This window comes from Aotus nancymaae, unplaced genomic scaffold, assembly GCF_030222135.1.
Source record: "Aotus nancymaae isolate 86718 unplaced genomic scaffold, 86718_ANA_hifiasm-v0.15.2.pri h1tg000007l, whole genome shotgun sequence".
NCBI classification, from domain to species: Eukaryota; Metazoa; Chordata; class Mammalia; order Primates; family Aotidae; genus Aotus; species Aotus nancymaae.
Window position 1 is genome coordinate 6835209 of NW_026988418.1, and position 140182 is coordinate 6975390.

The 140182-nt window shown below is 48.1% G+C and overlaps 6 protein-coding genes across 12 annotated transcripts; 3 read left to right on the forward strand and 3 right to left on the reverse strand.

Moving 5' to 3' along the window:
* The first annotated feature begins 1499 nt into the window (after positions 1-1499).
* Positions 1500-18072, forward strand: MPL (MPL proto-oncogene, thrombopoietin receptor). Of its 2 annotated transcripts, none has more exons than XM_012434896.2 (12): positions 1500-1579; positions 1750-1882; positions 2194-2372; positions 2889-3187; positions 3581-3743; positions 4000-4126; positions 9508-9692; positions 9855-9997; positions 11847-12006; positions 12293-12389; positions 15535-15622; positions 15836-18072. In XM_012434896.2, the coding sequence occupies exons 1-12, from the start codon at positions 1501-1503 to the stop codon at positions 16088-16090; spliced, it is 1908 nt and encodes a 635-aa protein (XP_012290319.2). In that variant the 5' UTR covers position 1500; the 3' UTR covers positions 16091-18072. The 2 variants fall into 2 exon arrangements, with proteins under 2 accessions (XP_012290319.2, XP_012290320.2); XM_012434897.2 differs by having other exon boundaries at positions 1501-1579; positions 1777-1882.
* A 3981-nt stretch (positions 18073-22053) lies between these two features.
* Positions 22054-26343, forward strand: CDC20 (cell division cycle 20). Its single transcript, XM_012434684.2, has 11 exons — positions 22054-22111; positions 22270-22499; positions 22594-22742; positions 22829-22925; positions 23073-23201; positions 23297-23493; positions 23604-23698; positions 23842-24070; positions 24229-24354; positions 25627-25744; positions 26103-26343. Exons 2-11 carry the CDS (start codon positions 22319-22321, stop codon positions 26279-26281), a joined length of 1500 nt encoding a protein of 499 aa, XP_012290107.1. The 5' UTR covers positions 22054-22111; positions 22270-22318; the 3' UTR covers positions 26282-26343.
* A 181-nt stretch (positions 26344-26524) lies between these two features.
* ELOVL1 (ELOVL fatty acid elongase 1) lies at positions 26525-49386 on the reverse strand. Of its 5 annotated transcripts, none has more exons than XM_012434689.3 (8): positions 48473-49386; positions 28693-28752; positions 28317-28507; positions 28059-28139; positions 27869-27925; positions 27674-27779; positions 27455-27591; positions 26525-27272 (listed from the first exon to the last, which is right to left on the reverse strand). In XM_012434689.3, the coding sequence occupies exons 2-8, from the start codon at positions 28736-28738 to the stop codon at positions 27051-27053; spliced, it is 840 nt and encodes a 279-aa protein (XP_012290112.1). In that variant the 5' UTR covers positions 28739-28752; positions 48473-49386; the 3' UTR covers positions 26525-27050. The 5 variants fall into 5 exon arrangements, with proteins under 5 accessions (XP_012290112.1, XP_012290110.1, XP_012290113.1 ...); XM_012434687.3 differs by lacking the exon at positions 48473-49386 and adding an exon at positions 31079-31185; XM_012434690.3 differs by lacking the exon at positions 48473-49386 and adding an exon at positions 30650-30920.
* MED8 (mediator complex subunit 8) lies at positions 47344-53179 on the reverse strand. The gene is made up of 7 exons (XM_012434691.2): positions 53135-53179; positions 51684-51802; positions 50925-51069; positions 50290-50430; positions 50021-50102; positions 49409-49657; positions 47344-48533 (listed from the first exon to the last, which is right to left on the reverse strand). The coding sequence occupies exons 1-7, from the start codon at positions 53138-53140 to the stop codon at positions 48469-48471; spliced, it is 807 nt and encodes a 268-aa protein (XP_012290114.1). The 5' UTR covers positions 53141-53179; the 3' UTR covers positions 47344-48468.
* Positions 53180-53276: 97 nt separating this feature from the next.
* On the forward strand, positions 53277-108368 carry SZT2 (SZT2 subunit of KICSTOR complex). 2 transcript variants are annotated; one of them, XM_064372264.1, is made up of 72 exons: positions 53277-53372; positions 63321-63446; positions 63756-63929; positions 64543-64713; positions 71296-71427; positions 72177-72318; positions 72728-72834; positions 75932-76142; positions 76349-76519; positions 76936-77170; positions 77361-77490; positions 78260-78402; positions 78658-78810; positions 78931-79045; positions 79259-79476; positions 80943-81158; positions 81517-81595; positions 81845-81939; positions 82206-82374; positions 82568-82682; positions 82771-82884; positions 83102-83272; positions 83449-83543; positions 83794-83917; positions 84019-84183; positions 84268-84472; positions 84743-84858; positions 84979-85225; positions 86431-86572; positions 86737-86829; positions 86973-87051; positions 87154-87447; positions 87605-87746; positions 87924-88031; positions 88119-88182; positions 88376-88561; positions 88933-89100; positions 89177-89264; positions 89390-89461; positions 89651-89852; positions 91033-91132; positions 91848-91977; positions 93783-93935; positions 94021-94123; positions 94211-94316; positions 94411-94522; positions 95316-95434; positions 95546-95710; positions 95974-96058; positions 96220-96384; positions 96498-96665; positions 97057-97190; positions 97832-97998; positions 98120-98217; positions 98302-98434; positions 98616-98746; positions 98872-98972; positions 99046-99222; positions 99421-99688; positions 99790-99869; positions 99954-100079; positions 100200-100399; positions 102472-102562; positions 102758-102838; positions 102919-102993; positions 103516-103729; positions 104107-104260; positions 104413-104535; positions 104645-105050; positions 105178-105294; positions 106681-106749; positions 106915-108368. In XM_064372264.1, the coding sequence occupies exons 1-72, from the start codon at positions 53346-53348 to the stop codon at positions 107056-107058; spliced, it is 10299 nt and encodes a 3432-aa protein (XP_064228334.1). In that variant the 5' UTR covers positions 53277-53345; the 3' UTR covers positions 107059-108368. The 2 variants fall into 2 exon arrangements, with proteins under 2 accessions (XP_064228334.1, XP_064228335.1); XM_064372265.1 differs by lacking the exons at positions 53277-53372; positions 63321-63446; positions 63756-63929; ... (6 more) ...; positions 76936-77170; positions 77361-77490 and adding an exon at positions 77516-77726.
* Positions 107727-110508, reverse strand: HYI (hydroxypyruvate isomerase (putative)). The gene is made up of 8 exons (XM_012434763.3): positions 110166-110508; positions 109975-110086; positions 108806-108920; positions 108536-108614; positions 108396-108445; positions 108214-108283; positions 107976-108110; positions 107727-107877 (listed from the first exon to the last, which is right to left on the reverse strand). The coding sequence occupies exons 1-8, from the start codon at positions 110362-110364 to the stop codon at positions 107804-107806; spliced, it is 834 nt and encodes a 277-aa protein (XP_012290186.2). The 5' UTR covers positions 110365-110508; the 3' UTR covers positions 107727-107803.
* Positions 110509-140182: the final 29674 nt, after the last annotated feature.

The window sequence follows — 140182 nt, forward strand, 5'->3', positions numbered from 1 at the left end:
AGCAAAATTAATTCAGAAGGAGGAAGAGAGGAAGTCAGTGATATTGAGGATACTTAGTCTGTAGAGTCCAGCAGTGGGAGCCCCAGCTGCAGCCTGAGGGGCTAAAAATGGGAATTAATGTGGCTATGCACCCTCCCCGCAACTCACTTCCTGTTCCCATCCCCACCCACACAAGAGGCAAATCTCCTTGAATTGGGATAAAATCCACACACAGAGCAGTCCCAAGAGGAGGCTGGGGGTTCAGTGACAGGAGATGACCACAGCCTGAATGAAGAGCTGAGACCAGCCATCCACTGATTTTTTTTTTTTTTTTTTTGAGACGGAGTCTTGCTCTGTCACCCAGGCTGAAGTACAGTACTGCGATCTTGGCTCACTGCAACCTCCATCTCCTGGGTTTAAGAGATTCTCCTGCCTCAGCCTCCCAAGTAGCTAGGACTACAGGCAAGCGCCACCACGTCTGGCTAATTTTTTTGTATTTTTAGTACAGATGGGGTTTCACCATACTGGCCAGGCTGGTCTCAAACTCCTGACCTCAGATGATCCACCCACCTTAGCCTCCCAAAGTGCTTGGATTACAGGCATGAGCCACCACGCCCAGCCCTATCCACTGATTCTGAGCAAACAGGATAAAAGTACTGAAGACCATTGCTTCTCCAACTTTAAGGTACATTCAAAAATGCAAGTTCTATTTTAATAGGCCTGGGGTGGGGCCTAAGATTCTGCATTTCTAATGAGTGTCCAGGTAATGCTGTTGCTCCTGGTCTACAGACCACACTTTGAGTAGCAAGGGATTAGAGGTAGCCATGGAGGCTACTCATAATGGAGAGGGCATGTCCAGTTCCAGGGAAAATGTGTTTATTCATGCACAAAGTCACAGAACTATTAAAGTGGAAATAGCCACCATTTGGCATGGCTTTGAGACAGTCATTTCTCAGCAGATTACACCTCCTAAGAGCACAGGATGGTTGTTACACACGTGGGTTCTGAAGATTGACCACTTGAGCTTTATGTCTTAGTACATATGTAATCTTGGGCAAATCTTTAACTTCTCTACATCTCCGTTTCCTCATCTCTATAATGGAAATAACAAGACTATTGTGAGGACTGTCAATGGTTATAGAGTGCTTAATACAGGGCAGCATAGTAAGTGCTCAGGAAAGGTTGCTATCCTGATGCTATCATACCATTCTATAATCGTTAACATAGATACAGAGGATGACTCACCTTTTGGTATATAGCAAATATACAACCCCCATCTCCCTCCCACCAAAAGGCCTAGGTCTTCTCTTTCAATTTCCTCCTTCCCTCCTTCCCTCCTGCCCACTCCCCCTCCCCGGCCCCTGGCCCCAGTGTGGTCTGGATGGGCCCCAGAGGGGCAGGGACAGAGACAGGACGTGGGGCTGTATCTGACAGGAACCCGAGGGGCTGGCCTGGGAGGGGATTGGGGCCCGGCTTCCTGAAGGGAGGATGGGCTAAGGCAGGCACACAGTGGTGGAGAAGATGCCCTCCTGGGCCCTCTTCATGGTCTCCTCCTGCCTATTCCTGGCCCCTCAAAACCTGGCACAAGTCAGCAGCCAAGGTGAGGTGCACAGAGGGTGGAGATCACCTATGCCCAGGAGGAGGGAGCCCTGGGAGGTGATGCAGGGCCCTGGGAGGGGACATAGAATAAGAGCTCTCCAGCTGGTCCCCTCCCCTTCCACATAAACATGCCTGGGAGGACCCAGGGCCAACTCACCAGCTGTTCATCAGATGTCTCCTTGCTGGCCTCGGACTCAGAGCCCCTGAAATGTTTCTCCCGAACCTTTGAGGACCTCACTTGCTTCTGGGATGAGGAAGAGGCAGCGCCCAGTGGAACATACCAGCTGCTGTATGCCTACCAGGGGTAGGTGCTGGGCTGTGCCCCACACTCCATATATCTGTCCCTGTACTTAGCTGAGTCCCACTCCAGCAGCTTCCCTGCCTATCAGAGGACCATTCTGAATGTAAGCCCTAAGTAGCCACTTTTTGAACAGCTGTACTTTGGATGTATGTGGGCCCCAGCTCCAGCCCCTATATAACTCCTAATTCCACCTGTCCCAGGCAGTGAGAAGAAAAATTACAGTACTAGAGACAGAAGTTGGGCATGGGTCCAGGTCTGGTTCCTCAGGGCTCTGCATGGTGGCTGTGTAGGAGGGACCTCTGCTATGCCAACAGGGAGAAGCCCCGTGCCTGCCCCCTGAGTTCCCAGAGCGTGCCCCGCTTTGGAACCCGATATGTGTGCCAGTTTCCAGACCAGGAGGAAGTACGCCTCTTCTTTCAGTTGCACCTCTGGGTGAAGAATGTGTTCCTGAACCAGACTCGGACCCAGCGAGTGCTCTTTGTGGACACTGTAGGTAAGAGCCATCCTCCCATCATTCTGCCCCCTCCACTTGCTGCCCCCAGTCCAGCTCCTGGAATCAGACTTGTCTCTGCCCTTTCAGCTCAGCACAGATACCCCTATTACCAGACCCCCAGAGGTACCCAAGACTCCCTGGTCATTCCTCCCAGCTTTGGCATCTATAGCTAGACCTGCCCCACAAATCATTTCATACCCATTCAAGAGTTACAAAATACCTACTGTGTGCCAGACACTGGGCTAGGTGATGAGACTATGGAGAGAAAAAGGGATCCCTGCTTCCAAGAAGCACTGAGTCTAGCAAGCCATCATACTGCAATGAAGTCACTGTCCTCATGAGGGAAGAACAGCATCAGGAGCCTCCCTAGCCTGCCCTCCAGAAGAATGACGATCTACAATTTTTGAATCCAGAAGCTGCCCCATTTCAGCCCCCAGCACCCTTCTCTGCAGTCCAGATGCTAAGCCATAGACTGTGGCACTCAGAGAGTTCTGATGTGCCCTGTCTTGCCCTCAGGCCTGCCAGCTCCCCCCACTGTCATCAAGGCCATGGGCGGGAGCCAGCCAGGGGAACTCCAGATCAGCTGGGAGCCCCCAGCTCCAGGTTTCAGTGATTTCCTGAAGTATGAACTCCGCTATGGCCCCAAAGATCCCAAGAACTCCACTGGTCCCACGGTCATACAGCTGATCGACACAGAAACCTGCTGCCCTACTCTGCAGGGGCTACGCTCAGCCCTTGTTGTGGACCAGCCTCCATGTCGTCAACCCACAATGCCCTGGCAAGATGGACCAAAGCAGACCTCCCCAACTAGAGAAGTATGCTGACCTCCTTCTGCCCCACCTCTTATCTCTCACCTCCAATCTTGCCCCAGGAAAGGATAGCCCATACTTTGGGGGTTCCAGACCCAGGCTGGTCCTTGAAGAGTTATATAGGCTCAGTTATGAGCCATGTCTATTTAGGGGCTTCCTACTTTGTGTCATTCCCACTGGCAAAAGTGAAGGCTTTCAGGCCTCGAAATTAATGGAGATTTCCCAACAAAGCCCTGAACACCACCTGAAACCCACCAACCTGGCCCCCAGTCTGTGTGTGTATCTATCCAGCAAGGAGCTGAGCTCCTCTCCACAGGGATGCTGTGCAAATATAAGGGATGGAGGCTGTCTCAGCTGACAGGCAGGCCTAGATTGTGAAGCTGGGATTTTCCTCCCAAGGCTTCAGCTCTGACTGCAGTGGGTGGAAGCTGCCTCATCTCCGGACTCCAGCCTGGCAACTCCTACTGGCTGCAGCTGCGCAGCCAACCTGATGGGATCTCCCTCCATGGCTCCTGGGGATCCTGGTCCCTCCCTGTGACTGTGGACCTGCCTGGGGATGCAGGTAAGTCAACAAAGGAATGGGGAGGTGGGGAGGGGATTTAAAAAGATCTCTAGGGAAGCTTGGGCTGGATCTGAAGCTCTGGGAACCATGGTCCTTCCTGATGACCTCGAGCTTGCCATTGGACAGGATGAACTGTGTTCAGGGAGAGAAGAGAGAATAGGAGTCAATGTTCTAAGTTATGTGTGTGGAAATTATCTGAACACCCTATACAGTAGGGGCACATGGGTCCTGATGGGACTTACTTCTTTGACCTTAGTGGCAATTGGACTGCAATGCTTTACCTTGGACCTGAAGAACGTTACCTGTCAATGGCAGCAACAGGACCGTGCTAGCTCCCAAGGCTTCTTCTACCACAGCAGGGCACGGTGCTGCCCCAGAGACAGGTGAGAGCTGAACTGCTGATTGAGGTTGGTGTCATGGGAGTGAGCTACAGTCTTGCAGAAAAAAGGAACAGATTGTTCTTGGTCCTCTTCACTCTCCTCCCTTGTCCCAAAACCATACAGCTTCCAATGCTCTCTTATCTATTCTCTCATCCTCCAGTCAGTATTTTATCTTCTCAACCCCTCTCTATTCCCACTGGGAATGCTTTGGTTTAGTTCAGCCTTAATCATGTCACTGGAACCACTGCAACAGCCTACAGTCTAATTCGCCTCCAATGTATTCCCAATGCTGCTAACAGAGTGATCTTTGCTAAGCTCAAACTGTGCATGACTTTTGTAAAGCTCTAACTTTGCATGGTTTCCCCTACTCAAATATGTACTGCAATTTTGCATTATCAAAGCCATAAAAAAATTTAGCCTGGCTTTCACCAAGCACCTAACGAATCCTTCATCCTCTCCATATCTAATCTATAACTAAGTTGTATTGATTTTACCTATTAACTATCTCTAAAATCTGCCCACTGATCTATCACTGCCATTATCCTACTATAACCCATCATCACTTTTCTCTTGGGCTACTGGAAAGACATAGTAACTGATCACCCTAAGTCTTCCAAGTCATTCTTCACATAGGTACTGAAGGGATCTTTTTGTTTTGTTTTGTTTTGAGATAGAGTCTTGCTCTGTTGCCCAGGCTGGAGTGTAATGGCACAATCTCAGCTCACTGCAACCTCTGCCTCCCGGGATCAAGTGATTCTCCTGCCTCAGCCTCCTGAGTAGCTGGGACTACAGGCATGTGCCACGACACCCTCCTACTTTTTTTTAAGTATTTAGTAGAGACAAGGTTTCACCACGTTGGTCAGGCCGGTCTTGAACTCCTGGCCTCAGGTGATCCACCGCCTTTGCCTCCCAAAGTGCTGGGATTACAGGTGTGAGCCACTGTGCCCAGCCTGAAGGGATCTTTTAAAAATGCAAAAATGAACATAACACTCCCTGCTTAAAAATCTTCAATAGCTTCCCACTATTCTTAGGATAAAGAAAAGACCTCCCATCTCAGACCCCCATGCCCAACCTAATATTTATTTATTGATTGACTGATTGAGATGGAGTCTCACTCTGTTGCCCAGGCTAGAGTGCGGTGGTGCAATCTTGGCTCACTGCAACCTCCACCTCCTAGGTTCAAGTTATTCTCCTGCCTCAGCCTCCAAGTAGCTGGGATTACAGATGTGCACCACCACATCCAGCTAATCTTTGTATTTTTAATAGAGACAGGGTTTCATCATGTTAGCCAGGCTGGCCTCAAACTCCTGACCTCAAGTGATTTACCCACCTCAGCCTTTGAAAGTGCTGGGATTACAGGTGTGAGCCACCACACCCAGCCTAACATTAAATTTTTAAATATAAATTGGATCACATTACATATATGGTTTGTTGACTCACCTTTTCATTTAATAGTATGTCTCAGAGATCATTACAAAACAATATAATTCATTCTTTTTAATAACTGCATAGATATCCATAGGATACAGATGCCTGAGTGGACTAAAGGGTAGCAAAACTGCAGTCATCATTTCCTTTATCAAAACTTGCTCTTCCTGCCAGGTGGGTGGCCAGAGTGGGTGGATCATCTGAGGTCAGCAATTGGAGACCAACCTGGCCAACATGGTGAAACCCCATCTCTACTAAAAATACAACAACAACAAAAAATTAGCTGGGTGTGGTAGCACATGCCTGTAGTCCCAGCTACTCGGGAGGCTGAGGCAGGAGAACTGCTCGGACCCTGGAAGGGGAGTTTGCAGTGAGCTGAAATCATGCCACTGCACTCCAGCCTGGGCAACAGACCGAGACTCCTTCTGAAAAAAGAAAATTGCTTTTTCTTTATTGCCCCCATCCTACCACCAACTCAGTTTTCCTGGCCTGAAAAGTAGAAATCATCATGGACTTCTCCCATTCCTATACCCTCCAGGCCTAACCAGAAATAGTCTTGTCATTTTTACCTTTTCAATAACTCTTCAATCATCTCTTTCCCTCTATCCCACTGCCACTACCCTATTTTCACATCGTCAGCACTCTGCACATGAAAAACTACAAGAGCATCATAATGTATTTCTCTGCTTCTACTTGGCCCTCACAAATCCTTTCTACAGACTGTAGTTAGAATGATCTTCCTAAAGTACAAAACTAATTATGGGACTTCCCTGCTTAAAATCATTAAATGTCTACATAATTACTACAAGATTAATTTCATGTTCCCCAGAAAGGCCATAAGGCCATCCATGACATGGCCTGCAGTCTCACATTTACCACTTACCACCAGGCCCTTTATGTGAAAATCATCTGCACCACTTAGAATTTCCCCCTAAGTACCACACTCTCTTATCTATGCACAACCATGTGCCTAAGATGCCTGTTTGTCCCTTTTGCCTATCCTATTTTTAGTCCAAAACCCAGTCTAAACATCAGCTTAATCAGGAAGCATTCCCTGGCCCTCCCGGTCTGGGTTGGATGCTCCCCCTTGATGCTCCCAAGCCAGTCTATGCACATCACGGAAAAACATCATGTTTGTTTTTCCATCTTTCCCACTGAAATTAGAGCTCTTTGAAGCTTATTCCTCTATGCACTCATAGGGCCTGGCACAGTACCAATTGGCACATAGTATCAGTTATTTGTTGATTAAATGGGTAAACATACCCATTTTAGTGATAGTGAGCCACTTACGGGTTATAATCAAGAGGAAGACATGATTCATTTGTTCAATAAACAATTATTGAGGGTGACTTTGTGCAAGGCACTGGGGATAGATAGTGCAACAAATAAAATGGAAAAGGGGCCAGGCACAGTGGCTCACACCTGTAATCCCAGGACGTTGGGAGACTGAAGCAGGCAGATCACTTGAGGTCAGGAGTTCGAGATCAGCCTGGCCAACATGGCAAAACCCCTTCTCTACTAAAAACACAGAAATTAGCCAGGTGTGGTGGCAGGTGCCTGTAATCCCAGCTACTCAGGAAGCTGAAGCAGGAGAATTGCTTGGACCCGAAAGGCAGAGGCTGCAGTGAGCTGAGATCGCACCACTGTACTCCAGCCTGGGCAACAAAGCAAGACTGTTTCAAAGAAATTTTAAAAATAAATAAAATGGGCTGGGCGCAGTGGCTCACGCCCGTAATCCCAGCACATTGGGAGGCTGAGGCAGGCAGATCACTAGGTCAGGAGATCGAGACCATCTTGGCCAACATGGTGAAACCCTGTCTCTACTAAAACACAAAAAATTAAACAGGCATGGCAGCACACACCTGTAGTCCCAGCTACTCAGGAGGCTAAGGCAGAATAATTGCTTGAACCCAGGAGGTGGAGGTTGCAGTGAGCCAAGATCTCGCCACTGTATGCCAGCCTGGGTGACAGAGCAAGACTCGGTCTCAAAAAAATAATGAAAATAAAAATAAATAAAAACAAATAATAAAATGGAAAAGGTTTCAGCATTGTTGGGGCTTACATTAGTAGAGGGGAGGGGAAAAGGAGGGAGAGACAAGCAAGTAAAGAAATAAAGCAACACAATTATAATAGAGACTAAAGGGGGCGTGTGGTAGGCGGGGGAGGGGGTGTTGCTAATTTAGACTATGTGGCCAGGAAAAGCCTCACCAGGGAGGTGACAGATAAGCCGAGATCTAAATGGCAAGAAGGAATGAGTCACATGAAGACCTACAGTCAGAGCAATCCAAGGCAAAGGCAAAGTGCAAAGATAGGCATTTGGCATATCCGTGGCACAGAAAAAAGGCCTGTGCAGATGAAGGGTGATAAACTGGCATGAGAATCATAAGAGATGAGAATGGCAAGGCAAGGCGAGACCAAATCACAGGGTCCTGTAGGCCTGGAGTTTGGGTTTTATTTCAAGTGGGATGAAGAGCCGCTGAAGGATTTTAAGCAAAAAAAAAAAATTGACATAATTTGATTTGTATTTTTAAAAGATATGTTTCTCTGTGTATAAATAAGAGTAGAAGCAGGCCAGGCACGGTGGCTCATGCTCGTGATCCCAATACTTTGGGAGGCTGAGGTGGGTGGATCACTTGAGGTCAAAAGTTTGAGATCAGCCTGGCCAACATGGCAAAACCCTGTCTCTGTTAAAAATTAGCCAGGTGTGGTGGCGGGTGCCTGTAATTCCAGCTTCTCAAGAGGCTGAGGCAGGAGAATTGCTTGAACCTGGGAGACAGAGGTTGTAAGAAGCCAAGATCGCACCACTGCACTCCATCCTGGATGACAGAGCAGGACTCTATGTCAAAAAAAAAAGAGTAGAAGCAGATTCACCAGTTAGAAATTTGCCTTAATCCAAGCAAGGTACAACAATGGTTTCATCTAACATAGCAGTGGTAAAGGTCAAAATAAATAGATTTGTGATATATTCTGGACATTATCACATCAACATTTTTGGAAGCAAATTCTGGTAGCTGTGTACAGCACAAGTTGAAGGTAGTGGCAAAAACAGAAGCAGAAAAGCCAGTTAGGAGGCTATTGTAATAATCTAATAGCAAAATAACACATAGGGGTAAAAGGAAAACCATATGAGAACAAGTTGAAAATATAAGATATTTTTCTCCAGAAAGATGAGGGTTTTTTTTTTTTTTTTTGAGATGGGGTTTTACTCTTTCACCCAGGCTGAGTGCAGTGGCGCAATCTCAGCTCACTGCAACCTCCGCCTTCTTGTTTCATGAGATTTTCCTGTCTCAGCCTCCCAAGTAGCTGTGATTACAGGCGCCCACCACTGTGCCCAGCTAATTTTTGTATTTTTAATAGAGACAGGGTTTCACCATGTTAGCCAGGCTGGTCTCGAACTCCTGACCTCATGATCTGCCCACGTCGGCCTCCCAAAGTGTTGGGATTACAGGCCTGAGCCATCGCACCTGGCCGAAGGTGCTTTAATCTTTGAACTATGCATGCTAAGCCTGCCTGAAAAAAAAAAAATCTTTGAACCAATCCTGTGAGGTTGGTATCATTAACCCACTTTACAAATAGAAGGAAACTGGAGTAGAGATAAACCAAGTAACTTGCCCAAAGTTATTCAAAGGTAAGCCAAGACCTGAACTCTTGGTGAAAACCCATGCTGTTTTCACATGTCATTCTAGGCCTTTCCTCAAAAGGAAGAGGCCAGACAGCAAAGCTGATTTCAGAAAACATCATGGCAAAACAACAAAAACAAACAAACAAATGAACAAAGGGGGAGAAAAAAAAGAAAGAAAACATCATGGCATAAAGACAGAGGAAAGTTCTGGAGGCCTGTCCAAGGAAGGAGTCAAATGATAATCCCTGCAGGCCATCGTTCCTGTGGGATGGGAAGCCTCAGATTATTCTCCGGGGCAGGCCTGATTCAATGACTCTGTGGGACTGGGTCTTAGGTACCCCATCTGGGAGAATTGTGAAGAGGAAGAGAAAACAAATCCAGGATTACAGACCCCACAGTTCTCTCGCTGCCACTTCAAGTCACAAAATGACAGTGCTATTCATATCCTTGTGGAGGTGACCACAGCCCTGGGTGCTGTTCACAGCTACCTGGGCTCCCCTTTCTGGATCCACCAGGCTGGTAAGAACTTTCTTCCCCATTCTTCCCACATAGTTCCCACCCCCACTGAATCAGACCCTATACCCAGGATCCCCAACTCTGACCCTTCTGACCCATGGCCCTGGTGGCATAAAGCCTCATGCACAGAAGGGCTTAAGCTACTCCCTGCTGACATCCCTGTAGTGGGCCTTCCCACCCCAAACTTGCACTGGAGGGAGATCTCCAGCGGATATCTGGAATTGGAGTGGCAGCACCCATCATCCTGGGCAGCCCAAGAGACCTGCTATCAACTCCGATACACAGGAGAAGACCATCAGGACTGGAAGGTATGGTTAAGGAACAAATGCCCATGGACCTCACTACACAGGGGATCCCTGGGGTTGACCACGCCTGTTAGAAGGAGTGAAAGTGTTTATGTATCCATGTCTGTGCTAGTATATCTATGTTTATTGGATTCAACTGGTATCTCTCTTGGGCATCTGATACTGCTGGCTACTCCTACTCAACACTTCTCTTCCATTGGTCTTTGGGATATCAGTCTTCCCTGATTTTCTTCCTATCTCTCTGACTGAACTTTCTCACTCTCCTCTCCTGGCTCCTCCTGTCCAGCCTTCCATAAAATGCTGTGCTTTCTGAGTCTCATCCTAGGCTCTTTTCTCCTCTGATAAAATAGATATGCTCTACCCAGGTGAATGCTTCAACTCCATGGTTTCAATGGCCATACATGAACAATCACAATTTTACCATTCTAATTCCCATATGGAGAGGAATTTACAAACCACAGGCAGATTACCAAAACATCTGAAATCTGTTTCCTCATTGGTGAAATGGGGATGAAGCTATCTACCTTATGGAGTTACAGTAAAAATTAAATACTGTATCTAAATACCTAGCATACTGCCTGGCATATGGAAGGTGCTCGATATACATTAAATATTAGTTTGTCTATTTTTATTCTCATTTGCCACACATATATAAAACTGTGTATAACATCTTATAAGATGGTTCTACCAAAACTTCCTCCCCTGGACATTTCAGACTCAGTGTATCCAAAACGGAACTCCTCTTCCTCCCGAAGCTTTACTTTTTTATTGTGATATAACTTACATACAACAAAATATACAAATTTTCAACATAAAATCTGTACATGAGTATACACCCATGTAACCGTAACCAGGATCAAGGTCCTCCGCCACCAAAGGTAATCACCATCCTGACATTACCATTGATTCATTTAGATTGTTGTTGAACCCTGTAAAATGAAACCCTAAAGTTGAACTCTATAAAATGGAACCCTAAACTTACTTCTCTTCTGCTTCTTGTCTCTGACAATGGCACCACTACTTACCCAGTACCCAAGCCTGAAAGCACCCGACTCTTCCTCTGCTTCCCTTGTCCCTTCCCCCTACTCATCAACAACTAAGTTGATGGCAATAAGTACTAACAGTCCTCAAATTCCTACCAGGACTGCCTTAGCCTCATCTGTGACCATCCAGCCTTCTCATCCATGCTTATAGCACACTAAACCACTCTGTAGCACAAAACCCAGCATTAAATGCTTCTCTGGACTTCCATGGTGCCTTGCACTAATTAATTGTTGTGATTATCTACCTGTTTGGATGTCCCCCTCATTAGACAGGTAAGAGACCGTGTTTCATTGCTTTCTCCCCAGTGTCTCACCCAATGTTTGGAGTATCACACAGTTCATAAATGTTTGCTGTCTTCCTGCTTGTACACATGATGTTTGTTCTCCAGCGCCTAGCGCAAATCTGGCATCCTCTGCGGCATGAGTATTATTTGTGGCATGGTCTGTGTGACTCCATCGCCCGCCCTGGAGTTGTGGTGAGAGCACCGGGCAGGGTGCGTGTGTACCGGGATCCCTGCCGAGGGTGTACCTGGGTGTTGGTGTTAGGATGCGTAGCTCTCTGAGGTGAGGACTGTGCTCAGGAGGTGGGCGCTGGCGCGTTTCTCTCGGGCAGAGCGTGATCCCATTAGGGAGAGGCTCTCGGTTAGGGAGCTCCATCCAGTTTCTGCCAGGAAGCGTGTTTTCCGCAGGTGGGGCTCCCTGTGGGGATCTCCGACCGCTTGGGGATTCGGAGCTGTAGGATGGGGGTCAAACAGACGCCAGGCTGTCGAAGCCCCTACGCAGGGCCACCCGCACGCTTCTCTGCGTAGGTGGTGGAGCCGCCTCTCGGGGCCAGAGGAGGAACCCTGGAGCTGCGCCCCCGATCTCGCTACCGTTTACAGCTGCGCGCCAGGCTCAACGGCCCCACCTACCAAGGCCCCTGGAGCTCCTGGTCCGACTCAGCTAAGGTGGAGACCGCCTCCGAGACCGGTGAGGCAAGCCCTGGCAGCGCCAAAGCCCCACAGCGCCTGCCCCAAGGCCGGGGCGCCGGGTGCGGGAAGGGCGGGGCGGGGCGCGGCGCGGAGAGGGGCGGGGCGCCGGGTGCGGGAGGACCCGGGCGCGGAGAGGGGCGGGGCCCTGGCAATGCGGGTCCACGGCTGCGCTGGCGCGCGCGATGCCCAGGGTTGGCGAGGGGCGGGGCCACAACAGGGGCTGGCGGGCCGAGGGCGGGGCTCCGGCCAGGGTGGGCCGAGGTCTGACCCTTTTTGTCTCCTAGCCTGGATCTCCTTGGTGACCGCTCTGTTCCTTGTGCTGGGCCTCAGCGCCCTTCTGGGCCTGCTGCTGCTGAGGTGGAAGTTTCCTGCGCACTACAGGTCGGGTACCGCCCCCGCCAGGCAGGAGACGGGCGGCGGACGGGGCGGGGCCGAAGGCCTCTAAACAAGCATCCTCGGGTGGCTCTGTGACCCCAGTTCTCGGGCCACCGCCCGTGCGCACCTACGGCATTGCCGCTTCCTGCACGTCTCCTCTGGGACTCGCACTGGCTCCTTACACTCTAACACGCCCACTGTACCTCACACCTCACAGCCCTGCCTCCTGCTGCTCACTCGGCGACAAGGCCATCGTCCACCCTTCAGCCAAGGCGCTCACCCAACCCCCATCCAATCGGCCATCAGGTCCCACCTCCTAAACCTCATCCAAGCAATGGCCCCCTTTCTCTAGCCTCACAGACACGACCCGTCTCACTGAAACAGAACCTCTTCCTCCTCCAATCTAGCCTCACACAGCCATCAGAATAATCTTTCTAAAATGCACACAGGAACCTGTCAATTCCCTCCTTAAATCCCTTTAATAGCTCCCAGGACATAGTCCAGGCCCCCTATGATGACAAGCGAGGCTCTGCAAAATCGGCCCCTGCCAGCAAGCATTTCACCCGCTTCAACCCTGTGCATCAGCCTTTCCAAACTGTTGGTGGTGTTCTCCACAAGTCAGCTTTTACTTCTCAGTGCTTTTGCACATAACGTCCCCTCTGCCCGAAATATTCTCCCTGTCTGACTAAACCCATTCATCTGTAAATAACTTTCTTCGCCAACTCTTAAAAAACCTTTCCTGACCCTCCCGTTTGGCCGCTGCTTTGTGCTCCAATACAGTACCAGTAGTGTTTTCCTGTGTTTATTTTTGTATATATCTTCAATCTTCCCTATTATACCTTACTTGGTCATCTTTAAATCCTTAGCACAGTGCCTGCCAAGAAGCAGGCCCTTAAATAAAAGTTATTAATGAGTGACTCATTTATGTGGGAAGACTAAGGCTGAGGAGAAATGCCATTGGAGGCTATAAACATGCAGGATAGAATGCATCCCACCTCCATCCTTCATCTGCTGCTTCTTGAAAACTTAGCTCAGAAGTCAGCTTCTCCAGGCGGTGTCTTTTGATGGTCCTAGGCTGGTTCAAGTGCCGCTCTTGTGGGCTACCATCTCTCTTTGAACTTTTAATCTGCCCATATGTATGAGGAGACTGGAAGGTAGCCTCCATGCAGGTAGCCAGATCTAACAAAAAAGTTAGAGAAGTAGAAAGAGGTAGTCTGCTGATCCAGACATACTCAGTTCCTTTTCCTCAATTTACCAGGTAAGTCACACGTCCTCCCCTGGAGAGATATGAGTGAGGTCAGTGAAGAGGCCTGAAATGTTTTGCTGATGCCCCTACATGCAGAAATGTGAGGCTAAAGAATTGAGGTTTCCCCAACATTAAGTATGAATTTCCGGCCGGGCGCAGTGGCTCACGCCTATAATCCCAGCACTTTGGGAAGCCGAGGCGGGTGGATCATGAGGTCAAGAGATCAAGACCATCCTGGTCAACATGGTGAAACCCCGTCTCTACTAAAAATACGAAAATTAGCTGGCCATGGTGGCGCGCGCCTGTAGTCCCAGCTACTCGGGAGGCTGAAACAGGAGAATTGTTTGAACCCAGGAGGTGAAGGTTGCGGTGAGCCGAGATGGTGCAACTGCACTCCAGCCTGGGTAACAAGAGCGAAACTCCATCTCAAAAAAAAAAAAAAAAAGTATGGATTCCCCTTAATCCATTCTTCTCCCAGAGAGACTACCCTCTCCAGTAACTTACTAATAAGCTCCACTGATTTTCTTCATTCAGCTAATTTACTAGGCATCTACTATGGGCCAGACACTATTCTACACCCTACAAATATAGGAGTGAACAAATAGATAAACTCTCTGTTCTCAGGGAGCATATGTTCTAGTGGTGTGAGACAGACAAAAAGAAATACATTTAACAGTATAATAAATGTACAAGTGCTATAAAGAAAAACGAAGTATAGCAGGAGATAGAGTGTAATGGGGAAGGGAAGTGGCACTACAGTAGTCCCCTCTTATCCACAGTTTCACTTTTTGTGGTTTCAGTTATACTTGGTCAATTAAGGTCCAAAAAAATTAAATGGAAAATTTCAGAAATAAATAATTCATGCATTTTAAATTGTGAGTAGCATGATGAAATCTTTTGCCATCCCACTGTGTCCCACCAGGGATGTAAGTCATCCCTTTGTCCAGCATCTCCATGCTGTATATGCTCCCTGCCCCATAGTCACTTAGTGGCCATCTTGGTTATCAGATCGACTCACTGCAGTAGTGTAGTGCTTATGTTCAAGTAACCCCTATTTTAGTTAATAATGGCCTCAAAGTACAAGAGTATGAGATTAGTGATGTTGTTGCCATATTGTTATAATTGTTCTATTTTATTATTAGTCATTGTTAATATCTTACTGTGCCTAATTTTTTTTTTTTTTTTTTTTGAGACGGAGTCTTGCTCTGTTTCCAGGCTGGAGTGCAGTAGTGTGATCTCGGCTCACTGCAACTTCTGCCTCCTGGGTTCAAGCAATTCTCCTGCCTCAGCCTCCCAAGTAGCTCAGTCTGCAGTTGCAGCCACCACACCTGGATAATTTTTTGTATTTTAGTAGAGACGGGGTTTCACCATGTTGGCCAGTCTGGTCTCGATCTCCTGACCTCGTGATCCACCCACCTCGGCCTCCTAAAGTGCTGGGATTACAGGCTTGAGCCACCACGTCTGGCCAACTATGCCTAATTTGTAAACTATCGGAGGTATGTATGTATAGGAAAACCATCTGCTGGGAGTCTTGAAACATATCCCCTGCAGATAAAGGGAGACTACTGAATTTCAGGCAAGGTAGTCAGGGATGACATTTGAACAGAGGCCTACAATGAGGTGAGGGAATGAATCCAGTGTTCCAGACAGAGGGCACTTTCTGTTCATTGGAATGTTTGGGGAAACTGCAGCACCCTTTGTTGAACCTGCCCATCAATGACTTCCCTCCCCTACCTGAGGTTTTCCTCTTACCTCTACTCCCCTGCCCGACTGTATTGCCTTGACCATGCTCTAATCTCTCCAGGCCTTACTCCCTGCCTTCACTGCTCCCCCATCCCAACTGCTCTCCTCCTCCCTCCCAATTCACTGCCCTGGCTCAGTCTGCTTCTCTTCCTTCTCCCCCAGGAGACTGAGGCATGTGCTGTGGCCCTCACTTCCAGACCTGCACCGAGTCCTAGGCCAGTACCTTAGGGACACTGCAGCCCCAAGTCCGGTGAGTGTGCTCCCCTCCCCTGTGCCCACCACCAACCCTGCCGGGTGCTGGATCCTTGCCCCCACAACACAACTTGTTCAAGGTCCTTGCCTACCAGCATGCCATCCCCAGGCACTACCCCAGCTCTACCCTAGCCCTTCTCCTTCCTGTATGATCCAGCGCCTCTTCCCACAGGATCTGCTCTAATCCAGCACCTCTGCTCATCTCTCTCAGCCCAAGGCCATAGTCTCAGATACCTGTGAAGAAGTGGAACCCAGCCTCCTTGAAATCCTCCCTAAATCCTCAGAGGGGACTCCTTTGCCTGTGTGTTCCTCCCAGGCCCAGATGAACTACCGAAGATTGCAGCCTTCTTGCCTGGGGACCATGCCCCTGTCTGTGCACCCACCCATGGCTGAGTCAGGGTCCCCATGTTCCACCAACATCGCCAACCATTCCTACCTACCACTAAGCTATTGGCAACAGCCCTGAGAACAGGCTCCTCATTCCCATTTCCCTGGACAGAGCTAAACCCTCTAGGCACTCTGTGAACCTTCCTACCCTACCCCCGCAACACAAGCACCCCAGATCTCACGTCCATCCCCCTCTGTCTGCCCTTATAGGCTTCATAGCACTGATCTTAGTCCACTGATGCTGACATAAAACCAGAACCCTTTCTCCACAGGCAGGCTCATTTCACTAAACTCCTCCTTTACTTTCTCTCTCCTCTTTAATGCCAAATGCCTTGAAAACAAGCCTCCACTTCCCCACTTCTCATTTACTCTTCAGACTACTTCAATTAGTTCCCCTACTACCACTTTGCTAGTGAAACTGCCCAGGCAAAGTTCACCTCACATCTAATTCCAAGATCCAATAGGATCTCGTTACTCATCAGTTCCTTTGATCTCTCTGCAAAATTTGTCATGGCTGACTACTCACTTCTTTAAATTATTTCCTACCTTGGCTTCTATAACTTGACCTTCTCTGCTGGCTCTGTTACTGCCTCTTTGAGTATACTAGTAGCTTTTTTGTTTGAGACAGGATCCCACTCTGTCACCCAGGCTGGAGTGTAATGGCGCAATCTTGGCTCACTGCAACCTCCGCCTCCCGGGTTCAAGCGATTCTTGTGCCTCAACCTCCCCTAGTAGCTGGGATTATAGACACACACCATCACACCCAGCTAATTTTTGTATTTTTAGTTGGCAGGGAGTTTCACCATGTTGCCCCGGGTGGTCTTGAACTCCTGACCTTGGGTGATCCACCCACCTCGGCCTCCCAAAGCGCTGAGATTACAGGCATGAACCATCGCAACTGGCTGAGTGTACTAGTAGTTAAGAGAATAAACTAGATCTAGAGTCAAAGCTGAATTTAATTCCTGTCCTTCACATCTGCTAGCTGTGCAATCCTGGGCACATAACTTAATGTCTTTGAGCCTTCGTGTTCTCATCTATAAAACAGGCATAATAACAGCACCCCATAGAGTTGTGACGAGGATTGAGATAATCTAAGTAAAGCACAGTGCCTAGGACATAGTAAATGATTAATATATCTGAACTACTGTTGTAATTATTCCTTCTTACTCTCTTCTAGCATTTCTTCCAATTGGTACAGTCCTTCAAGATTCCATTTCTTAACAGAGTCTCCAATCCCATCTATTCTCTGCCTTTATTATATGTTGACCATTCCAAAGTTCTTATCTCCAGCTCAGGCTTCTACTGCAACCAACTGGTTACATGTCTGTCCCCTGCTACTAGACTGTAAGCTCACTGAGGGAAAGGGCCATGATTTACTTGTCGTCTTCCCCCAGCACCTAGAGTACTGCTTGGTGCATGATAGTAGGCCTTCAATAAATTTTTTCTAAACAAATGAAATCTTTCTGGGCAAGGTTACCTTAACCCCATGCCAACTGTCCTCATCCTCTAAACTGTTCATATGCAGCAGTAAATATGCTTAGACAGTTCTGGTTATGGACTCTCCTAACACATTCTACTTCTCAAACAAATGGTTTTGTTATTGTTTTTTGTTGGCTCCAAACATACCCACTGTATCAGTCAGGGTCTTGGCAGAAAGAGAAGGCACACTCAAATTGGGTAATTTGATGGGAGTGTAATAAAGGGCAAACAGTATTTACAAAGATGAGGGCTAGATTTGGGAAAACCATCAAGGAACAGTGCAAGTACCTCTGAGGCTAACAACAAGGAGCTGGCACCTGCCCTACGCATCAAGGGGTAAGGGAGGGAGTGGTTCCCAGATCACCAGAGAGTAGCTGTAAGAGAGGGCTGCCTAGCAGGAGCTGTGGCCTTTGGTAGAGGGATGCAGCGGACCTATGGGCAGGTAGCAATGAGAGCCAGGGGGACGGACAGCTCAAGCTCATGCTCCACCCATTCCAGTTTTGGGTCCCTAGGAGTAAAGTCAGAGCCTTTCACATGGCTGGAGAGGAATTATGGAGAGTGGGTATACTGGATGTCATCCATATGTCCCACCCAGACCTACTCTCCACCCTTCTCCATCTTGTCCTACGCTCAGCAAGTCTGATTCATGTGGCCTGCATCAAAGCATTCCCTTGGGCTTTGGTTTCTGCTTGGGTTCCCACCAATAGAATATTATGAATTGAATTGAATTATATTCCTCTCCTCTCCCTCAAATTCACGTTAAAGTCTTTTTTTTTTCTTTTTTTCTTTTTTGGCTGAGCTCAGTGGTGCATGCCAGTAATCCCAGCTACTTGGAAGGCTGAGGCACAAGAATCACTCGAACCCTGGAGCCAGAGGTTGCAGTGAGTCAAAACCACACCACTGCACCTCAGCCTGGGTGACAGAGTAGGACTCTATCTCAAAACAAAAACAAAAAGAAAACCCGCTTTTTCTTTTGAGACAGGGTCTTCGCTCTGTCACTGAGGCTGGAATGCATTGGTGTGGTCACGGCTCACTGCAGCCTCAAACTCCTGGGCTCAAGCAATCCTCCCACCTCACCCTCCCAAGTACCTGGGACTACTGGAACTACAGGTGTGCAGCACCAGGTTGGCTAATGTTTTCTGTATTTTTTTAGAAACAGGGTGATACTATGTTGCCCAAGCTAGTCCCAAATTCATGGGCTCAAGCAATCCTCCAGCCTTGGCCTCCCAAAGCACTGAGATTACAAGTGTAAGCTATCATGCCCAGCCAGATGTCGAAATCTTAACTCCCAGTATTTCAAATATGACCTTATTAGGAAATAGGGTCATTGCAGACATAATTAGTTAAGATGGGGCTGGGCGCAGTGGCTCACACCTGTAATCCCAGAACTTTGGGAGGCCGAGACAGGCAGATCACAAGGTCAGGAAATCGAGACCATCCTGGTCAACATGGTGATACCCCATCTCTACTAAAAATACAAAAATTAGCTGGGTGTGGTGGCAGGTGCCTGTAATCCCAGTTATTGGGGAAGCTGAGGCATGAGAATCACTTGAACCCAGGAGGTGGAGGTTGCGGTGAGCCAAGATCAGGCCACTGCACGCCAGCCTGGCAACATCTCAAAAATAATAATAAATTAGTTAAGATGAGGTCAGGGCCCTAATTCAGTATGACTGGTATTCTTAGGTATTCTTATGAAAAGAGAAAATTGGGCCAGGCACAGTGGCTCACATCTGTAATCCCAGCACTTTGGGAGGCTGAGGCAGGCAGATCATGAAGTTAGATCAAGACCATCCTGGTCAACATCGTGAAAACTCATCTCTACTAAAAATACAAAAATTAGCTGGGCATGGTGGCACATGCCTGTAATCCCAGCTACTCGGGAGGCCGAGGCAGAATTGCTTGAACCCAGGAGGCGGAGGTTGCAGCAAGCCGAGATCACGCCACTGCACTCCAGCCTGGGCAACAGAGCAAGACTCTGTTTAAAAAAAAGAGAGAGAGAGAAAATTGGACACACATACACATAGAAAGAAAGCCAAGTGAAGATGAAGGCAGAGAACAGGGTGATTCTTCTATAAACCGAGGAATGCCAAAGATTGCCGGCAAACCACCAGAAGCCAGGGGAGAGGCATGGAACAGATTCTCCCTCATGGCTGTCAGACGACAGACACCTTGATCTGGAACTTCCAACCTCCAGAATTGTGAGACAACCAATTTCTGTCATTTAAGCCATCCAGTTTGTGGTACTTTGTTACAGCAATTTTAGCAAACCAATACAGAGGCTATCAGGGGATGGGCAACACAAGCCACCTATGCTTGCTGGCTTCCCGTTCTCCCTGTTTCATTCTTTCTGCAATTCCTCTCAAATGGATCTCAAGCACCCACTTTCCTGATCCTGCTCTCTCCGAAGTCATCGGTGATTTGATATTCAATGGCCAAATATGACCTTTTTTGTAATCATTCCACTTGACTACTTTACGTCATATTAGAGTATCTCCCACTTCAAGATCCATGTCTGTATAATTTCCATTGTCTTCGTTCATTCCTTTATTTTAGTATTATTATTTTGAGACAAAGTCTCCCTCTGTCACCCAGGCTAGAGTACCGTGACATGATCTCACTTACTGCAAACTCCACCTCCCAGGTTCAAGAGATTCCCCTGCCTTAGCCTCCAGAGTAGCTGGGATTACAGGCGTGCACCATCACACCTGGCTAATTTTGTATTTTTAGTAGAGATGGGTTTTCGCCATGTTGGGCAGGCTGGTTTTGAATTCCTAACCTCAAGGGATCTGCCTGCCTCAGCCTACCAAACTGCTGGGATTAGAGGCGTGAGCCACCACACCCGCCCAAATCCTTTATTTTTCTTTTCTTGTCTTTTTTTTTTTCTTATACTATTATGCCCACAAATCCTTTATTTTTAAATGTACAAATTCCTTCATCCTTCTCTACAGCTACCATTAGTCCGGAGGTTGCAAATTACTGGCCATATTCACCCCTCAGATATGTTTTGTTTGGTCCTTCCCTACGCAGAAACCCCACAGGTTCCACAATGCCTAGCAGATAAAGTACAAAGTCCTTACCTTAACATTTAAGACCCTGACTAGCTTGACACTAGACAACCTTTTCTGTGTTTTCTGGGAACTCTCCACCTCTAATCTAAGCATATTCAATTCCTTATTTTCCAAGGTAATTGGAAATAGAAAACACGAAGGTTTCAAGTCAAAAATAATAACAATATTAAGTTTGGCAGAGCCCCAGATTTTTCTCTGTCAGCATCGGAGTGGACTTTAGGCTAAACGATCGAAAACCTGATTTTTTCAGCCTCTTTCTGGGACAGTATAGCATATTGTTATGATTGCAGGGATTAGTCAGATAGTTTGAATCCTGGGTTCCCCTACTTATTATTGGCTGCATGCCTTTGGGCAAGTTTCTAATCTCTCTGGCCCAGTTTCTTTTTTCTGTAAAAGGAAGATAAGGTATCTATCTGCCTTATGGGATTAAGGATTGAACTCGATAATATATGTAAACTGTTTTAACACGGTAGTTAGATGGTCCATAAATGGTACCATTATTATTTTTATGAATGCTGCTCCACCTCTGAGCACATTAAAACAATTTACTCAAGTCATCATTAGAGCACTGGATTGAGTGGGAGTCACACCTAGATTCCCACAAACTTCTTTGTATGACCTCGGGCACAGCCCTTATCTGGGCCCGGGTTGCTCCATCTGTAGAATATGGATTTGTCGGAGTGGGGAGGGTGCACCACGCACAGGTTAGAATAATGGATCTCTAAGGCCCTCACACCTTTAAAGCCCCATGGGGTAAGCCACAGTGCCTCCTGTAGGGCAATCTAACCTTATCTTCCAGATAGGCAGGTTAGAATACCGATCCTTTTTCTTGACCTTAAGGAATTCATTCCCCCTTTTCAACCTCATTTTCCCTGTTTGTAAAACAACAGCAAACAAGACAAACACACGTTACTTCCTTTCCAGCAGGGTTCCTACCCGGCGCCAAGCAAAAGTGGAAGGTACCCTAACTAGCTCTGGCCTTCTTCCTGCTCCCAAGCTTCTCAACTCGCTACCACGCTTCTCAACTCCCATCCCCTGCCCTGCTGCCGCCCGCGGCTCTCCTTGACCTCCTAGAAACAGCTCAAGCGCCTTGGGCACTCCACCGGGTTCTGCACCGAGTTCTGCAACATAAATACGACCCTCGTGCAAGATTTAAGTGTGAACTTCCGCAGGCTCTCGGACCCTGAAGCACCCAGGGTCAGACATTCTAAGCTCGCGGCGGGAGAAGGCATGCAGAGCAGCCTACAGAGGCGACTCGAGGACGCGGAGGCAGCGCATGCCTCGCCCCGCCCGCCTTACAGCACCGGTCCTCTTGCGCCGACTCCCAGCCCCTCTCGCACCCTTCAAATCGCGCTCCGCATCTGGACTCTCGTGAGAGCTGAGACTTGCCCCGGAAGACCCGCCCCCTGAGCCGGAGAGGCCAATAGGCGAGGGCAACGGTTGCGACGGTTGCGTTTTGAAGGAGCCAATGGGTGCTCGGAGCGGAGAGTTTAAGAGGCGTAAGCCAGGCGTGATAAAGCCGGTCGGAACTGCAACCTGCTAGGGAGCGCACGGTGAGAGGCGGCGGGGCTGAGCCGAGGTGGGGCCATGGCCAGGGGAATGGGGGTGCTAGGCTGGAAGGGGCTGCAGCCGAGGGTGGCCCTGATTGTGTGGCCGGCCAGGAGCGAAGGCATCCCTCGCTGTCCCCTGAGCACCGTCGCCTCTTCTCCAGGGCTCCGCAGGCACCAACTGCAAGGACCCCTCCTACTGCGGGCGCTCCCATGGCGCAGTTCGCGTTCGAGAGTGACCTGCACTCGCTGCTTCAGCTGGATACACCCATTCCCAATGCACCTCCCGCGCGCTGGCAGCGCAAAGCCAAGGAAGCCGCAGGCCCGGCCCCCTCACCCATGCGGGCCGCCAACCGATCCCACAGCGCCGGCAGGACTCCGGGCCGAACTCCTGGTCAGTGGGGTGCCAGAGGGACTGCCTGAAAATAGCCTTCATGTTTACTCCCCCAGGGAGCCCGGTCCGACTGTCTTCTCTTTCTCCGCCCCAGGCAAATCCAGTTCCAAGGTTCAGACCACTCCTAGCAAACCTGGCGGTGACCGCTATATCCCCCAACGCAGTGCTGCCCAGATGGAGGTGGCCAGCTTCCTCCTGAGCAAGGAGAACCAGCCTGAAAACAGCCAGACGCCCACCAAGAAGGTATGTGTCCCAGAGGGGCTTAAGGCACAGGACCTGACTGTTCTTTGGATAATACCGTCTTGCTTCTCCACCACCCTTTATGCCAGGAACATCAGAAAGCCTGGGCTTTGAACCTGAACGGTTTTGATGTAGAGGAAGCCAAGATCCTTCGGCTCAGTGGAAAACCACAAAATGCCCCAGAGGGTAAGACCTGAAGTTCCTGGTTCCTCGAGGGCAGTGTCAGTTTATCCCCAGGGTTGAGCGCAGATATCTGTCTGCTCTTCCCATCTAAGACTGAGGGCAAGGGAGGTGTTGATTTTCCCAGCGTCTAGACCCACTCCGTTGCCACAGGTTACCAGAACAGACTGAAAGTACTCTACAGTCAAAAGGCCACTCCTGGCTCCAGCCGGAAGACCTGCCGTTACATTCCTTCCCTGCCAGACCGTATCCTGGATGCCCCAGAAATCCGAAATGACTACTGTAAGTGCATCCTTGTCCTAGGTTCATAGATGGAGAAGGAGGGCCTGGGACCAGGCAAACAAGGAAGCTCATGCTCTTCTCTCCACCTCTGACAGACCTGAACCTTGTGGATTGGAGCTCTGGGAATGTCCTGGCTGTGGCACTGGACAACAGTGTGTACCTGTGGAGTGCAAGCTCTGGTGACATCCTGCAGCTTTTGCAAATGGAGCAGCCTGGGGAATATGTATCCTCTGTGGCCTGGATCAAAGAGGGCAACTACTTGGCTGTGGGCACCAGCAGTGCTGAGGTGCAGGTGAGCCATATCCCTGCCCTGCAGTTCTCACCAGTCCCAATGGGCTTGCACAGCTGGAGGATATTTATGTCAAGTCCCAATTTCTCATCCCAGTGGGCTTCTCTCTCTAGCTATGGGATGTGCAGCAGCAGAAACGGCTTCGAAATATGACCAGTCACTCTGCTCGCGTGGGCTCCCTAAGTTGGAACAGCTATATCCTGTCCAGGTCAGTGGTTTTTGTTAACCTATGGTAGTCAGTCTGATTTTCGCCCACCCTGCCCTTGACTGTACACCCCTGAACTGAAGCAGCTCTGTCTTGCTTGCATTTGGTGCTGCCACAGAACCTGACTGCCTTCTTCCCTCCTCCAGTGGATCACGTTCTGGCCATATCCACCACCATGATGTTCGGGTAGCAGAACACCACGTGGCCACACTGAGTGGCCACAGTCAGGAAGTGTGTGGGCTGCGCTGGGCCCCAGATGGACGACATTTGGCCAGTGGTGGCAATGATAACTTAGTCAATGTGTGGCCTAGTGCTCCTGGAGAGGGTGGCTGGGTTCCTCTGCAAACATTCACCCAGCATCAAGGGGCTGTCAAGGTGAGTGGGGTTGGGCTGAAGCCTCTGCAGACCTTCACGTATAACCCGGGGACTGTTAAAGGGAGATGGGATGGTAGGATTGGACTGGGTTAATCTGTGACCCCTACAGCTCCTTGTCTAGCTCTAGTACCTGCTAACCTCACCTTTATCCCACCTAGGCTGTAGCATGGTGTCCCTGGCAGTCCAATGTCCTGGCAACAGGAGGAGGCACCAGTGATCGACACATTCGCATCTGGAATGTGTGCTCTGGGGCCTGTCTGAGTGCTGTGGATGCCCATTCCCAGGTAATCTTTTGGCTCTTCCCACCTGTCCCGTATGCATTTTTTTTTTGAGGCAGAGTCTTGTTCTGTCACCCAGGCTGGAGTGCAGTGGCATGATCTTGGCTCATTGCAACCTCTGCCTCCCGGGTTCAAGTAATTCTCCTGCTTCAGCCTCCTGAGTAGCTGTGATTACAGGCGCCCACCACTGTGCCCAGCTAATTTTTGTATTTTTAATAGAGACAGGGTTTCACCATCTTGGCCAGGCTGGTCTCGAACTCCTGACCTCATGATCCACCTGCCTTGGCCTCCCAAAGTACTGGGATTATAGGCGTGACCACTGCACCCGGCCCCACATGCATGCTTACTGGGCAACTACATCCACTCCAATGGCTTCACCAACTCTATGCCCTGGTGATTCCCAAACTTCTAACTCTGTTTTCACTCATGAGCTTCATTTCCAACAGTCTGTGCCTGTCTCCATTCCTGTGTCCTATAGGCACCACCACCTCGATCTGTCCCAAGTTAACCTTGTCACTTCCCCTTGACTCCCTGAAATGTCACTTCCCCTTGCCTCCCTGAAATCCTTCCTCTCTCACATTGCTTTAGAATGGCAGAACCTGCTCAGAAATCTGAAAAGCCTACTAGAATCTTTTATCCTCCTCACCAGGATCTATCAGTTTTACCTCAGAATATCATTGACATCTGTCCCCTCCTCATCCTTCCCAGTGGAGGCCCACCACAATGGCTTCCTCACTGGTCTCAAGCATTCTCTTTTATCTCTGCAGTGCATCCTCCATGCTGTGGTCTGAGTGGTCTGTGTGGTCTGTTATACTGTCCTTAAACGTGTGATGGCTTCTCATCACCTATGGCATATAATCCAAATCCATTAGAAAGATAGTTGAGGCTCTCTCCTTCCACTCCCCCTACATTGAACCTTCACTATAAATATGGACTCTAGAGCCAGATGGCCTAAGTTCAAATTCTGGCTCTTGTCACCTACTGAACTTGAATGTGAACTTCAGCAACCTAATGAACTTCCTTCTGATTGATTCCTCATCTATACAATGGATAATACAGATGCTCCCCAATTTAAGTCCCAGTAAACCCATTATAAAGTCAAAAAATGGTTAAGTCAGGAACATCTATAATTTGCCTCTCAAGCGACTTTTCTATGGACTGTGATCATTCAAGTGTGAGTCTGGAGCATGTGGCAGGGTGCCTGTCACTAGAATGGACTCAGTTCTGATTTAAGTAGCTTTGGCTATATGTCATGCACACACCAGCTCCTCTCCACAGGTGTGCTCCATCCTCTGGTCTCCCCACTACAAGGAACTCATCTCAGGCCACGGCTTTTCACAGAACCAGCTGGTTATTTGGAAGTACCCAACCATGGCCAAGGTGGCTGAACTGAAAGGTAGGTGGCTAGGGGAAAAGCTGGACATAAAAGGCCACATACTGTTTGACTGAAATGTCCATAATAGGCAAATCCAGAGACAAAGCACATTAATGGTTGCCAGGAGCTGAGGAGAGAGGGTAATGAGAAGTGCTGAAAATGTCTTAGAATTAGTTTCAGCAGTTGTACAATTTTGTGAATATACTAAAAACCACCAAACTGAACACTTTAAAAGGATGAATTTTATGGTATGTGAATTATATCTCAATAATGTTGTTACAAAAAAAGGGAGGTGTGTAGCCCAGTGCCTCCAGTGCCTCCTTTATGGGAGGGCTATGGCTGCATCAGCATTCGTATGTTCTGCTCTCATTTGCTCCAGGTCACACATCCCGGGTCCTGAGTCTGACCATGAGCCCAGATGGGGCCACAGTGGCATCTGCAGCAGCAGATGAGACCCTGAGGCTATGGCGCTGTTTTGAGTTGGACCCTGCACGGCGGCGGGAGCGGGAGAAGGCCAACGCAGCTAAAAGCAGCCTCATCCACCAAGGTATCCGCTGAAGACCAAGCCATCACCTCAGTTTTTTATTTTTCTAATAAAGTCATGTCTCCCTTCATGTTTATCTGTTTCAGCTAACCCCTTTATTCTTGCATGACCTATGTCCTAGCAGCCTTCCTAGGGGCTCTACTCTACTGGGATCAGATAGCTACATATGTCCGCTGGGAGACTTGACCATCTATCCCTCGTGTTTATGAACAGGGTCAAGGGTGTTGTGTTTCCCCACCTCCTCCATTCACATATGTATACACACAGCCTCCGTGGTTTCCTCTGTCACTTTTAATTAAGACAAGTGAGTAAGCAGCCTCTACAGGCTGTATTCCCAGGCCCCCGCCCACCCTGACCTTTGGCCCAGAAGCTACTGCTTCAGTGTGTGGGGTGGAGGAAGGAGACTGGGTCCACAGTGACAGGTTATTGCTGACCTCTTCAGTGTGAGGAAAAAGGCCACGAGATCCTCGTGGGGCCAGCCCTGAGTGCTCCTCTCCCAAGTTAAGGCAGGGAGGGGGAAGTAACTGTCCAGCCCTTTTAGCCCCCAGCTCTGGAGTGGCAGACAGCAATGAGGCCACATCCCTGGAGCTGGCCAGGGGAAGTAGGTGAGGAACGGAAGCAGTGGTCCCTGTAGACCAGCTGTGGGGAGGGGAGGGCCAGTCCCCTGCTCAGTCCTGACCACATAAGCCTTGGTCACAGGTGTAGGTGGAGAGGGCACTGATGGACACTGCCCAAGGTGCAGTCCTGAGGCACTTAGGTGTGTGCCTATCTAGGCAGTGCTTCTCAGTTGGCCTTGACCTTGGCAATATCTGGAGCTCCATTTTGCTGAAGTGCACGGGGCAGCCGCTTGCCCTTGGTGTAAGAGTGATACCAGAAGTTGGAGAACAGCACGAAGAAGATGGTGCCATACATCCAGATAAGGTGAATTATGACTGGGTACTGGTAGTTACAGCTGGACATAAAGTAGTACTGGGAGATGTGCAGTGAGACCAGGACAAACTGGATCTAGGACAGAGAAAGGCCAGGGTCAGAGGGAACAGTGAGGACTAGAGGGGAAGAGGGGGTAGAGAAAGAGATAAACGTTGAGTAGGGAGAGATGGGGTCGAAGGTGAGAGACTGCATAAAGGCAGGATCCAGGCTAGGAATGTGGGGGGATGGTTATAGGTAGGTCAGGCCAAGCCCCTCACCAGCTGGATGGCTGTCATATGCTTTTTCCACCAAAGGTAGGGTTGAGCCACAGGGCCAAGGGCAGACAATCCGTAGTACAGGTACATTATGACATGCACAGAAGAGTTTATCATGGCATGGAAAGAGCCCATTCCTCCTGTGAGTGGACAATAAGACAGCATCAGCAGAGTCCAGCCTCTGGTGCCCACCCTCTTCCCATAGTGGCCTTCTCCACTCACCTGGGGCAATCTTTATCCCCCACCACCAGCTCCAGGGAAGCACAGAGTGATGGAAGACATGTAGGAAGGTCACCTGCCCGTCTTTCTTTCGGAGAATAAAGATCACCTAAGAGAAGAGTGAGGGAAGGGGTTTCAGAACCTGGCCTCTCCACCTCATTCTCCCCACAAGTTCTCACATCTCATATAACTACTCACTGTGTCCATCAGCTCAATGAACTTGGAGAAGAGGAAGAGCCAGGCCACTCGAACCATCTGCAAGAAGTTGGGACAGCCTTAGGACCTCATACACTCTTCTAAGAGCCTGCCTAAACTGGGCCTTGAGCACAGGTCCCAAACTGGTCCTATCTACCAGGTTGCTTATGACCTAGCCCCAGCCCCTACTTACCCTAAGTGCCTCAGGGCTGTTGGAATAGTCCACAGGGTCACAGCGCCAGGTATAGGTGCTCAGCCAGCCCGACATCAGGAACTAGGAAGGGGTGTGGATTAGACCACCAGAGTTCTCCCTTCCCAGCCATCCCTCCCCTTCACTAGCTGAGGACATGGATCTGAACCTCTCTGGAAAGGAGAAATGCCATGCTCTGGCTCTATGGCCTGCTCCTTATCCTGCTGACAGAAATTAAAGTCCGGCATCCCAGGGGCCCACCTCATAGACAATGTAGAGGGAGAGTGCCACCAGTGAGAAATTGTAGACAATCATGAAGCCACGGAGCTGGAAGGGCTTCCGATTAGCCATGATGCGAGGCCCAAGTGAGAGAACGAAGTACACGTAGGTCAGGAGGATGGAGGTCATTAGCAGCGGGGACCCCATCAGAGGGTAGCCCTGGATCCGAGGATCTACGAATAAGGGTCCAAGGAGTTAGGAAGGGTCACAGGGTTCAAAGGGTCTTCATTAGGTCTACAGACATGAGGTCAGGTCACAAAGGGTCAAGGGGTTCATAGGAACTCTCCATTAGAAGACAGCCCTAGATTCAGGGGTCCCGAGAAAGAAGGAAGGAAAGGGCTAGTAGACAGCGTCTTACCTGCATGCTTCATCATCTCCTGGTACAAGTTCACGACAGCCTCCATCCTGGCTAAGGACTCTGGGGAGGTACAGAGGGTGAATGTCAAACAGAGTCCACTGCACACCCCCATCCCACAGAGATGACACAGAACCAGACAACTGCCAGTGCCTCATTGCAGAAAGGACAGAATAGTGAAAGGAAGGAATTACTGGGGACTAGGGGGAGGAGGCAGTTTGGTGGAGGCATCTGCTCCCCACACATCCTGCCTGCCTGGGAAGGGCTGTTCCACCCTTCCTCTCCACACCTTACTCTGCTCTCCTCTCCACAATTTTACTTCCTGGCCTCCTTTTCCCTCTTCCTCTGTAAGAGAACTCTCAATTCCAGGTTTCTTACTGGAGAGTCTTACCTCCTCACCAACAGGGAGCTCATCTTCAGAATGAACTCCGTCTCCCCTCCTCACCCAAGATCCTTACCTCTCCAGCTCTGGGTCTTTCTTCTCTCCAGGGATTTCTCCCCTTCAATCTCTCCTTTCCTGCCCTCTCCTCTTCCTGTCCCTATGGACCTTTCCCGGGACTCTCTTCTCCCCAGGATCCCTCCTGTCCCTGCCAGGAATCTCACCTCCCTGGGCCTCTGTGTCCCTTCCAGAACCTTATCCTGGGATTCCTTCTTGCCCCTGCTGGGACACTCATCTCCCTACGTTTCTCCTCTGCGTTCCCGGGGCTCTCACCTCCAGCCTCTCCTCTCCGGCGCTCTCCTCTCTCCTCTGGCAGAGCCCTTCCTCTCCTGGAGCCTGGCTCTTTGAGACTCCTGCCCCGGCAGCTCCACCTGTCTGACTAGATCTGGCAGCAGCCCCGCCCTCCGCCCGCCCCCGCTGTACTGCGCATGGGGTGAAGGGTGGGTCCAGGCCACAGGTCAGTGCCTGGGGGAGCAGGACCCACCAGGATTGGGAAAGCCAAGTAAAGCCCCAGACTCACCACCCACCCACCTGGGACCAGCCCGATGAGCTAAGGTCCTAGGTTCTGAGCCAGAAACCTCCTCCGACCCCAGCCCCAGCCCCAGCCCCAGCCCCATCCCCAGCCCCATCCCTGGCCCAAAGCACTGCTGAAAATCCACACCCAGCATCCTCTCCTAAGCCAGCCATAACTTCTCAGTTTGTCCTATTTCAGAATGGGTACAAGCACTCTTTCCTTCCTGGGAGGGGCAGGGAAGCCAGTGGCATGTGAGGAGGTGGAGGAGTGGGGGAGGTCGCAGGAATCTTCCCCTCCCTCAGGGAGGGGTCCTGATAAGCTAGGCCCCCTCCCCCTCAGGGCCTGAAGGAATGTCGGGGGAAGGCTCCCAGGGACACAAACACCTCTGGCCAGATCCAGGAGAGCCTGGTACGGACACAGTCCCTGAGGGACAAGGCATTCTTGGAACAGAGCAGGGCACAGGGCAGCAGGTGCCCCAGGCTCCCTGCTTCCAGAGAAGCACCTGTGCAGGTGCGAGTGAAGAGGCACACCTCTGACATCTCCCACCTCGCACACCCCTCACAGCTACTCTCCCACACCTCCAGGAGGCCCACTTAGGCCCACTGTGGTCAGGCCCCAAGCCTGCGGTCCACACCGCCCCTCACCCACCTCTCCACCCCCAATGGCCAAGGCGCCACGCTGAGGGCTGGCACACTCATCACCTGCCTGACACACCACCCAACACCTCCGTGGGCTGACACGCGTGGCTCCTGGCCCTCATGTAGCTCGGCCGCCTCCCAGGCACACGCACGGGCTCCCCCGCGGGGAAACTCACACACGTGTGCGCGCTGCCTGGTCTCGCTCGGATCCCCTTCTCACTTGCTCCCCCACCCTCCAGCTTGCTGGCCGCCCATCCCTGGCAGGGCCCAGGCGGAGGCGAGGGCGCCAACACAGGTCCCTCCCTGACACAAGGGAGCCGGCCAGCCTGTTATCTCTCAACCACCAGCCCCCAAGATCAACCCACACACCCGGCAGGCCAGGAGGGACCCAAGGCTCCTGGGACGACCTCTCCCCAAGTTGCAGGAAAATCTGGGTGTGTCCCTCGTGGGAGAACTCAGCCCGTCCCTTCCTTCCTTTAAGATGGATGGAAGGGAACAGGAGCCTGGCAAAGTTAAGGGAGCGGGGGAAGGGAGGGAAGAGAAGGAAGGAGAGGGGCAAAAGCAGGAGTGGTGGAGGAAGGCCTGGTGTAAGCAAATGGTGGTCAGGGATGCGGGTGTGGGGGAGGGAGGGTGCTGGCGAGGCCCGGCCCCAGGGAGCTGGGACCTCCCACCCACCGGCCGCGGGAACAGCCTCGCCCACAGCCTGGGCAGGGCAGGGCAGGGCTGAGCCGGGCTGGGCCGGGCTGGCCAGGCAGGGGGCGCCGGCACGTGGAGAGCCGGTGGAAGGTCCAGACTCACCCGTAGGGGCCAGGCGGGCAACGGCGGAGGGCTCGGAGGGAACAGGGCCAGAGAGAAGTCCCCAGGGCCAGCCTGCCTGCCTGCCACTTCCTCATCTGCTGGGCCGACTTTCTGTCACCAGAGGGGGAGGGGCGGGGGCGCCCGCTGATTGGGCGGCCGGCGGGGCCGGAGGCCGGCAGCGCAGGCTCGGCCGGGGCGGGGGCAGGGGCGGGCCGCCGGGTCCCCGCAGGAAGCGCCGCGGCCCGGGCTCCCAACCCCTTCCCTCGCCGCCCGGGCCCGCCCTGGTCGGTGGCTGCGGCCTGGCCGCCTCCGGAGCACGCCGCTTCTTCCCGACGTGAACCCCGGAGCCCGGGCTTGTCCCCGGGTGACTGCTCCCCAGCAGGACCGCACATCTGTGTGCGGCAGGCCAGGCTTAGGGCTCGCGGGGAGGGTTCGGCCTTGCCCTCAAAGAGCTCCCTCTCCTGCAGGGTGAGCGCAGAGCGGCGGGATGGAGCACACTGCGTGTGCTGAGGGCAGACTGGGGTGGCAGGAGGTCTGAGCGGGAGAGAGCCTCACGAGCCTGTACACTTGGAGGAGCCCTAAGCGTTAGGATCCGCTTTCGAGGGCAGCCCGGAATGGAAGTGGGAGGATACAAGTGGCCCGGGGCAAGCATAGTGAATCACCGGCCAAACTGGCCTTCGAGGTAGTGAAAGGAAAAAAGGGACATGAGGCTGACTGTGGCTGAATGTAGTAGGTCCTGAAGGCCAAATGGGGCGATTTGATTTTTATTCTAGAAGCAGAGGATAAACAGTAAAGATTTTTGAGAAGACTATAATCAGGCTTGTATCATTAATTCATCAGACGTTTATGGACCACCCACCGTCTCTGCACTCACGGGGCTTGCAGTCTATCTGAATCACTTCACTCTGGCAGCCAGTGTGAGGAGGGCACAGGAAGGAGACCAGGTGAGAACGCCAGCCTGACCAAAGAAGGTCTGGAAACTGATGGGATTGGAGGAGGTGGACAATGTGGAGCTTTCCTCCAGACAGCTGGACTGGCTCTATATATTTAGTTATCTATTCCACACACCCCAGCCCCCACCTCCACACTCACTAACTGGACTCAACTAGTGGGGGCAAAGGACGGACTAGGTTTTAGTGAAATGGAATTTCTACCTCCAACGGCCCCTGGAACAGGAGCACACAATTGAATAACTGCTTGTAGGATTGGTTGGTGTAAAAGTGGACAGAATTAGGAAATTTGGGCTACTCTGGGCACACTGCCTATGGGGCAGCCCTGCTCTGCAAGGAAAATAAACACATTTTTTAAAAAAAGAATTGACCAGGCGTGATGGCTCAGGCCTATAATCCCAGCACTTTGGGAGGCCAAGGTGGGCAGATCGCCTGAGGTCAAGAGTTTGAGACCAGCCTGGCCAACATGGCAAAACCCCATCTCTACTGAAAATACAAAAATTAGCTGGGTGTGGTGGTGCACGCCTGTAATCCCAGGTACTCAGGAGGCGGAGGCAGAAGAATCACTTGAACCTGGGAGGCGGAGGTTGCAGTGAGCCAAGATCGAGCCATCGCACTCCAGCCTGGGCAACAGAGCGAAACTCCGTGTCAAAAAAAGAAAAAAAGAATAAGGAATTTGGAATACTTGGTGGTTGAGAGAATAAGATGTTCACAAATGGTGGGACAGGCTGGGCATAGTGGTTCACACCTGTAATCCCAGGACTTTGGGAGGCCAAAGCAAGCAGATTGCTTGAGCTAACAACTTCGAGCCTGGGCAACTTGGTGAGACCCTGTCTCTACAAAAAATGCAAAAAATTGGCTGGGTGTGGTGGCTCATGCCTGTAATCCTGGCACTTTGGGAGGCTGAGGTGGGCAGATCACCTGAGGCCAGGGGTTCAAGACCAGCCTGGCCAACATGGTAAAACCCCATCTCTACAAAAATACAAAAATTAGCCGGGCATGATGGCAGGTACCTGTAATCCCAGCTACTGGGGAGGCTTGAACCCAGGAGGCGGAGGTTGTAGTGAGCCGAGATCACACTACTGCAGTCCAGTGTGGGTGACAGAAAGACTCCATCTCAAAAAATAATAATAATTACAAAAAATTATCTGGGCATGGTGGTACACGCCTATAGTTCCAGCTACATGGGAGGCTGAGGTGGGAGGATGACTTGAGCCCAGGAGGCGGAAGTTGCAGTGAGCCAAGATTGCGCCACTGCACTCCAGTCTGAATGATAGAGACCTCATCTCAATAAATAATAAATAAATAAATGACTCCACAAATGGTGGGATATAGCTATGTGGAAGTTTAGTCCTAGAGCTTAGGTAAGAGGTCTGAGCCAAAGTACAGATATGACCCAGCCCATTAGTACCCATCTTTGAAAGGAAATGGCAGAAGAGTTCACTATTTAAAAAGCTCCAACTTTTAACTTAGCACTGTACACTAAGGTCCTACCTGATCTGGTCCCTGCCTAGTCCTCTCATTCTACCTGTGACAACTCTCCTAGGCCCCACCGGTGCTTTAACCATTCCCTGAGGATGTCAGCATCTTTCATACCTGTCTCAACCCTCAAGTTTTGCCCCCAGCTCAGCGCAAGGAACAGTCAAGTCACCTAGGCAGTAAATCACTCCCTCCTCTTGCTCTCACAGATGTAATTATCTGCATATTCGAATCCCAAAACTATAAGCTCCTCTTAGCCAGGACCAGGTTTTGTCATCTCTGTATCTCCAGCATCAGGCCCATTGTCTGGCACTCAGTTGATCCTCCATGTTTGTTGAGTGAATGTTAGTGTGAATGGGATGATGTGAGAAAGGAAGAGAGGCCAACGGACTCAGAGTCAAGTGGAGAGGACAATAAGAATTCAAAAGCCTTTCCATTTCCCTGTTCACTGAGTCCATAAATATTTACTGAAAGCCTGTGTGCCAGGTATACCCTAGTGACTTTGGGTTCACACCTGATTCCAAAGGCTTGAGTTTAAATGTTGCAATTAGTACCTGTGTGACCTTATGTAAGTTGCTGAACCTCTATAAAATGGGAACAAAAACAGTACCTATCTCATAGGATTGCTGTGAAGACTGAAGGAGATAACCCATGTAAAGTGCTTAGCACTGTTTCTGTCTCAACATTTAATGGACAAGGTGGGAAAGTGCCCAATATATACTTATTGAAGTATATTTTGAAGGTATATACTTATATGTAGATTCACGAGCATTCTTTTAACAATATTTCCTAAACAGTTATTGTGTGCAGACCACTGTTGTGAGAGCACTATTGAGAGATTTTGGGTTAAATGTCCATCATAAGAGTGCATTAGAGACAAAGCAGACCATTATAGATAATGAAACTGTCCCTGAGGCCAAACACAATAGTGACGGGAAACTTCAACTGCGTATTTATTTACCTGGATCACGTTGGTAAATGACCATAGCAGGCCTTCAATAAATGCGGACTGACTACATGAATGAACATGCTCAAAGACAGTTGTTCAGCTCTTGTCCCAGGTTCTTTCACACCCCTCTCCCACTTCCTGAGTTTATTTTGTTCGGTTTGGCAAACAGTGAATGGATGGGAGAGAGCATCCTCAAATATCTAATATAGGCCACTTATCCCCAAATCCTACCAAATTGCATCTTCATGGCCCTGGGGTTCCTGCAAAACACTCGGTCTGATGGAAAAGTCAGACATGTAGATGAGCAATTATATATGGTGAGTGTTCCCATAGAGATAAACCCAGAGGGTTATGAAAGCACTGGGGTGCGGGGGCACCTTAACCCAGTGTGGAGGCTAATTCTTGAAGGTGACACAAAAATGACACTTAAGTTGAACATTAAAGAATACTTTCTAGGCTGGGAGTGGTGGCTCACACCTGTAATCCCAGCACTTTGGGAGGCCGAGGCAGGTGGATCACCTGAGACCAGACTGACCAACATGGTGAAACCCCTTCTCTACTAAAAAATACACAAAAAATTAAACAGGCGTGGTGACGGGCGCCTGTAATTCCAGCTACTCGGGAGGTTGAGGCAGGAGAATCGCTTGAATGCAGGAGGCGGAGGTTGTAGTGAGCCAAGATTGCACCACTGCACTGCAGCCTGGGCGACAAGAGTGAGACTCCATCTCAAAAAAAAAAAAAGGACACTTTCTAGAAAGCAGGGAAAGGCATTCTAAGCAGAGGGAAGCATGTATGTGAAGGCATGGAAGCAAGAGATGTTACAGGTTTGGGGAACGCTGGTAGTTTGGTATGACTCCAGTTCAGAGGGCATATGGGAAGGGCAGGAAAGGTAGGCATGAGTCAGTTTATGAAGAGCCTTGTATGCCACAGTAAGAAGACAGGATTTTATTCTGTTTATGTTTTTCAGCCCTGGCTGTAACTAACTAGAATCAACTGGGGAGCTTTTAAAATATCAGTGCCTGGCTCTCACCTCCAGACTGATGCTAGATGGTTGTTCTTAATGGGAAGAGGCCAAAGCATGTTTAAATGCTGTGTGGAGAGAGATAGTAGGATCCAGTATACACATAACAAGACTAGTCTCTGGCTAAGGAGAATGGAAATAGAGTAAGTTCATCAGGGAAATGGGAGAAAATTGAAAGAGTTTTGTCTAAATGAGTCTAATTTTTCCTTTAGTCGGATGTCAGGTATTTGCTGAACATGGGGGATGGGTAGGCAGTAGGATAAGGAATTATAGGGAAGTGGTACAGTCTGGAGTACCTGATGATGGAGTGCTGCGAAAGCTTGGTGAACGGACTGGAAGACCCCACTGGGTGGGAGACCATGAGGAGTATACCAGTTTAGAAGGCTGCGTGATGTTCTCCAGCAGAGCTAAGTGAGTGGGAGTCAGGAGAGCGGAAATAGGACTGTTTGGGATCTGCAGGGAAGCCAGATGGAAGGCCTTGCTGGGAAGAGGGTTCAGCGAAGGCTGTGTAGACAAAACTAAGCCAAGGATACACTGATAAACTGGAGAAACTGAAGGGGTCAAGGAGCTCATAGGTTTGATAAGGATGAAGGCCAGGTGTAGTGGGGAAAGGAAACCCAGCTCAGCAACAAAAATTCCATCTCCTTCATGGAGCCTTCCTGACTAATGGGAAATGAGGTGGCAAATTCCCCCGGGTCCCACCCTGTCTGACTCACTCCTCACTCACTGTTCCTCAAAGGGCCCGTCTCCATCCTCTTTCTCAAGAAGATAAACCATTGATGTTGTTTCTCCAAAACCACTATCTGTATGAACTCCATTCCCATGATTGTTTGAGGCTTCCTTTATATGTTTCAACACAAATATTAAATGGAGGTAGGATCAGAGAAGCAGAAATGGCAATGAGGAAAAAAATGGAAAAAAGTATGCCTGCATGTTTATGAGTGAATGAGTGGAATAGTCGAGGGAAAAGACAATGGGAGAGAGAGAGAGAGGTATCAGCTATGAACAGGAACTGAAGGTCAGATTGAGGGGCCAAAGAACTGGCAGGTGGAGATGGAAGCAGCCTCCTGGAGGCTGTGTCAAGCTTCTCCATTCTCCATCCTGTAGAGGATAAAGGGTACTTCCTACACAATACCCACACAGAGGAGCTGACAGGAGGGTTAGCCCATGAGGACGGGAGAGCAAAGATGAGGGCAAAGGGTTTGCCAGTTAATAATTCTGCATGTCCCTGGGCCCCAGCCAGCTAGCTGATATCTCTTCCTAAGCAGGCTTGGACCTTGGCTGAAAGAACCAGGGCTGGAAAGACATCGGGCTGACAGGAGGGAGAGACTGCATGCCAACATTCCTTGTACCTCCTGGAACTTGAGGGTTGGCCTGGACCCCTGAAAGGTCAGGGCCAACGTCTGATCCATCAGTGGGTAACCAGTGTCTACATACTATGGGTATCATTCACTGTTCATTGAACTGAACAACAGAAACTCCGGAAGGGGGAGAGTGGTGTGATAGAACCTGCAGGAAGAGCTCTGGAGAGAAAAAAAGAGGCTTTTTGTTAGGGGGTAAACCAGGGATGCTATCAGGATGGAGGAAAGAGAGTTAGCAAGATCCAGAAGACACGTGAGAATGACCAAGAGAGGAATGAGAAGCATATTATTCTATTAGTACTTTTTCTGGCAAGGATGAAGCCAGCTGCTTTCCATATGTTCAAATGTTTCCACCCTGTAAGGTAAGTACTATGATCACCTCTTAATAGATAAAAAACTGGAATCAGAGGTTGAAGGCTTTGCTCAAGGTCACAGACTGGGTAAGACGAAATCAACACAAGCGTTTCAGGCTGAGGAAAAGGCATAGACAAAGGAACGGATGTAGGAAAGCACAGGACAGGTAGAGAACTGTGAGGGATTCTGTCTGGCTAAAGCAGTGGTCCCCAAACTTTTTGGTACAAGGGACCAGTTTTGTTTTGTGGAGGACAATTTTTCCAAGGATGGGGGTTGGGGAGGTGGCATGAGGAGCAAGGGACAGGGGGATGGTTTCAGGAGGAAACCGTTGCTCCTCAGATCATCAGGCATTCATTAGATTCTCATAAGGAGTTCACAACCTAGATCTCTTGCGTGCATAGTTCACAGTAGGGTTCCTGCCCCTATGAGAATCTAATGTTGCTGCTGAACTGACAGGAGGCAGAGCTCAGGTGGCAATGCTTGCTCACTTGCCCACCATGCACCTTCTGCTGTGCAGGCCGGTTCCTAACAGGCCACAGACCAATACTGGTCCATGGCCCAGGGGTTGGAGACCTTTGGGCTAAAGGATATGGCTAATGAAAGGCCTTCATATAATAGAAGGTTAATGAATAGGTTGGCCTCAGATCATCAAATATTTTGAATTTTAAAAAATGAGGAATTTACTTTATATTGGGATGTCTCTGAAGATTTTAAGTGTCAGACTGATATGATCCCCATTGTGCTTTAAAAAGACAAACTTAGGGCCGGGCGCAGTGGCTCACACCTGTAATCCCAGCACTTTGGGAGGCCAAAGAGGGCGGATCACTTGAGGTCAGGAGTTCGAGACCAGCCTGTACCAACATGGTGAAACCCCATCTCTATGAAAAATATAAAATTAGGCGGGCATGGTGGCATGTGCCTGTAGTCCCAGCTACTTGGGAAGCTGAGGCAGGATAATTGCTTGAACCCAGGAGGTGGAGGTTGCAGTGAGCCAAGATTGTACCACTGCACTCCAGCCTGGCCAACAGAGCAAGACTGAGAAAGAAAGAAGAAAGAAAGAAAGGAACAAAAGAAAGAAAGAAAGAAAAGAAAGAAAAGGAAAAAAAGACAAACTTGGCAACAGTAAAGTATATTATCAAGAGGAGAGCAGAAGAAGGGAGGGATAACAGCTGAGAGCCAGCTCAGAGGTCTGGGGGTGACACGAAAAAGGACTGACCTATAAGAATGGCAGTGAGAAGGAAGAAAAGGGGATACAGCAGAAAGAGGACCCAGAACTGACAGCAGGTGTTCAGCTGGATAACTCAGGTAGAGCAGGATGGAGAAAATTAATGCTGTTTGGGACATCCTAAATTTGAGGTGAGATGGCCCATTCAACAAGCAATCTAAAACACAATACTGTGCATTCAGGAGAAAGGACAGAGCTTGAGAAAAAAAAATCTAAGGATTCTCTATATTGAGGTGAAACCACACAAAGTGGACTGGAATATGGTAGCTCTACTTTTGGCTGTACTCAGAAACTTTCCATCCCCTGCTTTCATTTCCTTTGAGGAATTCCCTACCCCATTGGCTCATTAATGCTGGTATTCTCCCCCACTTCCTCCCAGTCCAAACTCCTAATGGCACATAATCCAAGCAAAACCAGAGCTCTTGCATGAGATGAGCTCTAATAATGTAAAGTAGAGAAATGAAGAGACAGAGTCCAGACATTTGAGCCTCTGAGCCCACCTAGAGCCAGCCACATAACCTAAATACACATTGGTTTTCCTTTTTTTCGATTAAACCAGTTTAATTGTAATGTCTTGCAGTCAAAACAGTCTAGTAGACCACCACATAAAAACGAGATTGCTCAGGAGAGAGCAGAAGAGAATAACAGTTACCACTTGAGTGTTGACTATTTGCCTGAAGGGCCTTTTTAAGAAGCTTGGACTTTATCTGGTAGAAAATTAAGAGCTATTTAAAGATTTAAATTTTTAACTTTTATGTATGTTTTGTTGAAGGTGCTCTTTGAAGTTGGTACTATAATCCCATTCTATAGAGGTGGAAACTGAGGTTCTTGAAAGTGAAGTAACTTTATACGGCCATACAATGGATAAGTGTCCAAAACAGGTTATGAACTTGAAAATAAATACACTGCAATAGAACTATGGGTGCTAGAATGGAGTTGTGTACAGGGCACAGGAGGGGTACAGTTTAAGAATGGTCAAGTGTATAGGGAGGAGGTAGTAAAGACTTCACAGGAGTAGGTGACATTTGAACTGGAAGGATGAATTGTTTATCAGGTGAATAAGGGGGTTGGAGCAGGAAAAAGAAAGGACATTCTCTGTAGGGCAGAGAGCATGTGTAAGCCATGAAGGTGTGAGGCAACCTGACCCCCAGCTACTTCCTATGTTACAGCTGCGAGCACTTATGGCAAAGTGGCAAGAATCATGGAGTATGCCATGACAAAACAAGGTCTGAAGGACTGGTGGTGAGTGTGATGGGAAGAGAGGCAAGCATGGCACCAAAGAGCTCTGGTTTTGATACCCAGTGAATCATACACAGCCACCCATGAAGAACTGAGCCCCGACCCAGCAAGCACAGACAAGTGAGGCAAGAATTCATCACAACTGCACAGAGAAAGCGATGAGTGATGAAGGGTCCCCTTTAGGGACAGAATGTAGGAAGACTATGGAACTGAGTCTTTGGCTGGTTTAGACAAGGAAGAGATACAGTTTAGAAGGCATGAAAAAGAATATTTCAGGTGAGGGGGCTTGTCTTCTGGCCTCAAGTCAAAAGGATATAATTTCTTAATGAAAGAATATAGGCAACAACTAGGTGGGAGAAATAAAATTCACAAAACTAGATTTGAAATTGACTTATCATGTCAGGTAATCCAATATAAAAATGCTCGGTGCCTGTCGACTCTGCATGTTACCAGGGAGATACCATGGGGGATGAAATGTGCACAAAAAGTGTCTCCTGAGGCTAAGCTCCTGAGACATGAGCACAGGGGAGCTGCAAAGGGAAAGAGAGGTTATGACCTCTTAGAGGAATTGGTCAATCGTTTATTCAGGCAAAAATTACTGAGAACAGGTTTCCAGATGTTACCCTATGGATACATAATATGCATTGAGCTTCACTATTGTCAGCATTCTCTTAAACACTATTTACATGTATTAACCCATTTAAACCTCACAGCAACCCTATGAAATAGCCATTATTATCAACCCCAGGAATAAGGAAACAAAGGCATAGAGAAGTGAATTAACTTGCCCAAGGCCACACAGCTGGTAAGTAACACAGCTAAGATTTGAAATGGGGCAGTCTGGCACGAGAACCTGCTTTTTAAACCAAAATGTTATTTTATACTACCTCTCCAAAGACAAAGAAATCATAATAGTAATAATAATAGTGGCACCACCATTTATAGTGTTTATGATGGGCTAGATGCTGTAGTATGCCAAGGACACACATCATCTTGCCTAAGATCACTCAGCTCTCAGGTGGAAGAGCTGGGATTCAAAGTTCAGGATGCTTGAACCTGGGAGACAATAAAGTGCACCAGGAGCTAGAATAAGTTTGTACAAGGTGCAAATGTGGAGCCTAAGAGATATAATTGATCCTTCCTGGTGGGAGGAATGTTGAGTTATGGGAGTGGTGCTGAGTTGTGGGTTACTGAAAAACTTCACATAGGGATGACTTTGTGTGTGTGTGTGTGTGTGTGTGTGTGTGTGTGTGTGTGTGTGTGTGTGTGTGAGACAGGGTCTGGCTCTGTTGCCCAGGCTGGAGTGCAGTGGCACAATCCCAGCTTACTGCAGCCTCGACCTCCCAGGCCCAAGCAATCCTCTCATCTCAGCCTCCCAAGTGGCTGGGACCACAAGTGTGTGCCACCACACCTGGCTAATTTTTTTAGTAGAGACAGTGTCTTCCTGTGCTGCCCAGGCTGGTCTTGAACTCCTGGGCTCACACAGTCCTCATACCTCAGCCTCCCAAAGTGCTGGGATGACAGGCGTGAGCCACTGCCCTGGCCAGAGCGAGGTGATTTGTGAGCTGAATTTTGAAACATGATTGAGTATTCATCAGACAGAATGATAGGGCAAAGTGTTCCATGCAGAGGGAACAGTGGGAATAAAGGAATGGAGGTTTGAAAGAGCTGTCACATTCAGGAAACTGCAAGCAATGTGGATGGCTTGGGAATTAAGTGGGCGGCATGACAGTAAGTCAGAAGAAGGTGGCAGGGGGCTATATCATACAGAATCTTACTTGCATTTCCAGAAAATTCGAGCTATTTTTTAAAACTTTTCCAATGAAGTAAATGTAATGGCCAAAAAGAGTAAATAAATATCCCTAGGGAATCTAGTGGCTTAGTCTGAAGCTATTCAGACTAGTAGGAATTCTTTGGAGTCTATTTTCTCTTAATAATGCATGCATGCTGGCTGGGCATGGTGGCTCATGGCTATAATCCCAGCACTTTGGGACGCTGAGGCAGGAAGATCACTTGAGTTCAGGAGTTTGAGAGTAGCCTGGGCAATGTGGCGAAACCCCGTCTCTACCAAAAATACAAAAATTAGCCAGGTATGGTGGCATGCACCTGTAGTCCCAGCTACTTGGGAGGCTGAGGTGGGAGGATCACTTGAGCCTAGGAGGTGGAGGTTGCAGTTAGCCAAGATCATACCACTGCACTCTAACCTGGGTGACACAGTAAGACCGTATCTTGAAATAATAGAATAATAATAAATGCATGCTAAATGTGTATTCTCTGTTTTAAATTACCCTTAAGTTAAATGAACATTCCAGGAGGATTTTATCTTGTGATTTTCAGTATGCCTGGCACACCCACCCCTACCAACCCACCCACCAGGTATGTAGTCCATATACCTGTCTCTATCATAAATACAAAAATCAGTCAGGTATGGTGGCAAATGCCTGTAGTCCCAGCTACTTGGGAGGCTGAGGTGGGAGGATCACTTGAGCCTGGGAGGTGGAGGTTGCAATGAGCCAAGATTGCACCACTGCACTCTAGCCTGGGTGACACAGTGGGAATAATAAAATAATAATAATGCATGCTAAATGTGTATTTTCTGTTTTAAATTACCCTTAAGTAAAATGAACATTCCAGGATGATTTTATCTTGTGATTTTCAGTATGCCTGGCACACCCACCCCTACATGGAGAGTAAACTATCAAAAGGATTTTAATCAGGGAGTAATGTGATCAGATCTGCAGTTTAGAAAGAGCTATCTATAGCCTTTTGGAAGATGCATTAGAGTAGGCAAGACTGGAGATACAGAGTCTGAACAATATTTTCAGTGAGAAAGGCCCAGAGCCTAAACTGTAGGAAAGGGTGGATGGATGCTGGGAAGACAAAATTGGTAGGATTTAGTACCTGATTAGGTACTCTAATCTGATTAGGTACCTCTGAGGGGGCTGGGGGCTCAGAGGGAGAATAGTTTTGAATGGTTCCTATATTCCTGGCTTAGAAAAGAAACAGGTGTGTAGGCTAGAATGACTGGATTTGGACATTCGAGCAGCTGTGGATCATATAGGTAGAGATATCCACCAGGAATCTGCAGCAAAGCAAAGAGTTCTGAGCTGAAAATAAAACTTGCTTATGTTATGTACATAAAAGTGGTGGTCACAGAGAAAGCAGGTAGAATAAAAAGAAAAGAGAGTTAAGGACAAGTCCTAGAGAATAACATTTAAGAAGCAGGCAGAAGTATAAAAGTCCAAAAGCTGCAGAGAAGGAATGGCTAGAGAGGGGAATGAACAAGAAGAGCATGTGCTATAGAAACCATGGGGGAGAAAGAGACTAAAGGAAATGATCAGCATTGTTAAATGCTGCAGATACATTAATATACTGAGGATTGAAAAAACTCTGAATGTAGCCATTAGGTCAGCAGTGATCTCTGAGTTTCTGAGGAACGGTGGAAGTAGAAGCCCAAACACAGGGGCTGAAAAGTGAATGGGAGGTAAAACAAGAAACAGTGACTCTAGGCACTTTATTTAAAGAGCATGGCTGTGAATCAGTCAGAGTGAGGGGATGTAGGGTCAAGAAGGATCTTTTAACATGGAAGAGACACTAAAATGGCACTATCTAGGGCCATGAAATGTAGGCCAGAGAAAATGGGCTACGAAGGATAGGCTGGGTGTGGTGGGTCACACCTAGCACTTTGGGAGGCAGAGGTGGGAGGACTGAGACCAGCCTGGGCAACATAGAGACCCCATCTCTATTAAAAATAATAATAATTTGATGGCTGCATAATATTCCATGGTGTATATGTGCCACATTTTCCCTGTCCAGTCTATCATCGATGGGCATTTGGGTTGGTTCCAGGTCTTTGCTATTGTAAACAGTGCTGCAATGAACATTCATGTGCATGTGTCCTTATAGTAGAATGATTTATAATCCTTTGGATATATACCCAGTAATGGGATTGCTGGGTCAAATGGAATTTCTATTTCTAGGTCCTTGAAGAATCGCCACACTGTCTTCCACAATGGTTGAACTAATTTACACTCCCGCAGCCATCAAAAACGATGAGTTCGTGTCCTTTGTAGGGACATGGATGAACCTGGAAACCACCATTCTCAGCAAACTAACAGAACAGAAAATCAATTACCACATGTTCTCACTCATAGGCGGGTGTTGAACAATGAGAACACATGGACACGGGGAGGGGAGCATCACACACTGGGGTCTGTTGGGGGGAAATAGGGGAGGGACAGCGGGGGTTGGGGAGTTGGGGAGAGATAGCATGGGGAGAAATGCCAGATATAGGTGAAGGGGAGGAAGGCAGCAAATCACGCTGCCATGTGTGTACCTATACAACAATCTTGCATGTTCTTCACATGTACCCCCAAACCTAAAATGCAATAAAAAAAACCCCTACAGCTAACATCATACTTAAAGGGGAGAAACTAGAAGCTTTCCCACTAAGATTTAAAAAGAAGCAAGGATATCCCCAATCATCCTTGCTTTCCAACATTGCACTGGAAGTCCTAGCTAGTGCAATAAAACAAGATAAGAAAATTAAACATATACGGATTGAGAAGGAAGGAATAAAACTACCTTTGCTTGCAAAATAATAATAATAATAATTTAAAAATTAGCTGGGCATGGTGGCACATGCCTGTGGTCCCAGCTACCCAGGAGGCTGAGAGGTGGGAGGATCACTTGAGTGGCACGATCACAGTGAGCTGTGATCGTGCCACTGCACTCAAGCCTGGGTGACAGAGTTAGACTCTGTCTCAACCAAAAAAAAAAAAAAAAAAAAAGAACAAAGGATGTCTACATGGGGAATGTGGGCAAGAAAAGATAAAGAATCAAAATGACCACAAACTGGGGAAATCAGGGTGAGAATTAGGAAAGGCAGTAGAATGGCAGAGAAAACACAGGAAAGCGAGCATCTCACGGCACTTTATATTTGATTCAGTAGGAAAGGAAAAATATAATTTGTCACCTATGCTGGAGGAGTCTTTACATTTATCTTGCCCAGGGAGAGAGATATCTGAGAGTGTGAAGGTGACTTCTAACACACAACATATGTCAAAATTGTAACTTCTGATAACTTTGTGGTAACTTACCATCTCTTTGATGAATCTTAGAGAAAAATGTTTTAGAAAACAGTTTCAAGGTTGTTGTCTAGAAGGATGTTGGTATGTTAAGTTTTAGGTGACAGAGAGGGAATCTGAGGCATAGTTTATAGGAATCTGAGGGAGTTGAGGGCTGACCTAGGAAAAAATTGGCCTATTTGTATAACAGTTATGCACCAAGGAAAACAAAACAAAACAAAATGCCTGGGGATAAATGGGTTTGAAAATCACTGCCACAGATTTTAGACCTAAAATCACTGGGATCACCAAGTGAGAAAACTGAGGCTCAGGGAAGTGAGGTGCCTTGTCCACAATGTACTTAGGGAAGCTGCCATGCCCAAATGGCATGTGACTCATTGAGAGACTGCAACAGGAACCCAAGAGCTGCCTCAGTGACACATGGGAGCTCAAAAACAAGAGAGAGAAGTTAAAGGGAAGAAGAAAGGAACTTTGCCCTGGGGGACAAAACACATGCTGAAGTGATGGGGCCCCATGGTCCCCTAAGATAGGCTGGAGTTTGCCTTCTGTTCCAGTTAGAAAGCCCCATCTGCACAGTGGCAAGGCCTTTCCAAGGGTTAATCCTCATGTGTTTGTTTCCAGGCAAGGGCCCTATCGAGCCTCCATAGATAGGCACTGTGAACCCTCAAGACTGAACAGAAAAGGACCATAGCCCCTGTTCCTACTCCTGGCCCAATGCTAAACTTCAGTAGGCCATTCCCCCAATTCTGGAGTAGATAGGAAAGGCAGATGGAAGAGAATGTACACCCCTGCATAGTTCATCTGGACAGTAACCAGGAGCTGACCCAGGGTGGGCGTTTGGACGGACTCAGCCTCCGTCCTGCCTGGTGCTGGGATCAGCTTACACAGCTCCTGTGTCCACAGGGCACAGAGAATACATTGTCCATAAGGAGGATTATTCTGTACAAGAAGCTCAGACAAAGGGAGAGGTTGTTTCCAGCTGCCTGGGGGAGGTGTGAAGCGGGTGGGAAAAGGGACCAGCCTTGCACTGGGGCATTCCTGCAGAGTTCAGCTTCTTCTCTGCGGCAGCACGACAGGAGGTAGGCAATTACACCCCCTCCAGGTCAATCCTAATGCTGGGACCCATTATGGAGTTGTAAGGAACACTTGGCTACAACCTATCTATCTTGGCTGTTTCCCAAAAAAACGACAGGGTTGAGTGAAGTGCACCAGCTAAGTAGGGCAGCAATAGACACCAGAAGGGGAACAGAATCGGGTGATTAGCACAATGAGCAAAAGAGAGATTCAGCAATGACTGAATCCCAGGCTCAGGGCAGAGCTGGAGAGGGAGAGGTCCTAGGCAATGGGCTTTATGCTGACATTGATTGGATAAGCTTCCACCTTCAGCAGGATGAACTCTGAGCTGTTTTAAGTTCTTGATGTTTCACAGCTGCTGCTTCTTTCTCCATCCTACACACAAACCTAGGAGATAATGGCCTAATCTCTTTCTCCAGGGGACCCAAGAGTAGGAGAAAGCATGATCTCCAAGCAAAACAGAGCAGTCAAAAACAGGAATGTTACCAGAGTAGGCCAACAGTCACATTTTGTAAATCCTAAATCTGAGCCAGTAAGTAGGTCATGCTCCCTTCTTCAAAGGAAATTCTGTATGTATTCCCTCCTGAGGGAATGAGTGTGTTAGGGGTGGGAGATACATACATACCCTATTGAGGCATTTACCAGGCTGTACAGACCCCAAAGTAGGAGACACTAATGAGGTGTATCCCAGACAATTTTTTTGAGGATTGGGGGATAAAAATGAGAGCATGTGCTCCTGCAGCGATGAATGTAGAGAAGTCCCTCTAGAGGAAGGAGTGTTTGCTTAGGGTCACAAGATGTAGGTGACATCCTGCATAGGTTCCTGTTGGGGCAAGAGGACATTTCCATTCTTGGATAACAAGGAATCCATTTTAATAGTATGGTGGAAATGAAGTCAGTATTAGCCTGGGACACAGAAAAACTTGGGGTTGGTGCCATTCAATAGGAGGGAATCTTTTGGTGGAGTAAAGGACAATAGTCACAAAAAAGATGCTCCAGGGGTTTCAGAGAAGCACAGCTCAAACTCTACCCAATATGCCAGTTAGCTCTGACATTTCCAGTGGGAAGGGAAGAGGTGAGAAGATAAAGAACACCTGAGCGGGCTGATGAGGCAGAACAGTTTAAGTGGGGGAAAGGTCTGGCATTGCCTCAGAGCTGATGACCGGACTCCCCAGCTGCTATGTATTGTGGTCAGTGAGCTATGTGGATACCGTTCCTTGTCTTGATGGAATAGTAACAGATGTTGACATCTGGGACCACTTTTCTAGTCCTTTGCTGCCACAGCCTGGCAGAACTTCATTTGGCACTGAACAAATGCCAAAGTACCAGTGTGTGATGGAAGAGAACAGAAAAAAGGCAGCTGGAAGGTATGAGCAGGAGGGAAGTTGCAGGATTTTCAGATCAAAGCTAATTAAAGATACGGAAACTTTTTTATGGAGAACAAATTAGAACTGCCTTGCAGCACTCTTGAAATTGCCTCTGATCCCTATGTAGTGCTCTCATAAATTACTGTCAGACAACCCTGAGCCAGTGAACATCAATTTAAATAACTTTATTCAGAGGAAACCTTTGGTCCACTTCTGCTGACTCAACCCCTGCCCATGCTGACAAAGCAGTACTAAGAAAGGCAGGTTAGCCTAACTGTCCAAATTCACTTCATTCAACTTTATAAAAGTAGGCAAAGTTACTGGGGGTTGCCCCCCTTCCCACCATCAATCTGGTCCACCATTTGGGCCACAGGCTTAGGAAAATGAAGGAAAGCCATCCTGGCCAGAGTCAAGGAACTGGGCACTATTTTGAGGTCAGCTAAACCCTGATGGCAGTGTGAAGTGCAATTCTCTTCTCCCTCCGAAATAAGAACCATGAGTCTAGGGGAAGGGGCTTTTTCATGTGCTAAGGAAAAATGCTTTCCCACATAGTTCTGCCTGGCAGAGTCACTTCCTGAGAAGGCCTCATGTGTACAGGGTGGGGTAAAGGATAGAGGACTTTGTGACTATTTGCCAGGTAAGAGCTGTGTTTGTTGGCTTCTCAGAGGATAGAAAGAAGAGCAGGCCCAAGCTTCACCAGAGCTGTAGATGGGGCATTTTTTTTCCCCCTGGCCCAGAAGCTTCTTCACCTGCACCTTAGAGGGATAGCCGGGATGAAACCCAGGCAGGAGGGCTTGCAAAGACAGTGTGCCTCTAAGAAAACAGAGGTTGCTACAGTTTCTGGCAGCACAAAATAAGCATAGCCTTATTTGATCTTGTGTCCATCAGTTCACCATTGACATGAGGCAGTAACAGATCAGGGTAAGTTCTGGATCAAGGACTATGGAGGGTGGTGGTGAGAAGTATCTATAGAAACTATCATTTATTGAATACCCATTATTTCATATACTGTGCTAAGCGCTTCACATTCATTTCCTCATTTTAATCCTCACAACAACCCTATGAGGTAGGTATTATCACCATTTACAAATGAGAAAACAAGCTCAGAAAAATTAGGTCACTTGTCCAAGGTCACACAGCTAGTCAGTGGTGGAGGTGGGATTTGTCTGTTGCTGAAAGCTCATGTTCTTTTTATTGTACCCATCTAGGTGAGCCTTGAGCAAAAGGTAATTTCACTGCCCAACTCTGCAAAGAGCACCAGGGAGTCGAGGTTGCCAGCCACACTCACCGCTGGTAGGGATGCATTGAAGCCGACTTGATGTTGGTTTTTATTCCACTTGGCATTTTCCCTGAAAGAAACATGAAAAAAGACATCTCAAGCAAGGTAAGACGTTCACGACAAATCAGAAATGTGGTAATCTCAGGTTCCTTCTGTCACCTCCTCTATTATCCCAGAACCTCTGTGGCATCTGACCCTGTCTGGCAGAGTTCAGAGGTATGGTTCTTTACCCAGCTCTCTCCCTGAAGGTGTCCAGGAGGAAAGAAGTGATATGGGAGAACAGTCTGCTCATCCACTCCTAGAAAAGATAGCTAAACCTGTGTGACCCCCATTTAATGTCACAGGTAAAAAGAGTACCATGTTCTCTCATTGTTTTTCTTTTTTATATTGTAAGAACTGCAGAATCTCTTTGTTTTAATTGTCCCTTTTCCTAGACAGCCTGGAGGAAATAACTCTTCTAGCTGCCTGCATCTAGATTGTTCTAAAAATGAGTAGGAGAGAAGGCAGGCAGCCAAGAGCATGAGAGGCAGGATACAGAGAAAAGAATACATGTAGGACTGGGAAGCTGGCCTGCTTGTCAATTCCTGAGGCACCTACCAAATGGTCTCGATTAAGATCTGACCACTGATTTCTCTACCTAAGAAGAGACACTGACAACACATCTAATATCAGAATAAATGGGACAGAAGGATAGTTGACACAGAGATGTGAGATGGGGATGAGAGATGAGAGCAGTTTCTGTTACTCAAAGTTCTTCCTCATTCTCTGGTGCCTGTTGCAGAGTCTTAGATGAGATTTTTACTTCTGAAAATTATATCCTGGGTCACAGTACAAAGGAGAAATGGAGAAAACTTCTAGGTCTAGAGATGCTGGAGGCCCAGATAATCTAGCTTATTCCCACTCCCCTGCTCAAAGTCAGCCTCATTTCAATGCCTGCCACCTTACCTGGTTGACCTGCTGGAGCCATTTGTACCCCACTGAGCATTGGCTGCTGCTGGTTTGGAGCTCCTGCCATCTGCACCTGCTGTAATCCTGAGGTTCCTGCAAGGATTGTCCCAGATCCTGGCTGGCCTGGCTGGCCAGGACCACTGCTGCCTGAAGGTCTCCAATTAGACAGTCCTTTCCCAAAGGCAACAGCTGCCACCAATGCATTAGTGTCTGTAGGGTTAAAGGTCTGCTTGTTCGGACGGAGACCTGAAGAAAAAGTAAGTGAGGATCCTGAGCCTCTGATGCAGGACTGAACCTGGCAGCTGAAAGACCAGTATGAGTGCCAGGGTTTGGAGTTCTGAATTCAGCAGCATCTAGACTCCCTCACAGCCCAGAAAAAGAGCCAGAGGACCCCCAAGCCTATTTCAGAATTCTTTCTTCTTATTTTTCCCATTTCCTCCACCTACTTCAGGGCTGGCCTTAAATACAAAAGGCTAACAGAATGGATGCAAATCCCTTCCTAAGCAGTTCACTCTTGAGTCCTGACTTTACTACTCCCAAAATCACCATTCCTATTCCAGTGATCTTATACACCTCTCCTTCTCTGTTTTGCCACCAGTCCCACCATACCTCCACTCTCTGATTCTCGCTCCTCTTTGCTGATTTTCTCCAGAAGGTTTGAACACATTTTATTCAAGCTCTGGATCTGCTTCTGTAACACACAATTTTGTGCAGAGATTAGGGTAAGTAGGAAAAGATATGGAGAAATTTACTCCTTGTGCTCTGCCAGAAGCAACTTAGGTACAACCAACTATGCATCCCTACTAGACAGGAATGGTAATGCCTAGCTTCTCATGATGGAATGGGGATGGGGCAGCAAGGCAGTGACTCAGTCCGACCTGGGCTGCATCTGCACCAATGCGGGCAGCATCTGTTGTCAGTTGCTTCTCCTGCTCTTCCACCTCAGGGTCAGGCTTGGTTCTCAGATGGTCCGGGACTACCTCATGGCTGAAAACGGGCACCCGTCCTTCAGTCTGCCGCTGTAACACACAGATTTTATTGATCCTACTATGCACTCCAAGAAGATTCTATCTGGCCTGATATACGGTTCCATGCACAGGCAAACAGTGCATTTTCAAGGAAAATACAACCTGAGACATAATATCTAGCTTCCTAGGACACACTCTCCTTTATTCCATCCTTCATTTTTTGTCTTCTCACATCCTTATCTCTACCAGACCTAGGGGCGAATTAAACTATCAACTGTCTGCCATGTTTCAAATACTGGAATAGACAAAGTCACAAAAGGATAGACTTTGTGGCTTGAGATAGACATTGGAGAAGAAAGGTATTGGCCTTGGTGACATACCCCTCAGATTATGACTATTTGGGAGTGGCTCTCCCACCTTCAGCAGAACAAAAAGCAAGGCCTCCAAAATTATTTCTAGGCTCCCAGCAAGTAATTTCCCTAAATACTAAAGAAGTCTAAAAAAACCCCTTAATTTCCCAAGTTGTATTCTTTTGCTCCTCTTACCATGAGATCTTCATCTCGGTCTGGAGACAATACCAGAGGGATGATGACCTGGTTACGGAACAGCGGTGTTTTTTCATGCTTCAAGACCTTGTTCAGAGTGTTTAACTGTCCAGAAAGCAAGGCAAAGCTGTCCAGGACAGAGGGCCTGGTGGTGGTAAGAAAGTGTCAGAATGTCCCACCCCTTCCCTGGATGGTTCTTAGTAAAATAGTCCTAGTTTCTTCAGGCTAGGAACACTCATATTCATCCCCAAAAGTCTCATAGCCCTATGACTAGCCTAAATGGGAAAAGACTAACAGGGATGATAGGGCTATGAAGGATGGATAACCTTTCAGATTATGACACAGATGCAGAAAAAAGGCAGTTCATTGTTTGAATGGGGTGAGGAACAGTGGCAAAAAGCCTTCTTTCTAGCCTGGAAATAGGATCCACACTTCAGAGTAGGTTGGATCTAAAGGACTCAGCCACATCTGTGGCAAGAGATCCAGCATGAATAGAGCTATAGTGGGAGGCCTTCTTCACCAGAAAAGTCAAAGGGTAAGAATTGAAAGCTAGAAAGAGCTTGGGTTAAGAAACTGAGCATTTCTCTACTTCCTTGCCATGGAAGCCACTTGCTAAATGTTAGGAAACCCAGCTCTTTCCAAATCAAAAGATGTTTGCAAACTGATAAATGGTTACATCATTAGAAATGTCCTATTCATTGGGAGGCTAGGCCCCCCCCCACCCATAAGCCCTCCCTAGCTTGCCCTGGCAATTCTTACCAGGTCAGCCGGTCATACTCGTTCTCCAACTTGTAAATGAAACTCCCCAATGAGTTCTTCAGATCAGCCACTTGACTCAGCAGTGCATCTAATGATGCCTCAAGCTGCTTCTCCTCCCTCTGCACCAATAGGAACAGGTTGGTTACCCAGATAAATGAGTATGACACATAGAAAGAGGGGCTGAAAAGCCAAGGAGATGGTGTGCAACAACAGTCAGATAACACAGGAGCTCACTGGCATAGGATAGGCAGGTTATTTTCTATCTTTGGTATTTGAGTTACAGACAGCATCAGCCCTGAGACCTTTCAACCTGTTTGCCTGACCCCAAGTCCTCCCACCAACTGATTCCTTTTTCCCATCTCCTCCTAATCTATGCCTGGTTTTTCTCTGTATTAGGTACACCCTACTCTCCCTCACTGAGACATTTTTGAGAGACCCTAATGCCAGATCATTATCTCATGTGCACCTTTGTAGCACATGTACTCCAGCTTCCTCCGTCCTAGCATCTGTGAACCTGGCTGTCTTGTCAGTCTCTGCGAAATCGGCCTACTCAGGAAGACTTCTCTGAATACCAGCCCTGCTCTCCCCTTTTCCTCCCCCCACCAATCACTCCACCTTTCCATCTGCTCTCAGCATTTTACATTTCAGCCTTCTCCTTGCTGAATTAATGTGCACTCATTTGTCTCTGTGTCAATATTCCCGTGCCTCTTTCACAAGCTCAGTCAACCCATTAACATTTAGAGACAACCGGCTGCAAGAAACTGACAAATGAAAAACAAAAACCACACATGCTCCTAAGCACTGGACAAACAAATTAAAATACTGGGGGTCTGTAAAGCATTTCCTTCCCATCGGTGGTCTCCTGTTTTACTCCATTTCTTCACCCTTAACAACTGCAGGGCACAGGCTGGGAAGAGTGATGCAAAACTGTCTTGCAAACCTGCTAAAGTGCCTGACAGGAACTTGATCCTGGGTTCCACCGTGGCCTCGGATTATAAACTGCTTAGCTTTCGGTCACCGCGGCCCACAATTCCCTCACTGCTTGGGCTTCTCTCCAGTTAGATCCCCTGCTATATGGGCATCCAACCGCCTCCATCCAGCAGCCTAGGACAAGGCCTGAGCCAGCCCACCACCTTCTTGAGCCGTCTTCCTTGGACTGCATCTCAGCCTCCCCGTAATACAACCTAATCCTTTCCCACGCCAAGCAAATAGGTGCTGCCTCCCCCCTCTGGATTTTGCCCGACCATCTCCTGTCAGGCGAGCTCCACCCCCACCTCTCAACTGCGCCGCTCCCTCTCCAATTAGCCTCGCCCCGCAACCCACGTTTCCTTATCAGCCGCAGGTGCTGCCCTCTCTTCTCAGTCCCAACTCTTCATTCTCCTTAGTCAGCCCACTCTCGGTCCCTGTACATGAAGCTGGCCAGCCGCGAATAGGCCCAACCTGGCTCTCACCTGCATTGCGGCGGCCGAGGCGGCTGCTACGATTTCCACTTCCGGTTTTCCGTTTGATGAAACGCCTCTGAGAAGGCTTCGTCCACCAATCAGAAAACTGGAATTCGGCCCTCCCACCCACTTCCGGTTCCTGCTGGGTGCCGAGGTAGCCAGGTCAGGGGTCAAGAGTAGACACCTTCGCTGGCCCGGGCCGGCGCGGGAGGGCTGTGTGATGGCCTCGGAGCGCCCCGAACCGGAGGTGAGGGGCAGAGGGGCGCAGCACTGGGCCCCGAGATCCGAGGGGGAGGGTCCGGCGGGCAGGCGTGGCATTGGCCTCCTCTGGGTTTGGGGGGTGGCCGGGCTGCGTAACCTTGGCTGGGGCCGGCCCAGCCCCAAAAGCCCTACTATGGAACCCTGCGGACCATGGAACGCGGTCGGCAGTTTCCTTGGGGAGCTAAAGGAGTAACTCTTAGCTTTGTTTTGTTTACTGAAATGTCATGCGCGTCGTCCACTCTTTGACCTAATGATAGTGGTGTTAACAAAACTTGTATTTTGGCTTTCTGTTGCAGTTTCAATGGGCAACGCGGCAGTAGATTGACTTTGCCGGTTTTTGCATTCTTTAAGCATTGGAATGCCATAAACAGCTTGAATTCATTTAGTTCTGGGGCTCATGCTTTTAGAAAAGCAGCTTTAGTTTCATGAAAAAAAAAACATTTGAGTCGGACTGAGACCTCGTTCCAGTATTGGCGCTGTCACGTAGTTATTTGTGCAACCTCCGGCGAGTCTTAACTTACCGGATCCTGTTTCCTTCTTTATAAAATATATAGTGTGTTGTGAAGATCACATGTGATGAACCAGAAAAGGGATATGAGGTATTCGTGAGATGCTAAGGAACATGCAAGGAAACATATATGTTGTGTCATTCAGACTTGCACAAGGAAGATGGCATTCTCACAGAGGAGAAAACTGGAAAATGAGAAAGATTAAGTACCTTACTCAAATGCCACTCATCCAGGGAGTAGCAGTTTGGAGTTAGAAGATCTGAGCTTAAAATCTCAGATTTGGATAAGACACCACCACTAGGAAAGGTACCAATATATTAGTAGGTGGTAAGGGTGAGGGATGTGTATAATGATACAAATAGTATTCATTACTGCATACTTACTGCATGCTCGGCACCATTCTAAGTGCTTTACCAATGTCAGTTAATCCATTCAGCCCTATGAAGTGAGCACTGTTATCATCTCCTTTTTTTAGTTTAGGAACTGAGGCACAGAGATATTAAGAGTAACAAAGTAGGTGGGGCGCAGTGGCTCACATCTGTAATCCCAGCACTTTGGGAGGCTGAGGCGGGTGAATCACCTGAGGTCAGGAGTTAGAGACCAGCCTGACCAACATCGAGAAACCCCATCGCTACTAAAAATACAAAATTAGCCAGGCATGGTGGCACATACCTGTAATCCCAGCTATTCGGGAGGCTGAGGAAAGAGAATCGCTTGAACCCAGGAGGTGGAGGTTGCAGTGAGCCAAGAACGTGCCATTGCACTCCAGTCTGGGCAACAAGAGCAAAACTCCATCTCAGAAAAATAAAAAGAGTAACAAAGTTACACAGCTATTAAGTATTGGACTCCAAAACAGATGGCCAGGCTCCAGTCTTTGTATTCTTAACCATATTGTTTGTAGTGTAAATAGTAAAGTGACTACAGAATGGTAAATCTCCAGTTCATTGGGATTTGGTGTAGTAAGACCCAACATTGAATAGGATAGTAGGAAACCATGCCTTATTTAAAATAATCAGTCATGTTCACAGAGGTGGTAGAATAGCCCATGTATCAAATATCAAAATCAATCAGAAATATGAATACAAGAAAAACCATGAAACAATTCAGAGTGTTTCATTATAGATTAAAGTGAAAGGAAGTGGAGGGCTGTTGTGGGGAAATACAACATACCTTTTAGGCAAATAGTCTAGAATGGCACCATCCTTTAGAAATCTAATGCAAGCCACATGTGTAATATTAAGTTTTCTCATAGCCACATACAAAATAAAAAACAAATGAATTTTAATTATATATTTAACCCAAAGCTCCCATTTTCAAAATGTAATAAAATGCAAAACATTACGAGATAGTTAATTTTTTTTTTGTACTAAGTCTTTAAAATCTAGTGTTGTGTTTTACACTTACAGCACATCCCATTTTGGTCTAGCAACATTGTAAGTGCTCAGTAGCCCCATATGGTAGTCTTTACTATATAGAGCAGTGCAGATCTAAAGTAATTTCAAGTCAAGACACACAATCCTGGGAGTCTCATCCAGCCAAAAGTTAAGCATTTTTTAAGTTCCTGATTTGCATTTCTGAAAATTTTATCAGAAGGTAAAGAGATTGAAGAGTTCTGTCCCTGGGTGTTATAAACTGATTGATTTTTACAGGCTGTTAGGATCCCAAGAGAAAGATTGGGCATAGTCAGATTTAGAAAATCATTCATTCATCACACACTTGAAATATTTTACAAGTGCTGCTATGGAGTCAGAATTGTGCCAAGTATCAAGGTGGATACAGAGCAGTGTAAGACAGACATGCTCCTTATCTTTATGGAGTAAACAAGGATTGAATTAGGTTAGTAAGTGCTGTAAAGGAGTGAATTAGGGTGCTTAACAGGGATTCTTAACCTACCTTGTTAAGAAGTCGGGGCTGGGCGTGGTGGCTCACACCTGTAATCCCAACACTTTGGGAGGCTGAAGTGGGTGGATCACGAGGTCAAGAGATTGAGAACATCCTGGACAACATGGTGAAATGCACCCGCCTCCCACCGTCTCTACTAAAAATACAAAAATTAGCCATACATGGTGGTGCACGCCTGCAATCCCAGCTACTCAGGAGGCTGAGGCAGGAGAATCACTTGAACCTGGGAGGCGGAGGTCGCGGTGAGCTGAGAACGCGCCGTTGCACTCCAGACTGGGCTACAAGAGTGAAACTCCATCTCAAAAAAAAACAAAAAAGAAGTGGCGAGGCAAGGGGTTGTGGATCAGGAAGACTCAGAAGAATGACATTTAAGCTGAAACCTGAAGAACAGGTAGAAGTTATCTAAAAGAGGAGGCAGAGAGCATTGCAGGCAAAGGGAATAGTGAAGATCTTCAGGTGAGAAGGAGCCCATTGGAGCCTTGAGAGAACTAAGAGGAAGCAACTCCTAGTGTGGATGCAGTGTGACAATGAGAATAGCTAACACTTACTGAATGCTTACTGGTATCATCTGATACTCAGAAATTATCCTAAAATAAGCACTTTTATTATCACTGTTTCACAGACAAGGAAACTGAGGCATAGAGAGTGTAAATCTCTGCCAAAGCCATATAGTTAATAATCAGCGGAACCAGTATTTGATCCTAGGTGCTCTAACACTAGAATATGTGCTTTTAACTGAGGGGAGATTGGTGAGAGAAAAGGCTGGAGAAGATGCAGCTTGAGGCCATGCTAGAGGTTCAGGGCTCTGACGTATAGTGGCAAGGAGATTTTAGCCAGTTCAAGAGGGGAAATAATCCACATTATTTTGTGGGAGTGTGTTAACAGAAGACAGCACAAGGGTTGGAAAAGACTTAAAAAAAAATCAGCCTTTATCACAAAGGGACAGGTACAAGAAAAGCAACAGATTAATGAGATGGACCATGCTTCATTTATCCTGGTATACATGGTATGTAGCACAGTGCCTGGTAATGTTTTATTTATCTTGATATAAATGGTATGATGTAGGCCTCAATAAATGTTCCAGACAATGATAGCCTTCCTCTCCCGTTTAATTGCAACAACATTCCTATGAAGATATTCCTTTTATTTTTTATTTTTTTGAGATGGAATCCTGCTCTGTCACCAGAATGGAGTGCAGTGTCGCCATCTTGGCTCACTGCAACCTCTGCCTCCCAGGTTCAAGCGGTTCTCCTGCCTCAGCCTCCCAAGTAGCTGGGACTACAGGCGCACGTCACCACCCCCAGCTAATTTTTGTATTTTTAGTAGAGACGGGGTTTCATCACGTTGGCCAGGATGGTGTCAATCTCTTGACCTTGTGATCCGCCCACCTCAGCATCCCAAAGTGCTGGGATTATAGGCATGAGCCACCACATCCAGCCTATGAAGATTTTTATCCACATGCTATCAATGAAGAAACTGAGTCCTGGAAAAATTAAGTAATTTGTCCAAAGTTACCTAGATAGTAAATGATAGAACCAGATTTGAATCCAGGTCTCTGACTCCAAAACTCTACTTTGTCTTCTTTACCAGACTACTGAGAGTCATGAACTTCAGACTCAAGGGAGATTAATATTGAGGACGTGAAGCTCCATGTGAGTGTGGATGCTCTGAGAACTAATTCAGGGATTCTTACCTATCTATTTATTTATTTATGTGTTTATTTGAGACTGAGTCTCGCTCTCACCCTGGCTGGAATGCAGTGGCATGATCTCAGCTCACTGCAGCCCCCATCTCCCAGGTTCAAGCGATTCTCCTGCCTCAGCCTCCCAAGTAGCTAGGATTACAGGCACCCGTCATGAAGCTCGGCTAATTTTTGTACTTTTAGTAGAGACGGGGTTTCACCATGTTGCCCAAGCTGGTTGCAAACTCCTAAGCTCAGGTGATCCACCTGTCTTGGCTTCCCAAAGTGCTGGGATTACAGGCATGAGCCATCGCACCCTGCCTAATTCAGGGATTCTTAAATGTTAATGTAGAAGAATCACTTGGAGACCTTGTTAAAATATAGATTCTGGAGCCCATCAACGCTTTTCTTTTTTTTTTTTGAGATGGAGTCTTGCTCTGTCACCAAGGCTGGAGTCTTGCTCTGTCAACCAGGCTGGAGTGCTGTGGTACAGTCATGGCTCACTAAAGCCTCAACCTCCCTGAACTCAGGTGATCCTCCCAACTTAGCCCTCTGTGTAGCTGGGACTACAGCCACATGACACCCAAATTAGAAATAATTTTAGTAATTTTTTGTAGAGACAGGATTTTGCCATGTTGCCCATGCTAGTCTCAAACTCCTAAGGCTCAAGTGATCCACCCTCTTTGGTCTCCCAAAGGGCTGGGATTACAGGCATGAGCCACTGCACCTGGCTGTTACTTGTTTTTGTAGAACCACATTCTTATCCTTTGGAGCACTTACTCGGTTTGTAATAATACAATAGTTAGAAACCCCATCTTTACTGAAAATACAAAAATTAACCTGGCGTGGTGGCATGTGCTTATAATCCCAGCTACTCGGGAGGCTGAGCCAGGAGAATCACTTGAACCCAGGAGGTGGAGGTTGTAGTGAGCCAAGATGGCACCACTGTACTCCAGCCTGAGTGACAGAATGAGACTCCATCTCAAAAAAAAAAAAAGAAAAAGAAACAATATATAGACATGACCTCTACCTCATTGGATCTTCCAGACTTGTAAGGGCAACAAACATTACACAAATTCTTTTCTTTTCTTTTTTTTTTTTGAAGTGGAGTGATGGAATTTCGCTCTGTTGCCCAGGCTGGAGTGCAGTGATGCCATCTTGGCTCACTGCAGCCTCCACCTCCTTAGTTCAAGCAATTCTCCTGCCTCAGCCCCCTAAGTAGCTGGGACTACAGGTATGTGCCACCATGCCAGGCTAATTTTTGTATTTTTTAGTAGAGATGGGGTTTCAACACGTTGGCCAGGCTGGTCTTGAGCTCCTGGCCTCAGGTCATCTGCCCATCCCAACCTCCCAGAGTGCTGGGATTACAGGTGTGAGCCACTGCCCGGACCCTGCAATTTTTTTTTCTTTTGAGATGGAGTTTCGCTTTTGTTGGCCAAGCTGGAGTGCAATGGCACAATCTCAGCTTACTACAACCTCCGCCTCCCGGGTTCAAGCGATTCTCCTGCCTCAGCCTCCTGCGTAGCTGGGACTATAGGCACATGCCACCACACCTGGCTAATTTTTGTATTTTTAGTAGAAATGGGGTTCACCATGTTAGCCAGGCTGGTCTCAAACTCCTGACCTCGGGTGATCCACCCACCTCAAGTGCTGGGATTACAGGCATGAGCTACTGAGCTACTGCGCTACTGCTCCTGGCCACAAATTCTTAATTATAAACAATGTCAGGTGTCATGAAGAAAAAATATAGAGTGTGTGAATGCCCAACATAGGACCCTAACTTAGTGCAGACAGTCATGGAAAGGGTCACTTATTAAACCTAGATTTGCCATGATTTTAGTCCTAGAAGATTAGATGACCACGTGCCCAACTCTGTCCACAGTTCTGACCCACTGGACATGTGCTCTTCCCCTTTAACCCCTGGCTCAGTATGGGACAAAACTCTTTTTCTTGGTTTTTCCTTGCTCAGCTGAAACAGTCTGATATTGAAAAAAAAAAAAAGTATTTAATACCAGAGAACAAAGGGAAAGTGGTATTGACACTAGTGTTAAGATGATCTCATCTTGAGAAAAGTTATGCTAATTATTAGTTTTAAACGTCCAGTTTGCTTTGCTTAGAATACATGGCAAGAGGGGAGAAGGTAGTGACAGGGAGAAAAAAACATAGTGAATTCACTTATTTAGCAAAATTTTATTGAACATCCTATGTGCCAGGCACTGCACTAGGCTCTAGAGATAGAGTAATAGATAAATGACTGCTGAATTAGGGTAGCCTTCCTGTTCTCATAATGCTCTGAGCCCTCAAACCATCCTTTAAAGAAAATTCTTTTTTAAAACTCCAGTAAGTCTCTTGTACATCATTTTTTAGATAAGAACTTTGGCAGGACCCCAGCATAGTCAACACATAATAGCCCACCCATACCAGCTAAGTCAAACCTGAAAGAGAGATTGTCTGGTTTAGTATCTCACCTTAAACCCAAGGATCAGAGAAAGAAAGGGCAAGTAATTGCTGTGATTTCCCTCTTTGCCAATAAATAGACCCCTTTTCTGTTTTTAGGAGTGTGGCAATAAGAGTGTACAATTTGATGGGACTTTTCGAGGCGGTGGGGTAGTTAGGAGTAACTGTCTCTAATTTTGATAGCTAACTTGGAAATCATTTTGCACATACTGGTTTCCAGTGCTACTTTAATCATCCTTGACACCTTCCTTTTTGTTACTTTCCTCCTATGTCCTAACTTACAATTAATCACGAATTCTTGTCTGTTCTAGCCTAAAGATCCCTTGAAATGCAACTAAGTTCACTGTTTAGTTCAGCTGACTTTTTGTTTTCCATAATAAGACTTTGATGGTGAAAGACAGTGGTGGTTTTGCATCCTGGCATTATCTTGCATTATCTCATCAAGGACCCAGTCTCAAACAGTTCACAGAATGGCTACTTTGAGTAGCACTAGTCTAAGCCACTGTCATCTCCCCTAGTTGTTGGGGGGCGGAGGGGGTCTTTCTGAACTACACAGTAGCCAGAGGGAATTTTTTTTAATGCAGATAAAATGTTACTGCCTTGCTGAATCCCTTTAGTAGCTTAAACTCACTTACAGTATAAATCCAAAATCCCAGCCAGGGTCTGTCTCAATACAGTGTTGGAAAGTAGTGTAATAGAGAGTAGTATCTCCCAAGGTATGATTTCATTTTATTATTGTTATTACTGTCTTTTTTGAGACAGAATCTTGCTCTTTTTCCCAGGCCGGAGTGCAATCATATGGTCATAGCTCATTGCAGCTTCAACTCCTAGACTTAAGCAATCCTCCCACCTCAACCTTCTAAGTGCTAGGACTGAAGGTGCTCACCACCATGCCCAGTTAATTTTGTGGGTTTTTTGTTTTTGTTTTTGTTTTTTCCAAGATGGAGTTTCGCTCTTGTTGCCCAGGCTGGAGTGCAGTGGCTTGATCTCAGCTCACTGCAACCTCTGCCTTCTGGGTTCAAGCGATTCTCCTGCCTCAGCCTCCCGAGTAGCTGGGATTACAGGCATGTGACACCACACCCTGCTAATTTTTGTATTTTTTGTAGTTGAGTTGACGTTTCATCGTGTTGCCCAGGCTGGTCTTGAACTCGTAGGTGCAAGTGGTTTGCCCACCTCAGCCTCCCAAAGTGTTGGGGTTATAGGCTTGAGCCATCATGCCCAGCTGTTACTGTTAACTTTTATTCTTATCAGGCATTGTGCTGAGCACTTCATATGCACGATTTTCCTTGATCCACAGAACAGCACTTTAGATTGGTGTTAGGATTATCTCTATTTTACAAAGGAGGACACTGAAGCTTAAAGAGGTGATACAAACTTTCCAGTGTCTCACAGCTAATAAGTGGCTGAATTGGGATTCAAACTCAGACTGTCTGAACCTGAAATTCCTGCACTTGGCCTCTACAGAGTACTTTTTTTCCCCTTTTTATTTATTTATTTATTTATTTGAGATGCAGTCTCATTCTGTAACCCAGGCTGGAGTGCAATGGCACGATCTCAGCTCACTGTCACCTCTGCCTCCCGGGTTCAAGCGATTCTCCTGCCTCAGCCTCCCGAGTAACTGGGATTACAGGCGTCCACCACCAAGCCCAGATCATTTTTGTATTTTTAGTAAAGATGGGGTTTCACCATGTTGGCCAGGCTGGTCTCGAACTTCTGATCTCAGTTGATCCGCCCACCTTGGCCTCCCAAAGTGCTGGGATTACAGGCGTGAGCCACTGTGCCTGGCCCTTTTCTTTTTTTCTTTTACCCAGTACTTTTGCATATATTTTAGGTGCTCGATAAATGTGAGCTTCTCCTTCTTCCCTTCTGCTGTCATCCTTATCATTTTCCAGTACCTGTTTTTGTATCTTATTACCCTTTCCTTCTGTCTTCACAACCATCGTGTCTCTGTTCTCCACACTTTTCTCTGACATCAGAAACTCTTCATTATTGCTTTTCCAGGGCTTTTTCAGTCTTGTCTCCATGCATATTTCCTAATTTTGGAAAAGAAAAATTCTTCACTTTCTTTCAACATGTTTCTGAACAGGCATTTATTAACTTCTGTTCATTTCTCCTCTACTACCTGCTCTTCAGTTATTGCCACCTGGTGTCCTTCCCCTCATTAATCAGGGACACAGAAGGAGAAATTTGCCATTTGTGTAGGACAGACAAGAAGAAGGGAGTAAGGAATGTGACAGATAAGGATTAATCAGGAAGAGACATTGGGGAGTTCAGACCAGTTGACCTTTTTTTCCTCTGTGAACTGTGGGCAAGTTTATCTGCTGGGAGTGAGGGGGCTGAAAGATTGGAAAACCTCCTGTGGGGAACAGGAAAGACTGCTGGCCAGGAGAATTCAGAGGACTGGTAAAGGCCTGCTAGAGTGGGCCCTGCTGGCAAGGTGACAAGTTTCTTTCTGTCAGAGTGCAGCTGCCATAGTATATGTGTAGTTAGGGGAAAATGTCAAATTCATCCCAAGATAAGATTTGACAGGACTTGTGTAGTGGAAGGACAAGGACATGGGCAAGGGAGCGGATGCTTGTTAGCGCATTGATGAAGTGGCCACCTATGAGGCAATGGAGGCAAGAACTAGAGTACTGACAACTGAGAAGTGCGGGGGTGGAGACTGTGACCCACAGAGGTTTGATTTTGAGGTATTCAGAAGGTTTGCTATTCCTTCGGTGAAAATTTCTTCAGTGCCTGCTGTTGTCAAGACTTGTTAGGAGTAACTGGCATTCATGTAATGTATTAGGGACTTCTAGTATTTGCTCTGTTTGTAGAAATTTGCCAAGCACAGAGGCACAAAACTAGAATCAGACATAATCCCTGCCCTCAGAAGCTTATAGTTTATAGGTATAACTCACATATACTTATAGTTATAGGTATAACTCACATAAACATTGTGGAAACAATATGGAAAGGTCACTTCATCTATATGGAGGTCTGTATAGGGCAAATAGGAACAGAGAGTTAAGAATTGATACCCCAGGGAGGGACAGTAGGGGTTAGGGAGTTGGGGAGGGATAACATGGGGAGAAATGCCAGATATAGGTGATGGGGATGGAGGCAGCAAACCACATTGCCATGTATGTACCTATGCAACAATCCTGCGTGCTCTTTACATGTACCCCAGAACCTAAAATGCAATAAAATATATATGTATTAAAAAAAAAAAAAAAGAACTGATACTCCAGGAACACCTTGTGTGGAGGTTAGGGTAAACTTTTCACCTCTACTGCTTTGCCTCTCACAGATGGTGAGTTCCTTCAGCAAGTTATTTGCACAGTGATCTGTGTATTACAAGTACTCAGTGCCATTTTTTAAAGATGTAATGTCTTTTTGTTCCCAGGTCGAAGAAGCCGGGCAGGTGTTCCTGTTAATGAAAAAGGATTATCGAATCTCCCGAAATGTTCGCCTGGCTTGGTTCCTCAATCATCTGCATCAGACTGTGCAGGCCACACCCCAGGAGATGCTGGTGAGGCCTAGACACATGGAAGATGTGAGGGGCTAGCCCAGGAGGATCTGTTTTTTAGGAGAGTGCTGGAAACAGACAGGGAGGGAGACTAACTCTGAGGGCTCTCAGTCTGGGTGGGGCAAGGGACTGCCTACAAGATGATGGAAATTTTTAAAAATATTTTTTCCAGAGAGTGAGAGGAAGAGTATATGGTTAGATTGAGGGCGGTAGAGCCAATGATGTGTCGTTTGGGATATAGAAGGCAGGTCCTGGGAAGAAAGTGGTGACTCTTCCCTGATCTTTTCATTTTCTTTCCATCCTAATTTTCAGCTTCAGTCTGAACAGGAATTGGAAGTCCTCAGTGTCCTGCCCCCTGGGTGGCAGCCAGATGAACCAGTGGTCCCAAGGCCATTCCTCCTTGTACCTTCCACCCGAATCACCTTCCTGGCTTGGCAGTATCGGTTTGTCATTGAGCTGGACCTTAGCCCATCTACTGGCATTGTGGTAAAGGATTGAAGGGAGACTCTGGGAAGAAAGGATGGGGTAGGGGTTGAGGAGGAGAGGGAGAGGCCTGGCAGGGAAGTGAAAAATGCTCCCAGCCTACCATTTTGGAGGGAAGACAGGCTTATAAAGGAATGGTGGGTATTTAAAAACAGAACCGGGCCAGCCGTGGTGGCTCATGCCTGCAATCCCAGCACTTTGGGAAGCTGAAGTGGGCTGATTGCTTGAGCTCAGGAGTTTGAGACTAGCCTGGGCCACATGGCAAAACCCCCCTCTACAAAAAATACAAAAATTAGCCAGGCATGGTGGCATGCATCTGTCCCAGCTACTCGGGAGGCTGAGGTGGGAGAATTGCTTGAGCCCAGGAAGTTGAGGCTGCAGTGAGCCATGATCAGGCCACTGCACTCCAGCCTAGGCAACAAAGCAAGACCCTGGTTTTGTTGTTTTTGTTTCCAGAAAACACCTCAGAAACTGTTCCATGTGTGGCACCATATTTGGGGGTGTGATCAGCCATAAGATAAGGATCCTTCTGACCCATGGAAGCTGCATGTTTCTGCCCTCTGCCTAGGGTTGCCTTTGAATCCCCTTGAGCGCTCTTTCTCTGCATTGCCCTCAGGATGATTCCACGGGAGAGATCTTGTTTGATGAAGTTTTCCATGCCCTGTCCCGCTGCCTAGGTGGGCTGCTTCGGCCGTTCCGAGTGCCTGGGTCTTGCATCGACTTCCAGCCTGAGATCTACATAACTATTCAGGCCTACTCCTCCATCATTGGACTGCAGTCCCACCAGGTATTGCATCTTTTCTCCAAGTTTGTACCCTCAGACCAAATTTCTATTCGTCCTCTGACCATGTTCTTATCCTGTCTCTACTGTGTGTCCCCAAAGTCCCCAGCTCTGCTAGCTTCTTGAACCTGTTTTGTACCAGTTCCTCTGGACTTAAAGAGCCTTCCCATAGACTTAGGGTCAGTTGGTGTTGATTGGACAACTGCCTTTCTCACCACTCCTATTAAATCTCTTTGGTTCTGACCACTGGATATCTGTTTTCTCTGTTCCCCTCTTTTCCTTTAGTTCTTTCAGATGGTTTGCTGATATACTGGCTCCTGCAATTCCCCCCAGAAGATGGTCTTCTGGAATGGTTTTGTGATTTTGAAAGACAAATAACCCCCAGATATAATTGCTTTCAAGGATAGAGGAGGATCATTTTTTGTTTTTTCAAGACAGAGTTTCACTCTTTTCGCCCAGGTTGGAGTCCAATGGCGTGATCTCAGCTCACTTCAACCTCCGCCTCCCAGGTTCAAGCAATTCTCCTGCCTCAGCCTGCCAAGTAGCTGGGATTACAGGCACCCACCACCATGTCTGGTTTTTGTGTGTGTGTGTGTGTATTTAGTAGAGACAGGGTTTCACCATGTGGACCAGGCTGGTCTCAAACTCCTGACTTCAGGTGATCTGCCCACCTCGGCCTCCCAAAGGGCTGGGATTACAAACGTGAGCCACCACGCCCAGGGCGGGTCATTTTTTTTGAGGGCCATGTGAACTATTGGGTATAATGCTGACCACACAGATAATTACAGGGCTTATCCAGCACTCAAGTAGGCTATCACAAGACACTCCTTTTGGAGAATGGCCAAGTCTGTTACTGGAATATCTGTTTTTGGCTTAGATAAGCATTGGCCCAGTTTCCCCTCATCTGCTTTTTTACCACCCTTAATTCACTGGTAAAGGCTTTCCCTGAAACTGTCCCTGATGACTGCATTGTCACCTTAGCTATCAAACTGGCTTTGAGAGACAAAGTATTGGAAATAGCATCTAAGGGTCTGAAACATACAGCAACAGAATTGGTGCATACCTGGATCCCAGGGCAGTGATTGCCAGCCCTCTGCCCTAGTTTAAAGTGCTTTCCCAGTATAGCTATTAGGACTGTCAGTTGTGGAATGCATCCCCAGATGGGGGCCAGGTTTTATAGGCACTGATAGCCAAGGCAGGGAGAGCATGGATGTTAGGTAATCACTCAAAACTTGGTTCAGGTTGACAAACACTTGATGCCTGATCTATACCAGGCCTGAGCAGGTCCTGAAGACACAGATGAATCAGACCCTGTCCTTGTCCTGATGGGAGAAGTTGAGAGTTTATTGGGGGAGACAGATATTAAAGGAGGTAATTGCAGTTGAATGTGATAAGAACACCGATAAGATGACTCAGATGCTATGGGAGCACCAAGAGGGAGCACCCAGCCAAGCCTGGGGCCACAATAGAGAGGTCTTTCAGACACAGCAGCATTTGTTTTTTGTTTTTTCGAGACAGAGTCTAGCTCTGTTGCCTAGGCTGGAGTGCAGTGGCACAACTTCAGCTCACTGCAACCTCCACCTCCTGGGTTCAAGCGATTCTCCTGCCTTAGCCTTTCAAGTAGCTGGGATTACAGGCACCCACCACCATGCCCGGCTAAGTTTTGTATTTGTTTTCTAGTAGAGACAGAGTTTCACCATGTTGGCCAGGCTGGTCTCAAACTCTTGACCTCAAGTGATCCGTCTTCAGCCTCCCAAAGTGCTGGGATTACAGGCATGAGCCACCGTGCCCAGCCCAAAGCAACATTTGAACCTAGTTTTGAAGAAAGTATTGAAGTTAACCATTCAAAGAAGGGGAAATGGACTCTTCTGACAGAATAAACAGGGACCAGAAAAAACAAACACATAGTACTATGAGTCTGCACTCTTAATCACAGGTGTTTTAGGGAACTACATATTATTCGGTGTCAACAGAGTAAAATGTGACTGTAGAGAGGGATGGTAAAGAGGAAACTGTAGACAACTGGGAGCTGGTTATGAAAGGCCATGAATGTCACGCAAAGACTTTGTGCTTTATTGTATGGCATTCAGTGTGGTAAATAAGAGCACTGGATCTTATTTTTAGTAGTTGTTTCTGTGTATTGTATTAAATTCCAACATTTTATGGAATTTTCTTCTAATCTTGTGAGTGTCTCTTTATCCCCCCTCACCTCCATCTCTTTACCCAAGAGAAAGGGAGAATCAGGAGGCTTATTCTAGACACATTATTTTGTGTCCTGTTTTTTATTTTGTTTAAGAGATAGGGTCTCATTCTGTTGCCCAGGCTGGAGTGCAGAGACATGATCTTAGCTCAATGTAACCTTGAACTTCTGGGCTTAAGTGATCATCCCACCTCAGCCTCCTAAGTAGCTAGGACTACAAGTGCGTGTCACCACACCCAACTAATTTTTTCTAATTTTTTTGTATAGACAGGGTCTTGTTATGTTGTCCAGGCTGGTCTCAAACTCCTGGCTTCAAGTGATCTGCCCACTTCAGCCTCCCAAAGTGCTGGGATTACAGTGTGAGCTACTGTGCCTAGCCTATCCTGCTTTTTTTTTTTTTTAAACATATAGTATGGGCATTCTTCTATGTCACTAAATATTCTTTGAAAACATGATTTTTAATGACCTGTTAACTTACTATTTCATCATATTTTATCATCATATGTTTGTTTAAGCAGCCCCTTCTTGGCCACTTGAATTGTCGCAATTTTCAGTATTTTAAACAATATGAATATGACATCTTTCTCACCTTTTTATGGCTCAGGTTCTGCTACTTTTCTGATTGTGTTTTCCTTCCTGTGGGCCTGTAGAGTGACACAATGTCCCGCTTTCCCTCTTCTGGCTCTCCCCACCCACTTACCCAGTTGAGAACAGGAAATAAAAAAGTAGTTGTTCCATGGGGTCAGGGTTGGGGAGAAGTGGGCATGTGGCTCAGGTTGTAGGAGTGTAATGGGGAAAGAGGGGTAAGATCCTGAGGGCCACGACAGGGACTGCTGGGCTTATATACAATTTTAGGATGGGGGACACTTACTTATGTTTGAAGTAGAAGAAAAGGAGCCCATGAATAAAGAATGATGATACTAGAGAGACGAAAGGCTCAAGATTAGACGGATAGATTAGCTACAGGGAAAAAGAGGAGGGAGAAGAATCCTTTCTCCAGCACCTCGAAGGAAGATCAAAGACATAGATGTAAACATTCAACAGACCTTGGGGGTGCTTTCAGAGAGTTGGAGAGTTGTGTACACTCCAGGTTGGAGTAAGCAGGGAGTTCCTATTGACTGGCTGCCTTTCTCTTTAAGAGGGCACAGGGTGGGAGTTATCTGCTGAGTGTAAAGGGAAGGAAGAAGCATTCATTAGGGGGTAAGAAGAGGATTTTGAGCTTTAAAAAGAGAAAAAGGAAGTTCTACCTAGAACAGTCAGATAAGAGAAAGAAATAAAGGGCATCCAAATTGGAAAAGAAGAAGTCAAATTATCCTTGTTTGCAGATGATATGATCTTTTATTTGGAAAAACCTAATGGCTCTACCAAAAAACTTAGAACTGATAAATTCAGTAAAGTTGCAGGATACATGATCAACATATTAAAAAAGTAGCATTTCTATATGCCAGCAGCAAACAATCTGAAGAATGAATCAAGAAAGTAATCCCACTTACAAAAGTTAAAAATAAAATAAAATACCTAGGAATTAATTTAACCAAATAAATGAAACATCTCTACAATGAAAACTGTAAAAACATCAATGAGAGAAATTGAAGTGGACTCTAAAAAATGGAAAGATATTCCATGTTCATGGATTGGAAGAATCAATATTGTTAAAATGCCCACACTACCTAAAGCAGTCTACAGATTCCATACAATCCCTATCAAAATACCAATGACATTCTTCCTAGAAATAGAGAAAACAAACCTAAAATTTATATAGAACCACGAAAGACCTGGAATAGCCAAAGCTATTCTGAGCAAAACCAATAAAACTAGAGGAATCACGTTACCTGACTTCAAATTGTACTACAGAACTATAGTAACCAAAAACAGCATAATAGTGGCATAAAAACAAACACACAGACCAATGGAATAGAATAGAGAACCCAGAAACTGTATATCTACAGTGAACTCATTTTCAACAAAGATGCCAAGAACATATACATTGGGGAAAGAACAGTCTCTTCAATAAATGGTTGCAGGAAAACTGGATATTCATATGCAGAAGAATGAAACTAGACCTCTATCTCACAAAAATCAAAATGGATTAAAGACTTAAATCTTGACCGGGCGCAGTGGCTCACGCCTATAATCCCAGGACTTTGGGAGGCCGAGGCAGGCAGGTCATGAGGTCAAGAGATAGAAACCATCCTGGCCAACATGGTGAAACCCCGTCTCTACTAAAAAATACAAAAATTAGCTGGGCGTGGTGGCACACACCTGTAGTCCCAGCTACTTGGGAGGCTGAGGCAGGAGAATTGCTTGAACCTGGGAGGCGGAGGCTGCAGTGAGCCGAGATCGTGCCACTGCACTCCAGCCTAGCACCTGGCTACAGAGCGAGACTCTGTCTCAAAAAAAACCCTTAAATATCAAACTATAAAACTACTAAAGGAAAACATTGGAGAAATGCTCCATGACACTGGACTAGGCAAAAATGGACAAATAGGATCACATCAAATCAAAAAGCTGCTGCATAGCAAAGGAAAAATCAACAGGTGAGGAAACAACCCACAGAATGGGAGAAAATATTTGCAAACTACCTATCTGACAGGGGATTGATGACCAGAATATATAAGGAGCTCAAACAACTCTATAAGAAAAAAAACTAATAATTTGATTTTAAAATGGGATTTATTTCTTAAAAAAAAATCTCAGACATTTCTCAAAAGAAGGCATACATATGGCAAACAGGTATATGAAAAGGTGCTCAGCATCATTGATCATCAGAGAAATGCAGATCAAAACTGCAATGAGATATCATCTCACCCCAGTTCAAATGGCTTTTATCCAAAAGACAGGCAATAAATGCTAGTAAGGATGTGGAGAAGAGGTAATCTTTTACACTGTTCATAGAAATGTAAATTCGTACAACCACTGTGGAGAACAGTTTGGAGGTTCCTCAAAAAAACTGAAAATAGAGCTACCATATGACCTAAAAATCCCTCTCCTAGGTGTATACCCAAAAGAAAGGAAATCCGTATATGGAAGAAATACCTGCACTCCCATGTTTATTACAGCACTATTCACAGTAGACAAGATCTGGAAGCAACCTAAGTGTTCATTGACAGATGAATGGATGAAGAAAATGTCATACCTGTGCACAATGGAGTACTATTCAGCCATAAAAGAGAATGTGATCTTGTATGCTGCAACATGGATGGAACTGGAGGACATTATGTTAAGTGAAATAAGTCAGGCACAGAAAGACAAACTTGGCATGTTCTTACTTACTTGTGGGAGCTAAAAATTAAAACAGTTGAACTCATGGAGATGGAGAGTAGAGCAATGGTTACCAAAGGCTGGGAAGGGTAGTTGGGGGAGGTAGAAGGGGAGGTGGTTAATGGATACAAAAATAGAATGAATAAGATCTAGTACTTGATAGTACAGTAGAGTGACTACAGTCAACAGTAATTTATTGTACATTTAAAACCAAAAGTAAGATTGGATTGTTTGTTACACAGAAAAAGGATAAATGCTTGAGGTGGGCTAGCATGGTGGCTCATGCCTATAATCTGAGCACTTCGGGAGGCCAAGATGGTTGGATCACTTGAGGCCAGGAGTTCAAGACCAGCCTGGCCAACATAGTGAAACCCCATCTCTACTAAAAATACAAAAATTAGCCGGGTGTGGTGGCCTATGCCTGTAATCTCAGCTGAGGGAGGCTGAGGCACAAGAATCACTTGAACCTGGGAGGCGGAGGTTGTAGTGAGCCAAGATTGCGCCACTGCACTCCAGCCTGGGCAACAGAGCAAGACTCTGTCTCAAAAAAAAAAAAAAAAGCTTGAAATGGATACCCCGTTTACCATGATGCAATTATTATACATTGTATACCTGTATCAAAATATCTCGATCCTCATAAATATATACACCTTATATGTACCCACAAAAATTTTAAATTTAATAAAAAGAGAAAAGGTCCAGAATAGCCTCTGTGTACATTATGCTTAGAAATAAAAAAGCATTACAAAATATGAGAATAAAAAAGGTTTTGCTAGGCTGAGGAGGGGCAGCTCATAAGACATCCTATAGGCCAAGATAGAAAAAGCTATTAATAGAAGATCTTATGGTGCCCCCATGTGGGAGGTTGGGGAAGCCCAGTGTGGAGGACCCTAAGCGGAGGGAAGTTGTGACCCCAGATAAAGATGACTAATGACTGGGGACCTAGGCTGAGAACTGATGGAAGAGATCAGATAAGGAGGAATTGGCTGTGGAGTCATACCTTAGATACTGGTTGGGTAGGAAGTCAGGATCACCTAGATGGAGCTATGGAAAATAAGCAAAGCAGAAGTGTAGTGTTCTGTGCTCCCCTGACTGCCCTGTCTCAGTCTTTTCCTTGTGCGTCTTAGGTGCTGGTACAGGGCTGCCTCTTGAACCCCTCCCAGCAGGAGGTGTTCCTGCAGCAGATATATGAGCAGCTCTGCCTCTTTGAGGATAAGGTGGCCACTATGCTGCAGCAGCAGTATGATCCTCAGAGCCAGGTATGTAAGAGAGAAAGTGGGCAAAGGCAACTTAGAAAGAGGAGCAGCTAAGGACAGAGGGCAGAGAGAAGAGATAGTCCAAATAGGGCAGAAAGGGCTAAGAGCTGGCACAGAGTGAGCCAAGGATAGGCATGCTCATGACACACTCCCTGTTGGATCAGGACTCAGATATACTCCCCAAAACACAGATTCTTTCAGTGAGAAAATGTAAAAGCCATTTGTTTCCATTTTTTTTAGCCCCAGCTCTTCTCCACCACTGGACCTGAGAAGGTGATTCATGGGTGGCTTTGACCTCTACTTAGCATTTTGTACAATCAGGGATAAAGCTGCTTGGGCCCACTAGACTTCCCTGTCTCATTACTTTGGGTACCCTAGAAGTAGCCAGGCAAATGGCAGTTCTGTGTGCCTGATGACTGGTCATGTAATTTGACTGAGGTATAAAGTATTTCATAACAGTGATGGAAGAATATGGAAAGGGGCCCTTATTGTCAAAATATGGAGAAGGCCCACTTCAATACAGTCTGAAGCTTCATCTGGTGCCGAACTCCCTTCGCCTCTGAGGTTCAGTATCTGAGCACACACGGGGAGGGAGCACAGTCAAGACTCAGCCTCATTGTATGGGAATTGGGGTCCTCACAGGATTCCGGTTGTCTGGCCTGAGAAGTGCTGGGTTTTAAATTCTGGCTTTGCCATGGATGGGGCTGCAGTGCCATCTGTCCCATTCTGTCTTTTCTTTAACGTGGTGCCAGGCAGAAGACCAGTCCCCAGATGCAGGGGAGCCACTGGGCCGGAAGGTAGGCGTCTCCATGGTGACAGCTGATCTTGGGCTGGTCAGTATGATTCGTCAGGGCATCTTGGCGCTGCAATTACTACCCTCAAACTCTAGTGCAGGTCAGTAGAAGGAATATTGGTGGGACTGGGGAAGCAGGGATACAGGAAGGGTGGGGCTATCAACAAAGATAGCGGTTCCAAGGAATCAGTGGGCCCCAGGGAAGAGAATCTGTTTCCTTGTTAGCAAAATGTAAATCTGTATTAGCGTATATCTCGGGAACCGTCAACTCTGACAACTATCAGGGACCCTAGAAGGAGTAGAGCTCCAAGGACATCACTTAAGGGAGGTTATGATCTGGCACTCACGAGGAAGAAACAGGGAGGATAAGGGAGAAGGAAAGGTGTTTGAAGTTCATAAAACACATTGGTGGGCAAACACTGAGCCCTTCAGGGAGGGCCCTGTCAGTTGGGTGCCTCCCTGTAACTTTGGTCAGTGTCTCCAGGTCTGATCTGGTGTTTCCTGCCCCAGGGATTATCGTGATCACGGATGGGGTGACCAGTGTCCCTGATGTAGCTGTCTGTGAGACGCTGCTGAACCAACTTCGCAGTGGCACCGTGGCTTGTTCCTTTGTGCAGGTGAGGACTTTTTAGGGAGGAGGAGAGAGAAATAGAATATCTCACAAAGTTGGGATGGCTGATTACTTTCTTACAGGTGGTGATTTCCCAGGTAAAGTCAATTACTTAGTTATGTCAGGGGGAAGGAGTCATGTCTAGAAGGTAGGTGGCAGTGGTGGGAGAGGACTCTCATTTTTTTCCTCTTTCCTTAGGATTTGGGAAATAGCTGTTACAGCAAAAGGAATGCAGAATTTGAAATCTCACAGTCATTTCCAGTCCCACCTCCCCCAGTAGATTAGTCGTTATTGTTTTGAGTGCAAGGGTCAGAAAACCCAGCTCAAACTAGCTTAAGCAAAGGGGGAAAAGGCATAGTCAGGGAACTGCAGCTAATTTGAATTGATGGACTGTAGGGAAGGAAGTAAAGAGCTATGGGAAACAAGGCTGGAGGGGTAGGCACAGGCCAGAACATGAAAATCTGGTTCTGCTGTATTAATGAGGTTAAGCATAATTCTGTGGGTGATGCAGATAGATAGAAGGAAAGTCATTAGTTGGGTTTATGTTTTATAAAGGTCACTTATGCTGCTGGGTGAAGGACGGGGGGATGTCGGGAGGCTATTAGTTGCAGTGAGAGAGGATCAGGGCTTAAATTTGAGGTAAGAGGATTGAGAAAACTGAAGAGGCAGAGCCAACCTGACTTCATGATTAGCAAGATGTGGGTAGGAGATGAGAGAGAAGAGGGCTTAAAGATGTCTTTAAGTCTCTGACTCCAGTGATGACTGGGTAGCAGGCAAAGCAAAAGAAAGAGAAGCAGTTGTGGAGGAGTGAGGATAAGATGATGAATGCAGCTTTGTGCATGTTGTGTTAGAGATGCCTGTGATTCAACATAGGTAGTTAAGAACATCACCTTCGGAGTTAGGCATGCTGGTCTAAATCCTGACTGCATTTATTAACGTGTAACATTGGACACATTGCTTCACCTCTAGGTCAGATTCATTTGTAAATGAAGATTGTAAAAGTACCTATCTCACTGGGAGGTGAGATGCATTTAAAGTATGTAACATTGTGCTTAATCATTTAATAAATGGCTGCTATTTGTAGCAGGTAGCAGTTGAATACACAGATCCTGATACTCAGGAGACAAACCCTGTTTGAGAGGTAGAGATTTGGATTTGTCAGGCTTCAGAGGGTAACTGAGAACAGAAGAGGGTCCTGGAAGAACTTTGGGGAACACCAGTGTTCAAGGTCTTTCATAGGAAAAGGGCCCAGCAAGGAATGAAAAATCAGGCAGGAACCAGGAGATTCTGGTGTCAGAGAAGTCAGAATTTTTGGAAGAAAATTTACTTGATCTTTCTGCCGCCTCTCACAATGGTAACTACATTGTGAGAATGTAGAAAGATCAAATAAAATGAAGAATGAAAAGTGTCCTTTGGATTTGGTGATTAGGAGGTCACGGGGATCTGTTTCAGAGTCATTTTAGTGAAGAGGTGGTGAGGGGAGTGAAGAGTGAATAGAAGAGAAGGAAATAGGGACAAGTGTTGACACAAGAAATTTGGCTGTTGAGATCAAGAGCAGTGCAAGAGAGAGAATGGTATCCAGAGGGAAGTACAGGGTAAAGGAGTGTTTTGTTTTGTTTTGTTTTTAAAGCTAGAGACTTAAGCATGTTTCTAAGGATCTAGAGTGAAGAAGAGTTTGAAAATAAGGGAAGGAAAAGGGAGCCTGGTGGAGTAAAGTCTCTAAATTGACAGGAGTGCATTGGCTTAAGAAACAGATTGAGGGATTCTTTTGGAGCAGGGAAGTGTCCTTTCTTTCTCTGAAACTAGATGATAGAAGGGAAGATATAGATCAATTATGTGAAGGGCCTCCAATTTCTCTCTGAGGTAAAAGGTGAAGTCAAGTACTATAAGGAAGAGAGGCCAGAGTTGGAAAGAAGAAACAGTATTGAGGACTGCCTTGAAGGACTACCTGAGTTGGGTGTCATATGTTTTGATGTGGTGCCAGCCTACACAGCTGTCAGTTTGGCACCATTGGCCAAGAATAAAGGCTGTGATCCTAGTTGGGGTTTCAAAGAAGCAGAAGAGAGTGAAGAGGGCAGGGATTTGACCGTGATGCTTATGAAGTTGCCCCAACGTAAGGTCCAGGCTGGGTAGAGAAAGGAGGGTCAGGACAATGTGGATAGATTTTGAGAGAGCAGAGGTTCAAGGCCTGACAGTCTCAGTGAGGTCAAAGAGCAGCAGCAGGAGGAGGAGGAGGGTGGAAGGAAGCTAAGGAGGTGGTACTGTATGTATTCGGTGGGATGTGGCAATTTTAAATTGCAAAAATGAATGCGTTCCAAGTGAAACCAAGGGCCAGTGTGTAGCCTACAGGCAGGTGAGTGGAATAGAGAAAGTACTGGAGATGAGAGTTAAGGAACTGAAAGGGCAGGAACTTGAATGGGTCATCTGGAGCAGACCTGCAAACACTTTCTGCAAATGCCACTTAATCTTTAAGCTTTGTGGGCCATTGGTCAGTCACAGCTACTCAGCTCTGCTGTTGAACCGTGAAAGCAGCCAGACAATACAAAGTGAATGTGTGTGGCTGTGTTCCAATAAAACTATTCACAAAAATAGGTGATGGACTAGATTTGGCCCTCAGGGTATGTGTAGTTTGCTAATTTCCCATCTATAGCCATTGTATTCAAAATGTAGACCACAGACCAGCAGAAAGCTTGTTTGAAATGCAGAATCTCAAGCCCCATCCCAGGGGCCTACTGCATTTTAACAAAATCCTCAGGTGTTTTTTATACACCCTAAAGTTTGGGAAGTGCTGATAATCTGAAGTCTCTCAGTATGATGACAGGAAGTTAGTGAACCAGTTGCCAAAACCTTTAGTGGAGGAGGTGGTGGGCTATTAGATGTTGAGGAGGAAGGGCAGAGGATGCTGTGGCGGGTTAGCATGGGTGTCAGATAGAAGGGCTCAAGGAAGGAAAGACAGACAGTGGTCTGTCCTGGGAGAACCCTGGCCTGCTTCCCACTCTGTGGTCCAGGAACTGGGAGCAGCCACCTAGCCCAGTCTCTTCCTGTCCTGTTGTTCCTTCTGTGTCTCTATCGGAGCCAGGTCTTCAGTTGCTCACTTTTTCCAGGTAGGAGGAGTTTACTCTTATGACTGCAGTTTTGGCCATGTGCCCAATGTGGAATTAATGAAGTTCATCGCAATGGCAACCTTTGGCTCCTACCTATCCACTTGTCCCGAGCCAGAGCTGGGCAATCTGGGCCTGACAGTCTACCACCGGGCATTTCTCCTCTATTCCTTCCTGCGCAGCGGGGAAGCACTGAACCCTGAATATTACTGCGGTGAGAGGCATACTGAGGTGGGTGTGGGAAGGAGGGAATATAGAATGGGCCCAGAGATTATGGGCCCCTGGAGGACTGAAAGTGTAACTCGGGCTGGCTCTGCTGGCACTGTTACCTCACAGTGATTTAAGCATAGCCCCTTCCCCCTACAGATCAGTCAGCTGGCAGATAACCATTCTCCTTCCTCATCCCCACTGGTCTTCTAGGCTCTCAGCACCGCCTCTTTAATGAGCACCTGGTCTCTGCAAGCAGCAACCCTGCCCTTGCCTTGCGCCGGAAGAAGCACACTGAGAAAGAGGTGCCAGCCGACTTGGTCAGCACCGTGTCTGTGCGGCTTCGAGAGGGCTACAGTGTCCGAGAGGTTACACTGGCCAAAGGTAAGTTGGCCCTGCCATACTCCCACAGATCTCTTAAGAATTTGTGTGTGAGAACACCCACATGAATCACACATGAAAGTGTCACAGCGAAGACCTTATCGCTTGAGACAGTGTGTTTTGAATTGTCATTAGGACTTAATTCTCTTAGCATGGGGCTTCCTAGTTCCATCACCTTTTGCCCAAAGTGAACCAACTGAGGTGGTGTAGGGTCCTCAACTTGGCTTGGTTTTCAGATTATTTCCACAGACTTGTGTTTGTGTCAGTTGGCCAGCTCTGGGCCTAAAACCTATGGAACCATGCTTGGAACCTTTGGCAGGGCTAGGTTCCATGAGATAGATAGGGGTTTCAGATAGGACTCGATCCTAGGCCTGAAGTCCTATGCCTTCTCCTAACTGGCCCTCCTGCTTCTCCCTCAGGAGGGTCCCAGTTGGAGGTGAAGCTGGTGCTGCTGTGGAAACACAACATGCGCATTGAGTATGTGGCTGTGGCACCCTGGCCCCTGGAGCTTGAGGGCCCTCGAGTAACACGAGTGGAAGTGACAATGGAAGGTGGCTACGACATTTTGCATGATGTGTCCTGTGCACTAAGGCAGCCCATTCGCTCATTGTATCGTACCCATGTTATCCGACGTTTCTGGAACACTCTGCAGAGGTCAGTGAAGTCACCACTTGGTGAGTGCTGCCCCATTTGTTGTGTGAAGGGACAGATTTGTGCAGATGGGAGCTGGGGAGCATCACCCTGAGAACCTGGCTTATGTCCAGGGTCCCATGTTCCCTGGAGGCTCCCCTTATCTGCACCCAGCAGAGTCAGATGTGGCTCAGGCCTGCCCCTTATTCTACAGCATCAACCAGACAGACCAGATGCTTGCCCACCTTCAGTCCTTCTCCTCAGTGCCTGAGCATTTCACGCTTCCTGACAGCACCAAGAGCGGAGTGCCACTCTTCTACATCCCTCCAGGCTCCACCACTCCGGTGAGTGGCTCTGATGTATAGTAGCCCATTTCATGATAACTTGGGTTGGCACAGCATCTGGAGCCCAGGATCACCACCTTCTATTCGTTTCTCTTTCACGTCTGAGGCACCTAAGCTAGAAGCCCAAGCTTTAACCTTGAAAGCTTCTCTTCTCCCTCTTCCTAAGGTCCCAGGGAAGAGGAGGATCTATAGAGACAGGCTGTTCTGAGCAGAGCACAGAGGCAGAGACTTGCACAGTAGGTGGTGGTACCCCAGTCCCAGCAGCCGTTGCCCCATATCCATGTGGCATACGCTGGCCTCCCCCAGCCACCTTCACCTGTGTCCATCCACCACCAGCCACCATGAGCTGTGTACTTCCTGAAGACTACAGCTTCCTTGGTCCTATGCTTTCTTCACACTCAGTCCATGCTGTCAGCCTTACACTGACGGGCAGGTGGCTTATGCTAGTGTCCAGTGGCCACATCATGAAGTCCTGCCACCATTCAGTGGCTTTCCTCCCAAGTCAGTGACATCAGCTGGGCTCATGGTTCCATCCTTCTCCTGGATTCAGCTTTAAAGGGCTACACAGTCTGTCCCTGGGCTCAGTCATCCAAATCTAGCCTTCATAGTGGAAGCAGTTTTTGCCTCCGTCTCCAGCTGGGCTGTAGCCTCAAACCACTGCTGTCTCTGACACCCTGAAGAGAGTCTACCCATGGTTCTGTTTGCTGTTTGGAATTTGTACTCTGGTCCTCCACAAATGCTCCTATAGTGCTCTCCTTCCTGTCCCCAGGTGCTCTCCCTCCAGCCCAGTGGTTCCGACTCATCCCATGCCCAGTTTGCTGCCTACTGGAAGCCAGTGCTGTCCATGGATACAAATTCCTGGCAGCGCTGGCTGCACATGCATCGCCTGGTGCTAATCCTGGAGCACGACACGTGGGTGCCCTTAGGGCTGGGCCATAGTTGGGATGGAGTATCAGGGGTCCTGGGGGTAGAGAATGATGGGAAGGGGAGCAGCAGATGAGCTCTTACCAACTGTGGCCAAGGGAAAACTATGGCCTTTTCCTTGTCTTCCTACTCATCAGTCCCCATAACCTCAGGCAAGGCCTAGAAGAGAGAGAAAGTAGTCTATTCCTTTTCTCCAAGACTGGGGCTGGGACGTCTAACCTCAGTCCACACCCCTCTTCCTAGACCAATTCCCAAGCACTTGCATACCCCGGGCAGCAATGGGCGCTACAGCACTATCCAGTGCAGGATCTCCCACTCCTCCCTGACCTCTCTGCTTCGGGACTGGAGCAGCTTCGTGCTAGTCGAGGGCTATTCTTATGTCAAGCTGCTTTCCAGGTGGGGAAAGTGATGTTCCCTTACCCCCCCCACCTTATCCTACGTTCTCCCTCTAACCCCAGACCTCACTCCTACTTCCTGCCAACCTCAGGCTACTCACTCACTCCCATTTCTCCCTAGTGCCCCAGACCAGCCCCCCTCCTCCTTCTACATGGTCCGCATCATTTCCAAGGCCCCATGCATGGTTCTTCGCCTGGGTTTTCCCATTGGCACTCCAGCACCGGCCCGGCACAAGGTGAGCTGGGCCCTGACTGACTCTGACCAAGGAGCCCTGGGGTGTAGACTAGCTCCCCCTCCCCAAACCCCACAGGGCCAGGTCTAGTAGAGGGAGGAGCCCCCAGACCAAGGAAGATTTGGAGAAGAGGGCTCTCTCACCTTGTCTCTGTGCCCCTTCTCCCAGACCTGTAGGACATGGGAGTAGGAGGATCTGATCACATTTTCCCCTCAGATTGTGTCAGGCTTGAGGGAAGAGATCCTGCGCCTGCGTTTCCCCCACCGGGTACAAAGCAAGGAGCCAACACCCAAGGTGAAACGAAAAGGGCTCGGGGGCACTGGTGGGGGCAGCTCTCCCTCCAAGTCACCTCCTGTGCTGGGGCCACAGCAGGCCCTGTCTGACCGGCCCTGCCTTGTGGTCCTGCATAAGCCACTGGACAAACTGCTCATCAGGTTGGTACAGAGGTGTGGAAGGGCGTGGCTTAGTCAGGGATGAGGGGTACAGAGGTGTGGGAGGGCGTGGCTTAGCCAGGGATGAGTGGTACAGAGTTATGGAAGGGCATGGCTTAGCCAGGGATGAGTGGTACAGAGGTGTGGGAGGGCATGACTTAGTCAGGGATGAGGGGTACAGAGGTGTGGGAGGGCGTGGCTTAGCCAGGGATGAGTGGTACAGAGTTATGGAAGGGCATGGCTTAGCCAGGGATGAGTGGTACAGAGGTGTGGGAGGGCGTGGCTTAGCCAGGGATGAGTGGTACAGAGTTATGGAAGGGCATGGTTTAGCCAGGGATGAGTGGCACAGAGGTGTGGGAGGGTGTGGCTTAGCCAGGGATGATGGTACAGTTATGGAAGGGCATGGCTTAGCCAGGGATGAGTGGTACAGAGGTGTGGGAGGGAGTGGCTTTGCCAGGGATGAGCAGTACAGAGGTGTGGAAGGGCATGGCTTAGTCAGGGATGAGCAGTACAGAGGTATGGAAGGGCGTGGAAGGGCGTGGCTTAGCCAGGGATGAGCAGTACAGAAGTGTGGAAGGCAGGGCTTAGCTGCGGATGAGCAGTACAGAGGTGCGGAGGGCGGGGCTTAGTGGGAATGAGTGGTACAGAGGTGTGGAGGGCGTGGCTTGGCGGGGTTGAGTGGTACTGAGGTGTGGAGGGCGTGGCTTGGCGGGGTTGAGTGGTACAGAGGTGTGGAGGGCATAGCTTTGCGGGGTTGAGTGGTACAGAGGTGTGGAGGGCGTGGCTTTGCGGGGTTGAGTGGTACAGAGGTGTGGAGGGCGTGGCTTGGCGGGGTTGAGTGGTACAGAGGTGTGGAGGGCGTGGCTTTGCGGGGTTGAGTGGTACAGAGGTGTGGAGGGCGTGGCTTGGCGGGGTTGAGTGGTACAGAGGTGTGGAGGGTGTGGCTTGGCGGGGTTGAGTGGTACAGAGGTGTGGAGGGCGTAGCTTTGCGGGGTTGAGTGGTACAGAGGTGTGGAGGGCGTAGCTTTGTGGGGTTGAGTGGTACAGAGGTGTGGAGGGCGTGGCTTTGCGGGGTTGAGTGGTACAGAGGTGTGGAGGGCGTAGCTTTGCGGGGTTGAGTGGTACAGAGGTGTGGAGGGTGTGGCTTTGCGGGGTTGAGTGGTACAGAGGTGTGGAGGTTGTGGCTTTGCCCTGGATGAGTGGTACAGAGGTGTGGAGGGCGTGGCTTAGCTGGGGATCAGTGGTACAGAGGTGTGGGAGGGCGTGGCTTACGGGGCTGAGTGATACAGAGGTATAGAGGCTGTGGCTTAGCAGGGATCAGTGGTACAGAGGTGTGGAGGTTGTGGCTTTGCCCTGCATAAGTGGTACAGAGGTGTGGGGGGCGTGGCTTAGCAGTGATGAGTAGTACAGGGATGTGGAAGGGTGTAGCTTAGTGGGGGATGAATAGAGATCGCTGTCCCATTTCCTAGGTATGAGAAGCTACCCTTGGACTACCGGGCACCCTTCTTGCTGACACTGGAGCCACCAGGCCCACTGCCTTTGGTGTCAGGCCGCTCAGCCTCTTCTAGCCTGGCATCGCTGTCCCGCTACCTCTACCATCGGCGCTGGCTTTGGAGTGTCCCATCAGGACTGGCCCCTGCACTGCCTCTCAGCGCCATTGCCCACCTTCTCTCCATCCTCACTGAGTATGTCATCCAAACCTGCTAGGCCACTTGGGGCAAGGAGAGAGCAAGTGTAGACTGGGACACTAGCAGAAAGCCTCTAGCACACATTGTCCCTCTCTAATTCCCAGTCTCAAGTATGGGACTGAGCACCTGCTACTGCCCTCCCTGTCTCCTCCCATCCCCCGACTTGTTTTGGCCTCTCTCATCCTCATTGGACTTGTTATACCCTGAAGGACCGCGAGTCTGAGTAGGGCTACTAGTGGACTTGCCTCCTTGAGGAATACTGGGAAGTGGGTGTGTGTGCGGAGAGCCTGTGGTCTCAGTGTCTCTTCTTCCTTCATCTTATCCTGGCCTTCCCCCTGTCTTTATGGGGCTTCAGAGTCCGACTTTCTGAAGGATTCCACTTCGCCTGCAGCGGAGAAGGAATCATCAACATGGTTCTGGAACTTCCAATTCAGGTATGTGCCATCCCTCATGACACCTCCCTGCCAAGGTCTGTCATAATCCCAGGGACACTCGCCTCTGAGCCGGGTTGGGACTGCTGCAAACTCTACCTCACAGGGACCATGTGGCCAGAAGATGCAAGGTCTTAGGCTGCAGTCATAGGACAATGTGGTGAGGGAACCAAAGTTCTGAGGCCAGAGCTAGGCTAGGCCAGATCTCTGTACTGGCTGAGATTTGCCTAAGATCTCCTATTTTGCCCACAGAATGAACCACCAGGGCAGGCTGCAGCTGAAGAGAAACACACCTGTGTTGTCCAGTACATCCTCTTCCCCCCACACTCTACCTCCACCAAAGACAGGTGAGATTGGCTCTCCGTGAGAGCTGCCTCTGCAGAGTGACCCTTCTCCCCACCATCCCCTAGAGGTGTGGCTCCCATATCCTGAGATGATCTTGAGTCCAAAGTCAGGGAGGGGGTTCCGTGTTTAGATGATTCATCAGGCCGACGCCGGTCTGGGAAGGCCTTGTGTGACTCGTGGCTGTCCTCTGTGCCTGCCTCCTTCCCTCCATGAGGTTCACTCCCTGCCATGAGGCTGTGCATTGGACTCACAGCCCTTCCTCCTTTAGCTTCTCGACAGATGATGACAATGATGTGGAAGTGGAGGCTCTGGAGGGAGACTCAGAGCTCAATCTGGTCACCGAGGTATGGGTGGAGCCACAGTATGGGCGAGTGGTACCTGGCCCTGGAAGCTGGAAGCACCTCCAGGACCTGACATATTCTGAGATCCCACAAGCTGTGAGTGTCCTCAAAACAGTACCCCCACCTCTCTCACTAGGTTCAGGTGCCATCTCCTTTGGAGTTCCGCAGCCTGTGGGCTTGCCAGTCCCTCTGAATGTCTGGGACTGTTGGGGCTTCCTGGAGAGCTGGAGCCCAGGGTATCCTGGGCTAAGAGGGGTTGACTCCGGACCTCTGATGTTCCTCCCTGTAGCTCCACCCACGGGATGCTGCCTGCATAGGCTCCATGCTGAGCTTTGAATACCTGATACAGCTGTGCCAGAGCAAGGAATGGGGCCCTCTGCCCCAAGAGCCGAGAATCTCTGATGGTGAGTGGGGCAGGCATCACACTGGTGGAGCAGGGGAGTGGGTGGGGTAATCTGGGTCTCACTGTTTCCTGTCTTTCCTCCCTCGTAGGATTGGATCAGGGAGGAGACACCTGTGTCCATGAGATCCCTTTCCATTTTGACCTGATGGGATTGCTGCCACAGTGCCAGCAGCTCCAGATGTTTTTCCTTTTGCTTTCCAGAGGTGAGTGAACTTTGTACCCTTTCACCCTATACCTAAAGGGCCAGCAAGCCTGGGAGTATTAGAAAACAGCAAACAGATGGGTCAGCAAGTGAGCAGATGAGCGGTGGGGGCAGGAGGAGCACATGAGGCTGAAGGAGGGGCCTTGCTGGTCAGAGCTGAGCCGGGGGCACTGGGCAGCAGGAGGATCTTGGTGCTGAGCAGAGTGTGTGTCGGGCAGAGCCAGAGGGTGTCACTCTCGCCGAGGGGTCCTGTCCCGCCAACGACATGGTGCTGTGCCTGCTGCACAGCTGCCTGGGGCAGGAGCTGAGTGACCGGGAGATCCCACTGACTCCTGTTGACCAGGCTGCCTTCTTGAGTGAGATGCTACAGCGGACCTGCCACATTCCAGGTGAGTTCCCCACACGCTTCTGAGACCAGACCCTGGCCCAGCCCTTTTCCCCCACCCTCACAGGGCGGTTTCTGTCTTTGAGTTTTGGCCTTCCCCTTCCTCCTCCTTTCCTCAACTCAGAGTCCCATCTTTCTGCTGGCCCTGCCCTCTTTCACCCATCTCTACCCCCATTGTAGGTGCAGAGGGGCCACTGCTGGGGGTTCATGGGATCCTGAAAGAACAAGAAGTCGGCAGCACCCAGGCCACAGGAGACTCAGCTTTTACTTCCCTGGTCAGCACTGATTCTTTTCCCTGAGCCCTTGTCACACTGACCTCCTTCCAGCACCACATCTGCAGGCCCCAACCTTCTAGCGCCTTTGAGATTAAGTGGCATCTGCCAATCACAGAATGCCGTCTTTTTTCATTGTCCTGGATCTTTGAAGCTATACCTAAGATGAGTCAGCTCTAGGGTGGAGGAGGAGAACAGGGGTTGGACATTCCCTTATAGATTGCTCTAATTAATTTCTGTTTCTCTCTTACAGAGTGTAGGTCTTCCTGAATCTCTCAAGCCTCTCATCTCTGCGCAGCCCCCTCAGTGGCGCTGCTATGCAAGGCTTGTGAACCCCCAACATGTGTTTCTGACTTTTCTCCCAGCTACCTTCTCAGGTGCCAGCTGCTGACCTCCTCACAAACCCTCTCAGATATAAACCCCTGAGCTCCCACACCTGCCAACCAGGCAGCACTGATTTATATCTCTTCCTCTTCAGATGTCCAGCGTCTGGCTGCCTGTGGCCTGGAGGGACCGCCTCAAGAGGAGACCAAGCCTAAGTTTGGGGATTGGAGTGGGGCTTCCAGTCTGAAAGATCTAGGAGAAACTGGGATCAAAGCTACAAAGTCCCAAGTCCCTGTCCTCAGTGTAACCCTGGCTTGTGGTAAGGCTGCCGACTCAAGGTGGGCAGGAGTGGGAATGGGAAACAGACAGGGCTGGAAGACCACGTGATACCTTTTCTTTACAGACAACGCCCAGAATCAAGGAGAGCTAAGCCCACCCTTCCGTCGAGACTTACAGGCTTACCCTGGGCGTCAGGCTTCCCACACAGAGAGTGCAGATGCGCCCCGGACCCGGTGTCCTGTCTACATCTACAACTGTTCACTGGAAGCACTGAGGGAGCAGATGGTTGGCATGCAGCCCCCACAGGCACCCCGAGACCTCATCTTCCGGTGAGTGCCTTCATTGTTGACCTGTGTCCTCCCCCAGCCATGGCTCCCAGCCAAGAAGTAAGAACATACTAATGGGCATGGGCAGGAAAGTTGCTGCCACATCCTGCTGGCTCTTTGCTTAGTTTCCCTCAGCAAACCCATTGAACTTGCTAGGTCATAAGTCCACTTGGCATGTGTCTATAGATGATCCATTGGAGTGTGGATGGCTAATGAGTCTGAGGTATCACTTAGGATGAGTTGGTCAAGCTCCATTTTCCCTCCCCTTCCTAGGGCTCAGTTCCTTGACCACCCCTCTCCATCCTCAGCCTGGATGGAGCCCCGGTACAAGGAGGCAGCTAACCATTGTGCACTGCTGCAGGAGCATGCACAGCGGTGCTATGTCCGTGGTGAGCAGGAGGGCTGTGGGAGGGAGGAGTGGGGGCCTAGGGGAGATACAGGGATTACAGGTGGGTACTGGAGAGGCCATTCCAGAGCTTGAACCTCATGGCCCTTTCCACTTCCATTAGGGCTGTTCCGAAGCTTGCAGCAAGCACAGAGCGTGACCTCCCAGGATTTGCTGACAGCAGTAGATGCCTGTGAGGAGATACTACAAGAAGTAGACATCACTCCATTTCTGCTTGCACTGTGTGGCCACACTTGGGGTTTGCCTCATGCACCCCCAAGCCCTGGGCCTCTCAGCCCTGGGCCCTTCAGCAGCAGCATGGAGGAGGGTGGTGAGCCTCGGGAACGAGCTATCCTAGCTTCTGAATCCAGGTTAGGATTGTACTTGAATGATAGATAAGGGGGTACACAGACCAAGTCCCTATAAACAAGGACCTTCCAGTCCAGGGGAATGACTGTGCAAGGAGTACCTAAGCATCTGAGAAGCAGTAGTGCTTTGTCACCGGCTTCCTGACTCCCATGCAGCCTTCCTTCTCCCATTTGGCACAGGCAGCAGTCTCCCTCCCAGGTTCTCCCCATCTCCACTGCTTTTTGGTGTAGAGCAATGAGCTGAGTCAGGGATAGGGACTCCCCAGGTGCTAACCATGAAAGACTTGTTCTAAGGACATTCACACAATAGGGCCCTATTGAGGGGTTGGGCCCTCCCCAACCAATCTGTGAATTTCATGGGGGCCAAAACCATATTTTGCTCACTGCTAAGTCCCCAGCTCAACTTAGGGGCTCAACAGGTCCCTGTTGAAGGGAGGAAGGGGAGGGGAGAAGGAGAAAGGCAAGCAGGCAGACAGCTATGGGTCTAGCATCTGCAGTGTGTTAGCATTGGGGGAACAGAAGAACCAGAAGGGTGGATATGCTGATGACTCCTAGATCGGAACTCCAACCCAGTTCTCTCTTTGGAGCTCTAGATCCCCGCTTTTCATGCCCCCCAAATGAATTCATTTTTTTTCCTACTAACCCTTGATTCTCCACCTTTCTTCTCCATTCATTGTAAAAGATTATCACATTCAGCCTAGTGATCCAAATCAGAAAACTGAGAGTTACCCCTCCTCTGTTTCATAGAAATACCTATTCATTAAGAAATGTGAAAGTTAAGGCAGGGTGCAGTGGTTCACTCATATAATCCCAACACTTTGGGAGGCTGAGGTGGGAGGATCACTTGAGTTCAGGAGTTCAAGACCAGCCTGAGCAACCAGGGAGACCTTGTTTCTACAAAATAATTAAAAAGTTAGCTGGGTGTGGTGGCACATGCCTGTTGTCCCAGCTATTCAGAAGGCAAGTAGTAATGGCACCACTACACACTCCTGCCTCAGCAACAGAGTAAGACCCTGTCTTGAAAAAAAAAAAAAAATGTGGAGGTTAGAGCCAAAAATATGTGGGTTCTCCTTGCCTCTTACACCACCCGTGCCATTATGCCAAGCACTCTTCCTAAAGACAAAAAGGCTTCCTATGCTGCTCCCCAGTTGGGAGGCAGGCTACTTCAGAACTTGGTGGTTCTTAACACCTTTACCCCAACCATTCAGCATAGAGACTGAGGACCTAAGTGAGCCTGAGTTTCAGAGCACCTGTGTCCCTGGCAATCCAGACCCTGGCCCAGAGATCTCTCTGACAGATGTCTGCCAGCTCAGAGGAGAGGCCCATGGTGCCCTTCACAGCATCATCCAGGTGGGAAGCTTGGGTGAGGGTAGAAAGGTGTAGAGTCCTGCCTGTGCAGAGGAACAGGATTCTCTCCTGGGTCGGGGGTGTGCATGTGTCCTGCTCTAGGGTAGGGAGTAGTGTCCTACTGAGGGGTGGCTGACATTACTACCTCCTTCTAAACCCCACAACAGGAGAAGTTCCTAGAGATCAGTCGTCTCCACTTCCGCACAGTGCCTTCCAATCCCCACTACTTCTTCTATTGCCCTCCATCCAGCAGGCGAGAAGTGAGTGGCTTTCTTCCTAACCTCTCTCATTCCCTCAACCTACAGCCCCAGAGGCCCTCCCAGGCTCTTAAATCTTGGTTCCCTGAGGCCTGGATGTGGCTCTTGTCTTGCCTTAGATCAAGCTGTCTTTTGTTTTCGCCTAGGATGAGGGCCCTCAGGACACAGTAGACAGAAAAATCAGTGATCTGGAGTTTTCAGAGGCTGAGCTCATGGGAGAAGAAGGTGTGTGGGCAAGTGGATCAAGGTGGGGAAGGCTGAGCATGCCGAGATTCAGGGGCCTTCACTGACAGCCTCTCCCCCTGACCACGTGACTTGCACTACTAGGAGACACATCTGCCTGCTGTGTGGTCACTGAGAGCGACCCAGAGCTAGAGGTGGAATACCGGGAGAGCCGTGAATCAGACCTGGGGCCTGCTGGGCTTGACTCTGCCTCGCTTTCGGACGCAGACACTGTGAATCCTGATGAAGACTCCTTCAGTATCTTGGAAGGCGACTCACCCACTGGGCCTGAGAACCTCCTGCATGACCTGCCACCACTCTTCCTGCACCTCACATGCTCCGTGCGGCTGCGTGGGCAGCACAGCTCAGTACCTGTATGCAGCCTGCCTACCTGCCTGGGTGAGTTTGAAGCAGCCCAAGGGGAAGCCAAAGGTCCTGGAACAGCCTGCCTGTGTTGGAGTGGAGGAGAGCCTAGGGGTTATGTCTAACACTTAGAACTTGGAATCTTTGTTTATCTTAGAGTCCTCAGCAACCCCTAACTTCCCCCCTCTCCCAGGCCAGGTGCTTTCCAGTCTGGAGGGCCCCCCAGTTGGAAGCCGAGTTCCCTTGAGGGACCTAAGCGTGACTCTGGATGTCTTCGTGCTGACCTTGCCCCTGGAAGTAGAGCTTCCCACAGCCTCGGACCCTCAGCACCACCGGTGTGGCAGCAAATTTGGAGGGGGGATTGGGACCTTGTTAGGGTAGGGGGACCACTAAGGGAATCTAGAGCACTTGGGGACTAAGGAGGCCTTGAGGAGTCCAAGAAAGGAGTGAGGAGGAGGCCCTGGTAGGATAGTAGCTCCTGATCTTTGACTTTTTTTTCTCACCCTGTTCAGGTCAACATCTGAAAGCAGTGCTTCATTCCCACGATCCCCAGGGCAGCCATCATCTTTAAGGTCAGATGATGGCCTAGGGCCCTCACTGCCGCTCCCAGAAGAAGAGAGGTACTTCCTTATCTCCCTCTCAGAGTTTATTACTTCCTTTGAATTTCATTTTCTGGAAACCAGTATCTAAACCTTTCTTCCAATTAGGCACCCAGGACTATCCAATTTGGCCACACCCCATAGACTGGCTATTGAGACCACCATGAATGAGGTGAGCCCCCTGCTCCCAACACTGTAACCGATTCCCCTCCCGTCATATGAGTGAGATAAGGTACCCCACTTTGTTCTAGGATAGAAGCAAGGCCTCTCTCAGTCTGTGAGGCAAAGTATCTTCTAGTCCGGGAGTGAGGGGATGCCCAAGGAAGCAAGGGAGATGCCCTTTGTCACTTTCTGTCTGACTGTAGATCCGCTGGTTGTTGGAAGATGAAATGGTGGGGGCACTTCGAAGAGGGGGCATACCCCAGAGCCCTGCCCTGCACCGAGCAGCTGCCCATATCCATAGCTCTCCTGGACGCTCCACCTGCCTTCGCCAAACTCTGCCACTGAGTTTTGTATTTGGGCCAGAGCGTTCCCTCACACAATTCAAGGAGGTAAGTTGCCCTCGGAACACTGCAGCGTCACCATGGGGCCCGTCCTTCCCTGGGCTCTAGGCACAGGACTGGAAGGCCTCCTGTTAGTTTGAGCTCATAGAGTTATCCCTCCTATCTCCCTGCTTACCACATCGTCTGCCCTCACCCCTGTGCTTGGCAGCCCAACTCAGTGGAAAGAAACCCAGCTCCCAACCTGGTCACTGCTCCTGTTGAACCTTAGGCAAGTCACTGAACCTTTTCTTACCTCAGCAGTGGGGATGCCAGCATCTGCTTCACCAGGTAGTTAGGAGCGTCTTATGAGGAAGCGTAGCACACCATGTGTAAGGAGGGCTGCCCCTGCCTGAACTGTGATCTTGGCTCCTGCTCCCTAGGAGTTCCGCCGCCTCCATCTCCCTGGCCATGTTCTTCTTGAAGACCCTGATAGTGGCTTCTTCTTTGTGGCAGCTGGCCAACAGCCAGGTGGGTCCCATGAGGAGCCTTCTTCAGCATCCTGGGCTTGGCACAGTCATGAGGACAGGGCTGAAGGCATCGAAGGGGAGGTGAGTCTACCTGGGAATAGAGGGGGGTGGTAGATGTGTGGGGCCTGTATCTCAGTCCTGACTGCCTGTTCTTCAGACCCTGACAGCCAGCCCCCAAGCACCTGGGTCCCCAGAGGATTCTGAGAGTGCCCCCCTCATCAGCCTGCCCAGCCTGCCACAGGGAGGTAAGAGAAGACTTGGGCAGCAAAGTCTGAGGGCCAGGAGTAGATGCCTGGCCCTGCTTCCATTTTTGGAGGGAGGCCCTCGACAGGATTGAGAGAGGCTCCAGGCATTTTCCTTCTCTATCCAGGGAGTCAGCATGGGCCCAGCCGGGGACTAAGTCTCATGTCCAGTCAGGGGAGTGTGGACTCAGACCACCTAGGTAAGCTTGGGGGAAGGGGAGAAGGACTCTAAGCTGTTGGGAGGTAGGCTTAAGGCTGCACAGGAAAAGGTCTGGGCAGGGGGCATCAGAAGGAACTAATATGAAGTGCATCAAGCCCGATGCACCTGGAGGATCACATGAGTCAGGCCCAGCTTCGGATGGGATTGACCTTCAGCACATCTGACACAGGTTATGATGGTGGCAGCAGTGGCTCAGACAGTGAGGGTCCCAATGACACCCTTGGTGAGAAGGCCCCCTTCACATTGCGGACTCCATCTGGGCCAGCACCTCCACAGCCTTCACTCTCAGGCCTCCCTGGGCACTGCCTGCCTGACTTCTGGCTCATTGTCCGGGTCCTGCAGGACCGTGTGGAAGTATATGCACATGCGCGGTAAGTAGAAGCCAGGGCCTGCACCCTCACATTCTCGCTAACCTCTTCTCTCTGTTCCCACAATACCTCTCTCCAGTGTTGTTAGAAGTAAGACTTGGGACTGAGAGCTTGGGTAGGGATCCAACTTGTGTTCTTAGGTTGGTGGCTCCTGATCACTTCCCACATCTTATAGCTAAGCACATCACATTCAACTGACTTAATGGAGTCAAAAAGCTGATGGGGATTTTGGCTTCTAGCTGAGCATTAACAACATCTAAGGTTCAGAGCAGCTTCAGAAGTTTATGTATAGAAATAAGGTCTAAAAAGGCTGGACGCAGTGGCTCACGCCTGTAATCCCAGCACTTTGGGAGGCCGAGGCAGGCGTATCACATGAGGTCAGGAGTTCAAGACCAGCCTGGCCAACATAGTGAAACCCCCGTCTCCATTAAAAATACAAAAATTAGTTGGGTATGATGGCAGGCGCCTCTAGTCCCAGCTAATTGGGAGGCTGAGGCAGAAGAATATCTTGAACCTGGGAGGTGGAGGTTGCAGTGAGCAAGATCATGCTACTGCACTCCAGCCTGGGTGACAAAGCGAGACACTGTCTCAAAAAAAAAAAAAAAACAAGGCATAATAGCTAATATTTAACAAGTGCATACTACGTGATAGGCACTGTTGTAGCACTTACATGAATTGCTCATTTATCTACATAACAACCCTAAGGCGTATTATTATCCTTATCATATGGGTGAAGAAACTGAAGCACAGGTAAGTTAAATACTTGTCCAGCACCTTAGTAAGCGACAGAGCCGGGATTCATGTGTAGCCGTTGGTTCACTACTGCTCTTATCTCAGGGGTGGGTGGGATTGAAAAGGAAAGAAGACCATTATTCTGATGAAGACTTGAGAAGAAAGAAGAGGTGCACAGCATAAACGAGCCTCAGTGTGGTGGCCCTGTGGGAGCTGGTGGAGCCTCAGCATCCAGAACTATCTTGAGAATTCCGCTTTTTCCATTTCCCACCAGGTTTACCTCTGTCCAAGTCTGCTCCCTTTTCATGGCTTCCCTTGGCCCCAGCTCCATGACTTTCCCTCCTCTCTGTGATACATAAAACTGCAGTTATGTCATATCATATACATATCATGCCATTACACGTAACTCCTCCCCATTGCAGTTCTGCTCAGATCTGTCCTTTCTTTCCAGGAGCCTGATTCGGGAAGATGGGGGGCCGGGCACTGAGTGTCGCCACCTGCAGCAGCTACTGGTGAGGCGAGTTGGGGAGATCTGCAGGGAGGTCAACCAGGTAAGGGGCAGGACTTTCTAGGCCCTGAGACACAGAGCAGATGAGGAACGAATTTTTAAGAACTTGCTTTCAGAAGCTATTGGTCCATTTCAGAATCAATGATAATTATGGGAAGTCTTTTGACTACCCTAGTTAGTAGGGCTATTTCTCCCCCAGCTCCCTACAAACTTGGGAGTGCTCCACAGCCCACCCCTAGTAACAGTGGGTTACTCTCTCATACCATCCCAGTAACCATGAGATATTCCCTCTCATTGCACTGTGCTAGCATTAGTGATATACTAGAGACCCAGACAGAGGAACAGTCTAACTCCGCGGAGCTTATGTAGAATGGGGGACAATTGAACAACTGAATTACACAACTTATTTCAGTTACAGTTGTGAAGAATCCTAAAAGGAGCAGTAGAAACTGCTATGAAAGCATGTAACAGGGATCTGACCAACTGAAGTATCAGGGAAAGCTTCTTGGAGGAAGTGATTTTTAAGCTGAAATCCAAAAGATGGTGAACAGATTCTGGCACCAAAGGGGCAAGTGTGCTTGACTGAGAATCACTCACAGAGCCCTGAGCTCTGACCTCTCAGTGATGACTGATGTTCTTGTTGACCTCTAATCCCCAGTGATAGTGGTTATTCTCTCTGGCATTTGATCACCCCTGACCACCACCACCCACTTAGGAGGAGATATTTCAGTTCCCTGACCTCATGCTCCTTCTCCTAGCGACTGCTTCTTCAAGACCTTCATGACAGCCACGTGTGTAACTCTCTTCTGGTGGCCGAGAGTGAAGAAGATCTGTGGCGCAGCGAGACTCTTTTCCACTCCCGTCAGCGGGCACCGCTGCCCAGTGATGGTGAGATCCCACCCAGGAGTCTCCCTCACAAGGGGTTGCTACCGCCCTTTGTTCTACCGAATACTTTGGTGAAAGCTGAGGGCAGGGTCCTCATTACTTGGTCATAAGTGCCAAGTACTAGAGAGGGAGCAAGGAGGATAGGACAGGAAAGGCTGCTGCTGCAAGTTCATCAGTGATTAATCATGGAAGTACTTTCAGTAGAGTTAATGGGAATAGAAACAAGATGAAATTAAAAGTGAAAGAGGGTGATAAGATGGGACGGAGAATAAGTACTCTTTCAAGTAGCTTGGCAGTGAAGTGACAGAGAAAATAGATACAGCAATAACTAAAGGAAGATGGGGGCAAGGAAGGAGCTTTAAAATAAAGTAGAGCCTTGAGCATGTTTATATTCCACAGGGAAAAAGCCAGTGGAGAGGGAGAGGTTGAAGAATATAGGAGAGGAGAGATCATTGAAGGGGCACCAGGCCATGATCTGTCTTCCTAAGGGCCTGCCTCTGCCTGGCACTGTCTCGTTACCCAAAATGACCATCTTTCCCTGGTAGGGGAATAGACGGGGAGGAATCTGGGGGAGTGAGGACAAGCAGGCCAGTTCCAAGTAAGAGAAATCCAGAGAAGAGGAGCCTGGGGGCCAGTAGAATTGGCCTTCTGATTGGCTGTTCCTCCAGACAGGCAGCCACAGGACTGCTTTGGGATTTCTGGTCATGGTAAGGAAACATGGTAATCCACTCAAGATGGTAACTGAAGTCTCGACACTTCTCCCTTCTCTTACTCCTGATGACCTCTCACCCCAATGCATAGAGGAAAAGTGGAACCATAAGATTCCTTTGCAGTTCTCCCTCTGGTTTAAAAGTAAAATGAGACCACTTCTTATTTTTAGCATTCTCAGCAAGTCTGTAGACAAACATTTCTGACATCTCCAGGAGAGTGAATCTCAGCACATCCTGGGATCTCCTCCATATCAAAGAAGAGTCCCCATAATTAGTGGGCTCCCATGCTTTCAAAGGCATCTTCTACAAATTGAAGATGAGCTGGGACAGGCGAACACTACTTCAAAATGACTTCTAGCAGCCTGAGATGTAAGACCAGTCAGAACCCAGCCCTTCCTCATTTTAGTCTCTCCAGAATTTTTCCCTCAAACCCTTAGCAACCAACATTCCATTCCAGAGCCTCTACACAGAAACCCTAGCTCCTGGGTAGACTGTGTGCTGTTCACACTTGAAAGCAGTTTCTCTGAGAAACCAGACTGCTACTTCAGTCTACTGGAAGGTTCCCTGGAAACCTGAAAAGGTTCGAAGGAGTCATTGTACTGTGGCCATGGGCTCTTGTGTACTGCCACACCACCCTTTGGGTTTCTTGGCGTTTCTGTCCTCCAAAGCCCAGGATTATCCTACCCTGCAGCTGGTGTGCATAAGCAGCCATACCCTTTTCGTTTTAATGAGGTTACTGTTGCAACTCTCTGGAGGACACAGGCTTAGTAAGTGCCATTGACATATATTATGACAGGGTCAGAATCTCTTGGCATGATCTTGAGGATTTCCTCATGCTTTGCCTGCCTTGATACCTCTCCTTAGCTCCTCTGTGAGTCTCCTTGAGAATGTTCTGGAAGCCTTGTGCTATGACCTGTGTTCCTAAGGGCATGCATCTGCCTGGCCCTGTCGTGTTACCCAAAATGATCATCATTTCTCTGCATTAGTCATGGACGAGTCTGGGGGAGTGAGGACAAGTAGGTCAGTTCCCAGGTGAGAAGTCTGTGGAGGGCAGAGGGCGGTGTGTCCCATTTCTAATTTCTGCTCCCTTTCCCCCAGATTATGCTGCTGATGAGAGCTGTGCGCCCCGAGGGTACCTGGCAGCCACAATGCAGTTTGTCCCTGGCCATTTCTCCTGTGACATCGTATGGGGAACTGTGATCCGAGTCCATTCACGCCTCAAAATGGGGCCCAGCATGGGGGTCTCTCGGGGTATGTATGTGATGGCATGAGAGGGCAGGTAGGCATTGGAAGGATCTGGAAAAGGCAGTTTCCTAAGCCCATGTTACTCGCCCAGCCATCCAGGCCCTGCGCTCTGTGCTCAATGCCTTTTCTGTGGTGAACCGGAAGAACATGTTTGTTTATCAGGAGCGAGCAACGAAGGCTGTGTACTATCTTCGGTATGTGGGCTCCTGGAAGGTGGATAGGGCATGAGTTAAGGATGGCATGGGAGGAGGCATGTCCAAAGATATGCTGCTCTTTCCCAGGCTCCTGGAGACATCCTGCAGTGACCGGCCATGGAAAGGGGATGCTCTGCCCCCTTCCCTCGCTCTGTCCCGAAGCCAAGAGCCCATCTACTCTGAGGAAGCCTCGGCATGTATCAGTCACTCCCACTCCCTGATGCCCCCATGTGCCCCTTGCACTTGGCTTTCTGGAGCCGGGGCCCTGACCCCAATTTTCCCTGTAGGGTCCTCGTTCTCCCTTAGACATGGCCTCCAGCCGCAGTTCAGATGCTGCTCGTCCTGTGGGCCAAGTGGACAGACATATCCAGCTGCTGGTCCATGGTGTCGGGCAGGCAGGTAAGGTCTGAGGAGGGGGTAGGGGAGTGGCCACGTGAGGCTCCAGAACCCTCTGGGCCTTCTCTTAGAACCTTGCAAGCATTACACTAGAAGTTGTATAACAGTCTCTGCCCAAGACCTGGTACACGTTAAGTGAGCCATAAATATGAGGTGGAGGCTCCAGAACCCTCTGGGACTTTTAGAACGTCCTGCCTACTCCTCCCTGTGCCCCTCCTCTGGTTCCTGCTGTGCTGGGGCTTTCCTCAAGCGGGAGTTGCGTTGGAAGGGACTGGCTTCTGCTATGTTCAGGGGATGGGACTGCAGTTGATTGAGGTGCAGCTTGAGGAAGGGGACCTGGAGTGGCTGGAGAACTGGTGATGCCACCAGCCTGATGGCAGACTGGGTTCAGGGTGAAGAGGATGGTTATTTGGGATGTCTTTTGCCCAAGGTGTCCAGTAGGCAACTGGATTTTCCAGCTAGTATTTATGACTCAGTTAACATGTGCTGGTCTTGGGCTGAGCCTGTTACATAATTTCTAGTATAATTCGTGCAACAAACCTATGAGGGCAATACTATTATAATTCCAAGTTTATGGATGAAGGCACTGAAGTTTTGAGAGTAAAACTCATGTCCACAGTCACATAGTGAGTAGCTTGGCAGAATTGGAACCTAGTGCTGCCTACCTCCAGACCCGGCGTTCCTAACACTGCCTGTAGTATACAGGGAATTGTTTGAGTTTGGGGTGTTAAGGCTGCTTTGGGGATAGCTGGATCCTCTACCAGCGTCCCCACCTTCCCACCATGATTGTGTCAAGGTCCCGAGATCACGGATGAGCTTGTGCGAGTTCTGCGTCGGCGCCTGGATGAGGCCACGCTGGACGTCATTACAGTCATGCTTGTTCGGAACTGCAAGCTGACACCAGCTGATGTGGAGGTCAGCTCCCTCCCAGGCACCAGCATCCTTCCCAGACTCAGCTACAGGTGCTGGGACAGTCTAGGCTGGAACTTCTGCATTCAGCTCTGCCCTATTCTTTCCACTCTACAGTTCATCCAGCCCCCTGGAAGTCTCCCCTCAGAGGTGCTACATCTGGCCCTACCCACCTCCTGCAGGCCCTGGCTTCCAGCTCTGGCCTGGTACCTGCGGCAGAACTTGCTCATCTTCCTGCACTCTCCCAAGTACACAGATAGCAACAGCCAGAACCACTTCCAAGTGAGATTGCACTCATCTCTCTCCACACTCATGTGCACTCCTGCCCCACACACACCCTTGCTGACTCTCCTACAGATATCTCTATAAGTCAGCTTTGCCCATGGACCTGTGTACACCCATGCCCCCCGGGGACCTTTATTATCCACCTGTGTCCTCTCGTGCTCCTATGTCTCCCTGTGCCACCTTCCCCACTGTGGGCACCCAGCCCTGCGGGTTTTGTCCATTTGTTTGGTCTTAGTGCTCTGTGGCTGTTCTCTCCCCAGCATCCACTCCCACCACAGGGTGGCCTCCCTGACTTGGACATCTACTTGTATAACAAGCCTGGTGGACAGGGCACGGGAGGCAAAGGTACGGGGCAGGGCACAAGCCTGTGGCACACCAAGTGAAGGAAAGCCTTTTGTCATCCTATTGCTGAGAGGGCCTTTCCTAGGCTTGCAACTGAGTGGAGGGTCTTGGGAGGGGTGGTCTGCAAGTCCCAAAGCTGAGCATTCCTATGGATTTCTACCCAGGGGTTGCCTGCATCACTCTAGCCTTTGTGGATGAAGGAGGGGCCCCCTTGTCTCTGGCGTTGTGGCCCCCCTCCTCTCCGGGGCCCCCAGACCTACTGCGAGAGGAGGAATTTGAGCAACTGACCCAGGTCATCCGCTGCCCAGTCGTTCTGGACAGTTCTTCAGGTGGGACAGCTTGGTCAGAGGATGAGGTCTTCAGTTATTGCTGTGGGAGGTAAGGTTGGTAAGTAGAGTGGGCTCTAGGGACACCCTTAAGTGTCCCCTGTTCTTCCTTCCAGCTCAGAATGGGGCCCCAAGGCTTCGACTGGATGTGTGGGAAAAGGGGAACATTAGTATCGTGCAGCTGGAGGAGAAGCTCCGAGGAGCAGCTCGCCAGGCCCTGGCTGATGCCATTTTCGAGCTTCAGCTGCTGCCAGCTTCACTATGTACAGAGGACACACCCCCAGGTATGCCAGTCAGGAGGCCCCTGGGGTCCAGAGAATGTCACATATCCAGGCAAGACAGTGTGGCAGGTGAGGGTACAAAGGTGGGGTTTAGGGGAAGCATGACAGAGAACTAAGACATCACAACCACTTCCTCACAGTTGTCCATGAGCTTGTCTGCGTCATCCAGGTGCTACACTGGCAGCAGTGAATGGATGTAGCTGCTCACCCACTTAGAGTGGGCTCTTGCATCAGGAGCTCACCTCACACACATGGCTACACACTGTCAGTGGTATATACTGTCATTCAGTGACAGAGTAGGTGGCAAGTCACTGTCACACAGTCCTGAGGTTTGGTTTTCTGGAATGGGGATTGGTGGTTAGTGATAGGTATCTGTAATGTCTGGTGTCCACAGGAAGTCTCAGGAGTGGATCGTTGGAAACTAAGAGCTCTGCAGGCCGAGCTAGCACCTTTCCTCCTGCCCCTGTCCCTGGGGAGCCTGTGACTCCACCCAGCAAAGCTGGCCGGCGTAGCTTCTGGGATATGCTGGTAATGGGAGGAAGTGGTGAATTGGGCATCTACCTTCCTGCCTGCCTCCTAGCTCCTCCTACACTCCCTCCTGCCTCCCAGTCCCCTATAGGCCTTGCCACAATCTCCTTGTATATAAAACTGTTCTGTCCTGCCAGACACCATGGCCTGTACCTTTAGTCGCAGCTCCTTAGGAGGATGAAGCAGGAAGATTGCGTCAGGCCAAGAGTTGACAGCTGCAGTGTGTTGTGATCATGCCTGTTAATGGCCGCTGCACTCCATCCTGGGCAACATATAAACACTCTTATCTCTTTAAAAACAAAACAAAACTAAAACTGCTCTGTCTTTTGGACTAGAATTTGCAGAATGTGGCAAGTTCTCACTGATGTAGAGGGAGCCTTAACTTACTATGTGCCTTCTCTTCCATTTTTCTTGTTGGATTCTCACAACAGCTTGCAAGATAAGTAGAGCTTTTACAGTGAGGAAGGTGAGGCTCAGGAAAGTTGAGTAACCTGCCCAAAGCTCCTTAGCCAGCCCCTGCAGAAGTCAGGGTCTGAACCCAGACCTGTGAATCTTTCCAGCTCACTACTGTTCCATAGTGCCTCCATCCCACACCATTCCTCTTCCCAGTAGCCCTTCCTCATTCACTGCATTGCCCCCAGAGTAAAACAGAATGTGGGGATTTGGGTTCCCCCAAAACAACTGATGACATTGTCCTGGATCGGCCAGAAGACACTCGGGGCCGGAGGCGTCACAAAACTGAGAGTGTTCGGACTCCCGGTGGAGCTGAGCGGGCTCCGGGCTCAGATTCTGGAGCCCAGAGACAAAGGTATGTGTGGCGGCATTGTGCCCCAGGAGGGGATGGGCGTGAAGTCACGGACGGGCCTTGGTCTGTGTAAACATACATGTGTCATGTATGGACATGAGGCTCTTACTCCCACTGTCTTCAGACGTCGGACAACACAGCTAGAAGAGGGTGAGGTGGGGACCCTTCATCCTGTGTTTGCATGCATCGCTCAGCGCTGGATGGAGTTTATGGTTCAGATTGGTGAGACCCCAGCCTCCCCTCCCATCCCTCAACTGCAGCCTGGTCTCCATCCTGCAGCCCCACAGTAACTGCTCTGCCTCCCAGGTTGTGCCTCAGTGTCCAGAAGCTCCACCCACATGGTGTCCCGGTTCCTCCTTCCATCCATCCTGTCTGAGTTCACCGCACTGGTCACCTCAATGGCTGTAGACACCAGTGTCCGCATCTTTGAGCAGCATTTGTGAGTGTAGATCCTATAGAATTGAAGAGAACTTCCCCAGACTTCCTAAAAGCTGGGTCTATAAGAAGCCAAACCTGAGGAAGCTGAGCTAGGAGAGGTGGAAACGAGGCCGAGGGAGGTGAAGGCTAGGCCAGAGAGTGGTGCCATGGATGGCCTTTCTGTCTGCCCTCCCTTTCAATAGGGGTTCAGAGCCGGAGATCTTCAGCCCTTGTTTCCCTGGGCAGCTGGGCCCCTCTCCCCGCCCCGCAGCTGAGCGGCGCCTGCTGCTTCTGGGAAGGAACTTCTTACAGTGGAGGAGACCAACACAGCAGGGTGAGGGCATGGCCATGGGGGTAGGCTAAGAGTAACTGGTGGGGTCTCCAACCTTTCAGAGGGGAGGGTGGGATCAAGGGGGATCTGTTCTCAGGCCCCCATTGTGCCCCTCCCCCACCCCGTAGCTGCCAAATCCATGCAGCGCTTCGAGCCAGGAGGTGATGGGAGCTCAGGGCGAAATGCTCCCCGGCAGAGGCTCTTGCTACTGGAGGTCGTGGACAAGAAGGTAGATGTGGGGCCAGGGACTGGGTGGGAAGAGGGGTTCCAGAATCTCACTGACCCTAACCCTGGACCTCCAGCTACAGCTGCTGACCTACAACTGGGCTCCAGACCTGGGGGCAGCGTTGGGCCGAGCGCTGGTTCGCCTGGTGCAATGGCAGAATGCACGAGCCCATCTCATCTTCTGCCTACTCAGCCAGAAGCTTGGACTTTTCCACCATTATGGCCAGTTGGACTTCCCTGTGCTAGATGAAAAGGTGCCTGCTGCTCTGACTCTTCCTGTAGTTCTAGCTAGTGAGGGGTCAGTTCAAGGAAATACCAGATCAGAAGCCAGAGAGATGGGACAGACTGAGGGTAGAGGTAGTGGGGAGGGAGAGTCTGAGAGAAAGCCATGGGATGGGAGAGAGGGTCCGAGGGCAAAGGCTCTGAACCCATTGCGATGCTCCATCTCTCAGGAGCCAAACCCATTCCTGCTGCCAACAATGGAAGTGGAGACCCTCATCCGGAGTGCCAGTCCCCCACTGAGCCGTGAGCAGGGCCGGCTGAGTGGGTCCTCTCGTAGTGGGGGTCCCCTTCCCCTGGACACATTCCCCTTCGACGAGGCCCTAAGGGATATCACAGCTGCCCGCCCCAGCTCCACACTTGGTCCTGTGCCCAGACCTCCTGATCCTGTCACCTACCATGGACAACAGTTCCTAGAGATCAAGATGGCAGAGCGCAGAGGTGAGGGTACTGGGCCAGGCAGTGGGGACAGGAAACGTGTGGAATCTGGGAGGAAGCAGGTGATAGTGCCTGGGGCTCCTTCTAATGCCTTCCACCCTCAGAGTTGGAGCGCCAGATGAAGATGGAAAACCTGTTTGTAACCTGGCAGCAGCGTTCTACCCCGGCCAGCATGCCCATCAGTGTGAGTAACCCCAGCTTGCATCTTCCACGAGGACCTGTGACCCTGCCTCATCACTGCTCCATGCTCAATACCCTGTTTCCCCAGCCCGGGGAGCTGGAGACCCTGAAGCAGTCATCCCGCCTGGTGCATTACTGTGCAACAGCCCTCTTGTTTGACCCAGCTGCCTGGCTGCATGGGCCCCCAGAGACCTCTGGACCCCCTGAGGGGCAGGTGAGGCTGACTCCCAGACTTCTAGGAGACCTTTGCTTGCCCCACAGTGACCCCCTCTCCTCCATCCCCAGCGGGATGGTTGAGAGTGGGGAGAGTCTTCCTTGACCTTTATTCTCACAGCGGCGCCATCGCCCTGAGTCAGGGTCTGGGAGCCGAGAGGCCCCCGCAAGCTGTGAATCCTTGGATGTGTCGCCCTCGGGAGCCCGTGAGGAGCCTTGGCTGAAGGAGCTGAGCTTGGCTTTCCTGCAGCAATACGTGCAGTATCTGCAGAGCATAGGTTTTGTGCTGGTACCACTGCGGCCCCCCTCACCCACCCGCAGGTGAGCCCATCCCTGCTTTCCCTTCTGTCTTCTCCTCCTGCACTGCAAGTGAGGCCCCATGGGCCCTTCCTCTCTTTACAGGGTCCTGTGTTAACAACTCAGGCTGGGCCTATGCATGTTCATCCCACTGGGCTCACACGTGTGAGGGTCTTAGACACTTTCACACAGCCCATGTGTGTCCTGCCAACCTTGTATGCTTTGTGGAACTCATGACACTCATACACAGAACTATGTCCATTCTCACAAAGCTCATGCCACACACATCTTGTACACTTACATGCTTGCACACATCTGCCTGCACATGTGAATTTTTTTTGGAGACAGAGAGTCTCGCTCTATCACCTAGGCTGGAGTGCAGTTGCACAATCTCAGCTCACTGCAACCTCCACCTCCTGGGTTCGAGCAATTCTTGTGCCTCAGCCTCCCAAGCAGCTGGGATTGCAGGTGCGCACCACCCTGCCTGGCTAATTTATTGTGTTTAGGCTGGTCTTGAACTCCTCAACTCAGGCAATCCGCCTGCCTCAGCCTCCCAAAGTGCTAGGATTATAGGTGTGAGCCATCAAGCCCAGCCTGCACATGTGAATCCTGTACATGCTCCTAAGCCTCTGGATTGGGCCTTAATGATTCCTGTGCTGATCATTCCACTGACCTCTCCTGAGATTTGATGTGGCTCTTGGCCCAGGGAAGTCCTTTTCTCAGCAAGGACCTATGTGCAAGGCCTACTTGCATCACTGTCCTTGGCCTGTTCTTGGTCATGTTCACCCACTGGCCAGTACTGACAGGTCTGAATCTTGGGAAGTAGGCAGCCCCTCTGTCACCACCTCCATCTTCCCTGAGCTCAGGGACAACTCTGCAGCCGCCTTTCCATCTACTGTCAAATCTCAAATTCCCATGTTTGTGGCCCCTGCTCTGTGTTCCTCTCCAGATTCTGTGTTCCCTATCTTATCTCAGTGGCTGTATGCAAAAAAAATGAGCTGTTCACCTTACAGCTACTTTCATGTCTCCAGATTTGTGAGTTTATCAAGGCATGTTCTTCCTCTCCTCTATTTTCAGTTAGAATATTTTCAAGCCAGTAGTCCAGAAAGCCAGTTCCAACTCCCTGGTGTTTCTGTGACCAGCTCTCCACTCCCCAGGCTTCCCTCTCTTCCAGGCATTAGGAAGAAAATGCGTGCCTGCCCCTCCTGTGAGTCCATCTCAGAGGCCAGGCTGGCCCCTCCTACCCTGGGGAGGAGCTGCCCCATTTGCTGCCTTGACAGCCCATTATTCCCAGCTATAGGAGCTTCTCTAAAGGATTTGAGTTTGCACACTGGCCATCAGTTATGTTCTTCTCCACAAATCTGAATTCCTTTTTAAAACAAGACACTGGGTTAAAAAAAAAAAAAAAATGTTTCTACAGCAAAATTTAAAGCCAGGCCTTCCCTTCCCGCCAGTCTTTAACAATCAACAATCACTAAGTCTTGTCCCAGTTTCCTTGAGGTTTAAATGGGACATTTTTCCCACCGGAGGCTCTGACCCCCAGCAAGAATTCTGGCAGTTTATGGTCCCTTGGTATGAATGGGTCCCCCCCAACCCCTTCTGTCCTTTCTTCCCAGTCCCTCCCCTGCTTCCCTTCTCCCCTAGGCTCTGTACTAAGCTGTGAAGAATAACCAGCCTCTAAAAGCCTAGAACTGCTATCCTCCAATCAAAAGACAGCAGCTTTTCCCTCTCAGAGAAAAGTACCTAACCAGACATCAGGCATCTCCTTGAATTTTCCTAATCAAATCGTAGACATGTATCACCCTCTCCCTTCTCTCCTGCCCAGCACGCACCCTCTCAGTGCAGAGAGAGGCTTAGTCTCCACCTCCCCACTGAGCACTGTTTTTGCCTCCCTTGAAGCAGCAGCTGCTGTGCAGAGAGCCTGGCCCTGCAGTCTAGACCTGGACTCCAGGCCCAGCCTTCCCACTCACAGTGGCACCTTTGTGAGCCTGTTTCCTCCCCTGCAAAATGATTCCATGTAAAACGGATTCTGAGTCTGATCACTATGACTGCACACCACTAGCCTGCCTCATTCTCTTATCCCTCCTTTTCTACAGCACCAGCCGGCCGCGGGCCATGGCTATCCTTGGAACAGAGGGTCGAGGCTCCTTCTCCTGCCCTAAAACCAAGACTGATGGGAGCCCCAAGGTAACTTGTCATATAATGGTAAAGTTACTGATGTGGAATTACTTCCCCAAGGCCTGAGGTCATTGACCCTGAGTGATGTACTGAGGTCACTGATCCCAGACTGACCCCATTAAAGTCAGGGACCTAAGGAACTTCCACCCTACTGACTCGAGGCTGGTGAGCCCCTAACCCTTGCCCCCTTTTTCCTTTTTTTAGAGCACGAGCTCTCCAGTAACCACTTATCACCTGCAGCGGGCACTCCCTGGGGGCATCATCCTCATGGAACTGGTGTTCCAGGTAAGGAGGAGGAGCACTGAGTGGAGAGAGTCAGATGCACCAGCCTCTCACCCTCCTGATCTCATCTTCACTCTCTTCAGGGCTGTTACTTCTGTGTCAAACAGTTTGCCCTGGAATGTTCCCGAATCCCAATGGGGCAGGCTGTCAACTCACAGGTATGTGACTGAGGTGTGGGCACAGTCATTGTATCCTAGTGTCCTGTGGGCAGCATGGCTCCATGTCTTATCTGCTGGGCAGTAGAGTAATGCTGTGGGCAGGCTGGCCCAGTGACTGATCCAGTGCTGCGGCCTGGCTAGGTCAGTGCTCATTCTGGTGCCGTGACTGCAGGCTGTCGGTCATCCAAAGCATGTTTAGCTGTAGCCCTGAGGCAGCACAGTGCCTGGTCTGGCCTGTAGTCATCTAGAGTCTGTGGCAGACCCTAGTGGAATCTGGGATACAGCAAAACGGCCCAGTCTCTCAAAATGACCCTAGTTTCATGGAAATAGTTACAATATGGTATGAAAAATGAAGGCTGGAATAGGGAGGCTTTCCCACAGAAACCATTCTGGCAGATGGTGTTCCACTGGGCCATAGCAGCAGGGGAAATCTTGCGCTTCTTCCCAGGGAAGGAGGAAGATGTGTGTTGGGCAGCCAGTGCAGCCACACCCTAACCCCGTCTCCCGCCGCTGCCTCCCCAGCTATCCATGCTGTTCACGGAGGAGTGTGACAAGGTGCGGGACCTGATGCACGTGCACTCGTTCAGCTATGACTTCCACCTGCGCCTCGTGCACCAGCACGTGCTGGGTGCCCACCTAGTGCTGCGGCACGGCTACCATCTCACCACCTTCCTGCGACACTTCCTGGCCCACCACCCTGATGGACCCCACTTTGGCCGCAATCACATTTACCAAGGTGAGTGCCCAAGGGAAAGCCAGTGATCCCAAAAAAGAACAGGTCACAGGTGGCTCCAGGTCAGGGCTGGTGGGACTGCCTCCCTGGACACTTGGGCCCATGCTGTTAATCACCTCATGTCACACATACCATGTCCCCGTGTTTTTGTCCTGTGTCTGTTTCTCACCAGAGTTGGGACCCCATGTTACCTGTCCCTGCTCTCTGTTCTGAGTCACTTTTGTCCCGTCTCAGTGTTCCACAGGAATGCAGGAGCTCCCAAGGAAAGCAGACTCACTCTGCCTGCCAGTCAGAGCCTTAGAGACTCCCATCCCTGTGCCCCACCAGATCAGTGTGTTCGTTCTAGGCTTAGTGTCCACTATCTATTACTTACCCCTCAGGGACACTGGAGCTCCCCACACCACTCATTGCTGCACACCAGCTGTACAACTACGTGGCTGACCATGCCAGCTCTTACCACATGAAGCCACTGCGAATGGCCCGGCCAGGGGGCCCAGAACACAATGAGTATGCCCTGGTGTCGGCCTGGCACAGGTAAGACTGGGAGGAGCATCCAGCACGCATGCTACAGGAGCTGCGGTTGGGGTACACTTGCAGCAGAGAGACCCATGTTTTTTTTGGGCAGAAGGGGTAAGGTTTGTTTCATTAGAACCCCAGTTGACATCTCCCCAACCTGTCCTACACAGCTCTGGCTCCTACCTGGACTCTGAGGGACTTCGCCACCAGGATGACTTTGATGTGTCTCTGCTTGTCTGTCACTGTGCTGCACCCTTTGAGGAGCAAGGAGAGGCCGAGCGGCACATTCTGCGGTCAGCAGTTCCCCTATCTTGAACATGCCCATTTCCCAGTGTGCCTCCCACCCTGCCCTCTGTGTCTCTTGCTGTGACTGCCACTCTCCTGCCCTGCTCCCTACCCCAGGCTACAGTTCTTCGTGGTGCTCACCAGCCAGCGAGAGCTCTTCCCCAGGCTCACTACTGACATGCGCCGCTTCCGGAAGCCACCCAGACTGCCCCCTGAGCCAGAGGCTCCTGGGAGTTCAGCTGGCAGTCCTGGGGAGGCCTCAGGGCTTGTTCTAGCCCCTGGACCGGCTCCTCTGTTCCCACCACTGGCTGCAGAGGTGGGCATGGCACGGGCACGGCTGGCTCAGCTGGTACGGCTGGCTGGAGGGCACTGCCGTCGGGACACCCTCTGGAAGCGCCTCTTCTTGCTGGAGCCACCAGGGCCTGATCGACTACGGCTAGGGGGGCGCCTGGCGCTGGCAGAGCTGGAGGAGCTCCTAGAAGCAGTCCACGCCAAATCCATTGGGGACATCGACCCCCAGCTGGTAAGGGACTGTGGACTCCAGAAAGAGCTGGGATAGATGCCAGGAATTCCACTGGCACCCAGGGCAGAGGGCACAACAATCTGAGGTGAGTGGAACAGCAGACTCAGGCCTGTGGCTCCTCCCCCAGGACTGTTTTCTATCCATGACCGTCTCCTGGTACCAGAGCCTGATCAAAGTTCTTCTAAGCCGCTTCCCCCAGAGCTGTCGCCATTTCCAAAGCCCAGACTTGGGAACTCAGTACCTGGTAAGTCCCCTTGACCTTCCTCTGAAAAGGGAAACACAGCAGAAACCCTCACCAGACAGATGCACCCCTCAGCCTGACCAAACAAGCTGTGCTCTGGAGGGAGGCCTAGACAGAACAGGACTACACAGAAACATGTAAAAGCCTTCGAGTACCGGGCATCGAGCCACAGCATGTGATTCTCAGCAGCTCTGCCCTCAGAGACTCACCAAGAACACAAACCTTGGCTTGAGATCCCGAGAGCCAGGCTCTGGAACTGACAACCCAAGGAGCTCTCAGAACTTCATCAGTGGTTGGTGTCAGAGGCTGCAGCCCTAGAAAGGACCCCTTGGGCTTTGAAGCCTTGTTACTCAAAGTGTGGTCCACAGACTAGCTGCCACAGCACCTGGGAGCTTGCTGAAATGCAGGCTCTCCAGCCACACTCCAGACTGCTGACTCGGGATCTGCAGGCTAGCAGTCTCCCCAAGTGATTTGTGTGCACACTGAAGTGTGAAAGCACTGCTGTAAAGGACAGGTAGAGAGAAGAGAGCTATGGGCCCTAGCATGGGGCATTAAGGAGCCTGCAGAGATGGGCCCGGCCAGAGCTGAGGTTCAAGAAAGGAGGCATTCAAGAGAAGACTTCAAGTGAAAAAGTAGGAGTTGGAGCCAGGTGAGGGGTCCTACAGCACAGGGCTTGTGCAGAGGATTCATTTCAGGGTGTAGGAAGGGTCTCCCAGAGAAGCCTATGTCAGTTAGGATGAGGCTGCACTAGATTGTGAATAAAGGGGGGTGCACCTGTGGGCAGTGGGAAGGCTGGAGCAGGAGTGGGTTTCGGGGAAGGATAATGAGTCCAGCTTGGGGCAAGCTGAGTCTGAAGTCTGTAAGGCCCTTCATGGTCTGCAAGGCCTGTGGGCATCAGGATTCCAGCTCAGGAGAGTCCTAAGCAGCAGCTCTGAACAGGCGGTAACTGAAGCCTTGGGAGAGCAAATCATCCCGGTATGGGTCACCAAGTGCAGCATTAGGAAGCTGACAGACATAAGGGGACAGGACAATCCCGGGAGTGGTCAGAGAGGAGACCCAGGACAGAAGGCAAGGAGGTTGTGCCAGGGGTACAGTGCTCTCTGTTGATTGGCTTCAGTGTGCCAGGCTCTGTTTGGGGCCTCCAAGATCAACTATTACCCCTCATTCTGACGCAGCTCAGACAGGCTGACCGGCAAGCCAGCAAGGATGAGGATTGAGGCTCAATTTGGAGACACAGTCCTATGTGACCTTGGGGTGCAGGCGGGGTGAGGGGTAGAGATGGAAGTAGACCTCTCCGCATCCTCCCTTCACCTCAGGATCCTCTGTGGAAGGGTCTTTGCCACCTCAGGGGGAGACAGACCTCAGTTCCCTCCTCATCTTTTGCTGCAGGTCGTGCTGAATCAGAAGTTCACTGACTGTTTTGTGCTAGTGTTTCTGGACTCCCACTTAGGAAAGACGGTGAGAACAAGTGGGGGGCTTTGTTTCAGCCTAGTGGGAGGCCATACCCCAAATGCTCCACCTCAGAGCCTGTCGAAGTTGGGGTGCCCACCCTTTCTGAGCCCTGCTTCCTGTCCCCACCCATGCCCTCCTCTTACCAGCGCACCCCCACGGTGTTCCCCACAGTCTCTGACGGTGGTTTTCCGAGAGCCCTTCCCAGTACAGCCCCAGGACAGCGAGAGCCCCCCTGCCCAGCTGGTCTCCACCTATCACCACCTGGAGTCTGTTATCAACACAGCCTGTTTCACCCTCTGGACCCGCCTCCTCTGAGGGAGTGGACTGGACCACTGAATGTCACTATTCCTCAAATCATGGGTCTACAATGTTGCCTGCCAGAGGCAGGACAGACCAGCCCTTCTGGGGCCCAGGACAGGCCAGACACTGAGTGACACCAAAGGCTTTGGGACTATGTCTTGGGGGTCTGCTGCCCCAGCCTGGCAGCAGGAACTGCCCTCCAAACACCCACAGCCACTGACCAATCCAGGACTCCATCCCCTTACACCTTTTGGGCCCTTCTGGGGCACTCCTTTCTGCCGACTGGCTAGAGTCCCGGGAGTTCACACGGGATTGCAAGCATTCACCCCTTAGAGCTCCATTGCCTGAATCCTGCCGCCAGCCTTTGACCACTGTCAGCCACCTGCTCCCCTTGAGCCCTCAGGTCTTCATTTCCCACTTGGACATCACTGCTGGACATTCCCATCGAGATGACACCTGGGTTCCAATCCCAGCTCTTCCTTTGAAGCACCTGGGACCACTGTCAAGTCTCTTTGCTCTTGGACCCTGGGTTTTTCATCCTTTAATGAGGAGGTGGGCTCAGAAGCTCTCCCATCTCCACAGCAACCCTGGCATTGGCTTCTCAGTGGGAGGGAAGCAACAGAGAAACTGAAGTGTTAGACACTGTGTGTCCCCCGACCCCATAACAGAGCTATATGACAGTGTTCAGCAGGTCATCTTTAATGCAGAAGAGACAGGATTTCACTTGCTGTCTGGAGGCACATGGGTGGTGTGCAGGCCCTCACTGGCCAGCCTCTGGGTGGCCTCGCCTGTCCCAGTATGACCGTAGCCAGCTCAGGCCCTCTACTGTATCTCCTGCAGGGAGACAGAGACCTTGGCATCTCAGCCCACATGGAGAAAACAGCCCCTGTCCAAGTTCCTCCAGCGCTCCCTTCCCCAGGGCCATGCCTCACCTTGAGGCCGATACTCGCAGCCCACAAAACCTTTGTAGCCTTCATCTTCCAGCAGTTGAAACAGATAGGGGAAGTTCAGCTCTCCAGGGCTGCTGGGCTCCCCTCGGCCTGGGACCTGTGCCACCTGCACGTGCCCTGGGGACAGAGGAGGACAGATGTGGGGTCTGGGCTCCTGCCAGGGCCTGAAGGACAGACGTGGGGATTGAAAGGGTGAAAGAGCAAAGAGAGCTCCTCTCACCAACAATGGGCAGGAACTCCCGGATGTTTCCTGTCAGGTTCCCATCCATGATCTGCCAGTGGAATATGTCCTGGGGAAGAGGATTCTACAGTCCAAGACCCCATAGGCTCCGCCCTCCTTCCAAGAGTGAGAGAACATGGGCTCTCTGCAAAGTACCCACTTTCTCCCTTTCTTCTACTTACCATTTGTAATTGGAGGTTGGGTCTTCCCACCTTCTGTAAGATGGCTGCCGCTGGAAGAGAAGCCAGGGAGTGGGCCATGAGCCTCAAGGAAAGCACAGGTATCCAAAGGGACAGAAGGATCCACAGGCCTGGGGTCCTACCCTGCTGGGGCGTGTCCAGGAAGTACTGGGGGTCAGTGATGCGGGTGTTGATGGGCTCCAGCAGTCCCACGAGGTCCTCCTAGCAGCATGTCGGGTGCTGTGAATAGAGCTCCTTCCCAAGTTTGTCCCCCATCAGTCACGGGTCAAGGCCCTCACCTGTCCTTCTGACCTAGGCCGGCAGCCAGCCTTGTGCCTCACGTGCTGTCCCCACTGTGCACCCCCTCCACTCACATATGTGAGTACGTGTGTCTGTGTTTCTACCTTTCTCACCTGAGCCAAAACCCCAGCTGCATGCCTCAGATTCTCTAGAAAAACGGTCTCCATCTCAGCCTTGATTGCTGCTGGGTCAGCCCCCTGGGGTACTCGGCCAGCCATCAGGTGGATCCTGTGGAGAAGATAGACTGGAGGCTTTGCCTCCCTTGGCTCTCTCTACACCTCGCCCAGGATTCCCTGACTGTGCCGGCCTCGCCTGTCTCCCCAGGTCTCCAGTCCATGGCACCTGGGCCACAATGCCCAGGCATCCAAGCACTTTCAGAGACACTTCAGTGACGGCCGAGGGGCAAGCCCTCTCCCAGACACCTCAGCGTCCACTCCCCCCTCCCCCCTCACCACCTCCAGTAATTTCTACCTCTCCTTCCCTCGGTCCTTCTCAACATATAAGCTGCTAAAGTTTCACCTTTAAATTAAATTATCCTGGCCCTTGCCCTTCTCAGGCATTCCACGCTGCCGTTTCTACTTCCTCTCCTCGCATTTACTTCTTAGCCTCTTCCCATCTGTTTTCTCCCCTACCATTCACCAGTAGTGAGCCCATTGCCAGTTCCTTCTGAGCCTGTTTGGCCTCTGCAGGATTTGGCATTTGATCAGCCCCACTTTGAGCCGTCCACCTCCTCCCATCATCCGGATCTTAGCCACATTCAGCTCCAAGCCGACATTCCAGGCCTCCCCACCCCAACAGGCTACCCGTCCAGCCTCAGGAACGCTGCTGAACACACCAGGCCTCTTCTTGCCACAGCACCCTTGCCAGGAATACTCTATATCCTGCCCATCAAGCAATGCCCACTCCTTCAAGACAGTCCAAGCATCACTACCTGTAAGCAGCTTTCTCTGATCCAGACAGGGTTAAGTGCCTACCCTGCTCCCACAGCTTCCTTGAATAGGCCTGTCCTCAAATGGATCACTGCGTATATTTACTCTCCTATCTCCCTAGGCAGACTGAGCTCCCAGCATGGGATCCCGGCATGGGGTGAGCATGAAAGAGTGGCAAACAGACTGACACAGGGCAGATAAAATATAAAAGGCAGTTTACAAAGGGCCAGGACCGTAGGGGTGGAGATAGGCCAGTGGGCTCAGACTTCTCAACGTCTCATACCTGGCGTCCTCGACGCCCTTAACCTGCGGCAGGGTCATGGGTCACAGAGGGGTGGCGGATGGGGGGGTACCTGGGACAGCCCAGGGCCTTGGCGTACCGCACCGCCTGCTCCAGCCCCTCTCGGAAGGCCGCCTGTCTCCCGGGAACGGCTCCCAGCCCCATTTCCCCCTTCTCTTGATCTCCTGCAGAAAGAACCGGCCTCAGCCCCCAGCTCGGGCACCCACGCCCCTGCCCCTCCTGCCCTCCCGGCCTGCCGCGCACCCGGGGGCGTGTTGATCAGCACCAGCCGCAGCCCCGCTTCCCGCGCCGCCTGCGCCAGCGCCTCGGGCGGCTCCGCGTAAGGCCAGGCCATCTCGGCGGCCTCGAAGCCCGAGCTGCCCGCGGCCCGCAGCCGCGCGAGGAGGTCGGGGAGCTCGGGGAATAGCCAGGACAGATTGGCGGAGAAGCGCAGCGGCGCCATGATGGGGGAGGCCGGACCGGGCAGAGTCCGCGGGCCCCGGAGGCGGCGGGCGGGGCGGGGCTCTTCTTGATGGCCCGGTGAACGAAAGCGCACTGTTCGGGGTTAGAAGAAGCGAGGTGCTGTAAAAACCCGGGTCTTCGCGGAAAGCGCCTTTCGTTAGCTAGAGAGGAAGCGCGGAGAGAGGCGGATGGGCGGGGCGGGGAGGGGCGAGGGCGGCCAGGAAAGGAGCGGGGCCGGCACCAGGAGGAGGTGGGGAGGCCGGGCCCCGAGCCTGAGAGCCGGCGCGGGGCAAGAGAGCCGGCTGCCCGAGGGCACGGTTACAATGATGGGACGTGCACTCTAATACTGAGTCTCTCCTCTGATTATAAAAATGCTATCTGTTCATGAAGCAGCATTTGAAAGCTGTTTGACCAAATAAAGAAGCACTTTTATACCACCAGTTTCCACACCACTAGCTTGTTAGCTTTCCCGTCCAAATTTTAAAATATGCCATTTTTTCTTTGAAAATTCTGATCATTCGGTGTATCCGGTTTTATAGGCCTTTTTCATGGAATATTATTTTGTGAACATTTCCTCGTGTTTTCCAATAGCCTTCAAAGTCAGCGCCTTCGCTGCTCATTGTCGCACACCTAAGCACCAAGTCATTATTGTACTCCGTGGATGGATAACGCACGCGCACTGCAAGCGCACTTTCATGCACGTCTTAGTCCCTATCTCGGACTCTTTTTCGAGTCCTTTTCTAGATATGTCCATCACAATGTTTGTCCGTTCACACCGTTTGTCTTTTGCAAGGGAAGCCGCCCCATTAAAGCAGCTATGGGTGAACTATCCCCTCTTAGCCTTAGCCTCAGCTGATTGGACCAGGGAGATCATCTGATCCCAGGGCAGCCAATCCATAGACTGGCCAACGACCTCTTACGTGCATCGTTTGGCGAGATAATCTAACCAATCAAGAGTTCAAACAAGGAAATACTGAGAGTCAACAGGTGGTGGTGCCGGAAGATGACTGGGCTGTAGAAAAGAAATAGGGCAGAATCCTATGGTACAAAAAAACTAGAGCGGAAAGGATGGGGAAAAAGGTCCTATGAATAGAGGTAGCACACTGAGAAACTCCTGTCGTCCCAGGGGTGTCCAAACCCAGAGCTGCTCCCAGGTGTGTGCACTTAAGGCTGGGATGGTTAGACTTTCCTGGGTTTCGGTGTCTGTATACCCTTTATACCCTTCTTGAGATAATTTGAATGATTTTACTTTCATCTTCAATAACTCAACTGATTGGGCAGGTACTTACGGTAGAATTAAATGAAACATATTTAAGTTACTGATGTGCTAAATTTCCTTTGAAAAATGTAAATTTATATCCCAACAGTTCATGAGTAAACGTTATATTGATCTATCGTTTGTGCTAACTTTGACAGAGAAGCTGAAAGTGCAACATTAGGAACACCCAGCTCCCACTGTTCGTTCTGTTAATGCTCAACTCCATTTCAAATGAGCCCTACTCAGACATCAGGGATCCAGCCTGATCCCGTAGTGAACCCAAATGCTTGGCAGGTTCCATCTCTTCAGCTCTGCCTCCAAGAACAGACTGCCACCAGCTGACACTGATCACCTGATTTCTTACCCATTTGCAGCTGGTTTTGCACTAGGACCTTTGCCTTGTCCTGGAAGGTGTTTCTTGAGTATAGTCCAATCAAGATCTCACTAAGTTTAACATTGTAATCAATCCCAACTTTAGTGTGTTTGCAGTCCAAAATTGTCAATACAGAGTAACATCTAGAGGAAGTAATTTCTTTATTACCACCTCGATGTTAATCCCCTAGTATGCAAATTTTATTTATGATGTTGAAAGCACCACCATCTGCTGAGCTCTGTGTCAGGAACAAAATGTGTCCAACTCCCAGTGGTCCACCCCTTTTTTCCTTGGACATCTCTTAGGGCAGTAAAGATTATATATAAACTAGACATATGTGACTCATGTTCCCCTTAATTCCCTTACAACACCTTCATATTATATGCCAAGATAAATATATAAAGAGTACAATGTCCATGAAAATTATTTGCTTTATTCACCTTTGACTGTCTATGTCTTATGCCACCTTGCAACACAGCCATGACATTAAGTTATCACAAGTCTTGATTATTTGCATTTGACTCTTTTTTTTGGTTTTATTGTGCTTCACAGATACATATTTGACTTTTAACCAAATAATTGGCACAGGTGTGATGTTAAAGTAACAACAATTTGTAAATAGTTGCATGGATAATGGCAAAAACTTTAGTACAGAGTTCAGAGTCTCATTCAATCACTGGGTAGCATTTGGCAATGCAGTAAAACATATTACAACTCGTGAAATGCAAATCAAAACCTCAATGAAATTCCATTTTATGCCTTCCAGATTGGCAAAAATAAAAAAAGACATTATCAAATATTGGATAGGATTTGGAACAACTGCTGATAGGAGTGTAAATTACTATAACCTCCTTGGAAAAAAAATTGGCATTGTCTCTTAAAGCTGATATGCCTTTGATCCAACATTCCTTGCCCAGGTGTATCCCCTGAAGAAAGTTTTGCACAAGTGTACCAGGAAACAAGTAAAGTGATGTTCACAGCAGAACTATTCATGTAGCAAAAAGATGGAACTAACCCAAATGTCCATCCATCCATATATAGATGAGTTGTATAACAGTATAGTCATACCATGTTGTACAAGAGAAAGGTGGTGGCTCAAATGATAAAACTGAGTGTGTTGTTAGGGCAATATATGAAGACCTTAGTGAAGTTTGGTTGGAATTGAAAAACATCATTATGAAGGCATCAAGTAGATAAATCTCAGAAATATAATCTCTAGAGGAAGAAGCAAATCACAGAGAAATATATACACTGTGATTCCATTGATACAAAGTCAAAGGCAGGGAAAACCAACAGGGTCTTGTGTAGGAATATAGACATCTCTGGTAAAACAATGAAGAGCAAGTGAATAATTATCACAAAATTCAGCATGATGGTGATGACCTCTAGAGGAGGAGAGAAGAGGGTGGAGCCTTTGAAAGCATTAGTTATCCCTTCTCTTACCTTGGATAGCACAGTCACGTATGTTAATGTTACTACTCCTCTTTAGAGCTAACATATATTTTATAAAGATCATTTTGTATCTGTTTTATATTTAATAAAAACACATTTTTGAAACCTTCTGTATGCATTACTGCCATCTGTTAGCACATTTGATATGAACATCCTCATTGTGGTATCATTATAATCTCAAGATTTTTCTACAGGTTCAGCTTGTTTGTATTGTTTGTCTGGTTTGAATAATAATGACCACTTTTTAGACTCAACTTGTCTCTGCTCAGTATGGTGGTCTTTATTGTATTATCTGCCCAGAACCTGTGGCAGGCAGCCTGTAAAATGGTCCCAAATGGGTCAGAGGGAGTGGCTCATGCCTGTAATCCCAGCATTTTGGGAGGCTGAGGCAGGAGGATAACTTGAGCCCAGGAGTTTGAGACCAGCCTCAGCAACCTGGTGAAACCCCATCTTGACAAAAGTATAAAAATTGGCCAGTGTGTAGTCCCAGCTACTCCAGAGGCTGAGGTGGGAAGATCACTTGGGTCTAGGGGATCAAGGCTGCAGTGAGCTGTGATCACACCACTGCACTCCAGCCTGGGTGACAAAGCAAGACCCTGTCACATAAAATAAAATAAAACTGATTGACCATTAGCAAGATTAACCAAGTAAAGAAGAGAGAAAATCCAAATAACCTTACTAAGAAATGAAACAGGAAATATTACAACCGACACCACTGAAATACAAAAGCTCATTCAAGGCAACTACAAACACCTTTATGCACATAAGCTAGAAAACCTAGAAGAAATGGATAAATTCCTGGAAAAATACAACCCTCCTAGCTTAAATCAGGAAGAATTAGATACCCTGAACAGATCAGTAAGAAGCAGTAAGATTGAAATGGTAATTTAAAAGTTACCAACAAAATTAAGTCCAGGACCAGACAGATTCACAGCAGAATTCTACCAGACATTCAAAGAACTGGTACCAATCCTTTTGACACTATTCCACAAGACAGAGAAAGAAGTAGCCCTCCCTAAATCATTCTATGAAGCTGGCATTACCCTAATACCAAAACCAGGAAAGGACACAACCAAAAAAGAAAACTACAGACCAATATCCCTGATTAACATAGATGCTAAAATCCCTAACAAAATACTAGCTAATTGAATCCAACAACATATAAAAAAGATAATCCACCATGATCAAGTGGGTTTCATACCAGGGGTAGTTTAACATATGTAAGTCAATAAATGTGATACACTACATAAACAGAATTAAAAACAAAAATCACATGCTCATCTCAATAGATACAGAAAAAGTATTCAACTAAATCCAGCATCCCTTTATGATTAAAACCCTATGCAAAATCGGCATATACAAGACATACTTTAATGTAATAAAAACCATCTATGACAAACCCCCAGGCAAAATAATACTGAATGGAGAAAAGCTGAAAACATTCCCTCTGAGAACGGAAACAAGACAAGGATGCCCACTCTCACCACTCCTCTTCAACATAGTACTGGAAGTTCTAGCCAGAGCAATCAGACAGGAGAAATAAATAAAGGGCATCCAAATCAGTAAAGAGGAAGTCAGACTGTCCTTGTTTGCTGATGATATGATCATTTAAATACCTTGAAAACCCTAAGGACTCCTCCAGAAAGTTCCTAGAACTGATGAAAGAATTCAGCAAAGTTTCCGGATATAAGATTAATGTACACAAATCAGTAGCTCTTCTACACACCAACAGCGACCAAGCAGAGAATCAAATCAAGAATTCAGGGCCGGGCGCGGTGGCTCACGCCTGTAATCCCAGCACTTTGGGAGGCCGAGGCAGGTGGATCACGAGGTCAAGAGATCGAGACCATCCTGGTCAACATGGTGAAACCCCGTCTGTACTAAAAATACAAAAAAATAGCTGGGCATGGTGGCACGTGCCTGTAATCCCAGCTACTCAGGAGGCTGAGGCAGGAGAATTGCCTGAACCCAGGAAGCGAAGGTTGCGGTGAGCCGAGATCGCACCATTGCACTCCAGCCTGGGTAACAAGAGCAAAACTCCGTCTCAAAAAAAAAAAAAAAAAGAATTCAACTCCTTTTACAATAGCTGAAAAAAAAAAAATAAAACACTTAGGAATATACCTAACAAAGGAATTGAAAGACCTCTACAAGGAAAACTGCAAAACACTGCTGAAAGAAATCATAGACAACGCAAACAAATGGAAACACATGCCATGCTTATGGAGGGCTAGAATCTATATAGTGAAAATTACCATACCGCTGGCCGGGTATGTGTGCTCACACCTGTAATCCCAACACTTCCAGAGGCTGAGGCGGGTGGATCACTTAAGGTCAGGAGTTTGAGACCAGCCTGGCCAATGTGGTGAAAACCCATCTCTACTCAAAATGCAAAAATCACTGAGTATGGTGGTGCACACCTGTAGCCCCAGCTATAGGGAAGCTGAAGCAGGAGAATAACTTGAACCTAGGAGGCAGAGGTTGCAGTGAGCAGAGATCACACCACTGCACTCCAGCCTGGGTGACAGAGTGAGACTCCATCTCAAAAAAAAAAAAAAGAAAATGACCATACTGACAAAAGCAATCTACAGATTCAATGCAATCCCCATCAAAATACCATTATCATTCTTCACAGTTAGAAAAACCACTTCTAAAATTCATATGGAATCAAAAAAGAGACTGCATAGCCAAAGAAAGACTAAGCAAAAAGAACAAATCTGGAGGTATTACACTACCTGATTTCAAACTATACTATAAGGCCACAATCACCAAAACAGCATGGTACTGGTAGAAAAATAGGCACATAGACCAATGGAACAGAATAGAGAACCAGAAACAACCCCAAATACTTATAGCTAATTGATTTTCTTTTTCTTTTCCTTTTTTTTTTTTTTTGAAGAAAGAAAGAAAGAAAAAAAAAGAATGAAGAAGAAGAGGAAGAAAAAGGAAGCGAGAGAGAGAGAATGGGAGTATTGCTTTCTTGCCCAGGCTAGAATGCATTTTAGAAATGGGTATTGAAAACCTCTTTTATACCAATAATTATACTTAATGATGTAGACAGGAAGGAATAAGGGAAGAAAATAACAAACAAGCAGCCAACCAATATTTCATTTAAACCTATGAAAATGCTATGCGATTACTGAGGAGTGATTTACTTCCAATTATGTAGTCTCTTTTGGAATAGGTGTGAGGTGGTAATGTGTGCTTTGTGTATTTAAAGTGGAGAGTTCTATAAATGTTTATTAAGTTTACTTGTTCCGGGTCTGAGTTCAAGTCCTGGATGTCCTTGTTAATTTTCTGTCTCGTTGATCTATAGAATCGTTAGCTCTTCTTGTTACATTGATCCTTTTGCCATTATGTAATGTCCTTCTTTGCCTCTTTTGATCTTTGTTGCTTTAAAGTCTATTTTATCAGAGGCGAAAATTGCATCTCCTACTTTTTATTTATTTGTTTATTTTTACTCTCTGTTTGGTAAATCTTCCTCCATCCCTTTGTTTTGAGTCTTTGTGTATCGTTGCATATGAGATGGATCTGGATGCAGCATACCGATGGGTTTTGGCTTTTTGTCCAATTTGAATATATATGAGTTTAATACTGCCATTTGATGCTAGCTGGCTGTTTTGCCCATTAGTTGGTGTAAATTTTTCATTGTGTTGATGCTCTTTGCTTTTTGATATATTTTTGGAAAGGCTGATATTGGTTATTCCTTTATATGTATAGTGCTTCTTTCAGAAGCTCTCGTAAAGCAGGCCTGGTGGTGGTGAAATCTCTAAGTACTTGCTTGTTCTTAAAAGATTTAATTTTTCCTTCACTTATAAAGCTTAGTTTGGCTGGATATGAAATTCTGGGTTGAAAGTTCTTTCCTTTAAGGATGTTAAATATTGGTCCCCACTCTTTTCTGGCTTGTAGGGTTTCTGCTGAGAGATCTGCTGTAAGTCTGACAGGTTTCCCTTTGTGGGTAACCTGACCTTTCTCTCTGGCTGCCCTTAGTATTTTCTCCTTCATTTCAACCCTAATAAATCAGGCGATTATGTGCCTTGGGGTTGGTCTTCTTGAAGAATATCTTTGTGGTGTTCTCTGTATTACCTGGAGTCGAATGTTACCCTGCCTTGCTAGGTTGGGAAAATTTTCCTGAATGATATCCTGAAGAGTATTTTCCAACTTGGATTCATTCTCTTCGTCACATTCAGGTACGCCTATCAAACATAAATTAGGTCTTTTCACATAGTCCCATATTTCCTGGAGACTTTGCTCATTCCTTTTCATCCTTTTTTCTCCAATCTTGTCTTCTCGTTTCATTGCACTGAGCTGGTCCTCGACTTCTGATAGCCTTTCTTCTGCTTGATCAATTCGACTTTTTAAACTTGTGCATGCTTCACGAAGTTCTCGTGTTGTGTTTTTCAGCTCCATCAATTCACTTATATTCCTCTCTAAATTGTCCATTCTCGTTAGCATTTTGTCAAACCTTTTTTCAAGGTTCTTAGTTTCTTTGCATTGGGTTAGAACAAGTTCTTTTAATTCACAGAAGTTTCTTATCACCCACCTTTTGAAACCTGCTTCAGATAATGGAACACACTCGTTCTCCATTAAGCCTTGTTCCGTTGCTGATGAGGAACTGCGATCCCCTGTAGAGGGAGAGGCATTCTGATTTTGAGTATTCTCTGCCTTTTTAGGCTGGTTTCTTCCCTTCATTATATATTTATCCCTCTGTCGTCTTTGTAATTACCGACTTTCTAACTAGGTCTCTGAGCGGACATCCAACTTGTTGATTCCCAGAGCCGAAATCTGAGCAATCCACTGCACCGGCCAAAACAGCGGTGTTAAGATTGATGGTGCTTTTCTGCCCAGGAATCTCCAGACTCTGCACCAAGAACTGCCACACTGAGGCACCAGCAAAACCGCCACACTGGCCACAAGAGTCGCCCTGGTGACCCGTGGCGCTTCTCCGCTGGGAATATCTTGGTCCGTGAGCAACAAAAATTCGTCTGAAAGTGTGGCATCCTCTTGTTCTCTGCGCTTTCACTGGGAACTACAATCCCGAGTTGCTAGTGATCAGCCATCTTGGATCTCTCCTTTGATTTTCAACAAAGCAAACAAAAACATAAAGTGGGGAAAAGACACCCTTTTCAACAAATGGTGCTGGGTTAATTGGCAAGCCACATGTAGAAAAATGAAATTGGATCCTCATCTCTCACCTTATATGAAAATCAACTCAAGATAGATTAAGGACTTAAGACCTGAAACTATTAAAAATCTAGAAGATAACATTGGAAAAATCCTTTAGACATTGGCTTAGGCAAGGATTTCATGACCAAGAACGCAAAAGCCAATGCAATAAAAACAAATATAAATAGCTGGAATCTAATTAAACTAAAGAGCTTTTGCACAGCAAAAGGAACAGTCAGCAGAGTAAACAGACAACCCACAAAGTGGGAGAAAATCTTCACAATCTATACGTCTGACAAAGGACTAATATCCAGAATCTATAACGAACTAAACAAATCAGTAAGAACAAACAAACAAACCAATGATCCCATCAAAAAGTGGGCTAAGAACATGAATAGAAAATTCCCAAAAGAAGATATAAGAATGGCCAACAAACATATGAAAAAATGCTCAACATCACTAATGATCAGGGAAATGCAAATCAAAACCACAATGCGATACCCACCTTACTCCTGCAAGAATGGCTGTAATCAAAAAATTAAAAAAACAGTAGATGTTGGCATGGATACAGTGAACCGGGAACACTTCTACACTGCTGGTGGGAATGTAAACTAGTACAGCCACTATGGAAAACAGTGTGGAGATTTCTTAAAGAACTAAAAGTAGAACTACCGTTTGATCCAGCAATCTCACTACTGGGTATCTACCCAGAGGAAAAAAAATCATTATTCGAAAAAGATACTTGCATACACATGTTTGTAGCAGCACAATTCACAATTGCAAAATGGTGGAACCAACCCAAATGCCCATCCATCAACAAGTGAATAACTGAACTATGGTATATATATACAATGCAATACTACTCAGCCATAAAAATGAATGAATGAACAACATTTGCAGTGACCTGGATGAGACTGGAGACTATTATTCTAAGTGGAGTAACTCAGGAATGGAAAACCAAATATCGTATGTTCTCACTGATATATAGCAGCTAAGCTATGAGGATGCAGGCATAAGAATGATACAATGGACTTTGGAGACTTGAGGGGAAGAGTGTGGGGGGCAAGGGATAAAAGACTACAAATAGGGTGGGTGCAGTGCTCAGGTGATGAGTACACCAAATCTCACAAGTCACCACTAAAGAACTTATTCATGTAATCAAACACCACCTGTACCCCAATAACTTATGAAAAAATAAAATTAAAAATTAAAATTAGCCGGGTGCGGTGGTTCACACCTGTAATCCTAGCACTTTGAGGCCTAGGTAGGCAGATCGCCTGAAGTCAGGAATTCAAAAGCTGCCTGGCCAACATGGTGAAACCCTGTCTCTACTAAAAATACAAAAATTAGCTGAGCATGATGGTGCGTGCCTGTAATCTCAGCTACTTGGGAGACTGAGGCAGGAAGATCTCTTTAACCTTGTAGGTGGAGGTTCCAGTGAGCCAAGACTGCACCATTGCACTCCAGCCTGGGTGACAGAGTGAGACTCCATCTAAAAAAAAAAAAAAAAAAAAGCTGGGCTTGGTAGCTTACACCTGTAATCCCAGCACTTTGGGAGGCCGAGGTGAGTGGATCATGAGATCAGGAGTTCAAGACCAGCCAGGCCAATATGGTGAAACTCTGTCTCTACTAAAAATACAAAAATTAGCCAGCTGTGGCATTGCATGCTTGTAATCTCAGCTACTTGGTAGGCTGAGGCAGGAGAGTCACTTGAACCTGGGAGGTGAAGGGTTCAAGGGTTCAAAACAAAATTGAAACAAACAAAAAAGTGGTTCTCAATATCTCTGTCTCCTGGTATTCACGCCTCCATGTACCCACCTTCCCTTGTTTGTGAGCTGGACCTAGCAACTCACTTAAAACAAAGAGAAAATTGCAGAAGTGGTAGGATGTCACCTCAGAGACTACATTACAAAAGGCTGTGACTTCTGCCTTGGCTCCTTCTCTCACTCTTTGACTTACCTGCTCTGAGGAAAACCCACTGCCGTGTTGTGAGCTGCCCTGTGGAAACACCTATGTGTCAAGGAACTGATGTCTCTGGCTGTTATGGACTGAGTGTTTGCGTTCCCCCAAAATTCGTATGTTGAAGCCCCAACCACCTACGTGATAGCATTTAGGAATGAGGCCTTTGGGAGGTGATTAGGTCTAGATAAGGTCATGGGGGTGGGATCCCATGATGGGATTAAGTGTCCTTGTAAGGAAGGAAGAGAGATCAGAGCTTGCTCTTGGGACACAGTGAGAAGGCAGCATCTGCAAGCCAGGAAGAAAGCCATCGCCAGGAACCAGATCTGCTGGCACCTTCACGTTGGACTTCCCAGCCTCCAGAACTGTGAAATCCATGACTGTAGTTGAAGCCACCAGTCTATGATATTTTGTTATCACAGCCCAAGCTAATACACTGGCCAACAGCTAGCAAGAACCTGAGGCCTGCCAACAGCCACATGAGTGAGCTCAGAAGCAGATTCTCCCTTGACTGAGCCTTAAAATGCCTGTGCTCTGGCCAACGCCTTGATTACAGCCTTGTAAGAGACACCTAGCTAAACTACACCTGGTCTCCTGACTCACAGAAACTCTTTGGTAAGAAACATTTGCTGTTTTAAGCCACCGAGTTTTGGGGTAATTTATTAGCCACAGTTGATTATTAATAGAAGATCTCTTTCTTTCTCTGGGAACAATTCCCTTGTCTGGGGGATCTATATCACTTTCACCACTTCTTCACCTTAAGGTGTGAATGGGGCAATCATCTTCTTATGTGATTCTTTCTTCTGAGCCATAGTGATTGGTCAGTGAGTGGGCACCTGACCCAAGCTAGCCCAGCCATAATAACCTATTTCAGACATTGCAGGTTGCCCATCTAATATCTGTTTCCTCTTTTCTCCATCCTAATAGAACTGTACTCATGGGCATAGTCAGCTAGAGTGAATAAAGCTAATCAACAAAGAGAAGTGACAAGGAAAAACCAAAAGAGGACCTGTGTTCAGCACTTGGAACTTCTATAAGGGAATCAACCAGGTCTGCGTTCTTGTGTCATCTTAACCCTTTCCAAAATCCAGGTAACCCAGAACTAACTTGCTTTTCACATCCCAAGATCTAGCATTTTGCACATTGCAGGAAATACTTGGATCTCCCGGTAAAAAGAAATGTAAAGACCCAAACCCTGAGGCTTTGGGGATATGTATTTGTATCATTTCATGAATTTCCATAATTTCATATAACTTACAGTGGAGGCCGGGTGACCCCACAGAAAATTAGGGACTTCAATGTCTAGGAGGAATCTTTGTCTTTCAAACATTGTACTGATTTTTTTTATTTTATCCAGTCTTCGTTACACTCTTTTCTATCTTGCTCTATACAAGAGCACCCTCATTTCTTTTTAACTTTCTGGTTTGAGCTGCTAATCTTTCTATTACTTTCCTACAGTGTGCTCAAATCAGACTCCATATACCATCTTATATATTTTCACACCCAACCATGTGTTCAGTTATAGCTGTCTAGATTTAGGAATATCAACATTCAAGTGTCACTCTATTATTATTATTATTTTTTTTTTGAGCCATTGAGCCTGCATTTCTAAAGCTTTGGAATTTTTCTTTCCTACTTTACTCAATTTTACCAGTAATAGTCCATGTCACATGGATTCATGACAGCTTGTGACAATGTCAAAAAGGAAACTAAATCCTGGGTAAAATTTTTCTTTCATAGTTTTCTTTTGTATTCAAGTATTCATACAGGAATATCCATGGTACATCTACATTAGAACTCTATAACTAAAATTTCGGTAGATTTAAACAGAATCATCTCACACACATGGTACATTGAATCATAATATCATTATGCAAAACAGCATTGAGTCACTTTACAAAATTTGTGCTTGCATGAGCGATCATCTATATTCTTGGAAGAATATTATAATATTTGCTGTTCCATATTATACATTTTTGTCTTTAAAATGACGTTCCTAACACTGGCCCTTTATCTTTAGTTTCTTTCTATTACTGAGTGTTGGATCTTATCCAGAAACCTTTCTGGTGCCCCTCCCTTACATTTGCCTGCTGTTAGTAACACACAAAGGCCCTTGGCAGTCTCAACTTATAAAATGTTAACTAACATACCCAACCACATGCAAAGTTTAAACTTGGTTAAATACAACCAGCATTTGTATAGCTCAAAGGGTATAAATGTAAACATTTTTGTATGTTGTTTAAGTTTGCAATTTGGAAAAATCTCAGTAACCCTGACTGAACAATCCTATCCTTCCCTTGCTTAATGTTTACACTCATGAATTCTCACCATGGTGTTATGCACGTATTTTTTACAACTTGTTTTTTTCCCCTTAGCACTATGTATAGGAAGTCTTCCCTTAAAAAAATAAAATCAGGCCACGCGTGGTGGCTCACGCCTGTAACCCCGGCACTTTGGGAGATACCGAGGTGGGTGGATCATTTGAGGTCAAGGGTTTGAGACCAGCCTGGCCAACATGGTGAAACTCCGCCTCTACTAAAAATACAAAAATTAGCCGGGCGTGGTGGTGGGCACCTGTAGTCCCAGCTACTCGGGAGGCTGAGGCAGGAGAATCACTTGAACCCAGGAGGCAGAGGTTGCAGTGAGCCGAGATCGCGCCGCTGCACTCCAGCCTGGGTGACAAAGCAAGACTCCGTCTAAAAAAGAAAATCAATTTACCTTACTGTGCTCTCTCCCTTTTGCCAGTCTTTTAACTGAGTTTTATTCCAAAATATGTTTTTATTGTTTCCCTGCTGATGGATAACAAGATTGTTTCCAAATCTTTACTATGACAAGCAGTATACATCCTTGTATATTCTTTCTTGTGGCATACAAATATGCATATTTGTCCAGCGTAGGTCCCCATAATTGGTCTTTCTGGGTCAAAAGATATGCACATTTAAGGTTCGAATTCACTGCCAAATTGTCCTTCGGCTTTATCAACTTATATTCTTACTAACAGCTCTTTTTTTTTTTTTTTTTGAGACGGAGTTTCGCTCTTGTTACCCAGGCTGGAGTGCAATGGCGCGATCTCGGCTCACCGCAACCTCCGCCTCCTGGGTTCAGGCAATTCTCCTGCCTCAGCCTCCTGAGTAGCTGGGATTACAGGCACGCACCACCGTGCCCAGCTAATTTTTTGTATTAGTAGAGACGGGGTTTCACCATGTTGACCAGGATGGTCTCGATCTCTTGACCTCGTGATCCACCCGCCTCGGCCTCCCAAAGTGCTGGGATTACAGGCTTGAGCCACCGCGCCCGGCCCTCTAACAGCTCTTAAGAGTGTCTGTTTCCCTACATCTTCATCAACACTGGATAACACCAGTCTTTAAAATCTTTACCAAACTGAAGGGGAAGCAACATTTTTAAGAATCAAGTCCTCACCTATTCCTGAGGTTGAACATGTCTCCAGATATTTATTGGCCATTAGTATCTGGACAGACATTCAACCTCAGGAGTAATAATAATAAAAATTCTGTGAGTTGCTTATTTGAAGTCTTTGTCCCCCCCGTCGTCTTTTTCGTAGAGACAAGATTTCACTCTGTCGCCCAGGCTGGAGTGCAGTGGCACAATCGTAACCTCAAACTCCTGGTCTCAAATGATCCTCCCTACTCAGCTTCCAAGTAGCTGAGATTACAGGACACACCAGCATAATCAGCAAATTTTTATATTTTTGTGTAGAAATGGGGTCTTGCTATGTTGCCCAGGCTAGTAGTCTCAAACCACTGGCCTCAAGTGATCCTCCCACCTCAAGCTCTCAAAGCGCTGTGATTACAGACGTGAGCCACTGTGCTTGGCTATCAGTTGGATTCTCAGTGTTTAATTCATCAGTTTAGAGGAGTTCTTTATAAAAGTTTTGGATATTAAGATTTTGTTTGTTTTTGCTTATCTTTTGATTTTATTTAAAGTGTCATTCACTATTCAAAATATTGGTGCTCTCGGGACTCTGTTCCTTTGTGGAAGGAGCCTTCGAGAATAAGGCTTCTAGCCTCTTGCCCCACCTTCCTAGTCTTACCCCGGGGACGGGGAGTGATTCAACTGGTGGGTAACTTTGGCAGAACGAGAAGCCGAAATGCCCAGCTCAGGCACATCCTCCCTCCCCTCTGTGAAAAAGCATGCACCTTGCTCTGCCTCCACGCCTGCCTGTACATTTTACAGGAGCCGGCCCTCATGCTTGACCTCAGGGGTGAACTGTTAGCAAACCTGCTTGCCTAGCAGACCTAAGCCATATTGTCCAGTATCAGTTTTGATGGTAATAAAAGTAATATTTGTATTTCCATCTGCCACATTCCTGTGTCTATCTCTTAATAGGTTCTTGAATCAGTCAGAGTCCAAACAGAAAACAGATGGCATGCTCAAATTAGGATAATTCAGAGATTTAATAACAGGATTATTTATGAAGGTGTGGGCAGAGCTTAGAGGAGATACAGGGGATACTGCAGCACCCTAGAGCCTCTGAGGCCTACAGGGGTAATGGGGGGCACAGGAGTTACTGGAATCCAGGAGGAGAGAGTTATAGCTGCCCTCAGAGGAGCAGAAGCCCGCAGTTGTGGGACACAGGTGGCCAAGGCAAGCCTATGGCGAGGAAGCCCGAGAAACAAATAACTTGACCTTACTCTCTTTCCTCCCTCTAATCTCCTGCTAGGCCTCCCTGCTTGATAAAGCAAGCAGAGCCAAAGGGCAAGGGAAGCCATTGATGAAATCAACATAGGTCCATCTACTTGGGCAGAGAGAGAAGAGGAAAGAGATCTGGGGGCATAAATAGAATGTATCTGGCACAGTTCTCTTTCTTCCCTCAGTATACACTTTTATCTTTGATTTGGGTGAAAAATTCATGTCCTCATCAAAGGGAATGTACAAAGTCCCATTGGCTACTGTTTTATCAAGAGGCAATCTCAATCTAGCATAATTCCCCCTGAAACCTAAAGCATGACTTCCACTGGTGTTCTTCAAATAAGGAACTGGGTAAAAGTGAGGAGTGGTGTGGTAGGCAGAATTCAGAGATGGCCTCCCCAGATTCCTGCACCCCGGAGTGCACACACCCCCTCCCAGTTATTCAGTCAAATACAAATCAGCGGGCTGCTATGATGGGATTTTGCAGATGCAATTGATTTCCCAAATCAGTTAGAAAAGGGAGGTTATCCTGGGTAAATCTGACCTAATTGGGTGAGCCTTTAAAAGGAACTTGGTTCTTCCTGGTGAAAGAGATTTGAAGTTTGATACATGAAAAATTCTCCATTGGTGATCTTGAAGATGGAGAGGGCTTTGTGGCAAGGAGTGTGGGTGGTTTCAGTGAGCTAAGAGCAGCCCCTGGCTGACAGCCTCAGTTCTCTAGCCACAGGAACTGACTTCTGCCTCAACTATGTGAGCTTGGAGAAGGACTCCGAGATTCAGATGAGAGGGAAGCCCATGCAGCACCTGGATTTTACCCCTGTGAGACCCTGGGCAGAGAATCCAGCCATGTACACCAGGCCTAGGCTTCTGACATACAAAACTGTGAGCTAATAAATGGGTGTGGCTTTAAGCAGCTAAACTTATGATAATTTGTTATATAGCCCTAAAAACTTATACAGGAGGCCGGGAGCAGTGGTTCATGCCTGTAATCCCCCAGCACTTTTGGAGGTCGATGCAGAAGGAGTACTTGAACCCAGGCTGGGAGTTCAAGACCAGCCTGGACAACATAGTGAAACCCCATCTCTACAAAAAGAAAAAACATTAGCTAGGTGTGGCGATGCACACCTGTAGCCCCAGCTACTTGGGAGGCTGAGGTGGGAAGACCACTTGAGCCCAAAAGGTTGAGGCTGCAGTGAACCAAGATTGCACCACTGCATTCCAGCCTGGGTGACAGTGAGACTCTTTCTAAAAAAGAAAAAAAAAAAAGCAGCAGCAGCAGCTAATACAAGGAACAAACAGTAAGGTAACATAAAACCAGTTTTTACAGTCCCCATTTCCATAGCTGGGAATGGGCCCTAAAGTGCTAATCACCTCTGCCTTCTTCCATCACTCAGTGCAGGTTCCCTTTATCCTCATCCCACACCTCAGGTGGATGTGTGTCTTCACCTAGGGAAATGACCCAAACATTCTTTCTTGTGGGATCTGAATCTTTGACGGTCTTGACATTATTGGGTTGTCACAGTTTTCCACTGACCAGGACATCAGAGCAAGAAAGAACGAAGAGGTTTCCTAAACATCATTCTTCTGGCTCCACCATATACCAGCAACAAAATTATCCCCTGGGAATCAGGACCAATTGCCCCAGTGAAGAAAGAGGGCTTCTTATTTGTCTGTTCATTGGAACAACGGTCATGTTTCCTGGTAGAAGAATTACCACTTTGAACACTAGGACCTTCAGATCCATGGAGCCTAAGATTGCAAGGATAGTGTCACAAAGTCTTTAAGTGGATCATTCGGTACGATAGTGAGAGGGACCACTCCCACCACTGTCCTTTTGTTCTCACACCTGTGCAGCCTGGCTCTGGGCACCTTCTACTGACTTCTGATTGAAAGCATGCACTGTATCCTATGACAGAGCACCCCAACATTGGATAGTGTTGCCTTCCAGCAAGCACTGCAATGAGCCTTTAGTAATCCATTTCACCATTCTTTCAAGATACTTGAGAAGAAGTTGTTGCAGGATCCTTGGGGTGTTGCATTTCTGGCTGAAAACCTCTGTGGCCAGTAATGGCTTTGCCCAAGTTTTGCTTGGGCCCACTGGGCTCATTCCTCACACTCGACCTGGCAGGCTGCGCTCGGCTCACACCACTAGCCTGGATCCCATGCCTGCCAAGGGCAAGCCAGGAGTGGGGCAGTAAGGGGTATGTGAGTGAGCAAGCATGGGGTCTGGCCACTGTGCACAGTCAAGCATGCTGGCTGCTGCAGTGGGGTGGGCAGCTGCAGGCGTCAGCATGGGTCCTGGCTCTCTGCAAGGCTGCAGCTGGACCAGGTGCACTACAAGCAGCTTCTACAGCTGGCACCAGGGAACACAGTGGCACCTGGAAGCTTGGAGACTCCAGGAACTTCAGGGTCTCAAAGAGGGAATCACAGCCCTGGCTTGGGGAGCTCCCAGGTCTGGGATCCCCAAAGGGCCACAGCTCTTCTCTCCTCATCTCCCACAATGTGGCGAGCAAGGGGTGTATTTCAGCCCTGTTTCTGTTACAGCTCTTTCAGCCCGCCATTTGGTAGGTTCCAAGTTCTTGTCCTGCATCCAGGAAGAATGAGGTATGCAGACACGTGCAGGGTGAGCAAGGCAAAGAGGAGCTTTATGGAGTGACAGAATAGCTCAGAGGAGGCCCTGGAGTGGGAAGTTCCTCTCTGCAGCTGGTTATCCAGATGTCTTCTCAGCTCTGGCTGAAGCCAGGGTTTTTATGGGCCTCAGAGGGGAGGAAGTACACGCCGATTGGTCCATGGGCGGCCATGGGTAGGCCCAGAAAAGGCACCACAAATTCAGACTGGAAGTCCCACCCCCAGCTTTCAGGCCCCCCATGGCCTGAAGGGGGGCCTCACCATGGACCTGTTCCCTTCTGTTCAGGAGTCCTTCTGTGCAGGAGCCTGCCTGCCTCCTGCTGCTGTTCATGGTGCCCAGGCTGTTTGTGCCAAGGAGCACCTGCAGGCCAGTGTCAAGCTGCCTTCAACACCCCCCCGCCCTTGGCTTCCCTCCTATGCTCATCAGTGCCCAAAGTCCGGAGGGAGCCAAGGTGGCAGGGGGCTGGGGTGTCAGCACTGCCCCAAGCATTCTCACACCGGCCAGGCTATGACAGCACCCAGGCTCGGCCCCAACCTTGCTCTGAGATTGGAGTAGGCACAGGAGTAGGAAGAGGCCAGGCAGTGGGAGCAGACACCTCTGAGCCTGTAGAGGGAGGGCAGACTCTCCTAGACCCCTGAGAGTGCCTGGATACCTGGCTCTGCAGCTGTGGCTTGGGCAGTTGCAGCTATGCCCGGAAAGGTGGGGCTCCTTTCTGCTCTGTGGAGTGCCTGCTCCAGGACCTCCCAAGAACACAGGGAGGCCCATAGGGAGGGTCCACAGCCATGACTGGGGCAGTCGAAGCTGTAGCTGGAAGGGTGGGGCTCCTTTGTGCTCTGTAGAGTGAACCGCCCGAGTCCACAGCCACGACTTGGGCAGCTGCAGCTGCACCCAGGTAGCTCCTGCCCCACCAACTCAGAAGGGGCAGGGCTCCCACTTCTTCCCAGCTCCTGCTGGCTCTGTGGAGTGTGCAGCCCTGGCCACACCTCCCTGCTGCACCAGCGTGATGGCATCAGCCACTCCAGACAGGCCACCACTGCCATCAAAGTGATAAGCCGCATCATAACACCAGAGAATGTCATGGGCAGGAGCCCACTGCCACACTTCTTATGCTGTAAAATGGGTTCCCTTATCAGAGATGATGTTGTATTTGATACCGTGGTGAAGAATAAGGCATTCCATAAGTCTACAAGTGATGCTGGAAGAAGCACTTCAGGCAGAGAAGACAAATATGTACCCAGAATATGTGTTTACTCCATGAAAGCAAAGCTCTATTCCTTTCAAGATGGGGAATCCAAGGTAGGCTTCCTCCAACCCAAGTGTGTCTCCATCATTGTGTTGTGAAATTCAAGGGCAAGCAACTCGTCTCTCACTTTAGAGAAGAATGCCCAGACCAATGAGCCTCTAGAAACGTCACTTATATAATATGCCTCTTGCCTCAGGCACACATATGTCTTATAAAGGCATCTAGAGCACTTGATGCTTCCTACTCACCATGTCCAGTGAACATAATTCCAACACTGTAATGGACCAGAATGACATCCTGCAGGGTATCAAGATGATCGAGTTCCCATCATACTATAAATGACAGAGAAAAGGAGACTTGATATTGTCCTGGTGTAAGATAGTAGAGGTATACTATTTGCCCTGCTATGTAAATGCAAACTGCTTCAGATTTTCCTGGGGGAAAAAAGAATGTTTTCCAGGTTGAGACACTGAATGCCAGGTGTCATGGGCTGTGTTGAATTGCCACAGTATTTCATTTAGTGCCGTAGCTGTGACTGACATCACAATGTACAAAGATCTTTCTCCATGCCCCATCTGGCTTTTGCACTAGCCAGATAAATAAGTTAAATGGGGATGTATTGGGAATTTCCACCTTTGCATAGCTCAAGTTTCTGATGATAGCATTAATCACTGTGGTTTCCCCAGGGCTGAAGTATCATTTTTCACTCTCTTGGTGTGGTAGGAGTGGGAGTGAGCGTTGGAGGCATCTCCACCAGCAGGAGCTTCCACTTTGCCCTCCTTCTCACTACAAAAGCCTTCATTTTATGTGTCAAAGGACCAATATAATAATTTTGCCAGTTATTAAGTATCTCTCTTTTCTCTACACATTCTAGGAGTCAGGGGAAAACACGGGATGAATACCTGTTCCTGTGGACACTGTGTTAGACAGACCAGGATGTATGGGCTAGGATTCCATACATCACCTGATTTTCGTAAGTTCCAAATCTCACTGGTGGATGATGGTGGCGCTTCAGGGTTCTCGGGATCGGAGTGAGCTCAGGGCCAATATCTATTAACCTTGGGAAGATCTAGTATATTTCCTTCTCACTAGTATATAGCTGCCCTGGTAAAAGGCTGCAGGCCATTCTGAGGAAGGCTTTGGAGAAGACACACAGTATAGATCTGTGACCAATTTGCAGACGCCCTCCTCAGTTGAGGGTCTGAGTTTACGAACTGACTTAGGTCTAGGAATTGGGTAAAAGGCTGTGAATCCCCCTCCAGTTTCTACCCAGAAACCTAGAATTTTTCCTCTGTATTCATCAGGCAGCACGTTCACAAGCTGTCCAAGTATTTCATTTCTAGGAAGCCATGCCACAATTCACTACAGATCACAACACTTTAATGGTCACTCTGTCTCTGTGGCTCTCGGGGGGCTACCTCCTCTCTGATTAGCAAGCATGGCCACCTTGCCTCATCTACCGTGGGGTCCCATTATTCTGTTTAAGATCAAGGAACCCAATTCCTTTGCATTGTCTGCAGCTCTCATCTCCAGCCTATAGATGACAGTGACCACAGAGCTCTTCAAGGACTTCCAAATACCTTAGTGAGGGAGGTGTCCTTCAGACCTTCTCGGGGGCTGTGGTGAGGGAGAAGTGAGCAGGTTGGCACAGCACAGTTGGCATCACTCCACAGTGGTGCCCACGGTGGGGTGATTCTGATCCATGCCAAAGTTCCGAGAGCCACCTCGGTGGAACATGGCCTCTCTGACTTTAATGTACATGCATGCACAGCACCTGAGGATCTTTTTTTTTTTTAGACGGAGTCTTGCTCTGTCACCCAAGTTGGAGTGCACTGCAACCTCTGCCTCCAGGGTTCAAGCGGTTCTCCTGCCTCTGACTCCAGAGTAGCTGAGATTACAGGTGCCTGCCACCATGCCCGGCTAATTTGTGTATTTTTTAGTAGAGATGGGGGGTTTCACCATGTTGTCCAGGCTGGTCTCAACCTCCTGACCCCAGGTAATCTGCCTGCCTCGGCCTCCTAAAGTGCTGGTGGTACAGGCATGGGCCACAGTGCCTGAGGATCTTTTTAAATGCAGAATCTGGTTTGGTAAGTCTGGGGTGGGGGCCGAAGGCTCTGCACTTTCTGATGAGCTCTTAGGTGATGCCGGTGCCTGTGATCTGGGACAACTGCTCTGAGCAGCAGTGCTATAGAGGAAGGCATCTGAAGACTCAGGAACAGGGGAATCTAATGGATCTATTATGTCAGGGAGTTGTGGCAGGGGCGGTCTCAAACTTTAGTGCGAATTAGAATCACCTGGAGGGCTTATTAAAACACAGATTTCCGAGTCTCACCCCTACAGTTTCTGATTCTATAGATGTGAGGTTAGGCCCAAGAATTTGTGTTTCTAGTAAGTTCTCAGATTATGCTGATGCTGTTGGTCCAGAGACCACACCTGGAGAATCAGCTGTCTACCATCCTCCCAATCCATTCCCCCACCTTTCCCCTGACTATCCTGACGGTCCACCTCGACAAGGTTTGGTGCCTCTTTAAGAGCACAGCTAGCTTTTTCTGGAGCAGGCCTTGTGCTTCATTTGTTAGGGGCCTGAAGGTGGAAAGAGGTAAGGGAGGGGGCCGGCGTGGTGACTCACCTGTAATCCCGGCACTTTGGGAGGCCAAGGCGGACTGATCATGAGGTCAGGAGTTTGAGACCAGCCTGGCCAACAACCTAGAAACCCCGTCTCTACTAAAAATACAAAAAGTTAGCCGGGCATGGTAGCAGGTGCCTGTAATCCCAGCTACTCTCGAGGCTGAGGCAGGAGAATTGCTTGAACCTGGGAGGTGGAGGTTGCAGTGAGCTGAGACGGAGCCATTGCACTCCAGCCTGGGCAAAAGTGTGAGATTCTGTCTCAAAAAAAAAAAAGGGGTAAGGAAAGGGACCTGAGGAGAATTAGCGTTAGCTTATGGGGCAACTGCCTGGGGAACAATTGTTGTAAGGCTTTTATGCAGAGGAGAGCTAGCGCCTTCAGTCAGAATAAAAGGTCAGAGGAGAACAGAGGCTCAAAAGTCTCAGCCCTATCAGGCCTGCGTTTCAGGCATCCTGTAACCCCTTCCCGTATCTGAGAGTCCCACTCCTTTCCAAGAACTTTGCTTTGGCATGAGAGACTTGGCCGCGTTATGCATTTAATTGTTGATGCAAATCTACATCTTGAACACTCAGACCCTAGGCTTAGCTCTTAGCCATATTTACCCTTTAATTACTGGAAATACGGAACCATGGAGGCATTCTGGTTTTCCATGTGTCCTTTTAATTGTATTTCCATAGCTGTGATTTTTCTCTTTTTCCCTATATAAACTTCTTAGGATAGCAAAAAGAATCCAGTGGTTCTACTATTTTTTTTAATCACTGTTGTTGCCATAGCAATGAAATGCCAGCTCCACTTGATTTCTTAACGCCTTGCCCTTCACCTGCATTTCCTTGCATGCTCCCACCATTGATAATTTGGGTAATGGTGATGCCACCACATGCCATGGATTACTCATTTCCTGATTCTTCCCCAGCAAGGTTATCACTATGCTCCTCAAATACATGAGCAACAGAATTCCACAATCCCGTTTTGAGGAACTATTTTCTGATTCCACAATTGCTATGTCAGTCTGAGTTCAAATAGGAAACAGATGGCACACTGAAATTAGTATAATTCAAGGAGGCTTTTATGAAGGGGCCATTCATTAAGGTTTGGACAGGGCATAGGGGACCCACAAAGGAGAATGTGGTCATCCAGAACTAATAACAGCAGAATTACTGGTACCTCTAGGCTTGAAGGGATGGAGACAGGGAATGGTTTCTGGAATCCGAAGGAAATTCCTATAGAGCGGGCCAGGTGGAGAGCAGTTGTGACTTGTGGTCAAAGGACACAGCTAGCCCAGGACCCGTAAGGGAGCTCTCTGGCTGGGGATCTGCATTGGCTGAACCCAACAGGAAGCCACAGACAGGCATAGACCATGCGGGGCTGTCCTAGCAAAGCGCAGGGGGAAGAAGGGTGGAGAGTGGATTTGGCATGGTGAATGTTCCCCTCAACTTTTTCTGATACTGTTACTGTTTATTTTTCTTTACATTTAAATCTGTCGTCTTGCTCTTTGTTTTCTATTGGTCCCATCCAGATTTTGTTCCTTTATTTCTCTGTCCTTGCCTTCTTCGGAACTAAGTATTTTTGTTATTCTATTTTTCCCTCTATTACCTTGTTAGTTTTATTAATACATTCTTTCCTTCTTCTTTTAGTGGTTACTATAGAGATTAAAATATCTCCTTACATCAGTATGAACTCATGTTTAGCTTAATATAGACACAGATAATTACATCTAGAAGTATGTTTATATATCACACATATGCACATGCATCATACTTGTATATGACATACACATATACATACGTGTGTCTGCACACAGGCTAGTGCACACAGCTATCTTCCCTTACTCTGTCAGCTGAGAAGGCCTGGAAGGAATGACAGCCGCGTAGCAAAGAACACCCCTAGCACCCAGTTCTAATATCATCCTTAGAAACCAGGGCTCCTTGGATAAATGGATGGTGCAAGTTGAAACAGAAAATATCCAGGAGGACCCTGAGTCATATTGTAGTGCCAGAAAGTAAAGGAGTGTTAAAAATGATGAGAGGATGCCAAAAGGACACAGGAGTCAAATGAAAGAGCTCCCAGTGGGCAAAGCTGGGACATTTTAAGCAAAAAAAAATTAAATAAGTAAAATAGTACTGGATTATAACTCAAAGTATAAAATAAATATCCATGACTCCAGACTGATATAAATGAATGACTAAATACGTTAATACATGGGAGAGGAGAAATTTCTCTTGCACAACAATTCCAAATAATTTATGTAGACACTCTGCCCTTGAGGAGGCGGGAAAGAATAATTCCCCACTCCTTAATTATGGGCTGTACATAGCGACTTCTTTCAAAGAGTACACTATAGAAAGGTGAAATAAAATAATTTTACAGGCGGGGCACAGTGGCTCACACCTGTAATCCCAGCACTTTGGGAGGTAGAGGTGGGCAGATCACAAGGTCAGGAGTTCAAGACCAGCCTGATCAACGTACTGAAAACCTGTCTCTACTAAAAATACAAAAATTAGCTGGGCACAGTGACACATGCCTGAATCCCAGCTACTCGGGAGGCTGAGGCAGGAGAACCTGGAAGGCACTTGAACCCAGGAGGCAGAGGTTGCAGTGAGTCAAGATCATTGCATTGCACTCCAGCCTGGGCGACAGAGTGAGACTCCGTCTCCAAAAAAAAAAAAAAATTTTTTTTTGCAGTGGACAAACCTGACACACACTACCTCCACCAGGTGATCAAGGTCAACATCAACAGCGATAGGTCATGTGGATAGTATGTTCCCCTTCATGGGATGTGATGCAAATGACTTTACCACTGGATCTTCCTTCCTCCCCCGAAAACAAATAACTCCAATCTAATTATGAGAAAAACATCAGACAAATCCCAGCTGAGGGACATTCTACAAAATACCCAACCAGTGCTGCTCAGAACTGTCAAAAGCAAGGACACATGAATGTATATGTGTATGTCATATACATGTCCATTTGAGAGACTGTCACAGCCATGAGGAGCCTAAGCAGACACAACAAGTAAATGGAATGTGGGATCCTAGATCAAATCCTGGACAAAAAAGGACATTAGGTAAAAATTAGAAAAATGTAACTATAGTGTTTAGTTAACCTATCAATATTGGTTCATTACTTGTGACAAATATATCACAATGTAAGAAGTTGATAACGGGAAACTAGATGTGGGGCACAGGAAAGCCCTCTGCCATGTTTCTGTAAATCTAAAACTATCTAAAATAAAAAGTGCATTTTAAAAATAGGACTCCTTGACTTACTAGAGTTTGCCTTAAATTAGTAATTTTATTACTTCCCAAACAATGAAAGAAACATCAGTTTAACTCTATTTATCTTCCTTTTCCTCCCTTTTGTGTAATTTCTGTCATCTATGCTATTTTTTTTCTTTTCTTTTTTTATTTTGAGACTGAGTCTCACTCTATTGCCCATGCTGAAGTGCAGTGGCGTGATCTCAGCTCACTGCAACCTCCACCTCCTGGGTTCAAGTGATTCTTGTGCCTCAGCCTCTTGAGTGACTGGGATTACAGGTGCCCGCTGCCACACCCAGCTAATGTTTGTATTTTTAGTAGAGATGGGATTTCACCATATTGGCCAGGCTGGTTTCAAACGCCTGACCTCAAGTGATCCACCCGCCTTGGCCTCCCAAAGTGCTGGGGTTACAGGCATGAGCCACCGTGCCCAGCCTGTTATTTCTACATGTGTTTTAAACTCCACAAGACATTATTGTTGTTGTTTTAAACAATCAATATTCATTTAAACACACACACACTATATGTGTAATATATGATAAATATATAAGGTGATATAGACAAATGGATATATCATATATATATGTATATGTATATGTATATGAAATATACAAAATACTTTTGGCCAGGCACAGTGGCTCATGCTTGTAATTCTAGCAGTTTGGGAAACCAAGGTGGGTGGATTGCTTACGCCCAGAAGTTCAAGACCAGTCTAGGCAGCATGGTGAGACTGTCTCTACAAAAAACACTAAAATCAGCTGGGCATGGTAGTGCATGCTTGTAGTCCTAACTACTCTGAAGGCTGAGGTGGGAGGATTGCTTGGGCCTGGGAGTTTGAGGCTGCAGTGAGCTGTGATCATGCCACTATACCCCAGCCTGGGCAACAGAGAAAGACCCTGTCTCACAAAAAAAAGAAAAAAAATTATCTCCATCCTTCTTCCCTCTGTACTTTCCTAGGACAGCCCCTGTATGGTCTATGCCAGTGGAGTCCTTGGCCTCCTGGCTTCCTGTTGGGTTCAGCCAATGCAGATCCCCAGCCAGAGAGCTCCCTTACGGGTCCTGGGCTGGCTGTGTCCTTTGACCACAAGTCACCACTGTTCTCCACCTGGCCCACTCTACAGGAATTTCCTTCTGGATTCCAGAAACCATTCCCTGTCTTCATCCCTTCAAGCCTAGGGGTACCAGTAATTCTGCTGTTATTAGTTCTGGATGACCACATTCTCCTTTGTGGGTCCCCTATGCCCTGTCCAAACCTTAATGAATGGCCCCTTCATAAAAGCCTCCTTGAATTATACTAATTTCAGTGTGCCATCTGTTTCCTATTTGAACTCAGACTGACATAGCAATTGTGAAATCAGAAAATAGTTCCTCAAAACGGGATTCTGGAATTCTGTTGCTCACATATTTGAGGAGCACAGCGATAACCTTGCTGGGGAAGAATCAGGAAATGAGTAATCCATGGCATGTGGTGGCATCACCATTACCCAAATTATCAATGGTGGGAGCATGCAAGGAAATGCAGGTGAAGGGCAAGGCCTTCTTTTGGACTTAATTAAGGTTTTTCTCTCATTGCATTTTTCCTCTACAAGTTTTGAAAGCATGCATTCAAATTGTGTGCTTTTATTGGTTACTCTAAACCAGTTTAGCATTCATATTTCATCTAAAAATGTCTAAAGTCAGTATCTGTATCATCCTCCCAATCAAGTCCAGGATTTGGGGTGTATGAACTCCAGTTGCCCCACTTCAGACATATGTGCTACTGCCATCCTGTGTATTAGATCTAACCTGTTGTCTTTAACCTCACAAATTTGACATCAACAAAATTTGTAGTTTTATTTTTAGATTTGTTCACATGCTTTTCATGTCTGTTCACATTTTTTTTCTTGCATTTAAGGTGCTGCTTTTGAAATCTGTGATGTTATCTCATGCCTGATATACATCCAGTGGTGACGAGTAAGTTGGCTCAGGGGTGGGGAAGGGGCCTGAATCGTAGTCAGTTTCTGGGGTGGAAATGTACTCCACCACAGCTTATTCCAAGCCATCATTGTAACATCATTGAATGTGCAGGCTGATGAGATGTTCAAATTTTGTGGGCTCCAGCACACCACTGAATTGTTTCCTTTTCTTTTCTCTTTCTGTTTTTTTTTTTTAACAGCTTTATTGAAGTATAATTGACATGCAGTTAACTATATATATTTAAATTCGGTAAGTTCTCACATCATCATCACCAAAATCAAGATAGTGAACATACCCATCACCTACAAAAGTTTCTCATTTCCCTCCTACCCTAGCTGACCCCACCCCATCCCCACATAATCACTGATGTTTTTCCATCACTAAAGATTAATTTGCATATTCTAACATTTCATGTAAATAGAATGATATAGAATGTTCTCTTTTTGGTCTGGCTTCTTTTAGCATAATTATTTTGAAGTGCATGCTTTTGTATGTATCAGTATTCATTTCTTTTTATTGCCAGATAATATTTCCATCATATGTATATTCACAATTTGCTTATCCAGTCACCTGTTTCTAGTTTTTGGCAATTACAAATAAAGCTTGTATAAACACTAGCATGTCTCCGTGTAGACACATATTTGCTTTTCTCTTAGGTAAGTACCAAGGAGTGTAATGCCTGGACTATGTGGTAGATGTATGTTTGACTTTAAGAAAATGCCAAAGTGTTCTCCAAAGTGATTATACCACTTTATATTTTCCATCAGCAGTGTATGAGACTTTCAGTTGCTCCACTTTCTCACCAACACTTGATAAAGTCAGTCTTTTTACATTTTGGCCATTTCAATGGGCATGTAGTGGTATCACTGTGGCATTAATTTGTATATCCCTAATGATGAGTATATCATGTGACTACCCTTTACCAGTTTCTTTAGTCAACTGAAAGTAAATACAGTGTATTGAAAAATGCCTATATTTTGTCCTCCCTTTTGTTTTTGTTTCTGTTTTTTAAGAGACAGAGTATCGGGCCAGGCGCGGTGGCTCACGCCTGTAATCCCAGCACTTTGGGAGGCCGAGGCAGGTGGATCACGAGGTCAAGAGATCAAGACCATCCTGGTCAACATGGTGAAACCCCGTCTCTACTAAAAATGCAAAAAATTAGCTGGGCATGGTGGCACGTGCCTGTAATCCCAGCTACTCAGGAGACTGAGGCTGGAGAATTGCCTGAACCCAGGAAGCAGAGGTTGCAGTGAGCCGAGATCGCGCCATTGCACTCCAGCCTGGGTAACAAGAGCGAAACTCTGTCTCAAAACAAACAAACAAACAAACAAAGAGACAGAGTATCCCTATGTCACTCAGGCTGGAGTACAGTGACACAATTATGGCTCACTGCAGCCTTGACTTCCTGGACTCGTGATTCTCCCACCTCAGTCTCCTGAGTAGCCGACATTATAGGAGCATGCTACCACACCTGGAAATTTTTCATGTGTTTTGTAGAGACAGGGTTTCACCATAACCAGCCCAGGCTGATCTGGAATTCCTGGACTCAAGGAATCCTCCCACCTTGGCCTCCCAAAGTGTTGGGATTACAGGTATGAGCCATCACACCCAGCCTGCCCTCACTTTTGAATAAAATTTTGCTGAGCATACAATGGAACAATTACTTTTTGCCAGAATTTTGCATATAATATTCTCCCATCTTTTTTATTTCTGTAAAAATTATATCTGTATTTAAAAAGTCTTAAAATAAAGAGACAATGATTAAATGCATAGAATTAAAAATTAGAGTCCTCATGGTTTATCACGACAGTCAAATTTTGCCATTTGCTTCTGGAGAAATACCTTATAACAGTTAATTTGAAAAATTTAAAAATAACATAAGAGGCCGGGCATGGTGGCTCATCTTGTAATCTCAGCACTTTGGGAGGTCAAGCTGGGTGGATCCTTGAGCTCCACAGTTCAAGACCAGCCTAGGCAACATGAGGAAACCCCATCTCTACAAAACAGACAAATTCGCTGAGTGTGGTGGTGTGCACCTGTAGTTGGGAGGCTGAGGCAGGAGGACTGCTCAAATCCAGGAGGTCAAGACTGCAGTGAGCTGAGATTGCACCACTGCACTCCAGCCTGGGGGACGCAAGTGAGACCGTGTCTTAAAGTTATATATAAAGGAGAGCTAAATACCTGACATTTTGAACAAAATGAAGCAAAAAATAAATTTGTTGCAAGAGATGTAAATTATAGTTTAAAGGCTGAAAATAACAAAGAAATTCACTAAACAACAGACCCTTTGGAAAGATTACTGAAAGGAAACTGGCAAGTAGTTTGGGGAATAGCAGATTCTGAGATATGGTGGAAAGTTCACAGGTTGGCACTGGCTGGACAGCTGTGTTTTGTTTTGTGACAAAGTCACACTCTGTCACCCAGTCTGGAGTGCAATGGCATGATCTCAGCTCACTGTAACCTCTGCCTCCTGGGTTTAAGTGATTCTCCTGTTGCAGCCTCCTGAGTAACTGAGATTACAGGTGCCCGACACCATGCCCAGCTAATTTTTGTATTTTTAGTAGAGACGGGGCTTCACCATGTTGGCCAGGCTGGTCTCGAACTCCTGACCTTAGGTGATCCCCCTTGTTGAACTCCCGAAGTTCTGGGATTGCAGGTGTGAGTCACCATGCCTGGCCAGTTCTCCCATCTTTTAACTTCCACTGTCACTATTGAAAAGTCAGCTTTTATAGTCTAATTATTTTTCTCATATAATAATCTGTCTTTTCTCTTTTTATCTTTGATGACCTACAATTTCACTAAGATATGTGCTGATGTATATTTCTTCTTAGTTATACTGTCTGGGAATAGCGTGTCCTTATGAATCTGATATTGATAATTAGCATCTTTTATCTAGTATTGAAATTCTCAGCCACAGCCTCTGAATATTGCATCTCCTCCTGTTCCTTCTGGAATTCCTGTAGGTTTATGTGAGATCTTCTCATGTCTCCATGTCTCTTAACCTTTCACATTTTCACTATCTTCATCTCCTCTTAATACATTCTGGGCAATTCCCCAGATTTATCTTCTTTCCACCTGTGTATAAATTGCCCTTTTGACTCTCTCTCTTTTCCCATTTTATTTTCAGTTTCCAGAAGTTCTGTTTGGTTTCTTTTCAGCTCATTTAATCCCTCTCAATGGTCTGTTGTTCCATTGTCAAATCATCTAATAATTCTGGTAGCTATCATGAGTATAGGTCTGTCGCTGCTGTGTGTTG

Excerpts from the sequence above, each read along its gene's own strand:
- MPL (XM_012434896.2), top strand. The coding sequence starts at position 1,501 with ATGCCCTCCTGGGCCCTCTTCATGGTCTCCTCCTGCCTATTCCTGGCC. Across the intron at positions 3,188-3,580 it reads AGACCTCCCCAACTAGAGAA|GCTTCAGCTCTGACTGCAGT; the intron begins GTATGCTGACCT and ends TTTCCTCCCAAG. Across the intron at positions 9,998-11,846 it reads AAGACCATCAGGACTGGAAG|GTGGTGGAGCCGCCTCTCGG; the intron begins GTATGGTTAAGG and ends TTCTCTGCGTAG.
- CDC20 (XM_012434684.2), top strand. The coding sequence starts at position 22,319 with ATGGCGCAGTTCGCGTTCGAGAGTGACCTGCACTCGCTGCTTCAGCTG. Across the intron at positions 22,743-22,828 it reads GCCAGACGCCCACCAAGAAG|GAACATCAGAAAGCCTGGGC; the intron begins GTATGTGTCCCA and ends CCTTTATGCCAG. Across the intron at positions 23,494-23,603 it reads CCAGCAGTGCTGAGGTGCAG|CTATGGGATGTGCAGCAGCA; the intron begins GTGAGCCATATC and ends TTCTCTCTCTAG.
- ELOVL1 (XM_012434686.3), bottom strand. The coding sequence starts at position 28,804 with ATGGGGGTGTGCAGTGGACTCTGTTTGACATTCACCCTCTGTACCTCC. Across the intron at positions 28,508-28,692 it reads GGAGATGATGAAGCATGCAG|ATCCTCGGATCCAGGGCTAC; the intron begins GTAAGACGCTGT and ends CCTTATTCGTAG. Across the intron at positions 27,926-28,058 it reads ACAGCCCTGAGGCACTTAGG|ATGGTTCGAGTGGCCTGGCT; the intron begins GTAAGTAGGGGC and ends AACTTCTTGCAG.
- MED8 (XM_012434691.2), bottom strand. Across the intron at positions 51,070-51,683 it reads GAGTATGACCGGCTGACCTG|GCCCTCTGTCCTGGACAGCT; the intron begins GTAAGAATTGCC and ends TACCACCACCAG. Across the intron at positions 50,431-50,924 it reads ACCGAGATGAAGATCTCATG|CGGCAGACTGAAGGACGGGT; the intron begins GTAAGAGGAGCA and ends TGTGTGTTACAG.
- SZT2 (XM_064372264.1), top strand. The coding sequence starts at position 53,346 with ATGGCCTCGGAGCGCCCCGAACCGGAG. Across the intron at positions 82,683-82,770 it reads AGAGCCGAGAATCTCTGATG|GATTGGATCAGGGAGGAGAC; the intron begins GTGAGTGGGGCA and ends CCTCCCTCGTAG. Across the intron at positions 102,839-102,918 it reads TCATGGAACTGGTGTTCCAG|GGCTGTTACTTCTGTGTCAA; the intron begins GTAAGGAGGAGG and ends CACTCTCTTCAG.
- HYI (XM_012434763.3), bottom strand. The coding sequence starts at position 110,364 with ATGGCGCCGCTGCGCTTCTCCGCCAATCTGTCCTGGCTATTCCCCGAG. Across the intron at positions 110,087-110,165 it reads GCTGATCAACACGCCCCCGG|GAGATCAAGAGAAGGGGGAA; the intron begins GTGCGCGGCAGG and ends TTCTTTCTGCAG. Across the intron at positions 107,878-107,975 it reads CTGCGAGTATCGGCCTCAAG|GAGATACAGTAGAGGGCCTG; the intron begins GTGAGGCATGGC and ends GTCTCCCTGCAG.